At 41.1% G+C, this 119,388-nt stretch overlaps 1 protein-coding gene across 4 annotated transcripts; it reads left to right on the top strand.

Annotated features, from left to right (window-relative positions):
- Nucleotides 1–4,984: 4,984 nt before the first annotated feature.
- On the top strand, nt 4,985–86,917 carry GOSR1 (golgi SNAP receptor complex member 1). 4 transcript variants are annotated; one of them, XM_036766979.1, is made up of 9 exons: nt 4,985–5,052; nt 11,220–11,340; nt 17,926–18,013; nt 18,408–18,515; nt 29,352–29,443; nt 38,025–38,099; nt 70,121–70,150; nt 80,894–80,976; nt 82,301–86,917. In XM_036766979.1, exons 1-9 carry the CDS (start codon nt 5,022–5,024, stop codon nt 82,450–82,452), a joined length of 780 nt encoding a protein of 259 aa, XP_036622874.1. In that variant the 5' UTR covers nt 4,985–5,021; the 3' UTR covers nt 82,453–86,917. The 4 variants fall into 4 exon arrangements, with proteins under 4 accessions (XP_036622874.1, XP_036622876.1, XP_036622875.1 ...); XM_036766981.1 differs by having other exon boundaries at nt 82,314–84,266; XM_036766980.1 differs by having other exon boundaries at nt 4,989–5,052; nt 11,220–11,334.
- Nucleotides 86,918–119,388: the final 32,471 nt, after the last annotated feature.

Below are 119,388 nucleotides of genomic sequence, written 5' to 3'. Positions count from 1 at the left end.
CAATCATTTTCAAGCCCTGACAAGGCTCTTTTCTGAAATACATAAGACTAATTTTACTGAAGCAGCAAATTTGCCAGCTGTGCGTGCAGAAGCTGAGTTAGTGGGGCTTGCTTCTGGGGTAAGGGATAGATCATTCTCTCTCTCTTTCTCCCCCCTCTCTCTTCCCTCCCCTCTTTCTCTTCCTTCTCTCTCTCTCTCTTCCTCTCTTCCCCTCTCCCTCCCTCCCTCTCTCCCCACTCCCCTCCCTCTCCACCTCCTCTCTCTCCTCCCTCCTCCTCTCTTCCTCTGCCACACACAATGTTCATGTCCAATTTGTCTTAGTTTTTTTTTTCATGCTTTTCACAATCTTCTTGCTGGTCACATCCTTGAAAACTTGTCTTTACTGACAAGTTTTCTTGCTGCAAGAGACTTTAGAGATTATCTTCTCCAACTTTCCCATCTCACAGATGAGCAAACTGAGGCCCAGAAAAGTGAAAGTCATCACTTCAGACCTTACTGGAGGAGCAGAGCCAGAATCTGGCTGGCTCTGAAGTCAGAGGACCTGGGTTCAAATTCCACCTCTGACACTTCCTGTGACTTTGGCCAAGTCACTTCACCTGCCTTGACCTTGGTTTCCTCAGCTGAAAAATGAGGGGATAGGGCTAGGTGGACCCTAAGGTCCCTTCCAGCTCTGACACCCAAGTTCAGATCTTTGTTCTTTAAGTAGGTGATCTGTGTGTGTGTGTGTGCGTGTGTGTGTGTGTGTGTGTGTGCATATGACCTTTTCATCAGGTCCTGATAAATAAAGCATGCTATAGGTTTCTATCATTTATCCCCTTTTAGATCTAGAGGGTCAGGTTGTCAGGTCCTGTGCCAGCATTTCTTTGGAATTGGGGTGCTTTAAATATCACATGAGCTGTAATTACCTGCTGCTATGATCATGTCTGGGACAGCTATGTGGTACAGTGGATAGAGTATGAGGCTTAGAGTCAGGAAGACTCATTTTCCTGTGTTCAAATTCAGCCTCAGACACTTACTAGCTGTGTGACCTGGGCAGGTCACTTTACCCCATTTGCCTCAGTTTTCTCATCTGTAAAATGAGCTGGAAAATGAAATGGCAAACCACTCCAGTAACTTTGTCAAGAAAACCCCAAATAGGATCACAAAGAGTTGGACGTCACTAAAAAAATGACTAACAAATTATCACATTTAGCACCTATTTCCAATAGGCCATTAGTGGCTTATTTTAATGCAGGTGTTCCCAAATTCATCTGTGTGACCTTCCCACATGCCAATCTCAATCTCTCCACGCCATTTATAAGTTATGGCCAAGAGAGTTAGTCACCTGCTGGCCAGCCCAGCAAAGTCTACTGTGAGGGCCTTGAAGCTAGAAGCACAATGCTGGAGAACTCAAAAGCAATGAGTGCTTGAAGCCATAATAATGGTCAAGGCTGGAGGCAAACCAAAGGTGGTCCTTCTGAGATGGGAATTTCTGAAGTTTCCATAAACTATTGACAATGTGAGAGAGTGTAAGATATTTGTGAACAATGTAAGCTAAGGGTATTTGATGCCATGGAATGATCAAGCAAAGCCCCTAAAAGAGATCTGAGAATGTGTCTTCTGTCTTTAAAGATGTGGGGGACTATAGATGTAAACACTGTATATAGTGGAGGATTTATTTGGTCAATGTATTGACTAGTTTTGCTGAGCTGTTTTTTTTTCTTTTTATATTTTATTATAAGGGGTATCTCCCAGAGAGGGATGATGGAGAGATGTTTGGAAAAATGAAGGTGATATAATCAGAGAGTTAACTAGTATTTATTAAGCACCTACTGTGTGCCAGGCATTCCTAAGGGATATACTAGGGATATAAAGAAAAGCAAAAAGCAAAAACCAGACCCTGTTCTCAAGGAGCTGAGCCAAATGGGAGAAACAACATAAACCTTTTGATAGACTGTGTTTCTATCATCAGAAGATCAGCCTAGGTAGGCTACCCTGATTCTGAAGCCCTGGGAGAAATCATTTAAAACTTAGGTTTGACCCATGAGTGTCCCCCAAAAGGCATAGAAAGATACTCAATGCATAAAGAAAACCAAGTATGGGACAGCTATTTGTTTTTTCAACACAAAAGAAATGCTTAAAACACCACTCCTAAATCCATGTTGACAAAGATTTAAAACATGATGGAGTATCCTATAACTACCTATTACATTCTCCCAGGAGAAAGTTTTAATCATGGGACGTTTAGTTTGATTCGAATAGGTACTTGGTCTTCACCTTGGCTTTGCATTGTTTAAAAGACTTCTTCAGGGCTTATGTCTCCTGGCAGAAACAGCTTTGGGCTCCTATTGCTGGTTGTCTCTTTTAAGGTATGCTCTAGTAGGGGCACAAAACAAAAGAGAAAGCCAGGGACCCCAAGCTCAGGCTTGTCTAGGTAACCCAGGCTCTAGCCGCCATGTTTGCCTGCCAGTGTTGGTGCTATTGGCAGAAAGGTGCTTCTGTTCCCTGTTCCTCCCCTGCTCTCTTCCTCCACCCCCACTAGAAGTCAGAGAGAGAGAGAGGGAAGAAAGAGAAAAGAGGGTGGGAGGAGAGGGAGAGAAAGGAAGATGAAGGGATAGTGTTCCATACCACACATTCTAGTAACAGAAAGAACAAGGGTAAAACTCATCTTTCCCTTTAGAGTCTAAGTGGGTGGCTCTTCCTGGTTTAGTGACCTTTTGCCACAGTCATGTGGCTCAAGGGACCAATGAGTCATACCAAAGTGCCTAGTCATTCAAGCACTGATTCAGCACATGTGGCTGACCCAAGGGAAATGATGTAAAGGAGCTTTCTTCAGCTCTAAGCTTGCTCTATGGGATGCCCTCTCCTTCAAACACACACTTTGTAAGGTGGGAGCCAAGGTTTTGCTGATAGGTATGGGGAAGGAGATGATGTAGGAGGTTAGAGGGGAGAAGAAAAGGTTTGGAATAGTAGGGAGAGTAATAGTCAATCAGAGAGGAATAAAATGATGTTCATGCAGATAAGATACATTTGTAGTGACCTGGTCAGTGTGACCATCCCTTTCTCCAGGATGACTCAAAAATAGAGTAGAAATGGTGAAGACAGGTGAGGAAGTTCATGACAGGACAAGGGGACAAAGAATTCAACAGTTACTGATAGGGTGTGGTTGGACTGGTCAATCATTGCGTTAACACTGTGAAAGGAAAAAAGGACCAGGAGAGCAGGCATGAGAGACTGGGAGAACATGGAGGAGGTAAAAGGACAGGAGGTTGGCCATGAAGATAAAGAAATGGTTTATGAAAAACAAGACAGAAGGAGAGAGATTCATGTGTAAGTTGTGGTCAAGAGAATTTCAGATTCTGGACCACTCAACAATTTATTAAATGCCCAACGGTTAAGGGAGATAGTTACAGTAAGAGTATGACCATCTATCCTTGCATGTGGTCGAGATAGGAGGAAGATGAAAGCCTTGGGAATGTAGGTGGTTGATGAAGTTGGAGGCCAGGATCATCAACATGTGTTTATGGGGGGTGGGGATGGATTCTGTAATTATACCCATTATTCATATGTGTTGATGAAGAGGGTTTGGGATGAGGGGTGTTCAACACCCCAAAGTACCAACACTGCGGGTCCTGCTGAAAGAATTCGACTCAAGCTTTCTCAGCCAAGGGAAAAGACAAAGTTTATTAAGAGTTAGCCAAATAGGCCTGCCCCAAGAGATCCCACCCCTTGTGACGCCTGTAAGGAAAGCGGGCCAGATCAATCTGAGCTAGATTGGATCTGACCACCTTCATGGAGGCAAGATGGAGATTATATACACGAAGATTGTGGGAGGGATTGAGGGGTGGTCTGGGGTGACTAGAGGAGGGGTCTAGGGAAGGACTTGAGGAGGAGTCTAAGGAGGAGCTTGAAGGGACTGGGATGAGGTCAGACTCCAGGGTGGGAAATAGCTGAAGGCTACATGGAAATGACAGACAGTAAAGGGCTAGGGTAACAGAGCTAGGGTATAAATATTTTGATCAGGATTAAGGATGGGAAACAGGATTAAGGGTGGGAAACAGCTGGACAATAGAGGACTGGGCAAGGTAGGCATTTGGGCCTAATGGTTATGGCCTCAGGCCAAGGCCAGATCAAGTGGGAAGATTCAAGGAGAGTTCAAGGGTTCAAGGGGTTCCCAGAGACTGTGCCCTCATCATTGAGGTATCAAAGAGGAATGAGTTGGGGTTCACTCACAACCCTGTCTTGGACACTTAGGATGTAGGATGGTGGACTAAGAGCAGGAAGGGACCTTAGGGTTCATTAAGTCCAACCCTCTCATTTATTTACTAGCTATACATCTTTGGGTAACCCCTTAATGTCTACGTACTTCACACAACTCCCTAGGACTTGACAGGTTTTGCCAAGGAAGTCACAGATCTTTCATTCAGAGTCTCACCCAGCAGCCTGAGAAATAAAGTGAGGACAGGGGATAGGGGACGGACCTGTGATGTCTTCGCTGTGGGAGGCTCCTGGGGAGGAAGGGCCTCTACTAACGCAAGGAGCATCTTTTCTGTAAGTTGTGGTCCTAGTCACATGAGTTGGTGACCTGCCTAGGGTCACACAGCTAGGAAGTATTAGGCTGGGTACGGCTCCTTGGCTCTGAAAGAAACTGAAGGAGACTGAGGTGACTTGCCCAGGGTAACACAGCTATTAAGGAAGGAGTCAAAATCAGGGCTTCCTGACTCCAGTTCCATCCCTCCTTCTGTAGATCTGCGGCAAGGGACTGGAGGCTTTGCGGAAGGAAAAAGGTGGGGAACAGCAGGGGGTGTGGCCCGAGGCTTCGCTGAATCCAAAGTGCCAAGCCCAGTCCAAAGGGCTGTGTTCACAGGATGCAATTCCCCCACCCCACCGCGAGATGGCGATGCCTTCGGAGGCTCGCCTATCCCATCGGCCCCGGCTCAGGAGAGCCGGGCTGAGCCGACGAGGGCGGTGGGGCGGAAGCGGCGCTCTGGCCCTCTTCCTCTCCAGTGCTCCCCGGCTCCGGCTGACGTTGGACAACAGAGATGGCGGCAGGAACCAGCAACTACTGGGAAGGTGAGAGAGTGAGGACCGGGGCCGGAGGGCCAGGGGACCCTCAGAGGGAGAGAGGAGCGCAGGGCGGCCGCGGCCGGGCGGCCTCGAGGAGAACAGGCGGCCCGGAGGGGCTGGGCTCCGGGGAGTATGGGAGCGGGGGGGTGGCGGGGATGCGGCCCACTGGGAGGGTGGGGGGAGAGGCCTGGGTTTCGAGCTGGGGGGCCGGGCGGGGGGGCCACCGGGAAGGGAGGGGTGAGGGGGGTTGGGGGCGGGGCGGACAGAGCCTGGACTGCTGCCGAGCCCGCTGCGCTTCCTTCCTTCTTCCCTCCCTTCCTTCCTTCTTTCCTTCCCTCCTTCTCTTTCCTCTCTCCTTCCTTCCCTCTTTCTTTCTTTCCTTCATTCCTTCCTTCCCTCTCTCTTCTCTTTCTTTTTTCCACTTCCTTCCTCCCTTCCCTCTCCTCTTTCCTCCCTCCCTTCTTCCCTCTCTCTCTCTCTGTCTCTTCCCCCCCCTCCCTCTCCCCCTTTCCCCCCCCAATTTCTCCCTTCCTTCTTTTCTCTCTCTTTCGCCCTTCCATCCAAAAATCAGTGGACGCTCTTTTATGCCTTTTCTACCCTCTCCCCGCCCCCATTATCTTTTCTTTAGAAAGTATGTTTTAAGTCTCACAGGCAGAATAAATCACAGCTCACTGTGGTATGGTATCGTAGTATCCCATATACATAGAGCTGGAAGGGCCCTCATTTTTTACAGATAAGGAAACTGAGGCCCAGAAGGGTCACCAGCCCTTTCATTTAGCAAGTGAGGAAACTGAGGTTCAGGAGGCTTGCCTAAGGTAAAACTCATCAGAGGTAAAACTGGAATTAAGGGCCTCTGACTCAAGTCATTGATTTTAAAGCCTTTCAAGATTGACAAAAAAAAAAATTGGGGATTTTGTACTTGTTTTCCTGCAGGGTGTTTGGAACGAATTTCTGCTAAGTGCTTCATAAACTTTTTCTTTCACTCATTTTTCTACCTAACTCTTTGATGAAAAGTTTGTGCTCTGGGTTTCCTTTACCTCTTTGTTTTTCCTGTTGCTCTTCCCTGAATCTATGGGACATGGGTACGTATAAGCATATTTTCAGACCAGTCTTGGCCTCTTTATCTGAAAAATTAATATTCATGGATTTAAAACTGTAAGGGACTCAGTTTTTCAACTGTAAAGTGAGGAGGTTGGACGAGGAGGCTTCTTAGGTCCCTTATGACTCATGATCAGGGTCTCCTAACCTAGGTTCAGGAAACTTGTTTCTTTAGAAATATTTTGATAATTGTATTTCAGCATAATTGGCTTCCTTTGTAACCCTGTGTATTTTATGCATTTTTTTCAAAATTATGATTCTGAGAAGGATGGAATCCATGATCTGGAAGAGGTGAAGAACCCCTGCTCTAGATCTGTGATTTTTGAAACTGAGACCCATAGTGTGGCTTCCCAAGGCTACATAGGAATAAAGGGCAGAGCCAGGACTGGAACTGGGGGCCTCTGACACCCAATCCAGTGCTCTTCCCCTGCACCACACTGCTGCCTGAGAGGCAGAGGGACATGGTCTTGGAGTCACAAAGATCTGGGTTCTAGTCCCTCTCAGTGAGTGATTGTAGTCCATATCTTCCCCTGAGTTCACCTCCAACATGTGAGGGTCCTTCCATTCTTTCCCTGACATCTGGATAACACATGCTCACCACGGTAGTGCTCACACTGTCGACCTGTTGTCCCTTGCCCACTGTACATGACCAGCCCATCTTTTTCCACCAGAACGTTTTTCCTGCTGATGTCCTTCACTCCTGCTCATCTTCCAGGTTTCTTAGTTGTTTTATGTTGCTTTCAGCTTCCCACCCTAGCTCTCTGTGCAGTACTCGTTTGAGGGCTTGGATATCCCCCCCATGTCTCAAAACCTTGGTAGAATATTGGTGTTAAAAAGATGCATCTTTATTTTTGGCAGTTTGGGTGATGTTTCTAATTTTATTGAGCCCTCGAACAGGTAAAAAAGTATATTACCAGTAACACCTCATACCCACCTGAAGGGGCATTTCTGAGGAAATAGTGAGATGATGAGTGTAAATAGATTTGCAAACTGTAAAGCACCATGGACGTGTTACGATTAGTAGTAGTTTTAGAAATCACACAGGTTTGTGATTTCGTCATTAGCTCCCAATGTAGAAATCCTTCCCACTAATACAGATTAGCCACCACTTGTAACTGTGTCCCAGAAGGGTTACAGAGGTGAGGAACTTGTGGCCTTGAGGCCACATTTGGCCTTCTAGGTCCTCAAGTGTAGCCCTTTGACTGAATCCAAACTTCACAGAACAAATCCCCTTAATAAAAGGATTTGTTCTGTAAAACTTGAACTCAGTCAAAAGGCTGCACCCAAGGACCTACAAGGCCACATATGGCTTTGAGGCTGTGGGTTCCCCACTCCTGGGTTAGGATTTGTCGACCCATAGTCAACCAGCTACTGTGTGACTTGGAGAGGGCTTGAGCCCAGATCTTCCTGACTCCAAGCCTGGTATGGGACCCTGTTGCCTCTCATTTTTATCATCATTATTATGGGTAATAGAGTACTTCTTTTGGCCATCTGCATGAAATCTGATCCAAGAAGGATTTGCAGAGCCTTGTACTCAGTGGTTTCTATTAAGAAGAAGCAACTTCTTAAGCTTTAATGAAGTGTTTTTAAACACTCGCGGGGAACGCCACTTTAGGACATGCCCACTTCTTCGAAGACCCCTAGTCAAGAAGCACTTTGAACTGAGGTGATCTTTTTAAAAAGTTTTGGTGCATTGTACTATTGCTTTGGCCATTGGGGATGATTCATATGTTACTAACGTGCGTTAGAATTTACTGAAATATATGTCTTTAGGCATTGTTTCTCTATAATTTTGACTCTTCTTTGTGTTCACTTAAAAAAGTAATGAGAAGTAGAAAGCCTATGTACAGAGTTTCCAGAAGCTTGCTTTACTCATTTATTCAGAGAAAACCAATAGATTTCTCTTATTTTGCTGTTTGTTTTCTTCTTTCTTTGTGTATATATGTTGCTCAACAGAGCTCACATTTTTTAATGTAATGCGTTGTGTGGTATATTTATACCCAATTTCATCAGAGTATTTAGGGGAAAAAAGTTTCAGCCTCCTCCAAAAATTGCTTCCACTAAATACACTCTTAAGGTACGATTTCTATCTCTGCAAATTAAGTGTCATTTTTTAAAAAGCAAAAACAGCTCTGTCAACAAGTCACTGATTAAGTAAAGACTATGCCCTTGTATTGGTTTGAGGCTTGAGAAAGGATCATGACACATACCTTCTCAAACCAAAGACTTTATTTCTTAATCTTTTGCTGAGAACACTGTCATGCTTGTCAGACTGAGGCATTCCTTATTGGTGTGTTTTCAGGTGCAAAGCATTGGCTGTTGTTGGATTCTGAGGGGAAACTGAGCCATTATCATAAATCTTGTTTTCTTCTGCACACCTTTTTCTTTCAGCTCTTGTACTCTAGACAGCCGTCTTTGATTTCTTCAGACACCTAATGTTCTGCAGGTTGTAAGGACCAGCGCAGCCCAGTCTAGCAGGGCATATGATACCCAACAAAAGTAGGACTTAAGTGAGATCTTATGAAAGAATATGAGAAGCAGTGTGTCATACAGAAGCTGGGAGGCAGGAAGACCTAGGTTGGCGCTAAGTCACAGCCTCTCAGCACTTGAGGTAAATCTCGTCAGTTGCAGCAACAGTGCTGACCTGCATTGGAAGAGGGTGTTACCTCCATCAGTAAAACTCTCCTTCTCTCTGAAGGAACCTAATATTTAAGTGGGGTTGGCTTTAGGTTGATGATTAAACCTAGCTGGATTTCATGTTAAGATCTGTCTCAGGTCTAAGTCTGGTGCTGAAGTATCTGCTGTATACATTGCTTCTGTCAAAAGGAATTAGAGCAATGGCTTTATTCTAAAAGAGTTTTGCTGTTTTATTTATTATAGTATATCAGAGCTGCTTTGAGATAGCACTGAGATTGTAAGTTTTTGAACTACTCAAATCCTAACAACTTAAAACTTGAGGCAGTTTGTCCCCTTTTCTCTCCTGGTTCTCCTACCTAGCTGACCTCTCCTGTTGCTGGATCCAACTCCTATCTGCTAACCATGGGTGGCCTGGAGGGCTCTGTCCTGGTCCTTCTCCCTCTATACGATTTTGCTTGCTGATCTCATCAGCTCCCATGGATTCAATTATGTCTGTCCACCCCATATCTTTCTGCTGACTTTTCAGTCTTAAATCTCTAACTTAAACATCTTGAATTAGATGTCCTTTAGCCATCTTAAACTCAAAATGTCCAAAACTGAGCTCATTGTCTTTCCCCCCAAACCCTTTCCACCTCATCACTTTCCCTGCTGCTGTTGAGGGGACCAGTGATCCCTCCAGTCATCCAAGCTCATAACCTAGATGTCATCTTGTACTCATTTTCTTCCCCGCAACCCTCCCCCACCCCAGTCTAGTCTGTTTAAATTAGTAGGCCTTTTGATTTAATCTTTGTAACGTCTCTCTCTCTATGCCCCCTTCTCTCTGCTGACTGTCATCACCCTGGTGCAGGCTCTCATCCCTTCACTCCTGGCCTCTTGCAGTAGCTTGCTGGTTGTTTTGTCCACTACTCACTTGTCAAAGTGATCTTCCTGAAGTGCAGGTCTGTGTCATTTCTCTACTCAGTAAAGTCCAGTGGCTCTCTGTCACTTCCAGGATCAAATATAAAATCCTTATTTGGTATTCAAAGCCCTTTATAACCTGACCAAAACTTTTCTAGTTTTCTTACACCTTACAACCCACTGTGACCGTGCAAACCAGTGACACTGGCCTCTCTTGCTGTTCCTCGAACATGATACTGATACTCCTTTTTCTACATTTCACCCTTCAATGCTATTGCCTTCTCTCTGAAATGATCTCCAAGTTATCCTGTGTATATTTATCTCATGTACATAGTTGTTAGCATGTTGTCTCTCTCATTAGACTGTGAGCTCCTTGAGAGAAGGGATTGTCTTTTGTCTATCTTTGTACACCCAGCACAGTTCCTGACACATAGTAGGTGTTTAATAAATATCTATTGACTGGCTGACTTTTCAAAATAGAAACCTTGTGCTTTGATGTTTTTGGATTTATTTGCAAAACCACTTAAATTTTTAATGGACAGAACAAATGAATTTTTATAAATGAGTTGTGGGGTATTTGCCAAATGTGTAAATATATTTTACTTTGTTTTTTGCACATATAATTGTAAATATTTTTTACAGTACCTGGCACATAACAGATGTTTTAAAATATTTAATTGGTTGTAAACTTTATTCAGTACAATTATGGATGTTTAGGATATTTCTTAATAAGAATTTACTGGATACATTGATCTGCAAGGATATATTACATGCCTGTTATGTGCTAGAAGCTATTTGGGGTGCATGTTTCCTCCTCTCAATGGACCTACAGTCTCTTTGGGGAGAAAAGTCTAAAGCTTATTGAAAATAATAATATAAGGGCAATATTTGCTAAATTGTGTGCCCTAGACTCTTAAGTCCTTTTGAGATTAATTTCTCAATTATATGCTAATTATAAGTGACAGGGTCTGCTTAAGCTAGAGAATGCAGGATAAAGTTACCATAGAAGAGGACTCATTTAGCACTTGCCTAAAATGTAGACCAATTAGGCCATTGTTTCCTTAATCACATTTTAAACGAAAAAAAAATAGATTGACTTTATTATCTTAGTTCCCTTCTTTGAATTTTTTTTTTTTTACTGGGAGAAAGGAAGGACACAAGCTTTTTTAAACATGTACTATATGTCAGGAATTGTGCCTAACACTTTACATAATAACTTTGGGAAAGTAGGGGTTCTTACAATTCCCATTTTACAGTTGAGGAAAGCGAGGCAGACAAAAGTTATGTGATTTGGCTAGGGTCACATAACTAGGACACGTCAAGCTCAGATTTGAATTCAAGACTTTCTGACTCCAGCCCAAGTCTCGCTCTGCTGCATCATCTACCTGGGGCAAAGAATGACAATTCCAGTCACATGTTTTCATACTTGGAACATGTGCTGAGGGTTTCAGTTCTCCAAAAACCCAAATATTTTATATCATTTTGTATTTTTACTAATAACCCTCCATTTTTAATTATTTGCTTTTCAAATTCTGTTAAAGATCTCCGGAAACAGGCCCGACAGCTTGAAAATGAACTTGATCTGAAACTGGTTTCCTTCAGTAAACTGTGCACAAGTTATAGTCACAGTAGTGCCCGAGATGGAAGACGCGACAGGTATAGGTACTACCAAAATCTCTCTTTTGCCTTACATTGTATAATATATTTTAAGCTTTTACTTTAAACAAAACAAAATATTTACTCGATTTTATTAGTTCACATTCAGTCTGTCCTTGAATTTATTTTCTTTTTACTAATTCATTAAAATTATTTCTTTCAATCCTAAAAGGTTTTGCATTGTGGAAGATCTGTGTGCGAAGCTTGTGACAGATGGAGAAATGCCAGTGCTTAAGAGTGTGCAATTAGATTGAAAATAGAGTTCCTACTTTGGGCAAAATAAGGCTATGTATCAGTCTGTTCTGTTGATTTCCTTTCTTTTTAACATCATTGGCATTTCCCATGGATAACCCTCCTATCCTCTATCCTGATAGAGCCCTCAGTTGTAATAAATAAGCGTAATTAAGGAAACCAAATCAATACATTGGCCATGTTTGAAAATATATGCCTTATTCCATACCCTTAGTCCACTGCTCCTTGCCAAGGGGTGGGGGATGGGCATCAGCATTAGTCTTCTGAATTTTCCATTTGTTAGTAAGGATCTATCCTTATTCAAAGTAAACATATTGTGCTTTCTGTTGACTTAGAATGACATAGTTTTCAGGCGAGTAGTAAGGGACCTCTGTAACCATCTGGTCTACCCCATAGAAGAAAGGGATTTCCATTAAAACTTACCTGACAAGGGATTGTCCTGCCTCTGCGTGGAGCCCTCCTTTGAAGGAACCCGCTCCCTGCTAACACAGCCCATCCATCCACTTGGCGACAGGTCCACTTTTTAAGGCATTCTTCCCACCATTGAGTCTAAATTTTCCTCTTCATGACTTCCACGCATTGCGTCTGGTTCTGCCTTCTGGGGTCAGACTTTACAGGTCTCTTTCCTCCTACATGACAGCCCTTCAAATACTGAAGACAGCTACTCTGTACACCCTGGGTCTTTTGTTCTCCAGGCTAAACATGCCAGTTCCTTCAGCCGGCTTTCCTATGACAATACACTCACAAAGCTTTTCACCAAGCCCTTGTTGTGCTCCTCTGGGCACTGCCTAGCTTATCAATATACTTCTTAAACTGTGGCATCCAGAACTGAAGACAGTACTCCAGGACAAGCCTAATGAAGTCTGTCTAGTAGGACTCTCCCTTTTCCTGGAAGCCACCCTCTTTTTCATGCAGCCAAAGTCTCACTAGTTTTAGGGGCTGCCCCATCACACTGCTGACTCTTAGCAAACTTCCAGTCTACTAAAGCCCCCATATTTTTTTCAGAATAACTTCTTTTTCCAATAACTTCCATCTTATACTTGGGTAGTTGATTTTTTTTTTTTTTTGTGCTCAAGTGCAAGAATTTTCCATTTATCCTTGTTGAATTCCATCTTCTTATGTTCAGTCCAATGTCTCTCAAGTTGGTTTTGGACCTCACCCCTGCCATCCATTAGGTTAGCTCTCCCTCCCAGTTCTGCATCATCTCCAGATTTGATGAGCCTCTGTCCATTTAGCGCCATGGCTAAGGACATTTTCTGCCTCTGTCCAAGTCATGAATACAAATGATTAATAGCACAAGGTAAGCACAAACCGCTGGAGCTGAACTTGGACTTTTCTTTGAGTCCTGTCATCTAACCAGTTGTGAATCCTTCTAAACTTATTATCATCTGGTTCACATATATTCTCAACAAGAGATAGCAGGAGATGCTTTATTAAAAGCTTTACTAGAAATCTAGGTGAACAATAACCATAGCATTCCCGCACTACAGTTTAGCAGTCCTCTCAGAAAAGGAAATGAAGTTAATCTGTCATGACCTGCACTTGATGGAACCACGTTGACTCTTTTTTGGCTCTTTGTCATCACAGTGGCTTTCTTTTGTAGCTATTCACCAACATCCCTTTAATGATGTTGGGGCCATCTCCAGTCATCCTGAGCTATATCTTGCCACTGGGCCCAGATGGCTCCAGGGGAGACAGTGACTCTGGTGACTTTGCACCCTCCCTCGCTTAAATCCAATTCACTTTTCAAGTCATGGCATCACCTCCCTGACGCCATGGTCCTCTTCGAGAATGAAAGACAAACAACAGCTTTAACGATATGATCTGGAATTTTATCAGGAATTGGGGTTCAGGCTTATTGGCCTAGAGTTTTCAGGCTTTGTACTCATCCTTTCTTTTGAAAATTGGGACATTTGCCCTTCTCAAATTTTGTGGGATCTCTCCTGCTTTCCATGATCTTTCAGACGTCACTGACTAACTCAGCATGCACGCAGATGTGGGTTCGGAAAAGACCGGCCCAGTCACGATGATTTGAGGGAGACCGAGTATTTTTTCATGATCTTCTTACTTGTATTCAACATCAGCTCTAGCTTAGTCATTTCTAGAGTAAAGGTCATTCTTCATTGCAGAGAAAACAAAAGGAATTGGACAACTCTGTTGTCTCTGTCGCCAGCCATCCTCCTCCCACCCACCCTGAGCAGAGGCCCTCTCCCTTCTTGGAACCATCTCCTCCTTCTCCTTGGGCAGCCAGAGAAAAGGTGCCTTTGTGCTGTCTTAGAGTTGGCCGGACATGCTGTTGTCCTCCTTGTTGGGATACTGGAACTTTGCTGTGGCTGAGCCATCCCCTCTCTGGCTTTGGGCACCAGTTTGGTTTGAGTGTTAAACACTTGAAGTGTTTTTCGGAGATTTTAGCCAGTGCTCCATTTGCCAGCCGAAGTATTCATTTTTGGTAGGTGCGTGTAGGTTATATTAGCATGCTATAAACAGCATTCTTTTGCATTGTTGTTAAAACATAACCAAATTCAGAAATTTGTTTCTTGCACAGTTACTAGAAATACGACAGTCTGGTGTACTTTTGGAAAGTGAATTCCAAGTAATGCTCTGATTTGTTGTCCTTTAACTAGTTTCTTTATTGGGATGATTATGCCCCAGCAAGTGCATTTTTAAGGTTCAGTAATATGAAGAAACCCCTACTGTAACATCATTTGATCACTTGTTCCATGGAATTAACAGACCCTCTGAAACACTGTTTCAGTTAAGACTGTCTTTTTCATGGAACCAGTCAATAGTGCTGTTTGGAATATTCTGATGTAGGTAGCAGTTCTGAAGTAATAACTTAGCGTACTATAGACCTCACTTAGACTCATTGCTCTGTGTCCTCATGGGCACTTAACCAGAATAGACATAGTGAAAAGATTGTAACATGATCCTTTCTAATAGAGAGCTCTATTTATGCCAGGAAAAAGGTATGCCTGAATCAGTTCTTATATTTGACTCTGTAGGACTGCTTGCAAAATTTCTTTTACACAGTGCTTTATTTAAGTTTTTCTGAGCTTTAAAATGATTAATTCTCTTAAGACATTTGAGACATACAGTAAATTTTCAGTGTAGCTACTCAGGAGTAATTGCCTTGAAAGCATCCTCATATAAAGATTTAAAACAGAATGCAAATTACTTTGTAGAGTTAGCAGAAAATGATTTTTTTTAAAAGCCAAGGCTTTGGTCCAGATTAGAAGTCCAGTCTGAAACATTTGTTGGCTCCCCATATTGAAGGCTGTCCCTGAATACTGCTACCGTGACAAAATTGGGAATGCCATTTTTTTCCCTCCATGTTGGCTGGCACCTCACGTTGTGGGGCTCTTGGCACATCTATGGCATATAAGTTGGTTTTTGTTTCCCTTTATTGAGGCCTGTGTGCCTTGCTGAGTATGGTTGGGGAGTTAATGGTACCTGTCAGTGGCTATTGACAGTTCTCTCATCCTCACAGTATGTTGCTCTTTTCTCCCTCTTAGGGCTCCAGGGCACTGTGCTGAGCTCTAGGGATACAAGGAAAGGTAAACACAGTCCCTGCCCTCAAGATGCTCCTATGGTATTAGGAGGCACCAAGGAGTGAGGGAAGAGCCATGCACAGAGCAGGGGGGGAAGGTGCTAAGAGCTACCTTCCTGCCTGGGGCCTGGGGGCCAATGGAGAGTCCAGGAGATGGGGTGGGGTGAGGGGGGCAGGTGTCCTGTTTGAGGAGCAGACAGGAAGCCAGAGTCATGGAGGGGAGCCATGTGTGAGAAGACTGGAAAGGAAGGAAAGGGCCATGTCATGAAGGACTTTAAATAGCAAACAGAGAGTTTTAGATTTGAACCCAAGGAGTCTCTGGACTTTATTGACTGGTGTGGGTGGAGGTGGAGTGTGGCATGTTTGGCAACTGAGGGGAGGATTGCTATGATGAGAACCTCTAGGCAGAAGACCAGTTATTTGTCTAGACCTGTGGATTCTTTGGGTAGAAAAGTGCTAGTATAGCAACTCATTCTGCTAATGCGAGAGTTGCTTTGTAGCATTACGAGTTTAAGTGACTTGCCTAGGTTTACATAGCTAATACATACTGAAGCCAGGGCTCGAATCTTTGTTTTCCTGCCTCCCATGGCCTCTTGCCCATTTTATATTTAAAAACAGTTCTCTGTTCCTCCTTGTGAATCTTCTAAACCTCTTGCCCCCCCCTCATCTCTCTTGGCATCAACTTTGTTTATTTCACATCTTATTGGTAACTTGTCAGATGTCATGAGGGCCATGGAAAGGAAGTAGACTTGAGAATTGACTGTTAAAAAATTTACTAAAACTTTAGGTTTTACATCTCCTACTTTTGATCTTTTTCATTGTCTTTTATTCTGAACTTAATCATCTCAGTGTACAAAGAACAGGAAAGCAAATTGTTTAAGAAACCATACATTTAGATTAAGTTCGGTTTTTCTTAAGCTACGTGTGATATTTAACTCTTAGTGACAAAATTGCTCTATTTGTTTCCCCTTCTGCACTTTATTGTCTTTTTCTGTGCATTTTCACCACCTGCTGCCCACCCTGTACATTACCCATGTTTTCCAATATGTTCTTTCCCTCTTCCTTTCCCAGAGAGTCTTAAAACAGTTTTTAAAAAATAAACAAAGAACCAGGTTGAGTGAAACTAACACAGTGGTTGAGTCTAACATTATATGTAGTGTTCTATTCTGATAGTGCCCCACATCTGCAGAAAGATCGAGGATGTTGCATTCTCATATAACAGAATTCACTCTTTAGAGAGCCATCTTTCCTTACAATAAAGAATAAAAAAAAGTTCTGTCTAACAAGCATATTGAAAATGTCTGACTTTATATGCAGTGTTCCATACTGGTGGGGCCTCCCTCCCATCCAGTCTGCAAAAAAATGGGGGAGGTTTCTTCTCATAGATTCTTTGGAGCCAAGTTTAGTCATTATAATGTTACAGCATTCAGTCTGGATGGTTTTGTTGGATCCATTTATTTTGTTGTAAGCAAATTTACAGAATTTATGTTGTTTTTCTAGTTCTGCTTACTTGGCTTTGTATCAGTTCATATAAAACTTCTCATGCTTCTTAGTATTCATTATATTCATGGTTTCTTATGAGAAAGTAACATTCCATTATCTTTATATACCACAAGATTACATTCATGTACCATTCCTCAGTCAGTGGACACATCCTTTGTTGCCATTTCCTTGCCACTACAGAAAGTGCTTCTATAAATATTCTGGTGTATTTGGGACCTTTATTTGACCATTGACCTCCTTGGAGGTATATTCCCTGTAAAAGGTATGGACATAAAATAGTGATTTAATTATGGCTTCTGGGAGAAAGTCTGAAGAAGGAGGAACAGTTAAAATAAATTTAAAGAAGTCCTGCCTTTAACCCGGGTAACTCAGGGCAAAGGTGTTAGAGCTCGTTAGTGCCACCACTGTAAATCCCCTACACTGATGAAATTACAAGTTTGAACCTTCCCTCTTCTCTCCTGTCCTTCCCTCCTTCCTAAAAATTAAAATTGGAAGAGATCTTAGGGACCTTTTAAAGGAGGGAACTTGAGAGCCAGAGGTGGAGACTGATTTGCCCAAGGTCATACAACTAGCCAGTGATGGAACTCAGTATGAAACTTGGATCACCACATATCTGGTTTTTTGTTCTTTCTGTCACTCTGTATTTATTCTTAAATTATGGATATTTGTCTTCTGCAAATTATTTTAGGAATAAGGAAGTGATTTCTTTTTGTGTTCAGATTTACTGTAACTTTAACTCATTTATCGAGATGGAACATGTGTCAGAATAAATGCATTAAAGGGATCATTATTGCTATTTGTTTTGGGGTAATAACAATTTATTCCTTTAGAAACCCGTAAGACATGGCCTTTCTAAGTACTTCAGTTAACATGATTTACTTCTTATTTTCATAGTTTAATTATGTAGAATATTTTGCTTCTTTGAAGCCAGAGTTGAATTAGACATTGCCATGGCTTCAATTACTTCCTGGCTTTGGAAATGGTAAACATTTTAAGTTTTTCTATGAGTGGTTTTATAATACATATCTACTATTGACAAATGGGTGAGAATCTCTTTAGAGTATGGCTAAAATTTGCTTAGATTTGTGTTGATTTATTCAGGGTTCAGAAGTTAAAGTATTTATGGTGTAAGTTAGATATGAGTCTTATGGAAAAAGCCAATTTAGAAAATTTAACTCAAAAAAGAAAGCATATTACAGGAATTATGCTTGAGTTCTTTGTAAACTGTTATTATATAACTCGCCTGAAACCTGAAGTAATGGGTTCCCTTTACTTTAATATTGCTTTAGTTCTGATACAACGCCCCTTTTAAATGGATCAAGTCAAGACAGAATGTTTGAAACAATGGCTGTGGAGATTGAACAACTCTTGGCAAGGGTGAGTGCTTTTTAAAATCATATATATATACATATGTATATTTTCTGATAGCAAGTTGGCCATTTAGAATAAAGCTTTGTTATATTACTTCAGACATGCTGATTGAATTCTCCCAGTCACCCAGAGAGATGAGTCGTCATATTCCCCCCACACTCCCCAGGACAGGTGACATTTACTGCAGTTGTTGCCAGATTTCTTATTGACACATTAGCTTGTTTTGTTGACGTCTTAGCATTGGTGACAGCAGCTGAGCCCCATTTGCCTTACTCTCCCTGTGTGTTACCCCTGCTTCCAATGCTGTGGCATGTAGTGGAAAGGGCGGTTTGACTTTGGTGGCATAGATCTGATCACGTATTCTAAAATGCCTTGTTTAATGCCCTGTCCTTTTGTGTAGCTTACAGGAGTAAATGACAAAATGGCGGAGTACACCAATAGTGCTGGCGTTCCCTCCCTCAATGCAGCGCTCATGCACACATTGCAGCGACACCGAGACATCTTGCAGGTAACTTGGTGCTTCACACTTTCCCATTGGATGTTTTTTGCAAGAGTTTAAAACAATTCAGAGCAGGAGGGCTTCCCAGTGATTCACTTTTTTTTTTTTTGTAAAGAAGAAAACTTTCCAAGTACATTCTGAAAATGGCTCTTAACTATTGCAATTGTCTTATGAAACGGAGGATCAGTTAATAAGAGGTATAACCTAGGTCTAGGGCGAGGGAAGTAATTAACTACCTAGTGTTTTCATTGGCTTACCAGCTGTGATCAAGAAGTAATGACCAGTGGGAGAAGGATGCTCAGGAGACAGAAGAGACCTTTTATGGTATGTTGGGCCAGCTTATCTTGAATTCTAGATTTCTAGGGAAAGATAAATTAGGAAAGAGTTACTATTGAAAACAATTCGTTCCTTGCCATGCCGTTTTTTTATTCTTACAGTAGTAGTAGGCAAGTGGCATGGTCATAAACTATTCGCTCTCTATACTCTTTTCTGACCTCATCAGCTCACATGAGATTAATTATGATCTCTAAGCTGATGATCCATTTCTAGTCTCTCCTTGAGCTTCAGGCCTGTGAGGCCACTTACCTGTTGGATGCCTCAAGCTGAATGTCCCATAGAAATGTCAAACTCAGCATGTCCCAAACAGAATTTCCCTGTTCCTTTTGAGAGTGTCAGTCAGTCAGTCGACAAGCAGGCACAGGGTTAGATACTGGGGGTATAAAGACAAAAGTGAAACTGTTACTGCTTTTTAGTTAGCTTCCAATCTAGCCAGGAGAGGGGGTTGTGTGGACTCAGAGAGAAAAGGGATTTAGAAAACAGACACAGTGATTTGGTGGGGTAAAGCATGAACATCTGGGTGAGAACCAGGAAGAAGCCCTCGCAGAAGGTGGCATCTGAGATGGGACTTGAAGGAAACGAGGAATTTTAAGAGGTGATGTGAGGGACAGCCAAGGCAGAGGCCCAGGGGAGAGAGATGGGGAAACAAGAAGAGGCCAGCTTGGCTGAACTCTAGTGACCATGAAGGGTCATAAGACTGGAAAGGGAAGTCTGGGCCAGTCTGAAGAGCTTTAAATGGCAAATAAAAGATTTTATTCTTAGAGTAATAGTAGACAATTGGCACGGTCATATATTTGATTAAGGAAGATCAGTTTGGCAGCCAAGTGATTGCTCTACTGGAGTGGAGAGAGACTTGAGGCAGAAATACTAATTAAGAAACTGTTGTAGTAGTCCAGAGTGGAGACGGTACAGGCCTAAATGAGGTTAGTGGATGTGTTAGGGTAGAGAAGCGAATGGATGTGAAAATTACAGTGATAGGAATGACAAGATTTGGTAGCTGTTTGAGTACGTGGTATGAGTGAAAGTGAGGAGTGAGAAGGTGACACCGGGATTGAGAACCTGGGTGACTGGTGAGATGGTAGCACCCTAGGCAGACAGAGGGAAATTGAAAAGAGGAGTGGTGTGGGGGAGAAGATGACCGATGAGTTCTGCTTTAGAAATGTTGAATTTGAGGTGTCTGTGGGACTTCCAGTTTGAAATGGGCAGTAGGCAGTTGGTGATGTGGATTTAGAGATCTGGGGGTCATCAGCGTAGAGGTGCTTGCTAAACTCGGGGAGCCAGTGAAATCGATGAAAGAGAGATTGTGTGAGAGAAGAAGGTTAAAAGGGTGATCTGGAAGCTGAACCAGCAAAGGAGACTGAGGAAGAGAGCTAGACATATAGGAGACCCAAGAGTGTCTTTGAAAAGGGAGAGAAAAAAGTATCCTGAAGGGAGAGGTGGTTACTAGTGTCAGATGTTCCCGAGAGGGTGAGAAGAAGAAGGCCTAAGAAAAGGCCTTCAGAATTGACACTTAAAAGATTGTTGTGAACTTAATCAGGGGAGGTAGGGCATGGATTTTAAAATTTACTCTGTAAGACTGAGAAGAAGAAAAACAAATACCTTCTGACATCACACCAAAAGTACAAAGAAACACTCAATTTATATTTTGACTTCAACATGATCTTTTAAAAAACTTCATTTTTTGTTATTCTGAACTTAAAAACACCACCAAGTATTTCTATATACAAAGAGTAGAAATTAAGAGATTCATGAAGCCATGAAACTCTACTGCTTACAGCCTGTGCCTTGATGTGTATAAGAAATTCAGCAGGTTAGTTTCAAAGCTGTTCTGCCTGTGTGTCTTCTGAACTTTCTTCTGTTCTATGTCTTTTTTAAAAATGCTTCACTGATACTCCTTTTTTTAGCCTCACTTTCACCAAACCCTTCCCTGCCCTCAAAAACATCCTGTTGGTAGCAGATAAGCATAACCAATCACAACACACCCAGCCATTGTCCATGTGTGAAAATGGATGTCTCATTTTATACCCCTGGACTGTGAGCTTTCGCTCAGGAGATGAGGTCATGTGCCTCCTCTTTGCTTCTTTGAAGTTGTAGTTGATTATTGCATTGGTCACAATTCTTAAGTCTTTCAAAGTTGTTTTTTCTTTACAGTGTTGACATTGTATAGAATCTCCTGGTCTGCTCACTCGATTCTGCATTCGTTCGTTGAGGTCTTCCCGTGTTTTCTCCGTCTGTTCTTTGTGTTTTTCTTACTATGCAGCAATATTCCTTTACATTCATGTGAGAGGCAGCCTAATGTGGTGGCTAGAGGAGAGGCCAAGAGCATCTTGGTTCAGGTTCTCCCTCTGACATGCACCGGCTGTACCACCTGTCACTTAGCCTCTCCGTGTTCTAAGCGATCTCCTGAGACTGCAGGTTGTAGACAAGGTCATGACTTACTTTAGTCAAGGGAGTTTCCTTGCCAGGGAGTTCCCTCTACCAATGAAACTACCACATGCATGGACTATAATTTGTTCAGCTTTTCCCCAGTTGAGGGGTACTCCCTTCATGTCCAGTCCCTTCAGTCACTGACCTGAATATTTTGTACATTTTTTCCCTTTTTCGTTGATCTCTTTGGTGCATGAGATTGCTAGTGGTATTGTTGGGTCCAAAGGCATATATAGTTTAGTGACTTTTTGTGTATACTTCCAAATTGCTTCCCAGATAACTGGACCAAATCTCAAGTCTACCAAAAGTGCATTATTAGTGTGTCTGGCCTCGCTGTATTCCCTTCAACAACTGTCATTTTTCATTTTTGTCATCTTTGCTTTATGAGTATGAGGTAAAATCTCAGGGTTGTTTTAATTTGCATTTTTCTTATTATAAGTAACTTAGAGCATTTTTATATGATTGTGTTAACAGGATTTTACTGAGCTGGTCTCTAACCTGGAAATAGTTGGAACTTCACAAAGCAGGCCTAGAGACAAGAGTGCCGGTAATCTAGTAGTGCTTTAATTAATCAGTTTCAGAGTGAGGAATGCCCTCCAAGCTGGAGTAAAAGCACAACTTATATGCAGAAATCACAAGTGGGGAAGGTAGATTACAAATAATCATTTTCCAGGACCTAAATGGTTTCCCACGACAGGCTCACAAGTCCACAATACAGTAATTCTTTGCTTCAAATTTGGGGTGGGGGGGGTCATTACTTGGTGGGTCATAAAACTAGAGGTCTCTCACGGGAACAAGTTCTGCAGTCTTGATTCGCTTCTCTTAATGTACACTGGCACGAGAATGCAGTGATTGTGAGAGCATTGTCAAGAGTTCGATCATTTCAAGCTGCATTGTAACTCTCTGACTCCCAAGCCAGAGTCTCATGAGAAATCTAAATTATTAGTATATTCATTACACATATCAATTAATAAAAAATCATAATTCCCTTCACAACTGATAGTTTGAATTTCTTTGTGTGCTACCTGTTCATATCCTTTGGTCATTTATCTATTGGAGAATGGCTTTTGTTCTTAGATATTTAAATCAGATCCCTATACGTCTTGAATATAGGCCTTTATCTGAGAAACTTGCTATAAAGATTTTTTCCCAGTTAACTTTTTCATTTTTAATTTTAACTGCACTGATTTTGTTTGTGTAAAGTCTTTTCAGTTTTATGTAATAAAAATTCACCTTTGATCCATTCTTCTTTGTTTGGCCAAGAGATTTTCCTCTCACCATAATTGCTAAGGTATCTCTCTCCCTGCTCCCCTATTGTTCATCATTAACCTTTGAGAGGGCAGTTTCAGTTAAGTGATAATGAGGATGAATGAGGAGTGAGTAATAGCAGAGGAATTGGAGGCAATGATTATCGACTGCTTTTTCCAGGAGTTTGGCTGGGCAAGGGAAGAGTGATCTAGTATGATAGCTTATGAAGAATGATAGGGTCTACTAAAGGTTTGTAGGATGGTGAAGAGATTTCGGTATGTTTGTAGACAGTAGGGGAAAATGGTGATTGAGTGATCACTAGAGGGGACAGAGGGAAATGGGAGTAAGGCTACATGTAGAGAGGTTGGCCTTGGCAAGGAGAGCCATCTCATTATCAGATATTGGAATAAAGGAGGCAAGGATAGGGAATAATGTCATGAGGTTGTGAAATGTAGGGAAAAGGAGGAGAGCAAGCTTGTAATGAATTTTTTCAGTAAAGTATTAGGTTTTGTTTCCTAGGTATACGGGTCTGGGGAAAGGGAAGGAGAGGAGTCTAGAGAGAAGAGTTTGGAACAGTCTCTTTGGGGAGGAGGATGAAGAATCACCAAAGGCCTTGAAAGGTGGTTTTGCTGAAGGGTTGAGATTAGGTAGCGTAGACAGATATAGCCGCTCTTTTATGGGACTTTGTGAGCACAGGAGTAGGAGCAGAGGGTATGGATGGTAGGAGTAATACTGGGATGGGGTTTGGCAATATGCATTGCTGATAGGACCCAGGGAAGCAAGGGAGCTGGCAATAGAGGACACTGGTGTTTTAAACTGAGTAACTAAAGGGTAGAGTTTTGAAGAGGAAAATGTAGAGGGTGCAGGGGTGATGAGCTAGGTGAGTAGTGAGTTATTTAGTAGTTGTAGATTGTGGTAAGGATGAATCTGGTCGTCTAGGTTCACAACCTCTAGTATCTTCCTCAACTTCTTACTCTCGCACCATATATCCATTTCTTCCTCTACAACGTTTTTGAGATCCCTCCGCCTTTTTCACCAAACATAACTGCTGCCCTTGTGAAGGCCCTCATTGCTGCTTTCCTGGATTTTTTCAGTAGCCTCCTTATTGGGCCTCCAGCCTCAGGGCCTTTCCCCACTCCAATCTATCTTCCACATAGCAGCTACATTGATTTTTCCTTAAGTTCATGTTTGACTGTATCACCCTTTTATTCCATAAACTCCAGAGGCTCCCTCTTACTTCAAGGATCAAATGTAAACACCTCTGTTTGACATTTACAGCTCTTCACTACATGGCCCCCATCTCCCTTTTCAGCCTTATTGTAGACTACTTATTATGATTCAGCTGTATTATATAGTACTTCCCTGTACTGTCCTTCCCATCTCCTGGATTTAGAGCCTTAGCATTATTTTCTGTTCTCTGCTTTCCCTCTCCCCCACCCCCAGATCCAATCAGTTCGCAAACCTTGCTACCATTTCTGTTTATACTTGTCTTGAGATTGACTCCTCTCCACTCACATAGCTGCCGCCATCATTCAGGCCCTCGGCAGCCTCCTTATGGTTCTCCTTGTCTCAAATCTCTTCCCACTTCAGTCCATCCTCCCCGCTGCCACTAGAGTGGTTTTTTTAAGCACAGGTGTGACCCTGGCACTTGGCTCCATTCCACTGCAGCAGATCCCTATGAAAGTCCTTAGCAGTCTTGGCCCAGCCTGTGTGCCAACCTCATTGTTTCATTCCAGCCCCCATCACTTCCCCGTCTGGTCCTCTGAGACCAGCCAAACTCAGTTACTAACACAATACTCCATTTTCTCCCTCCAGGCCTTAGTTTACTGTCCGTCCCTCTTGCCTGGAGTATATGTATGCCTTGGTTAGACCTACCTTGAGTACCACCTTTGACATGAAGCCTTTCCAGATTCCATCTGCCTGGCTGCTTTGTATTTATTTGTCTTTAACTTCTTTAGATTTCTTCTGCATATAATTCTGTGTGCACTTGTCTTCCCGTTAGAACGTCAGTTCCTTGTGATTAAAGATTGTTTTGTTCATCATATTTGTATGCCTAGCATCTAGCATCTTTAGGCCTGCACCATAGTACATACTTAATAAATGTTTGTTGTTTTCTTGATTGAAGTCATTTAAATTCTGGGCCTCAGTAGCCCTATCTAAGGTGAGTTGGTTGGATTTAGATGATCCCCAAGGTTCCTTCAAGATTTAATATAAAATATTATTGATCTTAGGCTTCCTTTACATTGCTATTGATAGTGGATCTTTAAATGATTTGCGTTTCAAAAAAAATCAATTTACACACAGCTTTTCAGGTATCCCATCCATTAAACAAAATGAGGCACCCGTTGAGGGAGGTAATTCTAATTAGGCAGTTTAACTGCTGCAGCCATTTAACCCAGGGCTGTCCAAAATGCATGGGGCCAGCAGTGTGATTTATTTGGGCCACCTACAAGCATAGAAATTTACATAAAGACTTTAGTAAACTAAGATGAGCTACAGCCAAGCTCTCACTAAAATAGCAGATCGGGGGGTGGAGCCAAGGTGGCAGCTGGAAAGCAGGGACTTGCCTAAAGTTTTCCCCCAGGACCCTCCAAACACCTATAAAAATGGCTCTGAACAAATTCTAGCACTGCAGAACCCATGAAATAGCAGAGGGAAGCAGGGCTTCAGCCCAGGACAGCCTGGATGGTCCCTGAGTAAGGTCAATCACACCGTGCTGGGAGCGGAGTGGAGCAGAGCCCAGCGTGGGCTGCTCCCGGACCAACCAGACCTGGAGCCGGGCGGAATAGGCCGCAGTGTGCTGAATCAGTGAGCTATGGCAGTTACCAGACTTCTCAAACCACAAACACCAAAGGCAACAGAGAAGGTTAGTGGGAAAAACTGCGGGACAGAGTAAAAGGAGTTGGTGGTCATCCATGGCCCCGGGGGCGGCGGAGATGGTGCAGCTCTGAGGCTGCTTACAGAGCTACAGCTGCAGTTGCTTCCAGCCCCAGGCCCACCTGGTAGAAGGAATTAAGTGGTGGATCAGAGTGAGAGTGCAGAGCCTGCTTAGATCTGAATTGTGGTCCAGGTTGGCGGTTGTTGGGAGAGGAGGAGCACTGGTGTGGCAGAACTTGCTTTGTAGAAATAGCTCTGAAAACAACAGTACAGCCCCTCAAGCTTGGGACATAGTACTCTGTACTCTACAAGCAGTCATATCCTGACAAAAAGCTCAAGGGTCAAGTAGTTGGCTGGTAACATAAACAGGCAGCCAAAACGAACTCAGATTCAGACTCACACTTTGGAATCTTTCTTTGGTGACAAAGAAGACCAAAACATACAGCCAGAAGAAGTCAACAAAGTCAAAGAGCCTACATCAAAAACCTCCAAGAAAAACATGAACTGGTCTCAAGCCATGGACGAGCTCAAAAAGGATTTGGAAAAGCAAGTTAGAGAAGTAGATGAAAAATAGGGATGAGAAATGAGAGTGATAGGAGAAAACCATGAAAAACAAGTCAATGACTTGCTAAAGGAGATCCAAAAAAATACTGAAGAAAATAACACCTTAAAAAATAGACTAAATCAAATGGCAAAAGAGCTCCAAAAAGCCAATGAGGAGAAGAATGCCTTGAGAGGCAGAATTACCCAAATGGAAAAGGAAGTCCAAAAGTCCACTGAAGAAAATACCACCTTAAAAATTAGATTGGAGCAAGTGGAAGTTAGTGACTTTATGAGAAACCAAGATATTATAAAACAGAACTAAAGGAATGAAAAAGTGGAAGACCAATGTAAAATATCTCGTTGGAAAAACCACTGACCTGGAAAATAGATCTAGGGGAGGTAATTTAAAAATTATTGGACTACTTGAAAGCCATGATCAAAAAAAGAGCCTAGATAATCATCTTTCAAGAAATTGTAAAGGAGAACTGCCCTGATATTCTAGAACCAGAGGGTAAAATAGAAATTGAAAGAATCCACCGATCGCCTCTTGTAAAAGATCCCAAAAAGAAAACTCCTAGGAATATTGTCGCCAAATTCCAGAGCTCCCAGATCAAGAAGAAAATACTACAAGCAGCCAGAAAGAAACAATTTGAGTATTGTGGAAACACAATCCGGATAACACAAGATATAGCAGCTTTTACATTAAGGGATTGAAGGGCTTGGAATATGATATTCCAGAGGTCAGTGGAGCTAGGACTAAAACCAAGAATCACCTACCCAGCAAAAGCGAGTATCATGCTCCAAGGCAAAATGTGGATTTTCAATAAAATAGAGAACTTTCAAGCTTTCTCAGTGAAAAGACCAGAGCTGAATAGAAAATCTGACTTTCAAATACAAGAATCAAGAGAAGCATGAAAAGGTAAACAAGAAAGAGAACTCATAAGGGACCTACTAAAGTTGAACTGTTTTGTTTACATTCCTACATGGAAAGATGATGTGTATGATTCATGAGACCTCAGTATTAGGGTAGCTGAAGGGAATATACAGAGAGAGACAGAGACAGAGGACACAGGGTGAGTTGAATACGAAGGGATGATATCTAAAAAAAAAAATCAAATTAAGGGATGAGAGAGGAATATATTGAGAGAGGGAGAAAGGGAGAGATAGAATGGGGTAAATTATCTTGCATAAAAGTAGCAAGAAAAAGCAACTCTGTTGGAAGGGAAGAGGGGGCAGGTAAGGGGGAATGAGTGAATCTTGCTCTCATTGGAATTAACCTGAGGAGGGAATAATATACATGCTCCATTGGGTATCTTACCCCACAGGAAAGAGGGAGGAAGGAGATAAAAAAGGGGGGGAAATAGAAGAGAGGGCAGATGGGGGAGGAGGTAATCAAAAGCAAATGCTTTCGAAAAAGGACAGGGTCAAGGGAGAAAATTGAATAAAGGGGGACAGGATAGGAGGGAGCAAAATATAGTTAGTCTTTCACAACATAAGTATTGTGGAAGGGTTTTGCATAGTGATACATATGTGGCCTATGTTGAATGCTTGCCTTCTTAGGGAAGGTGGGTGGGGAGGGAAGAGGGGAGAAAATTTGGAACTCAAAGTTTTAAAAGCAGATGTTCAAAAAAAAAAAAAGTTTTTGCATGCAACTAGGGAATAAAATCAGGCAATGGGGCATAGAAATCTATCTTGCCCTACAGGAAAGTAAGGGAAAAGGGGATGGGGGGAGTGGGGTGACAGAAGGGAGGGCTGACTGGGGAACAGGGTAACCAGAATATATGCCATCTTGGAGTGGGGGGGAGGGTAGAAAGGGGGAGAAAATTTGTAATTTGAAATCTTGTGAAAGTTAATGCTGAAAACGAAAAATATTAAATAAGTAATCATTTAAAAAAAATAAAATGGCAAATCAAAATATATTGTCTATAGTTTCAATAAAAACCTGAGGTTGGACAGCCCTGATTTAACCCATTGTAAACTTTGTATGAATAGAGATTGAGATAGTTTTCTTTGTATAGTGCCAGGCACCAAAGGACCACCATCCCTGTCCCTTCTTTTAAAAGATGATGAGAACAATACGGGAAAGTGATTTATTTGTTGTTGTCAGATTTTTTGGGAAAATTACTAAAGATTCATCAAAAGTACAAAAAAAATCACATTTTTTCCGTTAGGATATCCAAGAATTTTAATTCTTTGGGGTAGATGACTTTGTTCCTTAAAGTTTTGTGGTATGTTGTATTCTCCTGGATTGCATAAGCATTTCATGTGAACTAAATTTCTGTGGGTGGTTTCCCTTATGAAATGAAATTCATTCATGAAGGTACTGAATTTGAAAGTAACCCCATCAGCTAAACTAATGAGCACATAGGTGAATGTGGTACAATCCCCAAGAGTTGTTCTAGAACTTATAAAAAAAAAGTTCTTTTATCTTGGGAAAAAATTGTTTGGATAATTCCATATATGTCAGTTAATTCTCCCCCAAATGACTTTTGTCTTTACCATCACATAAAATTAGCAGTTTTAGTCGCCTTTGCATAACCTCTCCCTTCCAACTTTATTGCTTGTTATTCAGCACTTTAACCAGTGATAATTGTTTCCTGTTGTTTTCCTTCATAACTGCGAAAGTGAAAACTTAATGCATAATGTGGGTGACAAAGGACTAGCAAGTCTAGTAATACCTGTCCCTTGCTCCTTTCTTGCCCCTAGAATCTTATTTTCTAAAATTATGCTTGCTTAAAATTAATATCACTTCACCTATGTAATTTATTTTTTTCAAATCTTGTTTTTATTATTAATGTAAGCAAATATGCATTTTTAGGGTTTTTCTTCTGATCACCTGTTGCTTAAGGGTGTCAGTTGTGTTCTCTCAAAATAACTAATATCTTAAAAATCATAATACCAATAGCTCCTAACAGAGCTTCCCCACAGTGGAATGGGTTGCTTTGGCAGTTAGTGATTCTAACCCCCACCCCCACCCCCCCGCCACCCCCACCCGCTTTGCATTTCTTTAGGCAGAAGCTGGGTGACTGCTTGTTGAGTGTGTTGGAAAGAGCACTCCTTTCCATGTAACTGGGCTGGATGGCTACAGAGGTCCTGTCCAGCTCTGCAATTGTGCAGTTCTGTGATTCTTGAAATTTGATGATGATTACAAACATTTTTTATAGGACGCAGCTCTTCCATATCTGTGCCTTCTTTTGGGGGCTGCCATAGCAGTGCAATCCTCTGGTTTGTAGAGCTCTGAAAGTACCTTTTACATTCAGTGAAATCATTTTGCAAGTGTTACTTAACTGGATGATTCTTGCTCTTAGGCATATTTTGTGATCTTGTTATTTAAATAGTTTCTTTGACAGAAACTCAGTTCGATTGAGGCACAGAAACTGTTTTATGTGGGAATATTATGTTGCTCTATTACAGGATTACACACATGAATTTCATAAAACCAAAGCAAATTTTTTGGCAATACGGGAAAGAGAGAACCTCATGGGATCAGTACGAAAGGATATTGAGTAAGTCATTATGCATATTTATATGGATATTTGTCAAGTTTATCAAGTTATATAATGAAAACTCAAGCAACCTTTAATCATATTTAGAAATTAAAAGAGAACCTTCAGGTGAATTTTATATTGGACATGTTAGTAAAGTAACCTTATGGTAATATAGCAGTATGTCTATAGGCATGTAAATTGGGAAGACTTAATTCCATTAGTGGCCATACTTTTTGGCAAGGAGCTTAAGGGAATATAGGTAGAGGGCCAGATAGGAGACTGGAACCTTTGTTAGCCTTATTCTTTTGTCACGCAACTTCAAACAGTAGATCTTTTAAGAGAAATTGTTACCTGTTTTTATCTTGTCCATTCTTAGTATTAGTCAGCATAGCTGTTCTCAGCAGCTGTCCTTATTGAGAACAGAGAAGACCTCGGATAATCTTTTCTCTAACTAGCATTGATAGCTGCGTGCTAATCATTTCGCAGAAGTTGCGCATCAGATCACTTTAGTTAAAACAGTGTCTCAGGAAATTCTCATATGATCTATGTGTTGTAGGTATATGGTAGAATAGAATAGGATCTTTTGGGGAAGGCATCGCCATATTGTTCCATAGATTAGGATCTGCTTCTGCATAACCCATGCCCAAAGTCCTATCCTCGGCTTGTGACTTATTCATTTGATAGCAGTTAATTAGCCAGAATACCAGCTCAGTCCCAAAGAGTGGTGTTTTTCTTCTGTTCTTTTCTAATAATGGACCAAAACTAGGAAAAACAGACACATGAGAAATGACTTATGGGCAAAATTACACCCAAGTAGAATGTTTATTTAGTATTTTTCATGGGGCTGTCTAAAGAAAGGAAATGCAGAATGAAAGAAAGGCTAATTATTGGTGCATATTATTACCCTGGAAAGCCATTTCCTCTGCCCTCTCTCCGGTATTTCTAGGAGTTGCTCTAATTCAGCAGCTTTCAGGCTATTATAGTATATTATAATCAGGCCCAATTATTATTATTAGCTACAAATATTTAAATGCTTCTATTGTACTAGTTGCTGACCCTTTAGGGGCTTAAAGTCTAATTTGGAAAGCCACTGTAGAAGGAAGGGGTGTGTGTGTGTGTGTGTGTGTGTGTACTTATATATAGGTATACATAAATAAGTGTATAAATAGGTGTAAGCGTTTGAAACAGTAAGTAGCAGAGGTGTTCAGAGGAAGGAACCTGTTTTGTCACCAAGGAGTGGCCAAGGCTTTAGACGAAAGAAGGAGTTGTAGATGTGAGGCAGCTGGAGGAATTTAGGAATCTGGGGAATGTAGAATAGACCACTTAGGCTAAAATAGAGAGCTTACCTAAGGGAACAGTATGAATAACAGCATGAGAGCTGGATGGGGATAATGCTAAGAATAATTTGTTTTCACTGAGTGAATTTCCCAGGTAACTAAAGTTTTTTTTTTTTAAATCAAAGATTTAGGTGAGCATCTTTGTAAAAATAGTACTTTTATAATTGTTTTTTCTGTATTTAGGTTATTTCCACATCTTATTTCCAGTTTCTGAAGTAGCTTTCCCCTCTTTGTAATGGGCTCTTCCCACTTGGATGACCTACTAGCCCATCAGATGCAATAGATTGAAGCCAAGCTTTGCCATGGTACTTGTTTCTCCTCCAACATCCCAATTTCTGTTATAATACCACCATTGGTTTCCTACTCATCCTAGCTCAGTCTGATTGTTGCCCTTGACTTACTCTGCTTCCTTACCCCCTAAGTTCATTGACTTGTGAAATCTAATTGATTGCCTCTCTAAAATCTTTCTTGCACGTCTCCTTTCATTCTCACTACCACTCCCAGCCCCTGCCCCCTCCTAGTTCAGGTGAGGCCTTTGTTCCTTTTGCTCTTCCACTGGCCTCCCTTTTAGTCATTTCTCTCTTTAAACTATCCTGTAATAAAAGTTTCAGTTTCAACAAATGCTTATTAAGAATGCTCGGGGTACAGAGAAATGGGCTGAGCCCTGGAGGAAATAGTACCCCAGTGCATCTGTGATGTCATTGATATGAGTGGCTCCCCTTCTGATGATGATCCCTGCTCACTTATACTTGCTTGTTCTGTGCAACTCTTGTTCGTATCCACCCATAAGTTGGTCACCCAGTGTGCTGAGGAGCTGCCTTTATGACCTTGAGAGGATGCCGGTGGAGAACTCAGTTGGGAGTATGTTGATACATATGAGGTGCCAATGGGGCATCTAGGTAGAGGATATGTGAATATGGAGTGCAAGAGAAAGGTCAGGGCAAGAGATACAGCTTTGGGAGCTGTCTGTATCGTAATGGTGGTTGCTTTTGTGGGTTGGAATTAGATCACTGAAGTGGAGAGTATAAAATGAAAAGAGAGAGGGTGTAACCTTAGGGTGCAGTATTAAAGGGTGGAAATAACCAACAAGTCAACAGGGAAGGAAGATTTAGGTTGTTTATAGGAATTTTTTTTTCAATTTCATATAATGCTGCCCTGAAAATCTTTGAATAGATAACTTTTTTTAAAAAGATTTTTATTGATATCTTTTGTTTTATGTCATCTAGATTTTCCTGTATTCCCCCTCTCCTCTCCCAAAGAGCTGTCCCTTCTAACAAAGAATTTTTTGAAGAAAAAGAGGAATAAAAAAATTATGAAAAACTGTTCTATATATTTTTTTTAAATCTGATTTTATATGCACTGTTACACATCTGTGAGAGATGCCCTTCCCATAGGAATAGAGGAAGATCTCCTCTTATTTTTTCTTTAAGGTCAACATTATAATTTCTCATCATTCACTTTTGATGATTTTGTGGATTCTGTTCTAGTCATTACACCTGTTTTCTTAGTTCTAATTACTTCACCCTGCATCAGTTCATGTGGACTGTGCTCCTTTGGATTCATCACGTGCCTTGTTTCTTATGTCACAGTCATTCCATTACATGCAGTTTGTTTAGCCATTCCCTTGGTGATGGGCATCAGTTTTGTTTCCAGTTCTTTGTTACCACAGAAAGTGCTACTATCCATATTTTGGCATATGTGGGGACTTTCTTTTTATTAATGACCTCTTCAAAGTTTATTATGCCTCACAGTAGGGTCTCAGTCAAAATGTATGTACATGTCAGCCTCTTTATTAGCATCATTCCAAATTGCTTCCCATAATAAATATACTCATTCACAGCCTTAGAGACATTAGTATGCTTGTCTTCCTAAAACTCCTCCAACCTGAACTATTCTGGTCTTTTGTTGTTTTTGCTGATTTGCAAGGTGTGAGATGAAACCGGTTGTTAATAATGTGGAGAATTTTTTCACATAGTCATTAATAGTTTGCAGGTTTTGTAATAGTATAGTTTCCCCCAATTACACCTAAATATAATTGTTAACATTCATTTTTCCTTCTCTCCTTTCTCTTTCCCCTCCCTGAGATGGGAAGCAATTAGATATAGATTTTACAGTGCAATCATGCAAAACATATTTCTGTATTAGTCATGTTGAAAAATGAAACAGATTCAAAAATCCAAAAAGCCAACCCACAAAAAACATAAAGAAAGTTAAAAGTAGTAACTTGGGTCTACATTCAGAGTCCATCAGTTCTTTCTCTGGAGGCAGATAGCATTTTTCATCACAAGTCCTCTGGAATTGTCTTGGATCATTGTATTGCTGAGAAAAGCTAAGGCATTCACAGTTGATCATCGGATGGTAGTTTGCAGTTCTTTAGGAGTTGTTTGTCCTTATCCTTTGACCACTTGTCTCTTAAAGGATGGCCTTTGGTTTAACAAATACACATTTTTCTTCATTGGTTATATAACTTGGATACTAAAAACCCTTATCAGAGAGATTCAGTACAAATCTTTTTTCCTTATTTGACCACTTTATGTGCATTAAGATAAGAACATACAGGGTTTTGGGGGAGGTTAGTGGGTAGTGGTGGTAGTGTTGGTGGAAGGGGATTGTTTTTGCTGTAACTTTTAGAATATTTTCTCAACAATGGAATTATTGGGTCAAAGGGTGTCATTCTTTTTCACTATAACTTTCCCCGTGTATGGCCAGACTCATCTCTAAAAGAGGCTCTGAATTGGGGTGTCCATCAGCCTGCTCCTGCTTTTCTGGACTAGAGTTTTTTTAGCACATGATGATCTACATTGATAGAGAACATTTCTTACTGAGCGCTCCCTATGCTGTTTAAATCACAGGTCTGATAAAGAAAGAAAAAGGTCCATCTTATGTCTCTGAAATGCAGTGCCCAGAGCTGAATACAACCCCGGCTCTTTCACAGAGTTTTGAAGGACTTTCCTGTGGTTTTTTCCTCTGCTGATTTCTTCCTTCTTTGAATTCCCGTTGCAGTTGTTGTCCCTGTTTGGCCTGTAAAGGCCTTCCCACTATGGCTCACACTCATCTCTCCAGCCTGCTTTCCCAGCCCACCCTTCATCTAGTCTGTGTTTAGCCACACTGGCCTGCTTACTGTTCTATATACGGGACGTTGTTCCCTCTGTGCCCACGCTTGGATGTTCTTCCCCTTTCTCATCTCCATCTTTGGAAATCTCTGGCTTCTTCCAAGGCTTAGCTCCAATGCCACTTGAGGCTTTTCCTCTTCCAATTGTTGGTGCTTCTCCCCACCCCTGTCTGAAATTGTATTGACTCATGCACATGCAGTGCTTCCCCCCCAAGAGAAGGGAAGCCAGAGGTCAAGGGCTGCTTTCATCCTCATCTTTGTATCCAGCACCTTCTCACGGTGCCTGACAGGCCTGTTGCTGGGGACTGAGGAGCTTCTCAGGATTAGATGGGCCAGTCAGTGCTAAAGGCAGTCAGCCCCTTTTTTGTGCCTTAAAGGCCATGCGACTTGACATTCGACTCCTTAAGGGAGCGGGGCAGGGATAGTTGGGCAACGTATTGATGCTCCCCACCCTTCCTTCTTACACTGGGCTGATACCTCTAACAAGGGTAGCCCCCTCACACTGAGGCCAGGACTACATGAACCCAGAGCAAGACTGGCAAGGGGCAAGGAGGGAGTACAACCAAGGGTGGTGCTTGTGCACCTTGGGCATTTTGGTCTTCAGGTCCTGGTGGCCCTGGGTCTGGGTTTCAGGGTAGCCCCCTCAGTGTAGGGGTTATTACAGATCTCCTATTGGAACAGCTCAGGTTTTTTATAAGGAAGGTTGGTCTTTTTATTCAGGACTGATTGGTTTCCCACCCATGAGGTCACAAGCAGAGAGACACCAACCATCTGGGAAACTGGAAGTTTATAGTCTAGAAGAGAAGGTCACATATTTGGGGTAAGCAAAAGTTGTTCAAGGAAGGAGCCACCAGGGAGGAAGACACCCAGGGAAGCAGCTGCTGTCTAGAAGAGCCTGCCCTCCCAACCAGGGTCACTTCCAGGGTGGGCTTGCCAGCTTAGTTGAAGCAGCCAGGGCACCAGGGGAGAGGCAGGAGTGTGGGCCAGGCAGGTCAGACCACTACCACTACCACAGTGGACACCATTTCCCCCAATCCTGATAGAGACAGCCCAGGACCCTAAACCCAAGAGCCTTAAGAATAGCCATGCTTGGGGCAGCTAGGTGGTGCAACGAGTAGAGCACTGGCCCTGGAGTCAGGAGGACCTGAGTTCAAATGTGACCTCAGACACTTGACACACTAGCTGTGTGACCTTGGGCAAGTCACTTAACCCCAATTGCCCTGCCTTCCCCCTCTAAAAAAAAAAAAGATAAAGAATAGCCATGCTTCCAGCCAGTGTTCTCAGGCTTCCTCCTGGGAACCAACCCCTGTGGTCATGTAGTCTGACACCTGCCTCAGCAGATGCTGCAGCCACAGCTGCAGAAAACCTAGAAGAGAAAGTGCTGGTTACCACAGGCCCTGTCGTTTAGCTCAACATCAGAAACTGATAGGCCTTCAATCAGTGGAAATGACATTGTAAAAGAGGCCCCTTTAGAACGTGAGCTTCCAGAGAGCAGAGGCCATCCTACCTTTCAAGCATTACACATAGTAAGTGCTTAATAAATGCTTTGAGGATAGAGAGAGAGAAACCAGAGGGTGTTCCAGCATGGCACTGGCCATGGTCCAGTGATTGCCTCTCCCGTTCCTCTCTTCCATCATCTAGGGCACAGCCTAGCTAGTACAACAATTAAATATGATTTACCTTTATTTGGTGAGGCAAGGTTGTTAGGAAGTTTGGTTCTGAGATAAATTGATGCCCATAGGGGCTTCTGAAGTCAGGCTGCTCGATGATCCCATGTGCTTTACTAGTTGGTCTCCCGCCACGTCCCCTGTCAGTTTTTGCTCCCATCGAGTGAGTGGTGAGAGAGAGCTTGCCAACCAAGATTGCAAAATTAAACAAAACAAAACAACACAACAAACTGACTACATTAATAAATTGTTAAGCTGAGCCCTGAGGGCCTGAGGATAGTACTATTCCTAGTTAAATTCCTTACGTTTAGAGGCCCTTCTCCCCACCCTAGATTTGTGGCTCTTTTCCTGATAGCTTGGCTGTCATTGCCAGAAGTCCTATAGCTAGATATAGCATAGTACTTTCATTATTATATTCTGCTGACTAAATTTCAGAGAGACTTAGTACAATTTTTTTGCCACTAACTTTGACTGTTTTTCTTTCTCTCCTTTCTCTGCTGTATGCTTAATATAAATTATTACCTCCATTTAGGGGAGATAAAGGTACAGAGCCTATTAACAACATTTACAAACAGGTTAAAGAGGGCCTAGGCCTTGCCCTCCAAGAACTTGCAGTCTAGGAGTGGAATATGACATAACCAGAACGTGAAGGACAGCAGGACAGATGAATGAGTGGTGCAAGCCAAGGCCTGGGAGTCAGGGTTAAGGAAAGCTTCCTGGAGGAAGTGGTTTTTCAGTTGAGCTTTAGAGTATGGGCAGAAATTAAATAGGGATATGGCATAGAGAACACCACAGGAAAAGGCAGGGAGGTGGTCAGTTGTGGCGCATGTGCAGGTAAAGAGTGGCAAATAGTCCTTTTGGGCTGCAGCTTCGAGTATATGCTACGAAGTAACATAAAACCAACCTGGAAAAGTTGGGTGAGGTTAACTTAGAAGGTTTTTGAATGCCAGACAGAGGCATTTGGATTTTACTTAGTAGTCCACACTGAGCCATGGAGGGCTTTTGAGCAGAGAAGAGGGCTTTTTGAGTAGATCTGTAAGAAAGAAGAACTTGGCCACTGTGCATGTAGGTGGACTGCAGAGCTAGGAGAGACAGGAGCTGGAAGAGGTGGTCTTATTAGACAGCTTTCACAGTAGTCCAGGTAGGTGCTAATTTAGACTTGTGGTAGTACTAGTGACAGTGAGGAGAGAGAAGAGGGAACAAAAGTAAGGAATGTGGCCGAGGTAGAGCGCCTCAAGTTAGACACTAATTGGATATGCACAGTAAGAGAGGGAGAAAAGTGCAGATGACAGGTTTTAATGTGGGATTTGGGCAAATGATGGTTCTGTTGACAGGCATAATGAAATCAGAGAGGAACAGATTGGGGGGACATAGCCTAGATTCTGGACATTTACAGTCTGAGTGGAGTGCTGTGGGGCATATGGGACTGGCACTGGAGACAAGGGTGTAGCAGTGGGGAGCTGTGGGAATGAATAAGGGAGAGCGTGTGAAGAAGGAAAGGAGAGCATTGAAGACAGACCGCACCTTAAGGGGCAGACCATCAAGGATCAGGAGGAGAAGTGAAGAGAGAAGTAGGAGACGGAGGAGAGTGGTAACCTAGAAGCTGAGCAGGACGAGAGTTTCCAGGAGAAGGAGGTGGTCAGCAGTGTGGCACACTGCCAAGAAGCCAGGAAAGTGAAGTAATGAAAAGAAGTGATTGGTTTGGATGACTTGGAGGTTATTGAATATTTTTGAGAGCAGTTTTGGTAGAATGATGGGATCAGAAGTCAGATTGCAAGGAACTGGGTAGATACAATAGAAAGGGATTGGGTGTAGGCAGCTTTTTCAAGGAGTTTGGCTAGTAGCAAGAAGCAAAAATTCATGTTTTGGGGACAGGAAAACAAAGCATAGAAAGGGATTGGGTGTAGGCAGCTTTTTCAAGGAGGTTGGCTAGTAGCAAGAAGCAAAAATTCATGTTTTGGGGACAGGAAAACAAAGCATAGGAAGAGATTTTTCACTACCCTCAAAGTGTTAGAGGCAAAAATTCATATATATGTAAAAATTCAGTGCTATTTTGAAGAAGGATTTATAAATTTTAAAATACTAATTGTTGGTTTAACTATATGTTCATTTACCTGACTAGAGAACACCAGTGTGAATTACCATAATGATGTGATAGGCCGCTCCGAAGTGTAGGCCATGCCACAGAAATTATCACACACACACACACACACACACACACACACACACACACACACACACACACACACACACACCCACACACCCCTTCCTTCATTCACAAAAACAAAGTGTTCCAAGTGTCCCAAAGTGTCTTTACTGCATGTTAAGGCTTTCATAGCTCTTGATTTATAGGCTTCACTCAGATTTCATGCAAGTTGTATTTAGGGGAAAAAATAGTCTACATTCTGACCAGTAATAACACTCGATAGCTTTTCAGTATGCCTGCCAAAATGTGTTTACATATTTTTTTCTTTCTCTCCCAGGTCATATAAAAGTGGTTCTGGAGTGAACAATAGAAGAACTGAATTATTTCTGAAAGAACATGACCACCTACGAAAGTAAGTGTTACTAAATGAGCCAACATAGTGTAGTTCTTAGAGTGCTGAACTTGAGAAGACCCAAGTTCAAATCCTGCCTCTGTCACCAATTGCCAGTATGACCCTGGACCAATCACTTAGCCTCTCTGGTTTCAGTTGCCTCCTCCATAAAATGGCAGATTTGGGCTAGATGGCCTATAAAGTTCCACTAACTCTAGATCAAGGTTCCTATAACTGTAGGTGGACATTCTACATAGTTTTCTTTGAATTTATAAAAATCCTACTTGTTCAGAACTTGAGAAAAAAGATGCTGTATAGTAGAGTATCTAAAATCTTCACTTACCCCACCTGTTTCTTTTACTGTTTTAGAACTTTTTCTTTATATGGAACTTTTCTTTATATGGAAGGAGAGGAGGAAGTGGTGTTAATGTAGGTTCCTTGGTGATCTAAGTCACCAGTACCTTATTTGTAAGGAGTGGATACTGAGTTTCACATGTAGGAAAAAAGGGTTGGTTTTTTTTAATTATACCATCATTTTCCTAACCATTAGCTTTAGCAAAATGGGATGAATTATCTTATGTTAGATTGTGAGCCTCCTGTAACTGGAGGTGTATAAACAGCTCCTTTGCCTGGGGTGCTGTCCAGGGGATCTTTCCCTCAGGTAGGAGTTAGAGTCCCAAGATTTGATCCCCACAAGGTACATAGAAGTTATTCATTCTTTGTTTACTGAATTGAAACTATCGCAGGCAAATATGGATCTAGTTGTATTGTAAATCCTTAAAGTGAAATTTTACTGTGTTTCTAAAAATCCTAAACTAAAGGTTAGCATCATATGTGCATTAGATATAAGGAACCTTGCACGTACTAGATGTTTAAAAGTAGTTGAATTTGAAAACTCACTGTTAAGGTTATATAGAATGTTCAAAAGAAAACTTATGGCGAATATGTACAATTCAGAAATCTGTCCATTAGTCCCAGGGAGTTGTTGAATTTTGGATATTGTTACTGAAAATATTTGTAAAAAGAAATACTAAATTTACTAAATTGATAATGTTACTAAAATAATGATTCAAATAGTAATTACTAAAATGGGAATAATTGTGGGAAGGAAAAAGGAAGAAGGAGGTTGGCTTCCACCTCAAAATTTGAATTTTATTATGTAGTGTAGATGAGTCATTCTCATAAACATACTCACATGTACACATATACGCATCTTAAATTTCTCTAGAGGAAGATGAAAATATCATTTAAAATTTGCCTCTCATATAGGACTGTGGGCCAGACTCTCAAGAGAGACTCCCTTAGAGTGTCTTCTTCCAGGAAGAAGAAAATAGTATAAAGTGACTCTCCTGATCTGATCCCTGGGTTTCTCTCCTCTGGGGACATTAGACAGGTGGGTTCTTAGAATCGTAAGTTTAAATCAGGAACGGACCTTGTAGGTCATCTGGTCCACCCTCCTTATTTTTAAGGTGAGGAAACTGAGCTCCAGAGAAATTTAAGGGTCTTGGCTGGAGGCCACACAGGTATTAAATGATGGCAGCTGAACTGGGTTTGGAACTGATACTCTGACTCCAGATAAAGAGAGGCTTTTTGCTTTCCATGAAGTATCTTGAACTTGGGGGAAGAAAAGAGAATCTTTCTTGCCATTCTAGGAAACCATTCTGGAAAGTGAAAGTGTTAAGCAGTGATGCAAATTTTGACACAGTTTCTGAGGGTGGATAGTCCCTTATCAGTGACTTTTCATCACAGAAGTTGATAATGATTCCTTTTCAGTAATGAGATTTTTATTATTGAAGGGTTTCATTTTGTAGAAAAGAGAACCAGAAGAATTGTGTGTGTACAGTGAAAATCTTTTGGCAGAGTTGGAGGTAAATTCTCAATCTTCATCCCTTTGGAAATAACTTCAGACTATGCTAATGATATCTTTATCCAGCCTTATGCTTAAACCAACCTGTCGTACCTAAATATAATCCTTAAAACAAGTCCCGTAATGAGCATTGGATGAAGAAATTAAAATAGAAGGCTTTGAAGCCAATGGCAGTTTTGTTTTAATAAATTATTTCCCCTTGCCTTGTATTTGAATCTTAGAGTTGGATCATGTTGGAGAATGATAGTAGTTACTTTATTTGAGGTTAAAGTTCCCCCAGGAAGCCACTGCAGCTAGAAATCCACATTTAAGTATTCCTGCACCAGATCTTAAAATCATAGGCAGTGTCCAAGTGCTAAAAAAAGGTTTTTATTGGTAGTGCCTGAATTAAAAATAGTAGTGTCTGAATTTTTAGTATATTGCTTCAAAGTACATAACAAGGCAACTTTTATACGTGTGTGTGTGTGTGTGTGTGTGTGTGTGTGTGTGTTCGTTCATTCGTTCATGTGTTTTCTCCATCTTTGCTACAAATAGCAAAATCCAGTTTCTGCTTTGTTGTGCTGTTTAGAAGTCTCCTTTTCTAGAATATGCTGAAACCAGTGAAATTTGTTTTCTTAAACCCATAAAAATGAAATACTGAGGAAGGAGTTCTCAACAAGTTAACTTGTCTCTCTTCTTTTATTGATCTCTGTGAGTGTTTTTTGCAAAGCAGGTCTGCACTTGAAATCAAGAGACTTGATTTTGAATAGTGCCTCAAGCGGTAACTGTGACCGTGAGCCTGTAAAATGCTGTCATAATATATGTACTTTGTGGAAAAGATTGGGGCTTAATAGAATTTTTTATGTCTCTGTATGAACTTAGTGTCTGGACACCTTATGATATAGTATGAGTAATAGTCAATCTTAAAACTGTGCTGATATCTGTCTTTGTCTTATTGTCGTATCTGTGTGTCTTTGTGAGTGTAGTGTGGCCACTTTATTATTTTTAAGAGCTGTCAAAAATCAGAACAGAAACAATACTTTTGAGAGATTTGAGTGTTTTGGGTGTAGGGAGAGAGTTCCCAGCTTTCTTTCCCACTTCACAGTTCTAAAGGAGCCTTGATTTCATCAGTGTGAACACAACCCCCTCTACCACAGTAGGAGGTTTCACAAGTTGTTGTGGCCAGGCCTGTGATAAGCCTTTCCGAATTCAGATAGGCTGATTCTTAGACAGAACACACACACTCTACTACCATTCTTGAAACCTTCCCAACTTAATGAGGTTTGCCATAGTTTGCTCTTTGGGAACACATTTCCTGGCACTTTCATCAAGGGCTTCCTCATTGAGATGTTGATTTTTATTTATTGACACAAGGGGGCAGTGTTTCCCAGAGTATGTGCAGTCTCCAGATGTGGTTCTAATTTTGGTGATATTCCACACTAAAGAGCATTTTGTGTTGTGACCAGGGCTTCACAATCCAGTGTTTACAGGAAATGAAATAGTGATTTAAGGGAGGTAGTATTAGCCCACAGTTCCTCGCATATAGCAGCAATCAATAAGTATTTGTTGAATGAACAAAAGATGACAGAGATTCTACTTTACGTTAGTATTTCCCAGATCAAATCATTGAGCTCTAGTTAAATTGCATATGCTACTAAAACCTTAAAATGCTCTACATGTCCTGTGAGCACTGGCCACTGAGCGAAAACAGCGTGGTACAAGACCCCACCTCTGACACTCCTGGCTCTTTGATGGTGGGTGAGTCTTGGAACTTCTCAGGGGCTTGGTTTGCTCTTTAAGTTGGCCGTCTACATTGGGAAAAGGAAATTCTTCCCTGGGAGCTCTGTTTTGTTCAAGACTGGTTAGTGAATGAGTAGCTGAGCTGGGCTTAGGGTGCAGATAGCTTTTTCCATTGCCTATGAAGATCAAATGAGATAATGTATGTAGTATGCTATACATGTACCAGAGACTATGCTGCTGTTATTGCCAGTAGTAATTAAACTGTTAAAGAAGAAATGCAGTGATTTAAAAACACTCAAGGAAAAATAGAACATCTGATGGTGGACATAGTGTGTGGGTGAAAGAATTCCTTCTTTGAGAGACTGTATACTTAATAGCTTTCATTTGATGACTTCAGGACACATTATTTATTAACAAACGTGCATTTAAAAAAACTGCTTTGCAATCATTTCTGTTGCTCCTAAAAACAAAATCTTAAAGTTGCTTAATACTGTTCATCCATAAGGTTTAAATCATTTGCTCAGTATCTTACAGAAAAATAGTGACAGGATGAGGATGAGGACTTCTGAGCTCAAGTTTTAGTGTCCCGTGTGGTTTATTGAATTACACCGCCTCAGAAATAACCCCCAACATGTCTTTGGTACTTGGCTCACAATGGCCCAGTGAGAAAATGAGAGAAAATGGAGTCATCTAAGGCAGAAGAATTTCTGGGGAACCAATAGAAGCCAAGGGCTTAGTTACTTCTCAGTGTTGGAACTTAGCTCCTCAGAATATCAGATTGATTTGGGGTATAATTAATGGGGAAATTTGTTTGCTAATGACAAAAATATATTAAATAATAGTAATATCAAATAGTGGAAACATTTTTTCCTTGTTCTTTAAATGTGTTGCCTTTGTATTTCCTGTAAAATGCTAAGTGCTTGGCACTAGATTTTTAGATTAGTATAAAATCGAAAAGCGAGGGCAGCAGCCAGAATGTGGATATTTCAGCAAGACCATTTGTAATTAATTGGATAAATTTCCTGCCAAGGTACTTGTTACTTTCATCTTTCATGAGGAAAGGCTTTACTATGACAAGTTTTCATTCAGAGAGGGATTTTTTAGTTTCTTAGTTTCATTTTTTTCTTAAGATTTTGTTGTTATGTGGAGACAATTTCCAAAGATATTTTAAAGCCATATTTTTGCACTGAAAAACAGCAGTGGTGTGTTTTTACTAACTGATGCTGATTTCAAAAAAACTAAACCCTAACTTTTAGTGGTCATTTAGCCTATGTCCTTAATAACTTCTTGTTATTTTTATGATCTTGTAACTATTCTTATGGATATAATTATTTTTCCCAGTTTGACTGGTGATGAAATCTAGGTTACTTGCTTGCTTGACTTGATACCATAATCCGTTAGTCAAAGGAGGTTGGTGACATGAATGAACATCAGATGGTTGGTGGTGATTTTCCCATGGACAGGAGCTACACATTCTTGGAGTTCTTTATTTGTTTTGGAAAGTTAAAATGTTAATTTTCTTCCTTTCCAATTAAAGTCTTTTACCAAAAATCCTAATACACATTTTGGAGGAAGTGGCTAGAGAGTTTAGTAATATTTTCACATTATTATGGCCTTTTATGAAAAGCTTGCCTTTGTACACTCTCATTTTGACTTCTGCTCTGTGACCTGGGAAGGCAGGTGAGGGTATATGTTGCCATTTTATAGATGGGCAAATTGGGGAAAAAAAAAGAGGTTTACTGAAAAGACTTACATAAACTAACACATGGTGAAGTGAACATAACCAGAAGAATGTTGTACACAGTAACAGCAATACTGTTCAGTGAAGAATTGTTAATGACTTAGCCATTCTCAGGAATACAGTGATCCAGGATGATCCCAAAGGACTAATGATGAAGCATATTATCCACTTCCAGAGAAAGAACTGATATTGAATACAGACTGCAGCTTGCTATTTTTCACTTTCTTTCTTTTTTTCAGTCTTCTTGACCAAAATGACTAACATTGGAAATGTTTTACATAATTGCACATGTATAACCTATATCTGATTGCTTACCATCTCATGGAGGGGAGAAGGGAGGGAAGAAAGGAGCGATAGAATTTGGAACTCAAAACTTTAAATAAAAATGTCAAAAATTTAAAAGAGAGAGAGATTTATACTTAACAAGATAATGCAGTTAGTGGTGGGCTTGGTATTAGGTTCCTTGCCTTGTATTTTTTTATCAAAGCACTCTTACTCCTTATTTTGAATGTATCATTTTTGTATAAAAGTATCTCACATTTTGTCAGAATGTCATTAACTTTCTAATTTTTCAAAGTCTCAAAAATAGGAAAAACTTGGATTGGGAAACAGCTGTGCGAAGGGAAGAATATTAGTGGAAAATTAATAGAAGAAAGCATTAAGAGAAGCTAAAGAAAAACTGACATGCCATCACAGGATGGATCCTACTGAAGAAAAAAGTGAAGGGTCTCAACATGTTTGTCTTAGACAAAGCAGGTAGTGAGATTGTATTGCTAAGGTAGAGGGAAACTGTGAGGGGCAGAGAAAGCCCCATTTGGCATTGGCTGAGAGCTGATTCTCTTGCCAAGTCACCATGAGCCCAGTGCTTGTTTGTCAGGGTCCCCCAGCTCCACTCTGGAATGCTCTCCTAATGGGACTGACCAGCGGGAATGCAGCTGCTTTAGAAAGCCAGCTGGGGACAAGCATGTCAGGATTGCTATGACATGTTAAATGTTAAACTTTAGGTAGTAGTCTAAAAAAGGGAATATTATGGTAATTTGTCATTTTTCAAAAGTCATTTTCATCTTTCTGAGTATCAGCACGCTTGAGCAGTCCGCCCAAGATGTGAATGTTTTTTATTCAATGAACTGACAATCCTAAGATGATCTAACTTCCCAAAGGCCTTCTTTAATAAAAACCTTATCACTCTCCTGAACATTCTCTTCTCATTTGGCTTTCATAAGCTGGTGGCTTTTCTTGTTTTTCCTTTGTCACTCAAGATATTGTCCTATCTTGGCCCCCTCCCACCCCTAAAAGACTGCTCCTCAACCTTTTATTTTCTCATTGCTTTTACTGCCATAGAGAGCTCATCCATTTGCATTCTTTCAGCCCTATGCTACCAAAAATCAAATAAAAATCTTAGGCCTGCACTTCTCATCTTTACTGCAGAAGTGGACAGGCAGGCATAAAGGTGTGTTTAGATTATAAATAACGGCCTGTCTAAGGAAAAGTTAGTCCAGAGTAGAGGGAGAATATGTTGGAAGTTGTACTGCTCAAGGAGTGAGAGGGATTTGACCAAATTGTTTGCCAGAAGAACTGAGCTGGGATCTAGGAAACATGAGGGAAGTTAATGTTAATCCTAGGACTGGTGGAACCATAGGATAACTGCAAGTCTACTTGACTTACAGCTTAGATGGTCAGGAAAGGCTGTGTGACTCTTATTTTGCAGCTTTGAAGATTTCTCACAGACATTCATACCTGAGATCCCCACCTACTAGAGTGTACCCGGTATGTGGTGGATCAGCAACAAACACTTATGGGCATAATGTGCAAAGTGTTGTGCCTGGGTTGGGTGCTAGAGATACAAGGCAAAAATGGAGTTGTCCCTGCCCTGAGGGATCTTATATTCTTCGTATAAGCATGTGTTAGGCACCTATAAGAGTAGTCTATCCAAGAAATAGGATCTTCAGGGTCATTTGAGGAGGAAGAAAACACCAGCAGTCTTGGAGGATGAGGGAAGACTTAACAGCAAAGATGATACCTAAGCTGAACTTAAAAGAAGATAGATTCCAAGACACAGAGATGAATAGGGCATCCGTTACAGGACTCATGATGTCAGCTTGAATAGGGTGCATATTTAGGGGGTATCATAATAGGGTGTCAACGCTGCAAGAAACACAAACATAGTACTACATGAATGCTGCCTCCAAGTGAAACCCTGTAAAACTAGTGGGCCTTTCCTGCCTTTTTTCTCCTGGTTACCTGCCACTAGTTGGCCAGGAGTGGATTCTCATCAATCCTTTAATATACTTAGTTGCTGCACCATCCTCTTCTCTCCCCATGGCCCCAAACTGTCTTCTTCCAATGAGCCTTATTCATTCCCAGCTCATTGTTTTTACTTGAATTGTCTTCTGTATCTACAGTCTTCTCTGCTGAGCTAAATAGGTTCCTGCTCCTCCATGAGTCCCTCTGTCCATTCAGGTCACTTGAACGCCTCCCAGCGCCAAGAGGTTGGATCGGGTGATTCCTGCTCTGAGGCTGTCTGTGATCCTGTGATACAGCCTTCTAGCATCACTTTCCTCTGACTCTCCAGGGAACTAGAGACTCAGGCATAAGTCCTGGAGCAAAGTGATCACAGGGAATGAAGCAACGCTGAGAATGGAATTCACTACAGTGATTTAGTTTAATTCGGATCACATAAATATGGAAATATGACACTTTCTTTTTAGGGTTTGAAGTATTAGTATTTATTCTGGAAACGTCTCTTGTTCTTTATTAGAATTTGTTTTAGAAGCTGAACCTTTTACTCAATATTTGTGCATATTAACTCTAGCTTGCTATATTAAGCATTTGAATAAGACATTTTTGGCCTAGACACTACTCTGGGATTATGGTAAATTGAAATCAGTATTGACTTATTTTGCTTAGTGCATGGAAATAAATTAGAAATAAGAAAGTTCAGACATGTTTCCCCATCACAGACCTACTCCCAACTCTTCTTTTTTATTTCTCTTCACATTTGCATAGCTTTCCATTGTGTGGGGTGAGACCACCTACCAGCAATTAATTAAAAAAATCAGAGATCTCTCAAATTTAGGAACAGAAAAACTTCTTTATTACGATCCCTCTGGGAAAGGTCTCCGAACTGATAGACAATCAGTAGGGAGAGGCGGGGCCCAGAGGGCAAAACCCAGCCTTATACTCCGACATAAACTCCACCACTGGTCTTTTACTCTCATTGGTGGAGTCCAGGCTCACAATTTCGCAGAAATTACTACCCCAGGTACAATTTAGCCAATGCCAAACTCTTAAAGACACTTTTTCCCATATTTGGCGAGGACACAGTTCCGGTGATTTTTAGTAACTCGAAACTTAGGCCTAGCTGTCAGTCAGAAGCCCTGAGCCATGCCGAGAGGTCCCCACCCCCATTCATTCCACTTAACTCACAGAAAGGCCGAGATGCAGATTCCACGAGAGGGCTTCACTATCGCACTCACCTTGATGTAAATACGACTCATTCTTGATTTTAGAGGTCTGAGCCTTAACATCTTACTTGTCTTTTAGGGCAGTTTGGACAAAGGTTTGTTGATACAGAAACTTTGTTGATACAGAAACATTGGATTTGCCTTGTGTCTGCTAAGGCTAAGGCAGTTTTCCTTTGGACAAAGGCTGAAGACAGTAAGCATTAGTAAGCGCCTGCTGTGTGCTAAAGTGCTTTGCAGAAAGTATTTCACTTGATCCTCACAGAAACCCTGGGATATAAGAGCTATTGTGTTCTTTGTTTTATAGTTGAAGAAACTGAGGCAAACTACCCAAGTGACTTGCCCAAGGCTACACAGCAAGGAAGTATTTGAGGCAGATTTTAATTCAGGTCTTCCTGACTCCAGGCCCTTTGCTCCACCTAACTGCCTTTTTGGAAGTCTGGTTAGGCACTGTATCATCTGCAAAACTTAAAATACGAAATAATGTTTATATTGACCCTTCCTGAAAGTATAGCAAATGATGCCTTGAGCACTGCCCACTTCCTTTATTTGGGAATTGCTTTAGCTGCGGTTGAAATGGAGAGTTTTGTGGGTAGTGGCTTTTGTTCATTTTTATTTAGTGATTTTTGACTAGGATTTGAAAAATCTAGTAAATTTAAGGTGTTATGGTGAACACAATGAACATGCATGGTCTGACCAAGGAAGAACACAAAAGGACAATTAAAAAGTGAGTGAATTAGTTGTGGTTTTTATGTCGTGACAGGTATTGGTTTGGGGAACTTTACCAGGATATTTTTTTATTTGCGTCTTGCCACAGAGCATCAATTAAGTGAAAGAGAATTTCCTAGGTTTTAGAGGCAAGCTTTTTTTACAGCTTGAAGCAGCTTTTGTTCCGGTGTTTGTATTAGCTCGTTGGTTCTCTTAATAAAGAATATATCCTTCATTTATTTTAATTCTTTCTATCCAAAAAAAAGCAGGCTGATCAGTGAAGATGAGAGTGCTTTGTAATATTGAATGTTATGAAAATTGCTGCTCTAAGAGGAAAAGTTGTGTCAACTCAGCATTTACTTTTGGAAAACATAGAACAGAATCTGTATTCTAAACAAGTTCCAGTTAAAAACTGAAAAGTACTCTGTGTCACAATTCCATGGGACAGGAGAAGTGCCATTACATGGAGCCACAGAGAGTTGAGGGTTTTCACAGCAGAATGCCACATGGCCCTGAGCCAGCCTGTCTGCTTGATTTTCCACTGTTCAAGTTGAACAGGGCGTCAGGTGGGTTCAACTTCTTCTGACCATGTAGGCCTTGTGCAGGTAGGAGCAGCCATGTGTTGATGCTTTCTGAAGAAATGATCAAAGAAGCTCTCATAGTAAATAAGGGTTAGGACACAGTTCTGTTGTAGCTGAGAAAGCCCTTACATTTATTTATGGCACAGTGGGAAGAACACTGCAATCTACACCATCCCAACATTTTTAAAGGAACAACTTTGAAAGACTGAACTTCTGGGATCAACATGAGGACCAGACATGGTTCCAGAGCACTAGTTGTGAAGAACCTGCCCACGCCTACCCACAGTGGGGCAGTGGGCTCAGAAGGAGGATAGGCCTCTAGGAATTTTGGCTTGCCTGTGCATTTTTGTAACAAGGGGTTTAGTTGGGTCTTTTTCTCAGTAATGGTGGGAGATGGGAAAGAGAAATAATAAAAGCTTAATTATTGAAAAACTGTACCTGATTTTTCAAAAGATAAACAAAACACCTGCATTTTCTCACTTTGCCACTTACCTTAAGTCTGTGCTGCCCTTCCTTGGGCAAACAGTTGAGTTATACTGCCTGATCATTCTGTGATCTGGAGACATATGTTGATATTGCAAAATTAATTGCAAAATTAATTATGAAGCAACACTGTTGAAAACTAAAAAGTGTATTTTTGTGGACAGTGTATCCATTTTAACACATGGTACTTAAGCAGCTGAATGATTCATACTAAATGTTCACCTGGCTTTTCTTAAATTATGATTATGAACCAAGAAAACCTCTTCCCATATCTCTAATGAAATTAGAATGATAAGAAATACTGACTCAGTTTGCAAGACTTTAGCTAAAGAAAACTTGTCAAAATGATCGAAAACACCTTTGGAATTGAGCACCTGGAATTGAGCACCTTGAACTAATGCCACCCTTGACTTTTTTTTTTTTTAAGTGTACTTCTGTGGTCATCCACGTTTTATGAAAGTGTTTCCCCTGAAAGTTGAGGTTCAGAGTCATGTTAAACATGACTAATGTGGAAATATGTTTAATATGATTGCATGTGCATAGCCTGTATCAGATTGCATGCCATCTTAGGGAGGAGAGGGAGAGGAAGAATCGGGAACTCAAAATCTTATAAAAGTGAATGTCAAAAAATTTAAAAAAAAACAGTGTCATGTTGAAGATTCTTTCAGAATTGCTTCATGAGTAATTGTATTGCACATAGCAGGTACTTAATAAATATTCAAATCATTGAATGAATTCTCTGCTTCAGGGGAAACACGTCAGGTTGCCTTAATCTATCTAGCCAACTAATCTGAGCAAGCTATCATATTCTCTTGGCACATAGAAAAGACCAGTAGGCTAACTATTCCTTTCACTTATGGCCTTTGTTCTTTCTTTGCTATATTTACCCCATTCTCTTCTTCATTCCTTCTGGTTTCCTTATCATCTGTGGGCATTAGTAGTGTGGGCATAGGGAGCAAGAGTGAATTTTAGTGGTCAGTGTAGTGATGGAAGTAATGGGGTCAGGTAATGTTTATTAAGAACCCGTGGTACAGAGCACTGCGCTGGAGTTATATTTAAAATAGCCTTTTATGAGCTTAATATTTAAAGGAGAGACAGAATAGATATAGGCATAGAGAATTACAGTTGCATATGGCAGTGACTTATATGCAGTTCGTTGAATTCTAGTTTGACAAGAGCTCTAAATTTCGTTCCAGTAAAATTCTGTGATTTGTGGAATAATCCCTGCAAATTATAGCTGTATTCAAGCATATTATGAGGTTGTTGGATTGAATGTGAGTGGTTAGAGTCAAGAGAAGAATTAGTTCAGAGGAAATTAATTTTGAAGGAGAGGCGAAGCTTGTCACCAGCAAGGTAGCGTGTGGGACAGCAACCCTTCCCCAAATTAAATTCAGAGGCTTCTCAAGGTAGAAGGTAGAAAGGAATTTTATTGCTTTCTCATGAGAAAGGACGCCACCCAAGCGGGGGCATTTTAATTATGTTTTGCATTTATTCAGTCTAAATAAATGGGCGCATACCCTGAACAGAGTACAAGAGAGTACAAAGGACTTAGATGGACACCAGTCCTTATATTGACTTTCCCTTCAAATCTCCTGCCAAGCTCTTCATTGGCCAAATACAACCCCCTGACTGCCTACATCATGCGGTCCTCAGATGGCTCCTTTAATCATGCATACAAACTTCTGACCTTTCACCCGACCGACCTGAGGCCTGGTTTCTGCTAGATCAGAGATCTGATTGGAAGTAGTTCCAGTCAGTCACCTGACTTATATTTTGCTAAAGCTGGGGTGGGGGAGGGGTAGAAGGACACCTTCAGCTCTGTGGAAACAAAACCATTCCCCCCATCTCTTACAGTAGGAAAGAAAGGAAAGGATTTCCTGGGCATATGCAAAGCCTCCAAGGCCAGAATGAGTGAACATATGTGTAAGAGAGAAAAACAAGTACAATGAAAGATAAAGGCTGGTCAAAGAATTGGAGGGGCATTTGGTAAAAGGTTTTACTAAGCTGTGGAGCATTGAATGAGAATGTGTATCTGGACTTTGATAAGGTTTTACAGAGACATAGAAAAAAATGCTCTTTGTGACATTGTTAAAATTGGACAGCATCAAACCACCCATTTAAAACACAATGGTGTGATCATTTGACTCCATACTTCGTTCTTGCAGGAAGTAAAGTATTTTTTACAATATAAAATGTAGTTTATAGTTGTGAGTAGATTTACTTGAGCCAAGTAAATGTTTTGCACAAACAAGAATATTTTCCTGGGTGGATTTATGGATTTACTTCTCTGTTCCATGGAATCCAAGAGAACTTTAAAAGAAAATAAGGTTAGCCTGTGGATTTTAAATTCTATTGCTTTGGAATAAAGTTTGGATAATTTTGTATAATTTGTCAACAATCATGAGTGCAGCATCCAAGAAAGAACCTTGGTTTCTGTAGTTGAGGATCTGGGTTGAAATCTTCCTTTGCATCTTCCTTCTTGTGTGACCTTAGACAAGTCGCTTCATTTGCCTAGGCCTCAATTTTCACATCTGTAAAGTGACAGTATTAGACTAAATTAAATTGCTTCCAAGGTCCTTTCCAGCTTTAGAACTATGACTAGCATTTTATTTTGAAAGTCCATTCCTTATTCATAGGGAACAGAATAGATTTAAAAGGGATAGGCTGGTGCAATAGTATGTATGAAGGTTTTTCTCAGTTTGTTTTTAATTATGAACTCGACAAATATGAACAATTCTGTGTTTAAAAAAAGAGTACATGTGAAACTGTGAATCTCTGTTATACACAGATTTTTTTTCCTCTAATACAGTAGTATAACTGCCCTTCTTATCTGCATCCTTTTCTGAACTTCTGCCCTCGTCTGTCTAGATTTTAAATGTTTCATTGGTGTTCCCTTTCTTCCTTCCCTCCCTCCCTCCTTTCTTTCTTCAAATCCATCATTCTTCCCACTGATTCCTCCTGGAAAAAAAAAGCCCTCCCTTTTACCACATAGGTATAGTCAAGTAACCCCCCCCCCAAAAAAAAAAATTCACACATTAATTGTGTCTGAAATGTCTTGTTCTGTACCTCTAGTCCGTTATTCCCTCTGCCAGGAGGTGAGAAGCAATCTTCATCATTAGTCCTCTGGAATCATGATGATTGGTCATCAAGTTGATCAGAATTCTTAAATCTTTCAATGTTGTTGTCCTTTACAGTGTTGTCATCATTAATTAAGTGTTCTCCTCGTTTTGTTCTCTTTACATTAGTTCATACAAGTTTTCCCAGGTTTCTCTGAAAGCATTACTTTCATCATTTCTTAGAGATGCAATTCCATTCCATTATATTCATGTGTCATAATTTGTTCTGCCGTTGCCTAATTGATGGATATCTCCTTTGTTTTCCAGTTCTTTCCAATATCAAATTGTATTGCTAAAAATATTTTTGTCCATATGGGTCTTTTATCTTTGATCTCTTTGGATTTCAGGTCTAGCAGTGCTGTTGCTGGGTATGCATAGTATAGAGACTTTCAGGGCATAGTTCCAAATTGATTTTCAGAAAGGTAGCATTGATTCACAGCTTCACCAAGAAGGCATCTGTGTATCTGACCTCCCACAGCCTTTCCAACAATTGTCATTTAGAGCTTTGGAGTTGTTTTAATTTTCATTTCTCTTAGTAGTAATTTAGAACATTTTTTCGCGTGGTAGTTTGCTGTTGGAGAACTACCTGTTCATGTTTGTTTGTTTGTTTGTTTTTTTGCCATTTATCTAAATGTTTATGTTCTTTGTATATTTACATCAATTCCCTCTATATCTTCAATATCAGTCTTTTATTAGAGAAACTTTCTGCAAAGATTTTGTCCCAGTTCATTGTTTCCATTCCTTTTTTTATTATGAGTTGGACAGTAAAGAACTTGTTCATTTCCGTATGCAAAGAACAGAAAAAGAACTTTATGTATAGCCTTTCAAAAGCACATAATACATTTAACATGATAAATTCCAGTGCTGTCCTGCTTTTCTCGACCTCTTTCTAAACTTCCTTTTCTGTGTTGTTTCTTTGATACTCTTTTCCCTTTTTGGCATCACCATTACTTCTCTTACTCTAATCTGTTTATGATATGACCTTCTATAGAACAGCATTGTATATTTAAAAAGATTTATTTGTATACCAAAATCTAGAAACCTGAGGTGAGAAACACAGTAAGGATTGGTGAAGGTAGAACTATAAGTCATATTGTTGTAGAAATCTACCATGTATGACCTGAAAAGAAGGAATAGATGAGGGTTTTGGGAGACTGATCACAAACCTAGCATGGATGCATCCAGGATAGTGGTAGTGAAAGAATCCAACCGCTTGGACATCTGCTGATACTCCTGCTCTCTCTCTGCCTTCGGTGCAGTACATTTGTGACTTGCTTTAGAGAGGGAAGCAGTATCCACTAAATGTTAGCATGACTTTATCAAGATAAGACTAACATTCATTTGGACAAGATAACTAGAGTAGCAGGTAATAAGTACAAAGCTGTAGACATGATATACTTAGGTTTCATACTTAGGCTGGCTAAGTCCACATAGGTTGGAGTGACTAGACCCATGGATTGTTGTCAGTTGGAAGCAAGTCTCCACTGGAGTGCCACTAGGATATATAGTTCAACATCGTTATGAAGAACTTAAATAGAGGTAGAGATAGCAAGCTTGACAGATGTGCAAATGACCTGAAGCTAATTGTTGTCCTGGATTTACTTCAGCTTGTCATTATCCTGGGTAAAATGTGTTGCCTAATAGAGCTGAACAAGCATAATGTTCTCCATATGATCTGATCAGGGTAGAATACAATATGAATGCTTCACTTCCTTCTTTCTAGATAGACTTTTATTAATATAGCCTAAGATCACATTAGCTTTGTAATGACCTTGTCATAGTGTTGACTCATTGAATGTGCATAAAAATCCGAGGTATTTTTCACTTGAACTCTTGTCTTCCTGTAGCTCCCTCATCTGGTTTTTGTGTAACTGCATTTTTTTTTTTTCAAAAAGTGTTAAGACTTAATGTTTTTCCATTAAATTTCATCGTATTAGATTTAGCCCATTATTCCAGTCTGTCGTGGTCTTTTTGGAACTGCTTCAGGGCTGTCATCCACCATATTAAGTACTCTTCTCCCCCAGTTTCATGTAAGTTGCAGATTTGATGAGCATGTCATCTTGGTCTTGTATCCAAGATCCTGGTAGGACTGTGAACAGAACAGGACCAAGGACAGAGCTCTTTGGTCTGGCACTAAAGATTGCCTTTCAAATTGATATGAATGCACATATTCACTGTTCACCAATATACTTAACCATACTGGCTGGCTGACCATGTTTTTCCATCTTGTTCACAGAATCATCAGACATGTTTTTTCTCTGATTAACCATTTATTGTGGCCATAGAGATTGTGCGATAACAGATTTAGTCTGATCTTTACAAAAGTTTAGCAGTGAAGGGAAGGAGAGAGAAGATGGTAATTCAAGAGGGTAACTAGGTCTAGAGAAGTATTTTTTAGGATAAAGGAGACCTAAATATCCTTGTAGATAGAGGGGAAGGAGCCCAGGTGTCTGATTCCTCCCTTCTGAAAAAAAAGAGTACATTTAGCTTACTCTTAAAAGAAAACCATGCAGATGGGCTTGTTGTGCGGCATGTGCAGCCACCAGTCCCCCTTCCCAGGGACTGTCCCATGCTTTCATAATGGAATGTTCCTCTTGGCCCCACTCCTGACTGTTCATTTAATGCTTTCAGTAATGCATTGATATTCCTGACATTTCCATTCTGGCCAGTCCTTTGGCTGGGGGAGTTTCCATCAGTTAATCAGTAAACCTACTGTGTGCCAGGCACTGTACTAAGCAGTGACAATACAAAAAGAGGCAAAAGATAGTCCCTCTCCAACAGGATCTCATGATGTAAGAGTTTCTGCAGTTAACTGAGTTTTGACTTTGGCTTGATACTTTGGTCTTGCTATCATCTTTTCTCCTGGCTCTGGTATGCCGGCTAGCTTTGCCCATGAGACAGTGGCTACCAACTTCTAACCGTGCCCGAGATTGGGCTAGGACTATTGTGACACCAGCATTGAAAGGAAGAAATTGAGGGGGGTGAGAGAGAGAAGCTACAAGGACTTAAAGGAGGGGGGAGGGGATGAGATCTAGCACAGAAGCTGTGGATTGGGAGCCTAGGCCTGTGGGAAGGGGCCTCAGAGCCCTGCTCATACAGCTTTCTCCCCTTATGGAGGAGGAAACTAAGGCCCAGAGAGGTTGGACTTCATGAATTTCACACAGGTAGTAAGTATCAGAAGTGGAATTTGAACTCAAGTCTTGTGACTCCCAGGTCAGTACTTTTTCCAATATATGACAGGGGTGAATTAGCCTGGGAAATGAAGAAATGTTGCTTTTCCTCTGACATAGTGCAATAGGAGGGTGAGGGTAGGTGAAGAAGACAGAAGGTTGAAGGAGCTTCTTCATTTCATGAATGCTTAATGCTCATTATAATTATTAATATTCCTTTCATTATTGTAAGTCTTTCAGAAGTGCTTCCAGCATGATAAATAATCCACTTGGGAATTCTGAGATTTCTCATTGACTCAATCACCAGAGAATGGTTATTATCAGATGTAGCAATCATCTTCTATTTAATTTTTCTGGACATGTAAACTCAAGTTAATTGCCTGAAGTTTCTAGCCACAAACAGTAGAGATAAGCTGTCATGCTAAACAGAACCACTTACAAGAACTAGTGATCTCATCATCCATATAGTTGTATTGTAGATGTTTGATTGCAGGTTTGTTATTTGGAACTTGAAATGTGTATTGTCAGTAGAACTAGTGCTTTGTAAATAGTGATTCACCAGAGCAACAATGATTGCTCTTTGGCATTGGTATTTATTTTACTGAAAAACCATTGGAGTTTTAAAATTGTTTTTATTATGGAGAGCTTGCTTTTCAAGTATATAATAAATTCATCACATAACTTTTAGCTTTGCCATCTGTGATTGTCTGTGATTCCTTCTGTTTTCTTCTCATGGGAGGGGAGGGGGGAGGCTATCCCTAACTCCTCAAGTATATTGGAATATAATATCCTTTGAAACTGTACATAGTACTTTATGTGTGAATATTGTATGTGATAGTCCCATAATCATCAAAGGCATGTTTATATTTTTTTTAACTAGTATGCTTGTTAACCCAAATTAATCTTTAACTGTTAACAAATTAAAGTAAAAACTCTCCGGGAGTATGAGGAGATATATTTGAGACAGATGAATCAGTCAGCCGTACCTTGGAATCTGCCCCAGGAATGAGGGCAAAACTAAGCCATTGCTGCTCTACCATTTCCTTCCTTTCTTCATTCAGTACAGCAAGTGCTTTTTGAGATTCTACTATGTGCCAGGCCTTGTGCTAAAGGCTGGGGATCCCGAGACAAAAAAAATCCTGTCTCTGCCCTTAATAAGGGAGCTTCTGTTAAAGGGGAACCTGAATACTGATAAGTCCATACAGAATACAGACCATGTAATTGGGAAGTGGGGCAGGGGTAGGAATCAGAAAAGGCATTTTGTGAGGAATAGAATTTGGTCTGAACCACGAAGGGAGCCTTGAGATTCTCATAGGGAGAGAACATTCAGGGCTGCAGCAGATGGAATGTTGAGTGCTAAGGAATCCACAGATTTCTTTAAAAAGCTTTAGAAACTTCTCCCCCCATGAAGCAAAGACAGGGGCAACAATAATTCTTTATATATAAGGGAGTGCCTCAAAAGCCTTACCTTTAAGGGGAAAAGGGAAGGAAAATAAGCATTTATATAGCTAAGCACTTTACAAATATTATTTCATTTGGTCCTTAACAATAAATCTGGAGGTAGGTGCTGTTATTTGCCAATCATTTTACAATTGAGGAAACTGAGGCAAACAGGTTAAATGATCTGTACTGGGTCATACAACTTTGAGGCCAGATTTGAATTCAGGTCTTGACTCCATCCAGGTCCTTCTCTCTATATCAAAGCTTAAAACTGCACTAAGACTTTTTGAATATCTTGTGTTGGGATCTTATGCAAATTGGTTGTTTTTACAGCTACATATCTTTCTTTGAAAATAAATTTATTATGTATTTTTAAAATTTCTTTTTTTTTTTTTAATAAATTTCTTTATTTATTTTTAGTTTACCACGCACGGTTCTACATAGTTTTGAGTTCCAGTTTTTCTCCCCTCCCTCCCCAAGACAGCATGAAGTCTCATATAACTGTCATGTATAACTTCACATTGAATTAATTTATGCACTAGTCAAGTCGTGGAGAAGAATTTTGACCAATGGAATGAATCATGAGAAAGAAGAAACAGAACCAAAAAAAAAAAAAACAAAAAAAAACCCCCCAAAACAAAAGAGAAGCAGAAAAGGCGAGCATGTAGTGTGCCTCAGTCTGTATTCAAACTTCGCAGTTCTTTGTCTTGATGAAGATAGCTTTCTCCATCGTGAGTCCCCTGGAGTTGTCCTTGCCCCTTAGGTTGCTGAGAAAAGCACAGTTTGTCAGGGTTGGTCCTCACGGAATCCATATATCTGTGGCTGTGCACAACGTTCTCCTGGCTCTGCTCCGCTCACTCAGCATTATGTCGTGTAGGTTTTTCCAGGTTGTTATGAAGTCTGCATCATCCCCATTTCTTATGGCACAATAGTATTCCATCACCTTCATGTACCACAGTTTGTTCAGCCATTCCCCAATTGATGGGCATCCCTTTGATTTCCAATTCTTGGCTACCACAAAGAGAGCCGCTATAAATATTCTTGTACATATGTTTCCTTTTCCCGCTTGCGTGATTTCTTTGGGATACAACCCTAGAAGTGGAATTGCTGGGTCAAAGGGTATGAACATTTCTATAGCCCTTTGGGCGTAGTTCCAAACCGCCCTCCAAAATGGCTGGATCAGCTCACAACTCCACCAGCAATGCAACAATGTTCCAATTTCCCCACATCCTTTCCAGCACTTATCATTCTCCTGATTTGTTATTTTAGCCAATCTGACAGGAGAGATGTGGTATCTAAGAGTTGTTTTGATTTGCATTTCTCTAATCAGCAGCGATCCAGAGCATTTTTCCATATGCCTGTAGATAGCTTTAATTTCTTCCTCTGAAAACTGCCTGTTCATATCCTTTGACCATTTCTCAATTGGGGAATGGCTTGTATTCCTATATATTTGGCTCAGCTCCCTGTATATTTTAGAGATGAGGCCTTTATCAGAGATACTAGTTGCAAAGATTTTCTCCCAATTTTCTGCTTCCCTCCTAATTCTTGTTGCATTGGCTTTTTTTGTACAAAAACATTTCAATTTGACATAATCAAAATTATCCATTTTGCATTTTGTAATGCTCTCTATCTCTTGTTGGGTCATGAATTCTTTACTTTTCCACAAATCTGATAAGTAAACTATTCCTTGCTTTCCCAAATTACTTAGAGTATCAACTTTTACTCCTAAATCATGAACCCATTTTGACTTTATTTTGGTATATGGTGTAAGATATTGGTCTATGCCCAGTTTTTGCCCTACCATTTTCCAATTTTCCCAACAGTTTTTGTGAAATAGTGAGTTATTAGCCCAGAAACTGGCCTCTTTGGGTTTATCAAAGAGTAGATTGCTAAACTTGTTGATTTCACCTATTTGTGTACCTATCCTATTCCACTGATCCACACCCCTGTTTCTTAACCAGTACCAGGCAGTTTTGATGACTGCTGCTGTGTAGTACAGTTTAATATCTGGTGTGGCTAAGCCACCATCTCTAGCATGTCTTTTCATTGATATCCTAGATACTGTAGACCTCTTGTTTTTCCAAATGAATTTTGTTATTATTTTGTCCAGCTCAGTAAAAAAATTTTTTGGTAGTTCGATTGATATGGCACTGAATAGATAGATTAATTTAGGTAGAATTGTCATTTTTATTATATTAGCTCGGCCTAACCATGAGCAACTGATATTTCTCCATTTATTTAGATCTGATTTTATTCGCGTGAAAAGTGTTTCATAGTTATGTTCATATAGGCCCTGGGTTTGTCTTGGCAAATAGACTCCCAAATATTTTATAGTGCCTTCAGTAACTTTGAATGGAATTTCTCTTTCTATCTCTTGCTGTTGTTGTTTTTAAAAAAAAATTTTTTTTAGTTCTGAATTCTCTTCCTCCAGTCCTTCCTCCAGTCCTTCCCCCACCCATAGAGAGAAGGCGGGCATTATTATATCAATTATACATGTGAAATTATGCAAAACAAATCCATAAGTTTTCGTTTTACTTTTAGAGCGTCTTTTCAGTTACAGATTGCTATGAAGATGAAAACAATCAGCTCAAGACAATAAAGAACTTATAAGAACTTGGGTTTGATAAAATCATTTTGGGGCTTTTTTTTTTTTGAGTACTTTGTGTTAGGAGTTTTATTTTTGATAATCAGTCCTTCCATCCATGTCACATAGGCCAGACATAGAGGTACTGTGAAATTGCTTCATTTCTTAACACATTTTTTAAATAAAGTTTTTAATTTTTAGTGGTATATTTTGTTTTTACATCACCTTTATGTCTTAATCATTTTTGGCCTTTATCCATTAATGGATTCTGCCTGACCCTTTGGGTTAGCGGTAGTCCAAATGCAGAATATCTAAAACAATCTAAATAACTGTTACTCTTTAACCCTCAAATTATAGGTATTACTTTTGAAACAGAATGACCAGGCAGATGGTTTCTTTATTAATGTTCTGACAGATCCTAACAGGAAGCCCCACACCATGATTCCGTGATTCATGACATAAAACAGATTGTGAATACAAGGAAAGTAGGACACAATCAGATTTTCTATTAAGTTTTATGAATTAGTAGATTATATTTTCCCCCAAAAAATGTTTATATTTTGAAATAATGTTTAAGCCTCTTAGGTGTTGATGTTCATTTTGTTTCAAATCTGTTGTATCTTACTATCCCAAGATGGGGACTTAATTATTCAGAAGTTGTTAGTTTTCATCATTGTGCTCCTATAAGTCTATGGGACCTTCTTCTCTATAAATTCATACAGTTGCATTTCTCTTCAAGTGGGTATGGTAGGAAGAGAGCAATGCAGATAATTACTGGCTGGTAAAATAGGATCTAGAGCATAAGCAATGCTTAAGGCTAAGGGTTAACTTCATGATTAGCACAGGTATAGAAAGATACTGTCTTGCAAAGAAGTTGATTTAAATTGTGTCATGATAACTAGAGAAATGGTTTTGATTTAGAGGCTTTTTGGATTGTGAATGTTTGTTGTTGTTTTAAAGCAGAACTGGAAAGCTTACAAGGCTAGGGAAAAACAAGGTAAGACAGCCATTTGTTCTGAGTGTTTCAAGTATAATTCTTCCTGGAGGGAGAAGAATGGATTGGAAACTCTTTGTGAGCAGTTCTAGCAGGGTTTTGTGCAAGAAAGTGCTAGGTATCTTAGAAACTTTTAGTTGAAAATAACTTTTTGATGATGATAACATTTTCCAACCCTTTGATTCTGTAGCTCCAATTCATCTTCAGTGTAGTGTTAAAGTGTAAACATAGTATTTTACATAATACTTGGCAGAAGTTTGAGATGTCCTTCTGTGACTAGATTATGTAATGAGGTTGAACATTTGGATAGATGGGGATTTTTGGATTGAGGTCATCCTGGTTGCAGAGATTTAAAAAACAACAATATAGAATTTCTGTAATTTTTATTTGTCAACTCCTAGCGATGAGTGGGAAAGGGAAGCATGAGGAACGAGCTACTGAAGTATAGGAAATGCCCCTTGGATAGTGGTAAGCCTAGAGAAGTTTTAAGCAGCCAGTGACTAGGAGCTGACAGATACCTGGTGCCTAGTGCCAATGTCTTAGAGGTAAGGAAGAACTGGGATTGGGTACTCCATTGCAGCCACTAGCTTCCCAAACCAAGAGTCTTTCAGTTAAAAACAAACAAAAACTTCACCCCTTGTACCATCTCTGAAGTGTGTTCAGTTCTAGGTGTTCCATTTTGTTGTCGTGTCCAAGTCTGTGACCCCATTTGGGGTTTTCTTGGTGGAGATACTGGAGTGGTTTACTGTTTCCTTTTCCATCTCATTTTACAGATGAGGAAACTGAGGCAGACAGGGTTAAGGGACTTGGCCAGAGTCACACAGCTGAAGTATCTTAGGCCAGGTTTGATCTCAGGTCTTACTAACTCCAGGCCAGACGCTCTATCCACTGCACCACCCAGCTGCCCTTCTTCAGTATTATACCATTGTTAGTAATGAATAATGATAGAAGTCTTCTAAGAGGTGAGGGCAGCATAGTATGTTTTTTGCTTCTCTTCCCCCCCACCCCATATTATGTGTAGGATATTTATGGTATTTGAGAGAGTGCATCTTTTGTTACAGAGACCATATAACCATCCGTATTTTTAGCTTAATGCTAGATATCACTGGATTTGTGCCCTTTTAAAAATAGCATTTGTTGGTTTCAGCATGTTTTTGACATTTTTTTCCTAGATGGGATATTTTTAGATTATTTTGTCAAATAATCTGTCTCTCCATCTGCCTCACCTGATGAAAATGGATGCCACACTGAGACAGAAGGCAAAACAGATGAGGGCTGCTTCAAACAATACTTTGCTTACTTATTCACATGTTCTTGTCCAACTAGTCAGAAAAGTCAGGAGGTTTAATGCAGCACTCATTCTTTGTTTGAAACTTAAATAGTGAACTTGCCTGCCCGTTTCTTTTATTCTATTAGAATGACTTTATTAAACCATGAATCCTTCGCCACATGAGACATGACCCCTCCCCAGCACTCAGGGCAGAAAGCAGATCTCTGCAAAAAGAACAGTCCGAAAAAGCACTTCAGAGAGCTCCCCGTGGGGAGTGTTGATGAACCTGGGTGGAAGCTGTATGGACTTAGTATTCTGGCAGGGGGATTAAGAAGAACCTGGGAGTCATAGGAAAGAAAAATCAATCCTGCTTGGACTCAAATGAATGTCTGCTGTGAACATTTGACTGATTAAAACTTCTGCTTTTGTTGCTCATTACCACTTGTCAGTAATTGGATGACCCTTAGACGTCTTAAATGCAATATGTTCAAAGCTGAGCTGGTCTTTCCCCCCAAACTCTGCCTTCTTCCTAACCCACTATTACTGTTGAGGCCACCACCATCCTTCCAGTCACCCAGGCTTGCAGCCTCCATGTCATCCTCAACTCCTCACTCACTCTCTCCTATATCCAATATGTTGTCAAGTCTGAGTGATTCTTCCTTTGTGGTGTGTCCCCTTTGGTCCTCTGCCACTGTCCTGGTGCAGACTCTCATCACCTCATTCCTGGACTATTACAACAGCCTGCTGATGGTTGTTCCTGCCTCAAGTCTCTCTTTACTCCAGTCTATCTTCCACTCAGCTATGACAGCAGTCTTCCTATGTCACAGATCAGATCGTGTCACTCCCCTAGTCAATAAACTCAGTAAGTTCCCTGGAGCAAACCCTCTTGGGTCAAATAAAACCCCATAACCCTTCACAAAGCAGTCCCATCCAGCCTTTTCAGTCTCCTTACACTTTATTTCCCTCTGTATGTATACTCCATGATCCAGGGACACTGGCCTCTTTGCTGTTCCTCAAGCAAGACAGTCCATTTTCCTGGGCTCTCCCATGCCTGGAATGCTCCCCCTCCATCCCCCTCCCTGCTTCCCTTGCTTCTTTCAAGACTCGGTTTAAAATCCTGCCTTTTGCAAAAACCCTTTCTGAGTTAATGCCTTCCCTGTGAAGTTAGTTCCAATTATCCTGTTTGGCCATAGTTGTTTTGCTTGCTTTTTCTTCCCCTTATAAGATGAGCTCCTTGAGAACAGGGACTGTTTTTTTTTTCACTTTTTGTGTCCCCAGTGCTTGGGACAATGCCTGGCACACGGTGGGCACTTAATAATAAAAACTTTCGTGAGTATATTTGTCCATGCTTTATCTTTTCCAACAGGGACACTTTATATATTAAATCTCACTGACCATCCTTAATGAAAAAAAAATACTGTTTTATTGAAACAGTTTGGAAGTATGAATTCACTCGTTTTTATTCCTCATTGCAGCTACTAACTTCCATTAGAATGTAACTGCAGTGTTTGGTGGCCTGTGTGCTGCAGCATGTGACTTTTCCCAAAACTTCCCCTCTCTGAACCTCAGATTTTTCATTTCTAAAAAGCAGGGGATTGACTAGAATTCAGGGCTTCTTCAGCTTTTTCCACTCAGGATCCCTTCTCAGGTTTTGACAGCAGGCTTTGTGTTCAGAACCAAGGCTGCAGTGAAGTTGCACCATGCAACACAGGCGCTTCCAGAAACACCTCGGATTCATTACTTGTTTGATTTTGAATTAATTTTTGGTCATTGCACGTTCAGAAACCTTTTACTGTTGCCAAATTTTTCTCAGCCCCGTATGTGGTCTCAATCCACAGGTTAGGGAGCACTGAACTAGATGATCCTAAGCTTACTTTTAGCTCTGAATGGCAGCTGATGGAGGCATAGGATAACCTTATGAGGGGAGCAAATGGAAAACCCTGTTCATAGGACCTTGGAATTTAAAGGTGCAAGAAGCCTTAATGATTATCTAGTCCTGGGTTCTGTGTTTACAGAGGAGGAAACTAGAGCCCAGAGAAGGAAGGGGACCTGTCTAAAGTCATGCCACAAGTAGCAGAGTAAGGATTCAAACTCAGGCCTTCTGACTTTTTAAGTGTTGTGCTCTTTCCCACACCACACTGCCATTCCTTTAATTGTAATAACTATCCATGGTAGTTTGATAAATACTAATTAGGCTAAAATGTTCTGTTTCAGCAAAGAATATGTTAGGTGTTCATACTTAAAAATATTTTAAAGTGGGGAGGAAGAAGTTAGCCAAATGTTTCTGCAAATTGTCTTTGTTTACTACATTGGTAATCTTCATGACCGAGACATCGATTTTCTTTCTAGAACATACACTGTATGTTAGAACAGTGACTTGTTTTCATATTTTTAGTTTCCTCTTGGAACTGTAGCAGAAAACTGAATTACAATTTTCCATATTTTATTTCACAACGCTAACTGATGAAAATTTTTTTGCAAGCACATAGAACTGAAATTAAGGGGTGAATTGCCTCCTTTTCAAAATATTAATTACAGATAACTGGGTTATTTTTTCTCTACACTGTAGGACAGCATCTGTCTCTCAAAATATTTCCAAGGATTTGTTATTGCATTGATGTAGGCACTCTCTCCAGCAGTTCAGACTGCAACTCATCCACATTTTCTCATCCTCTGCTACTCTTGTGTATGTTCTCTTATAAATCATCCATAGGGTGTGCACTCAACATGCTAGGAAACTTCCTTTTGATTTCTTGATGTGGTGTGGATACCGTTGGGACACACAGTGCCTATTAAGGTTTTCTGGCCACCTTTTTTGGCTATGTGTTTCTTTCTTTAAAAAAATAAAATTTTATTGCTGTCTTTTTTTTAAATTAACTTCATTTCCCAATCGATTCCTTCCTCTTTCCCTATACAGAGTTATCCCTTATAATGGAGGGGGAGACAATTCAGCAAAGCTAAGCAACACACAGAAAAAAATCGGACATATGCAGTGTTCTGCATCCACATTCCCTACCTTCTGCAAAGGCCTTCTCACGCTTCTCTATATTAATATTGTTGTGGTTATCGTTATTACTATTTAACTCTCTGGGGTATGTACCTAGCAGTGGAATATCTTGGTTAAAGGGTATGAGCATTTTAATAACTTGCTTTGCATTATTCCCATTTGCTTTCCTGAATGGTTAGATCATTTCACAGCTCCACCAGTGTGTGTCTGTCATTCCGTAATCCCTCCAGCACTGACTCTTCCCATATTGAAGCATTATTCAGCAAGTTAGTAATATGCTATAACCTGCTTCTGCTTACCAACCATGGTGTTCAGAGAGGACTAGCATCTCTGGTGTGAGGGCGTGTGGAGCCCTTTGTGGAGACACCTCTGGTGTCTACTTTCATCTAACTGTCACCTGTGGCTCCAAGAAGCTCCAGCCTGTGCAGTGGCCGCTCCCTGGTAAACCATCTTGGCCGAAGGTAAACGGCAGGCTTCATATCCATTGGTGAGTTGGGGGAGGGAGGAATCTACCCCAAGCATGTGAAGAGTCTCTACTCCCCTGTGGAATGGGCAGATAAGAACAGTTTTTCCAAAAGCCATGAAGGCAGCTGAAGCAGGCTGGAGACTTAGAGTTTAACCAGGCATCAGAGATACCAAGGTCATCCACTGCATCCCAGGCCATACCAGTCATCTTGACTTTTGTCCTGCCCCTGGACTTCAGTGACTTAGGAAGAGAGAATGAGGCTGATGACTTTGTGCAGCTCTGCCTCACTTAAATTTAGTTCACACCCCAGTCAGAATGTCACTGGCAGTGTCATCAGTCCCCTTCAAAAACCAAAGGATAAACATCAACACCTTTTGGATGCATCTTGACCTCCTTTCTTTAACTTTGTTGATATTTTTTGCTTTTATATCACCTTCATTTCTAAATATATATTTTCCTCTGTCTTTCAAAAATCCATCCCTTTTAATGAAAAACTAAAAAGGAAGAAAAAAACATTGGGCGAAGTTTACGTATTCCACCACCGAGTCTGATATGTGCAGTTTTCCATACCCACTGCTTCAAAAAAAGGAGGGGGACATACACTTTCATGTGTCTTTGGGACAAGGCTTGGTCATTATAATTTCTCACCATTTGTTTTGGTGATTGGAGTTGGTCCTTTCTCTGTGCATTATTGTAGTTATTGTGTGTATTGCTTTCCTGGTTCTGCCATGACCTGTTTCATAGACTGTGGTCCTCCTTGCTTTGGAGTCATATAGCATCACCAGGAGAATATGGTCAAAAAGACAAGCCTTTGGTTTAGGGAGAAATAAGAGATTGTGCAAAGCATTGCGCTTTCTTCCAGGTGCAATGGGGTCTCCTCTGTTTCTCCTTTTCAGTTCTGGGCCCGGTTCATTGCCTCCTTTACTCCCCACACCCTCTTCACTGGTGCCTCTTGGAATCCTTAGTTTCCTTCATGGTTTAGCTCGTGTGGCTCTTCTATGAAAAGCTTTTCCTGATCTTTTATTTCAGGAGTTCTTAACCTTGAGACAATAGTTTTTTTTTTTAACTGTATTTTAGTGTAATTGATTTCCTTTGTTCCTATGTCTTTTTTCTTTTTTTTTTCTTTTTTTTTTTTTTGCATTTAAAACAGTATTCTGGGAAGGGGTCACAGGCTTCACCAGACTTCCAAAGTTGTTTGTGACTCTAAAAAAAGTTGAGTCCCTTCATTAGTTGTTAGTACTCTCTCTTCAAATTGCCTTGTATTTTCTTGTCTGTGTAAACATTGAATTCCCTTGGAAGAGTATAAATTCTTTGAGGGCAGGAACTATTCTTTGTTTTCTCTTTTATTCCCAGGGCCTAGCCCTATAACTTATACATAATAAAGACGTAATGCTAGTTGGATAAAATTTAATTCTCTCCCTCTCTCTCTCTCTCTTCCTCTCTTCCTTTCTTCCTTTCTCTATCTCTCCTTTCCTTCTATGTGCTATCCAGCCTACTACATATAATATCTAACCCCAAGGGGTGTGTGATCAGAGGGTGGGAATTTGTGTTGTATCCCACCCTTCTTAAAGATAGCCAGTTGGGGACCTTGCCCACCTTTATTACCCAACACTACTACTGTCTCCCTTCCCATCCTTGGGGAAACTCCCAACTCCTCCCCCCCCCCATCTGGGACTGGCCTTCTTAGGTCAGCTACTGTCATAGTGCACACAGAATTTCAGGAACCCTCTTCTTCCCCCAGCCCTTTTTCCCAGCCAAGTCATTGGGTGGCTGCAGGCAGGTGCCTAGGGCTTCCTAAACTCCATTCTCCTCCCCCAGGTGAACAGCTGTTTGATCTGAATCACAGACCTCATTGCATTATCTTTTCCCCTCAAACTTACCCATGTAAGTAATCTGTTGGCAAATCTAATCATTTCTACCTCTAAAACATGTCTCTCATCTGTCCCTTTCCCTGCCAATTCAGTGTTCTTGATTCTCCCCTCTGCAGCCAGACAGAACAAGCCTAGCCCTGCTACCACATGAGCTCCCTTCAGATATTTGGAGACAGCCACATTGTTTCTTCCCCCCCCCCCCCCTTACCACCTCGGAGTCTGGCCTGATTCTGGCCAGCTCAGAGCTCGTCTCAGTGCACCATCGTGTAGCGTCCATCTCTCCATCTTCTTTACAGGAATAATATGAAGAACTTGATTAAAATCGTGGTAAATAATATCTGCAGCATATCCCTGTGTTACTGAAAGTCATTTTGTCAGAAAGGGAAATGAGGTTAATTGGGCATGACCTGTTCTTGATGAAGCTGTGCGTAATCACCAAAGAATAAGTACAGTGGAGTCCTTGCTTCCTTTCAGTAACTAGAGTAAGGACTCTGGGCATCAATTGTTCCTATTTTGCCGAGGAGGAAACAGAATCCAAGAGAAGTGCACTTCTCCATGGTCACAAAGCTAAGTAAGGGGGAGGCAGGATTTGAATCCAGATTTCTTGGCTCAGATCTAGTGCTCTGGGTGCTATTTTGTGCTGCCTCTCAGGAATAGCCATCATTTTTTTTCAAGCATATGGAAAGTAGGCTTTCTTTCAGCTCTTTTGAAAATATCCCATAACAATTTCAGAATCGTGTGGGCTCATTCCACACCATGTGTAATAAATTAGTCCCCAGAAATCCTTAGCAGAGATACTGAAAGCAAACTTGAAAATGGAACTAGACCCAAGTGGTCAATTATCAGACTTACTAGAGTGATTTCATAAATCCTAATTGAATTGGGGACCTAGTCATATGACAATGACAATGCCAAAACAATTCACTCGTTAATATCACTAGGAGATGTACCTCACCCAGGGTACATTGTCGTTGCATATTTGGCTAGTAGAAGCTAGGCTGTTAACATGTGAGTAGTTTGACACTTGAAACATGGTTTCCCATGGAAGCAATGTTGTACTTCCCCCGTTAGCCAACCCAAAAACTTTGACCCACAGTGCCTCTGAAATCCTTTACTTGGTTATGAAAAGTGCACGGATCATCATGCCCTCTTGTGTCCTGCAGGCGACTCTGGATCCTTAATAGGTAGGCCAGTAGAGAACATGCTTGGGTAGGTCCTTCCCATGAAGCTGGAGAGACTTTAAGGGGCCCTGTAGTGTACAGATAAGCACCTTTAAATTTTCTCATCTGGCAAATGGGAATCATCCTCTCTGCAGTACTCATCTCCCAGGTTGTTGGGGACATCAAATGGAGTGATGTAGGTGAAGTGCTTAGCAAACTTGGAAGGACCAGTTCTAGGGACCAGCTGTTGTTGAGGACTAGGGCGCAACTGCAGGTTATTCGCCCAAGGAAGCTCATTCCCAGAAGGAGGACCTCAAGAAAGCTCCCAAAGCAAAGACATGGATGCAAACGGGTAAATTATGATCGAATAGAAGGTAGTGACTATCTTTAACAAGACCTTAAACCTTGAAAACATGCTTTTCTTCTGAAATGCAAAATATAGCAGAAAACTGTAGACAACATCTGTAGTAGCAGTGGAAGTTCATGGAGTTGCCACACTTAGAACAATTATTGAGTAAAAGTAGAGTAGAATAATTAATAATTATTTAATTTCCATGGTAAACCAAAATGAATGTGTAGAAATAGAGGTTTACTGAAGTACGCTATCCACCTCTACTATTTGAATGACTTTATAATTTCTTTTAGGTTTATGAAAACACTAATGAATAAAGTAACATTTTTCACTTTTGAAACTTCTTGACCTAGTATTTTGTCATAATATGGAAGAGAGATTTTTTTAAAAAATGTAGTTTAAACATAGAAATAGTCATCCCTAAGTAAAGTATCTGACAAAGGAACATAGCTCCTTATTTCAGTGGTGTTTAATTGATCTTGAGAGAATAATAAACTTGTTGCTTAGTCATAGTTTCTATATAGTTTTATGAAGTGCCTATTGAGTATCCAAATTTCCAGTTGTCCTAATGAGAAATATTTGTCCAAGTCTTTCTAAGGAGAACAACTGAAATTACCAAGACCACCCCTGACCTCATTTTGCTATCCCTAAGGATTAAGCATAAATGCGTAGATTTCCTTTTCTGGGCCAAAGAAATACATTAGTTTCTAATACCATAATCTTAAATAAGTTGAACTTGAATGATACTAAGTTGGCCTTCATGGTCATGTTATGTAATTTTTTAAGATAGGTTAACAAAACCACCTGACAGTGACCACATGTCAGAGCACATGTGATGCTTCATACTTGTAATCCCCCACAAGTATGAGAAGAGAGAGGGATCTTCTGTTGTCCATTCTCCAGGTTATGTTTATTCAGAGTTCACTTTTGATTTCTTTTTTATTATAATGCTGATTTTTCCTTAGTAACTTTATTGCCGTAGTAGAAAGAGATGAGATTGAGGAGAAATGTATGAGAGGTTTTAATTCAGGAAGAACTGAGAGAGGCCTGAAACTTGTAGATTACCCAGAAGCTCATGCTTTTATATCCTCAATACCATTAACGTTTCCAGAAAAGAAATGATTGGTGCTGACTATGGTGAGCACTAAATAGCATCAAAAAAATTTTTAAATAGAGTATAATTTAATAGATAGGAAAAGGCTTGTGGGAGTTATCTCTCAGAATTGGAGTTCACTGTTTGTATACAGTCAGAGACCATCAGCTTTTCAGACCTAAGATAAGGGAGGAAACAAGCATTTCTTAAGCCTTTACTATATGCCCCTATGCTAAATTCTGGGAATACAAATAATGGAAAAGAAAAGATAGGCTCTGCCCTCAAGGAGTTCATGTCCTAATGGGGGAAGACAATACACAAGTAAGGTCAGGAGTGGGAATGAAGGTAATAGACTATGAGTGTGGTATTGGGGGCAGCTAGGTGGCATAGTGGATAGAGTGCCAGACCTAGAATCAGGAAGACATCTCCTTGAGTACAAATCCAGCCTCAGACACTTACTAGCTGTGTGACCCTGGGAAAATCACTTAACTGAGTTTGCCTCAGTTTCCTCATCTGTAAAATGAGCTAGAGAAGGAAATGACAAACCACTGCAGCGCACGCTCGCGCGCGCGCACGCGCACACACACACACACTCACAGAGCCAGCCAGCCAGCCAAGGCCTCTCTACAAAGTGGAGGCCCTAGAAGGAACTCACCAGTGGGAGAAGGGGTCCTCTTGGGGGAGAGAGATTCCAAGGTGAGAAGATCTTAGGGATGATTGGATGTTCCAGGACCAGAAGGCCACAGGTGATGAAGGAAGCAGCCCATATGTAGAAGTAAACTGGTTCCAGGTTCCAGAATCTTTTCTAAATGCTTTCCTGAAGGTCTTACTCAGTGAAAAGAAATTACCATTTTTCAAATATAATAAAAATGTGCAATTCATTTGTACAGAACAGTAGGATTTGTGTTTTTAAATATTTTTATAAATAAAACTAAATCCAGCTTTCCTTTTATTTGCAGCTCAGATCGACTGATTGAAGAAACAATAAGGTAGGAAGATTTTTTACAGTGTTAATATGCAAATCAGAATGAAAATATATATATAAACTCTGTAATTTGATTTCCCAGAACTTGAAATAATTTGATTTAAACTTCTCAGAGAGGGGAGAATATGACTGGCCAAACCCTTAGGTGCTTATGACTTACTAGTCTTATTACTTCCTATGAAAGGGAGAGAGCTTTTCAAATTTCAGGTTTTGGAGAGTACATATCTATTAAAACCTCATTTCTCTTGTGTCATCAGATGAGGTGTTTTGCATAACTGAACTTTGTTCATTTCTGTACTATATTTATATATTTTTAAATATATTGCATATTTTCCTGCCTTATTAAACGAAATATAGTGAACATTATGTAAACTTTTTTGATGATTACGGGACAGCATTATAAGCATTTTAGGTGTTGTGTAGTAATTCTCGTATCTAAATGGGGGCCATTGAAGGGATAATCCTTTCAACCAATTTCCCCAGGCTACTCTCCTTTTCTAGTAATTAGTGAGTCTTCTCTTTTAATTTTTCACTGGCCTTTGGGTGTTGGGTTTTAGTTCTTTCTAAGAAGGGTTGAGGAAGTTTGCTGCATCGTCTGCCTTCTATGAACTGATAGCAAGTGAAGTGAGCAGAACCACGAAAACATACAGACAGCAGTGTAAACAGAAACGACAGTGTGCCGAACCTGAACTGATCTATAATTATAATAATTAATAACCAGATTTGATCCCAGAGGACAGTTTGTGCAGGATGGGAGACTGGCTGTGGTATATAAATAAAGCTGCTGTGAACTTCCTTTTCCTCTCCTTTTTTAATCTTTAGAACAAGGGATGATCACTGCGTAAGGGAGGAGGATATATATTCAGAAATGAAGCAATGCTGTCAATAAAAAAGATTAAAAATTAAAATACAGTACCAATAAACCTAATTTTTAAACGTCTCAGTCTTTCCCATTCATGTTGCAGTGTAAGTACAGCCTTGCTAGAGGAGATCTGTCAGACGCTTCACCATTTCTGCTGCTTACACAGACTTGCAGACCCTGGCACAATAACATCACAGACAGTCCAGGCTGGAGCATGCTTAGAGATTTTTCTTAGGTCTTTAGGTTTTAACTTCATGTTAAATGTGTTTTGTTATCACATTCTAAGAGCCCACCTGTGTCTTGTGCTGTGCTAGGCGCCATCAAGATTAAGTTAAAGGCCAGAGTTTTGGCCCCTGAGACAGTGAGCATCACATTTTCCCTAATGAGAAAATGCTCAGCACTGGGAGGCCTAGAGGTCCTTGGCATTCCTCTTCAGGCAAAGTGGGCTAGCCTCAGGACATTGTATCTGTTGATAATCCAAGAAGTACTCACTGTTAGAGACTGCAGTCATGCTGCCTTGCACTGAGCAGTCTGACCCAAATACTCCAATTCGAGGAAGGCAGGCCAGCAATGCTGCTTCACTTCCCACCCTGCCTGCCCCCTCATCCAGTGATGTAGTGACAAGCATTTGGGGGTGGCATTAATTAGTTAGGGGCAGTGCTCCATCATAAGGAATTTTACCTGGTAGAACCTAATCCAGTCATTAATTAGGATTTCATACATTTTACCTAATTAGAATACATGAAAACCTGGATAAATTTTGCATAGAAGTTAATTATTCTTTGACTGTTGTTTATAATTAAATCATTTGGCTATCCGTTCTCCAGAATTAAAATCAGTCCATCAGTCAATAAACATTTATTAAGTGCTGTTTCGTGCCAGGCATTGTGCTAAACACACAGAAAGAGACAAAACACAGTCCCTGCCCTCCTAGAGCTCACATTGTAATGAGAGCAACGGCAAACAAACATACACATGCAAGCTCTATACAGGATAAATTTGTTTGTCCTTCGTTTTCAAAGGGGACCATGACATCAGGGAAATGATGATGTGACTTGCAGTTGACTTTGATTTGAGTGAGGGAGGGCTGTGCAAGGTCACCAAGCCTCACTTTCTCCTCCAGAGCCGTCTGGGTCATTAAGTGGAGCTTGGGCAGGAACCTATTGTGGCCCACTCTATGACCTTCAGAGTGAACTGGGTTTAAGGTAAGGCACTTGAATTAAGAAGGACTGAAGAAGGCTTCCTGTAGAAGATGGGATTTTAGGCTTAAAGGAAGCCCAGGAGTTCCCTAGGTGAAGTAGAAGAGAAAAAGCATTCCAGGCTTGGGGGAGGTGGGGGGGCAGCCAGAAAACTGCCTGGAGCCAAGAGATGCAGGGTTTTGTTTGTGGGACCACAAGGAAGCCAGCATCACTGAAATCAGTGAGCTGCGAAAGGGAACAAGGCGTGAGACTGGAAAGGTAGGAGGGGGCTAGGTTGTAAAGGGCTTTAATATCCAGCAGGATTTTGTATTGGATCTTGGTGGCAGTAGGGAGCCACTAGAGGTTATTGAGTAGGGGAGTGACATGATCAAACCTGTGAAATCACTTTGGTGGCTGAATAGAGGACGGACTGGAATGGGGAGAGAGTGAGTCAGGCAGACCCAGCAGCAGCTGTTGTGAATAGTGTATGTGAGTAGAACTCATGTTGTGAAGAGGACCTGCTCCAGGGTAGGGGCAGTGTTGGAGGAGGGAAGGGAATGTAGATGAGAGATACTATTAACAGTGACATCGATGGGCTTTGGCAACAGCTTGGACATGGTGTATGAAGAGACAGTGAAGAATGGAGGATGTGAGGTTGTGAGTCTGGAGGATTGGGGGGGATGGTGAGACCCTCTGCAATGATAGGGAAGGTAGGAAGGGGAAAGATGATGAGTCCTACTGTGGATATGATGAGATTATGATGTTTACTACACCACCAGTTCAAGATGTCCAAAAGGCATTTGAAGATGCAAGATTGGAAGTCAACCAAGAGGTTGGGCAGGAAAGGTAGATTTGGAAATCATCAGCATAGAGACTGTAATTCAATCCATGGGAGCTGATGAGATCACCAAGTGAACTAGGATAGAGGGAGAAGAGAAGAGGATCCAGGATGGAACCCAGAGGGACACCTGTGGTTAGAGGGCATGATCTAGAAGAGGCTCCAGCAAAGGAGACTGAGGAGTGGTCTGCTTGGGAGAGGGAAAACCAGGAGAGAAGCGAGGATCGAGGTGACCAAGTGTCCAAGGCTGCAGAGAGGTCAGGGAGAATGAAGACATCTGTCTACCCAAAATTTGGGTATAACTGAGAAAGCCACATAATTGTCGACAATAAGCAGAATTGTTAGCAGGCAGCCAGTATAGACATTGCCAAAGGTCTTATGGTTAAGGAAAGAGTTTAGTGTTACTCCAGAAGTTCCTTATGTGTGTTTTCTTCACAAAGCCCTCCAATACAGTTTGTATGAAATCTTATCTGCCTCTTCAGTAAACTTTAGCCCAGATTCTCATTCTCTCTTGTGCTCGTGAGCTTTCTTTTTCTCTCCCCCCCTCCCTTTTTCTCTTTCCCTCTCTCCCTTTCTTCCTCTCTCCCTTTCTCTCTCTTTGTCTATCTCTCTTTCTTTCTCTTCCCTCTTTCTCCCCCTCCCTCCCTCCTCTCTCTTCTTATAAATAGTGATGAAACACTTTAGTAGAGTAGTCTGGAAAGTTTAGTCAGAGGAGATGCTAGCATCTCTCATCTAGTAGCCATAATTTATTAGAAAGACATGAATTCAAATTCTGACTGCCACTTCTGCTCTCTACCTCAGTTTCTTCATCTGTAAAATGGTGATTACATCAATACTCTTCCCCCCCTCCCCAAGTTGCAATGTAACACGTTTCACCTATGCAGAATTCCCTTTTCAGAGCATTGAGGGGTTGAGCGCCTAAGCTTCACTCTGTGTCCCCGTTTCCTTTTCTCCCTGCCCGATTTTTGAAGTTAAGCTGCCTCAAGCATCTTACTACCAACTCTTCTGGATGGAGGTGGGCAGTGTGAGACATAAAAGGTTGAAGGGAGGGAGAACCTTGGGACTTGACTTTCTTCCCTTCTAGTTCAGCTCTGCGCCACCATCAACTCTCCAAATCTGCCTTTGTCTTTTGCTCGTCTTGGGCCTTGGGTTCCTCACACCATCCACCTTCTCTGTTTTTCCTCATGCTGCTGAATGGAGCTGAAAGAAGTCGCATGAACATGCTTATGTATAACATGCATTTATGTTATGCAACTTAAACAAGGCCTTCCCTCCTTGCAGGAGAGCAGCCCTTTTATTCCTCACAAACTGGGTTCCTATCAGAATCCTATAACATTGTCTTCCACTTTCTCTTCCTTTACCCTGGTCTCTAATGAAATGACCCTTCCCAGTGCCAACAACCCTTCCATGTGTGCCCTTCTGTCCTTTCCCAGCTTCTCCAGCAGATTGCCCCTCACTTATCCCCTCTTCATTGTTTCATTTCTTCCTACGTACTGGTCCCTTCACTACTTCTCCAAAACTTGTTGAAGTCCTCCCCCAGAATTAGAAAACCTTAAGTGGATCCCACTGTATCTACTGCCTGTTATCCTTTATATCCTCTCTTTTCAGCTAAACTCAAAAAAAGCTGTCTACAACCTGTTGCCTCTACTTCTTCACTCATTCCTTAGCCCTTTGCAGGTGGCTTCCAGCTTCACTCATTTGCCCCAGGCAATGGTCTTTCCTGGGTCCGCATCTTTTCTGACCTCTATTGATCGATTTGACACCATTAGCCTCTTTGGGTTTGGTAACAACACTCTCCCCGTTTGTGCCACCCATTTTAATAAATGCTTGTTGACTGGTGGATTGAGCTCTAAGTGATAAGAACACTGGATTGGGAGTCAGAGGGCCTGAGCTCACTCATGCCACCTCTAGGATGGTAGGCAAATGACTTCATCTTTCTGGACCTCAGGTTCTTTATCTGTAAAAGGATTGGGACAGCTTAGGTGTCTAAGGAAGGCTCTGCGGCCTTCCAACTCTTACGATCCTATGAAAATGTGGGAACCCTTGATGTTATGCTTTTCTAATTTTTTTCTAATTAAAAACATTTATTTAGCACAGTTTTAAAAATATTTCTCCTATCAACACGGTAATTGCAATGTGAACCTAGATAAGAGTACATGTATGTATATAATATGTAGAATTTAGCCGACTATCACATGATAATGATTCCTAACAAATAGAGTAAAATCTGAGTTTTTCTTTTGTGTGTTTCTTTATCCTGTTTACTTTAAAAGCGTATGTTGAACTAAAGCTGAATTCCAACATCAGTCAGTTAGAAAGAGTTGCTGTCACTTAACATTGGCCTTGATTATCAGCTCTAACTACAGAATCCTCCCAGGATAAAGCCATAAATGAGAGTTCGCATTATTTAGCTGAAGTTGAAAAGTAAAAACGAATGACAGGGTAGCAAGTAAGAAAGTAGGAATTCTCGTAAGCACATCAATGATTTATTGTTTTTAAAAGCATTGTGCACTATTTGGAGTTTATATTTTGTGTGTGCTTCTCTGACCCTTGAAATAACAATCGCAGTGTGGATTTGACTCAGCTTGACTCCAGATGATGGAATGAGAAGGAAAAAGGCATTGGAATATACTTTATGAACTATTGGAGATCATGCATATTCAACAGGATGACATAATGTAGGATAAAAGTATCTATTCTCTGAGGAATGCAAAGTGCCTTCTGGGAATTTTTTTAAAAAATCTTTACCATATCTACTTGGGAGAGAATGAAGGTGTGCAGATGATAATATCCCCATTTTACAGATAAAGACTTTTAAAAGGAAATTTGATTCCAGGTTTGACATTTAAATTTGTCAGCCAGGTATTGTTTTACAATAGATCATAGCACCTATTTGAAAGGCATCATAAAAAAGTATTCAATTTAAAAGCACGTTTTTAATTGTATCTAATGGTTACATGGAAATACCTAATTGGACAAAAATGTGTCTATATCCTATTGGATTTGAACTCACAAAGGAAGCTATATATTTATAACTCTTTGTCATATCTTTTTTCCTTTGTTTCTGTCTCTCCTAGTAAAGAAAATCTAAACCAGTGTATTTATAGAGTTTTTTGTTGTTTGCTTAGTCGTTTTTCAGTCGTGTCCAACTCTTCACCACGCCATTTGGGGTTTTCTTGGCAAAGATGCTGGAGTAGTCTGCCATTTCCTTCTCCAGCTCATTTGACAGATGAGCAAATTGAAGTAAACAGGATTAAGTGACTTGCCCAGGGTCACACAGCTAGGAAGTATTTGAGGCCAGATTTGAACTCAGGAAGAGGAATCTTCTTTGATTCTCTTCTTGGTACTGTATCCGCTGCACCACCCAGCTGCCCTGTTTATAGAGAATGCTACATTGTATTTGAAATCTGGGGAAGCAGGTCCTTCAGATTTACAGATTCTATCATCTGGTGCCATGGAGATTAATTGTGTCATATGCAGTGATCATAGGTTGTCGCTGCCCACCGTTAATATTACTTAAAAGTACCTGCCTAAGCATGGCATGGTAGGAGGCAGGATAGGCGTGATCTCTGCTCCAGGTTATTATCTGTAGTTCAAGGACCAAATTCAGCCAGCCTGCAAGCCAACAATAATTTTTTACATTCTTAAATACAATAAAACCTGATTTAAAAATGTAAAAAAACTCTTCTTAGCTAGCAGGCTGAATTTGCATACCCATATCTAGAGAAAAGAGAATAGGAGAATGAACTGTTTTGAAGATGGCCACAAAGCAATGTAAACTCCATTACTCAGAGGGTAGACTTTAAAAGAGGTATTGAAGCAATTCTATAGAAGTACTGTTCTCTTAAAGAGAAATCATTCCCTCTTTCTCCCCTCCAGTCGTACTGGCTTAGTCAGGGCTCCTTTGGGAATCAGATAAGAACGCGGAGTTGCCATGACTCATATTTTTGTCAGGAAGTCAGGAGGAGATCTGGACTTTGAAACTAGCCCTGTGCCGTATACACAGAAGCTTGCTACGTAGCCTTTGTGGTTTCAGCTCTGTGGGCAGTCCCTTTACTGGTGCCGATTTGTGCCTTGATAGAAACAGAAAAATGTTTGTGTGGCCCCAGAAATGCATTGCTTGGTTGGCCAGCTCTCTAGTGATAAGCCTCCCTGAACTTAGCTACTCACTGGTCTAGGCTTGAAGCCTTTCCAGCTTGCTGTAGGATAGAGAAGAGCCTGGATTGTCTTGGCCTGGCCTTTCTGAACCCTGGGTGACTTTTCCAATTCATGGGATGGGGAGGGGGAGCTTCAGAATAGGAGGGAGAACAGTGCTTCTTCTAAACTAGGAGATGTTCAGTGGCTTTGCTCGTAGTAAGTGCTCAGTACAAACAGGCAAGTCCCCAACTTCTGAACTGATTGTATCCTTGTAAGTCATACATAAGCCTGTGTATTTGGTAATCTATCTAAAATATAGTCCTGTACTAATGATACTCAACTTTACTACCAGGTGTAACAGTGTTTCTAAGAGAGAATAGTTTTGGAGTTCTATTTTGGGATGCCAGGAACACGTATTTCTCCACCTCTGTGGGTGGAGTAGACGGGATAGCCCCCTCGTCTCCAGCATAATGGGCTTCTGAGAGTCAGGGATTAGGAATTATAGAGCCTGGGACTTGTGCCTCTCAAGCCTTGGTAAAACATTAGGCCGGACTGAGAGGGAAAAACACATCTACGTCAACTCCCCAGGCGCCCCCCTTCTTTCCTTCCTTAGTCCTCCATGGCTTGTTGGCATGCTTACTTGCCTTTCCACTCCTCAGGATCTCAAGGACCACTCCTAAAAAGAGCTGGATCTGAGGCTAAATCTGGTGCCTCAGGCTCGCTGGCTCAGTGATACTGGGAAAGCACTTCACCTTCTTGCACCTCAGTTTCCTCAAAATAAGGTGATTAGTCCAGATGGCTTCTGAGCTGCCTTCCAGTTCTAGGTCTCCTGTGCCCTGTGATTCTAAAACTTCTGCTGGACCTGGACCATTGGCAGTGAGCGGTTCATACGTTCAGTGCAAAGTTATTATTCAGTAGGGTGCACTGCCAAGGGCACTTCCGTCTCTTCATTTGTCCTTCCTCCTTTCCCATCAGCAATGCTACCTCAGACCTGGTCCTGGCTAGGCCCCAAGGCAGTAGGGGCAGAACTGTAATCCTTAGTGGTGGGGGGCTGAAAAGGAAGGCAGTCCTAAACACAGCACCCATTGGCAGTGGAAGCCCCTGAGCCCACTGGGTAGGGCCATATGTGGAAATTCTGTACTTGTAGAACTCTGCAGTTAGGCCTGGTCCCTTATCATCACCTGGGGCAGGGGAGGGAAGAGTTTTCCAAGCATTCCTAAGGGAGGCTGTACCCATGGCTGCTCCAGCACAGTTAACCCTGCTACCAGCCTATGTATCTCCTACTTATCTGCAAGTGTGGAGGACTCGAGAACTCCCTGTATTAAATGTTTCAGCATCCTGGCCCTTTAGCGGCTTATGAACAATACTCCGTACACTTGCTTTTTCATCTGTTGTTTCTAACATTAGTTGTAGGATCATTGTATTCATGTTATATGTTTCCATAGGGGAAATATTATGACTGTTTTCAGTGACTTGGCCTAGTAACTGCTAAAGTGTAGACTTGAACTCAGATTTTCTGACTCCAATCACAGAGCTCTTGGACCATGTTAACATTCATTTTATATTAAGAGTGAGGGCTTAGGTGTTTTTATTCTGAATTTAACAACCCCCCCCCCAAACATTTTTATATCCAAAGAGGAGAGGACATATCCTTATTAAAGAGTTTGCTTTTTCAAAGTATGTAATAAGGTCAGCATGTTACTGCCATGGTTGTCCTGCTTGTCTGTTTCCTTCTCAGCTTTCCTTTTGTTCTCTGCTGGGCATTTACAAGATGCCTCAATGACCCCCCTTTCTTTGGCAGTGATATGACTAGCTTCCCTTCCTCCTCATTAAAAAAAAGAAGAAACTGATTTTAAAAAAAAAAAGGAAATTTTGATAAGTTTGATAGAAGGTAAAATGACTTCAGCGTGTTTACTTTATAATATATAACAATTTCAGTTAATTTGATAGTTTCTCCTTGTTTTATACTGGGAGGTATTATTTTAGTAATACGTATGTATGTTGTGCTTTAAAGTTAGAAAAGCATTTTACATATCTCATTGGAGCCTCACAACAGCCTTATAAGGCACATTACAGGGGTTATTATCACCATTTTGTAGCTGAGGAAACTGAGGCAGAAAGAGTTTAGGTGGCTTGCCCAGGGGCTTATACTACAGGAAGTGTCAGAGGTGAGATTTGAACCCAACTCACTGTGCCACACTGATTCATACTTACAAGCATTTGATTTAACCGACAGTGCTACTTGCCTTAAGCAAATTTATGCACAAACCACCTTCCAAAGGACTCGAAAGGCTGCACGTTGTTTTTCTTGAGCGGTTAGTTCGCCTTGCGTCATATTATTGGCCAGTTGTATTGTGTTGTCATTTCATACCTTCCTTGGAATTCTTCTTTGGACCACTCCCTCCTCAGACAGCAATCTCTTCTCTAATCCATGTCAGTCTCATTTAGTGGCATATTTCATGGCTGCACAGGCACACTGGCAGAAATGTGCATCTCTGCATTTCATATGCTTCCATTGTTCCAACCAAGATCTTTTCACAAATAATCATTAACAAGTTATAACACACTCCCACAGTAAATTTGTGAAATGTTATCCCCATTACAACCTTTACAACATTGTTCCTGTGGAACTAACTACCCCTATATCCATCATGTCTTCATGGAATCATTTCAGAATCTGAAGTAGGGCACACCCATATCCAGAAAGCCCTGACCACCTTGTTTACACAGGTGACATTACAAACTGTCCACCTTCTGTTTGCCCTCCCAGGTGTTAGGTCTCTGCTGAAATGGGTCTGTAGATGTTTCTATTTCACATTCAAGCCCATTAACATTTAAAATCATTGAATTTGTTAGGCCTGTACTATATGAAAGGCACCGCACTATGTGCTGAGAAAATACTAAGGTAAATGGAACCTGTATTGATACCAGAGAAAGCTGTGCCCTGGTAGAATGTCAGGGTTCAGGGTTTGCCTTATTTTCACTTAGGTATAACATTTCTCCCAACACATTGATGCTCAGGTGGCGTTCCTCATATTATTAAAGGGGAATAAAATGTATTGGGCTGCTCAGTAAGAAAAAGAACCTCACCTGCATTTTGAAAAAGCAGAACCAAATGCTCCTCTTTTTGGACTAGACCTGTGATTTTTATTGGCCTAGATAGTTCTCTCTGAGGGAACACCTTCCACCAATGCAGCTGGACACTGCTTTGCAGCCTTAGAGAGTTGCCAGGGGCACAGAGAGGATCATCAGTCTGGAGCCTTGTGGGAAATTTGTAGGCCATGAAATCTAACCCTCTCATTTTAGAGATGAGCAAACTGAGGCATAGGGCCCAGGGTCCCATAGCTATTAAGTGTCTGAATCTGGATTAGAACCCAGATCTTCCCTACTCTCCTACTCTTTACACCATGCCTTGCGGCCTCTCCCGAAATATTTTGAGGCTTTGCAGTCAGTGTCTGACTTAACTGTTATCATGACTGCATTTTCATGTTCGATATTCTTTTTACATAGCAAGATGTGAAAGATCAGTCAGAACAGAATGATCGTTAAGGATCAGCAGAGAAAAGAACAGCAGGAAGGTAGTTTGGGAAGTCAGTTTTTGCCTTCCTCTCAGCCATCTCTTTCCAAGGCAGTACACACTGTGATAATCAGTTTGTGTTCCTTTTACAGCTAATGGAATTGAATGTCCTTAATAGTGATTTAATTTTCTTCTCTCTCCCACGCCCTTTTCAGCATCGCAATGGCAACGAAAGAAAATATGACGTCTCAGAGAGGGATGCTGAAGTCTATACAGAGCAGGATGAACACACTGGCCAGTATCCTTTGGGAAAGTTTGACGTCTGTGTTTTATATGTACTTTCTGGCATGGTCACATCCATCAGTAGCATTGAAGATACTCGGCAGTCACAGTCACACTGTATAAATATAAACTGCACTCCTGCTTTGTGAGAGATTGTGCTCATCTGTCTCATCTCCAAAATATGGATGGCACGAGTGATTGAGCATTGTGCTGTAGGATAAATGGGCTTAGGGGAAAGAAAGTAGGATAGATTGGAAATGATTCACTAGCTTGCATTGATTTTGCATTTTGAAAGCTTCAGAATAGTAAAGATGCTCAGATCTGCCACACTTACCCAAATTGCGTGCTGCTCGCTTCTTTGTCCCTTACAAAACAAATCACTGGCAGGGAATTAAGAGAAAGGCAGCTGTGCATGTGGGTTTGTTCGTGGTTAGCGAGGAAACCTCTTCTGCCTTTGTTAGAAGTCCACCTTGGTGGTCTTCGATTCCACTGCTGATTGGTTGTGACTCTTAACTTTTTTATTCCTTGTTTTTCTAGTCTTAGAATGAAGTACATCCAGAGATTGGAAAATAAGGCATTAAATGAGTGCAGATTAATAAGCCTTTTTCTCCCCAGTATCAGAGTTACCCTCCTGAGTAACGTAGAAAGTTAGGCTGTCTGAGAAGATCATTAACTCTTGCTGACCACTAAGGCACTCATTACACTACTTTGAGAAAAAAGCACACTGTTTTCTAGACTTGTGGATCCCATTATCTCGCCTAATTCATACTACTTTAAACTTAACATCATGTTTAATTTGTTATTTAAAAGTCAGAGTTAAAAGCAAAACAATATTCTGAAGTCTGTCTATTCAGAAATATTGTATTTATTAAATTGCATTTATTGAATGCCTTCTCTATGTCTGGCAATGTAGAAAGCACTCTTAGCATTTGGGTAGACACAAGGATAAATAAGACCTTCTCCTTCTGCCCTCATATAGTTTTTTTAGTCTAGGAAGACAAAACAGAAAGGGGGTGGAGGGTGATCAGAGAGAGGGACATGCCCGGCTGCCTCCTGCTCTCTGCCCCGCTAGGCTGGGCTGCCTTGTGGTCAGCAGCACAAAAGACACCCTGGAGTATCTTTCTCCCGGCTCCATCAGTCAGAGGGAGGAGTGGAAGCGCTGCCCAGGGCATGTAGAACATGTATCTACAGTGCTTGTTCGTCAGGGTTGGGGTGATCTCTGCCCTTCGAGCTTTTCTTTGCTTTACCTGTGTTTGTGACCATCTGCTGATCTTCTGTACAAGTCAGTGTGACTTCTGGCTTTTCCCAAAGAGGCCTCCATTGTCATGTGACCTTAACAGTGCCTTCCCACAGATCGTTTTCCTGCGGTAAACAGCTTAATCCAGAGGATCAACCTGCGCAAACGTCGAGACTCCCTCATCCTGGGTGGTGTTGTTGGCGTCTGCACCATCCTATTGCTACTGTATGCTTTCCACTAATGGACATTCTCTAGAGACTCTTGACAACCACCACTTCCTTGAGTTGATTCCAATTACAGAGCAATGGGAAGGAGACATGGACAGACCTGGGGAGTTATTGGCCATCATCATGTCACTTGGGGCCTGTGAGAGGCTATGGTGCTGGTCCAGGTTGGGGCTGAAGCTGCAATGTTTGTGTCCTCTTTTCACCAAAATTTATCTCCCCCTTTTTGTTTCAAAACCAAACCAAACTAAGAAAAGTTTTCAATCCTTTGTGTCGCTATGAGGTAAGTAAACATATTAAGGGGAAAAAGTGGCTCTATGATGGAAACTGGCGATTGTTCACTAAAAGAAAAGTATGTCTGAAGCTTGAGTGTCTTCAGTGGGCCAATGTCCCTTGAAGTCCCATTCCAGGCTCTTTTTGGCCTGTGACCAGTGTATTGCAGCTTTAAGCCATCAGGGTTGGTTTATGAATGAATGCAGCTTTTTTTTTTCTTTCTTCCTTTTTTTAATTTGTGGTAAACCGTCACAGGTCATTCTGTGTCATCTGTGCTGTAGATTTCTACTCTGTCTTCAGTTTTGGGGGGTTTTATATTCAGAGGTAACTCAGTTTGCACAGAAACTAACCCACCTATTTTTGTTGAGCATATATCTAGTTTGGGGGACTTTTGGGAAACAGCCTCACTTTGGCATAAGGAAGACTGAGACTGTTGCCCTAATTGAAATGCAGTAGAATATTTGTTCTAACCATGGGCAAACTGCATCGATAGAAGGATTCTTGGTCTGTATGCTTTGGTGGGCTGGTGGTCATCTAAAAATCTTTGAAAAAAAGACACAATGGCTTTTTAAAAGGTTGTTCATTGTTTTGACTTTGGTTTCTTCTTTTTAAGATTGAATTAATGTTTTCTGCTTTGAAAGTAGAATGCAATGTAAACTCTACTATGAAATGAGAAACTTAGGTTACCTCAGCCAGCTTTCAAAACTCCCCCAAACTGTTACATGGCCCAAGCCCTCCTGAGTCAGAACTGACATATGTTTGTCATTGAGGAAGGGTATGGTCCAGTTTGCAGTCAGGCATGCTCCACCTTGGGTAACTGTGTCATGGGTAAACAAAAACAAAGAGCCCCCATACCATCCTGTGCTGCATTATCTATCCCGTCTTCTTGCTCCCGCTGTGGGAGGAAACCAGGTCACCCTGTGTCTTTCTGAATGTAGAAGATCTCATCTGGTCAAGGTTTCTGAACCTTCAGAATGTTATTTGGCTGTTCAGCATACATAGTGCAGAATCTTCTTTTCAACTGCTCCTGTCTTCTGTCAGTCACTGAGAAATTATAAACTCTCCACTGGAGTTCTCTTAAAGTTCAGTCGCTCGATCAGTCCTCCTGGCAGTTAATTCCCCATCTTGGTAATGATTGTGATCATAGGCAATGTGGAGACTTGCCCAATATCTCTGTTCCTTTCCTGGAAAAAAAGGCTGCTTTAGACCTCTGGAGGTGCTGATTCATGCTCTGGGCTCCACCAGAAGGACTAAAAGAGCTTTGGACGTAGTGACAAAGCCACGTTATGTTCCTGTGACCTGGATTGACACACTGGCATGATAGGATCCAGAGACCACAGAGATTGTTCTTTTTGGTGTCAAAGTTCTGTTGCCTTCTGGATTGGAAAGACGTGTGATAAGAATATTTTTAAATTACTGGGTTTATTTTTCTATGTATGGGTTGATCACTTCCTTGATTGGGGATGCTCTTGATTTGAAAGAAAATTAGTTTTCCCTGCATGAAGCTTGAAGGATCAGGGAAGTAAATTCGTTAATTAAATTCTCTCTGTTGGGAGATCAGAGCTCCCCTGACTCTTATTGTCTTTGATTTTTTTCAAAGGGCCTCACTTGGTGGGTGTGTCCCAGCTAGAGTTTATAGAACTTTTGGTTACTCTACAGTTGGCATTTATAAAATCTGCAGTATCATAAAATAAAGTTATTTATTTAATTATATAACCAGTCTTTTTACTGGTCTGATTATTTGGTGCATTCATTAAATCTAATTGTATGAGAATCAAACTATTATAGAAGAATAATCTTGCTTACTACAACAAAATAAATAATCAGTTCTGTTGACTGGTTAAGTCAGGGTCATGCATATGTGAAGGAGTAGAATTTCTGGCAGGTATCCTTTGTTTCTTTAGTGGCTATTGCTAATGAATTTACTTTATAACCTTCCCCCCCACCTTGCCACCCCAGAGCCCATATGATCCATTTTTAATGTTGTCTCTCTCACTTAACACTGTGTACCAGTGGCCAAGACATACTCATTATATTTCTGCAGTGGCTTTGTTTAATATATTCCTACATTCTCCAAAAAGACCCCCTGCAAAAAACCACCAACAACCCCTATAGTGTCATAGAATATGAGGTTTGAAAGGGACCCTGGTGCTCATCTAAGCCAGAGAAGCTCACTTATTTGCTTGAGATCACCCAACTTGTCAATGGCAGGACTGGCTCCAGAGCCCAGGGCCCTCGACTCCTCCTTGTCTGATGTGCTTTCTCCCATTTCCTATCAGAGCAAGAAAGGGAGGAGTGCTGTTGAGCTCTGACTTTACACTAATCCCTGCAGCCTGTACCCTTGTCTTCAAATTCATGTCTTTTGCCTGGTGGTGTATTCTTGTTGAGAAGAGAGGGGCCAATTCTGAAATCCTACTTCTTTGCTCAAAAGATCTCATCACTAAAAAAAATAGGACTGCTTGATGCTTTGGGGAAGAAACATTCAGTGCCATGAATTATGAACTTTTCTCTTTTCTGTCTTATTAACAACCAGACACTCAGAACATTCTAATTCACTGTCAAGATTAGAAAGCATGGCAGCAAAAATGGTGGCAGGGCCAGGAAATTCCAAAAGATACATTTTTTTCCTTTGGGTTTATTGATATCTTAGTAAAATGTTTAATTAAAAACTACTTGGTTCTTTCCTAATTCAAGCCATCAGCTCCAGGTGCTTTTGGTCTTTTGTCCTGGTAATTTTCCACTCATATATGAATGAGGTGAGGTGCTCCCTATAAAATACATTATATTACTTACATAGGATAAGAGTTTGGAAATTTAGAGTAGAAAGAGATCCCAGAGCTAATTTAGTCTGACTCTTTTATAGAGAAAGAAGATGCTGGGGGTCAGGGAGACGCAGTGATTGCGCAGGGTCGCACAGGCAGAAAGGGGTAGGGCTTGAATCCAAACCCACCTCCCATGCCAGTCCTCTCCACTCCCCTACTTGACCATCATGTGTTTGCATTGTCAGAAAAGGGCTTTTCTGCCCCCTGTTCTTCCCTCCTTTCTGCCTGTTCACTTGTAGGCTTGGTTGTAAGAAAAACCTTCCCAGTAAGGAAAGTTGATCCATGATCCATGGCACTTAGAGCTGTGGTTATGGAGGAGAAACCCTGAAATTGGAGACAGAGCATGGCAAGAAATTCCCAGCAAGGTCACTTGCTTCTCTGTGTAGGATAAGATACATTCACCACTTTCTCTTTAGTATTGGATACTACTAAATGCATCTTACTGAAAGATTGTGCTTATGGCAGTATGAATCAAATACCTGTTTCTGATATGACAAGGAAGAGGCTTAATCTTGTTATATTTTCAAACTCTGCAACATATGGAAATTGAAGGACCTCAAACTTATACATGCTGATCATTAACGTCTCTACTTCTCTTTAGCTAGATTTGTTTTTATGACAACTGGCAATGGAAAGGAATAGAATGTCCATCCTAGACTGGGCTTATTTATTTGTTATACTTCAAGTTAGATTATTAACAAGTAATTAGAGTCCACCAAATAATTGATGACCACCAAGAATTCCCACTTAACCTTGCCCCAAGAACATTGACACTTGGGTTAGTCTGGCTAGACCTGAAGTAACATCGACTTCTGTGACAAGTGTAACTGATGGATGGGTAACTCCTCAGAGAACTCCAGGAATTGTGTTCCATCCTTTGGGGCAGGAGTCATTTTGCCTTTTTGAACTCATTGGAAAGATGCACAACTTTGTTCGTAGGCCAATCCTGTTGAGTGTACCACCAAACTTAAATCTTTCTGGAAGGTGAAACTAAAGGAAGGGCCAGACAATGTACCAAGACTGTTCGTGGAATAAGAAATTAAGACAAAGCTGAGCCATATTTGGGGGTCTTTGGTGACTTTCTCTGTACCCTAGATCTATCTCACCCAGGTACTAGGGCCTTTGCATTTGCTTTCATTCTTTCAGCTTTTAAAAGGGGAGAGAAAGAATCAGTTACCATCATACATCACCAGGATGAAAGATGTTTCCTCATGAAAAATGCCAATACAAAACTCTTGTCTATTCTTTTCCAGTTGCACTTTCTATTTTTTTTCTTTTAAAATAGCTTATTGGAACCTATTTTATTGTATTTGTAATTAATTCTCATCTAATGTGCATTTTCTGTCTGTATAGAAAAAGCTTTGTTATGTAATTTAATAATAAACTAGAATTCTAAATGGTTGTACTGTGAGTTTTTAATTTTAGGGTCCTGGAACATCAACCCACGAAGAAATTTGGCAAAGGCCATTACATAATTGATGATGAGCATTTCTCAAAAGGTCCCAAACCTTGAATGAAAGATTACCAACAGGATTATGACTGCCAGTAGTAATGACTGATATTCACATAACACTTGAAGGTTTACAAACATTACTTCACTTGAACCTCACAATGACCCTCTCAGGGAAGTCCCACAATGATTTTATAAACCCCTTCTACAGATGAGGAAAGGAAGGCCCAGGCAGATTAAGCAACTTCCAAGGGTTATACATCTTTTAGGTGGCTGAATCAGAATTCAAACTGGGATCCCCACTCTGGCCTGGGATTCCTTGATTCTCAAGAGCAACCTCCTATCCACTACTTCTCTCTGCCTCCAAAAAGATAGCCACACATAGTCAGACTCTTCATTAACCTTCCATTCATGTTTTGATGCTGGAAGTAAAGGAAAACTTCCTGTCACCTTGTAAACTCATGAGTGTTGGGGCCTGTTGCGGGCCAAGTTAGAGCTGAGCCCTGTCCTCCTAGGACCTCCAGGCCCAGGGGCCTGCTGAGATAGACTCAGGGCTTTGGGATGTGGGTGGAGCCAGGAGGAGGGGTCTCCCCTTTGTTGCCTCCCTGGCAATTCCAGGTCTTTGCCCAGACCTGCTTGACCACATGGAACTTCCGGCTCTCTGGGCTTGCCAGAGCACATGGAGTTTCCGGTTCTTTGCCTGGACTGCCTGCCTGCAGCAGGAAGAGAAGGGGAGGAGAGTAGGCGGAGTTGGGGTGATCCTAGTATCCAGGTGTATTGATTTTTACCTGTCCTTCACCCACATAACCAAAGAATGTGCCTGCCTCACTAAAGATATACAGGTGCTGCTTGCTGAAATAAAATTCAGAGTCATTCACCATCTTTCGGCTCCCGCCCCATTCATTGTCCACGAGATCAGGTCCTTTGCTAGGCAAGGGCCTGGGGCTTGGGGGGAACCCCGAGTATAGTTGCGAGGCTTCGGGAGCCTGTAACAGGGGCCCTTAAATGTTAGGATTTGGCAAGGATATGGTCATCTGCCTCTCACGAAGACTGCTAGAAGTCCTCAAGATCTCACTGAGATCCCACTTCCTTTTCAAAGTCCACCTGTGTTCAAAAGTGCCTGATTTCCTGTGTTTTCAACTGACTTTCCCTGCCCATTCTCTCTACTTGGAGCTTTTATCTGTTCATCTTGCTATAAAATGCTCTCTCTCCCCCAGCTAGCCAACTTCACCTGTGCTTCAATCACCTCCTCAAGGAACATGTCTGGATGGGTTATAGAAAAGTAGTGGTTCCTTCGGGCCTTCAGCTTCCAAGGTGCCCTCTTCCATCCCGTCTTGCTAAGCAGACTTGAATTTGGACTTTAATGTCTTAGTTGTTTTAAACATCTATTTCTAGCTGTTTCATGACCTCTCAATCTGAAGCTTCTAGAGGGCAGGAAATGTCTTTGTATGTCATAGATCAGTGTTTAATCAAACTAATGATGATGATACTAAAGGTTTCCTTAAAATAGCTGTGTAACAGAGGTACTAATATAAAGTTAACCCTTTTGAACTGAATTATCATAGTCCAGTAGACATTACAAGTAATCATAAAGTTCTGTCAATGAAAGGAATCTTGGGAGGAAATGTAGACCATCCCCCTGCAGGTAGGTACTTAAATCATTCTTGGACAGTATGTTTTTATGTACTTCGTTTAAAATGTTAGTTTGAAAAGGTGCCCAGTACCAAGGTCAGTGGTCTAGGAATCAGGAGCCCTGGATTCTAGGTCTTTCTCTGCTGCTGACTCATTCTTTGATTGTCACTTCCTCTTTCTGCCCTTCAGTTGGATTGGATCATCCTTAAAAGGAAGGGCTGTTCTACCCTTCTGTGATTTTATGACAATTCTGTTCTCCCTCGGAAACTTCCTCGTGTTTCTGAATCTTCGAGAACTTGGGATTTGAGCTGGGCCTTCAAAGATGGGGTAGGATTTGGCTAAATGAACCCCACAAAATTGGAAGTTTGATTTCCCGAATGATTTTACAGTGTGGTACCCTATTTCTCCCAAAAGGCTTCCTGTTAATATTGTCATGTGCAAACCTCTCCTAATTCCCCTGCACATCTGCTACTCCCTTTTACTACCCCAAATTACCATGTATTTATTTTGTAGATGTGTACACACACACATACACACACACACGTCTATAAACATACACACATCTAGCACACAATAGTTATTTAATAAACGATTATTGTTTGATAAGTCCGAGAAAATAACAGGTGGAGCAGTACCTGCCAGAATGAGGTGGACCTCTGAGGTTGGCTTCTCACTATATATAATTCATCCAATTTTACAGTGTTTCAAGTGAAACTAAAACAGATTATTTTGTTTCTTGAAGGCCAGAATGAATTGCTACCAAAGGCCTGTGATACCTCAGGCTTCGATGTGAGGGTTTTAGTGTTGCTGGGAGGGTCTGCCTTCCACATCCAGCCACCTTAGTTCTCTCCCAGTCAGAAGGAAACCTGATTTATTTAGTCTTGTGGGCATATTTTAGCAAAATTGTAGAGCAGGTTGTGATGTGGTCAGCATGAGGCTGCCAAGACACCACTGGCCAACTCAGTTAAGCTTTTGACCTAAATCAGAAGCTGTTTCACCTCTCAGAAGGGAGAAGACACAGACAAGAGCACATCATGTGACAAGAGAATTCCCCTGCTCCTGCTGCCATTGGTCACACACAGATCTTAAGGTCTAGGGAATGCCTCACCAGCAGCATATAATTAACCCCACCAATTTAGTGCTAGAGCATGTTGGGGCTCAGGTGGGACTCCAATCATCCACGTCATTTTTGAAAACTTGTTAAGGTTCATGTTTACATATATGTAATATTGGCCTGGAAACTACTTCGGTGGATGACTCCCCTCCCACTTCATTCACCTTATTTGGCATTTAGTATTCTTGGGAGCTGTCTCATCTGCTTTTCCCAAGCTTCCATCCTGCCATCAGATGACAGCTGCCCTCCCAATCAAGCAAGACCATCTTCATGGTCTTCTGCTCCTCTGCAGCCCTAAACAGAGACAAGCCTGTGATTGTGTAAGCCAGTTTGTAATGAAGAAGAAAGATAACAGTGTCTTTGGGCCATCAGAATGGCGATGAAGTGGGCCCACCTTAGCAGAGGCCATCTGGCTCTTTTAGACACGTAGCCATGGAGTTAGCTCCTGTGTTCTCTGCGAGAGGAAAGTTTGAGCTCCCATTCCCATTAAGAGAGAAATCACATTTGGAAATTTTGAATCTGAGTGAATGAAAAAATAATCTTTTAACCACTTACCACTTATCACAGATTGAGCATTAGAAGGGTGTCAGACATGGGGCTTCACATAGCCTACAACACAACCAAGTGTAGCCAAACCAGATTAAAATGTAATTGGGGAATACTTAACAAAATAAAAATACAATAAAAGAAAGATAACATTGATAGGTGATTTTTTAAGTCAGTGTGTGGCCTGTAGTGATCCTAACGTGTGGTTTAATGGCTCCTACTTTGATTTGAGTTTGACACCATTGATCTGGTCCAGACCCCTCATTTGAAAGCTGAAGAAACAGGCTAAGAGGTTATGGGTCACATGGCTAATAAGTTCCAGAGTTAAATTTTGAACCCTGCTCGTGCATCCAAATCCTAAGCTCTTCCCATGGTAACACTCCTTCCTAGATTGATTATTGGCCTGAGTATCTACACGTCAGAGTCAAGGGGAACCTTAGAGACAATTTAGTAGAACTTCAGTCCTCCCTCACCCTACCTCCCATTCTAAAGAGGATGAAACAGAGGCCCACACAAGGGAAATGACTTGGAATCTCACAATTTTTTGATAATAGGCAGTGAGGAAGCTTCATGCTGGTAAAACATTGAGAGTGAATTATTGATAAAACTGAATTCACTTTCCATCTCACTCTCTGTTCAATCATTTATGGTAGTATATGACTAATGATGTTATCTGTAGGCTCAGCTTTAGGACTATTTTCCTGTAAGATGCCATCAGGCGTAGTTATCACTCTTTTTTATGAAGGTGGTTCTTGCTCTTTTAGTCTTTGTTGCAAGAGACAGCTCACTGATAAGAGAGTATCTGAAATTTGGGGGAATGGGGAGTAGAGGAGGACTCATTCTAATCATCAGAGACATTTGGTAAAACTTGGAAGGTGTTCAGGTGAACAAGCCAGGATAGGAAGGGATATATTCAGAAATTAAAGTGGTGTAAAAACAAATTTAAAAGAATGAACTCAGTATGCTATTCCTTAGTGCAGGTATACATCCAGAAGAACAAAACCCCAGGAATGTGACTCAATCACTGTTTAAATTCTAGCATTTCTGGATAATTAAAATTAGAGGTCACCCAAAGGGCAATCTAGACACATGTTGGGTGTTAGTAAGCTTCAGTATAATTACTGTAAAGGATTGTGTGGGAGAAGCTTCATAAAAGAGGTTATTATTGAAATGTGTATCCAAAAAAGGAGGTTGCCTACACATGTGGTGAGAACAAGGGATAATGGAGGGATAGCTCATGTGCTCCCTGACACCCACATGATGTTGAGATGTCTAGGGCAAGGATTCTGAACCTTTTTTTGGTCATCGACCCCTTTGGCAATCTAGAGAAACCTATGGACCCCTTCTCAGAATAATGTTTTTAAATGCATAAAGTACAAACAGTTACAAAGGAAACCAATTATATTGAAATAAAGATGAAATTTTCCCCCACCTAAATTCGTGGGCTAGCTAAAATCCATATCCATGGACCTAAGAAACTTTGCTCAGGAGGAAGGCACCTAGCATGTTGAGTAGACCCTTTCTTGAGGATTTACAGGAGAGTGTAGACAAGAGCCTAGATGACCGTTAGGGATGTTTCAGGGGCTATTCTGAGTTAGGTAGAGGTTAGACTATGTGACTGCAGAGGTCTTTTCCTCTGAATTGTATAGGATGGGAAGGTATGAATGGGTTGCATTCTATACTCTGGGAGGGAATCCCCACATTGAAGAAGTCACAAATCTGTTGAGATATTGAAGAGAAATCCAACCTGTAGGGCATGTTCTTTTCAAAAAGTGATGGAGAATTGAAAAAGAAGACCTCATCTCTGAGAACTGATGATGACTTGATTCTGGCTTTGGTCCCATTGTTAAGTCTTCATGAAAGTTTCACATGAGCTGAAATTAATCTATTTCTTGGCTCTGCCCAAATCATATTGAGCAGATATCAGGGAAGCTAGAACATCTCTCATGGTTGAAGAACTTTGCACCAAGATAGGATCTCTTCATTAAGATTTGACTCTCCTTGTGGTCATAATGAGAGCATCTGTTGTGTTCACTTCAGTTTTGAAATCTTCTGTCATTTCTTCTGACTTGTTTAAAATGCCAACTTTTCATCAATTTCTGTCTTGACACTTGATTTAAAAGAGAGAGTCCCGAGCAAGCAAGGGTACTTATGCTTTTCCTGTCTTCTCACCTGTAACACGTTTCCATTTTCCATCAAGCACTCCTACAGGAAGCCATTTCTGATTGGCCACCCCCAACTCACAGTGCCTCCCACTCCTCCCCCGCAATAACCTTGTTTATTTCATATATACTTTTATGTGCTTGCGTTTTCTCCCCTAAAAGGATATAAGCTCCCCACAGGCAAAGACTCATTTTTTTGTCTTTGTAACCCCAGGCTTTATCACAGTGATTTTTTTGAGTACATATTAGGTGCTTAATAAAAACTTACCGAATTATGATTGATTTTTATGATTACTTTTATTTGATTCAGATAACCAACATTTTTTAAGTGCTTGCTATGTGTAAGGTTCTCTGTGTGCTAGATACTGGGCATAGAAAGACAAAAAGTACATAGTTCCTGTCCTCAAGTTGCTTACAGGCTGTTGTGGGGAGGGGACCGGAATAGAATAACATCCACCAGTCAGTTCATATAAGGTAACTTGAGGAGGGACAGGGTCCTGACATTGGACGGGTCAGAGGGATCAGGGAGGCATATTTACTCAGGGGGGAGGTATCTGAGCTCAGGCTTGAAGGAAGATAAGGAACTAATGAAGTTGGGAAGGAAGTGCCTTCCAGGAAAAGGGGCACAGCCTGTGCAAAGGCTTTGGGATGGAAGATAGAATAGCAGATGAAATGGGAGGAAGCCAGGTTGGCTGGAATGCAATGTTTGAGGAAAAGGAATGTGAAATAAGACTGAAGGTCAACTGGAGCCACATAGTTCCAAGCTAAGGAGTTTGTATTTTATCCTAGAGGTAATAGGTAGCAACCAAGAGATTTTTGAACAGGGGAGTGCTACAGGAAGATTATGTTGGAAGCTGCGTTAGCACAGTGCCTGGCACAGAGTGGGCAATGAATAAATGTTGATTGATAGATTAATTGTATGGGGAGTGGGTAGAAGAAAGAGGTTAGAAGCAGGAGAGAGAAGGAAGTGGTGAGGATCTGGATTAGGACGATGCCATGTGAGCAGAGAGAGGGCAAGAGATGTGAGCCATACCGCGGGGGTCATTTGACTCAAACTTTCCATGGTAAGTTCTCAAGGTTGTTCTTATCAAGTGTATTGTAGACTATGATGTGTCTTCATGTGACTTCATTTTTGTGGGTTATCATCTGAAAGCTTTTCATGTAATTTCCCATATGTCTTGTCACTTGCTTTGCTGAACTAGAAAGAGCACTCCCTGGCTTTGGAGCTAGTCTGGGCTCTGATACTTCTTAGAAGTTACCTCAATTCTCTGGGGCTCCATTTTCTTAACTGTACGATGAGGGCATTGGCCTGTATGACCCCTGAGGTCCCTTCCTCCCCACTGTCCTTGAGATTATTAACCACAACATGTCACATATTTTTTTTTTTGGATTGCCCTACCTGAACGTTGGGGCCACAGGAAAGATCCTGAAATTCTTTGTCCCTTCGCTGCCCTTGTTAAGGAATCTTGACTAGCAACTCATCACATGGCAAGGTGTTGGCTTCTTGTGGATGCCCTAGGAAGCATTTCATATGACAATTGAGAGTATGTTTTATGACTGTCTTCAGGTATTTTTCTTGGTGAATTGTGAGATTAATAATCCTTCATATTTCCATATCTCATATGCCTCAAGAAAGTGGGCAATAGAGAAGGAGCAGTATAGGATAATCATAATGAGGGAAATAGACATTTCCTGAGCACATAAAAGTTTTTAGAGAACTTTCTTCTTATCAGCCCAGTGAGGGAGAAAAGGAAGTATTTTAAATCTTCATTTTGTAGATGAAGAAACAAAGGGCCACAGCAGGTAAACGACTTTTCCACCTTCACCAGCTAGTCAGGATAGGAGCCAGCGGAACACCTAAGCCTCCAAATCCAAATTTTCTTTCTAGCACACCAAACTATTCATTTTGCTTTTCCATTATTTTTCTCTATTTACAGAGATTTTTCTTTCAAGGAAAAATGTGCTTAAGCTTCCCAGCAATGGCACCATACTTCTCACTCCAGCCATCACATATTCTCCTACTCCTTTCCCTCTATCCAGAATTCCTACACACAAACTGCAGATTCCCTTGGAAGGGCTGATTGAAGCAATATTTCTAAGGCAAGGAAACTCCATTTTAAACAACTGTCTCTAAATTTTTTTCAATGAAAAATATACTCGGTAAAGGTCATGAAGATCCCTGAGGAACTCAAACAGCTGGTATGATTTTCTGCTCAGAAAACAATTCACATTAGTATAAGCAAGCATGGAATCCCGGAGTTGGAGTGGATTTTAGAGACCATCCAGACCAGGTGTTCTTACCTGTCTCTGCATCATAGATCCCTTTGGCATTCTGGTGAAGCTTACGGACCACTTCTCACAATCATATTTGTTGTCTACATTCAGGGATATATTGATAAATGTTTAACAACCTGCATTGATAATTAAGATTGGCTTTTTAACAGTTATTCAATCAAATACCCTTGAAGAGTTTGGCCTTTGTTTCCTTGATTAAATTAGGAGTCCTTGATGACCTCCTTGCCTCAAGGGAAAGCCTAGTTTACATGGGTTTGAGTGACATGTTTGTGACATCAGAGGCTTTTAGACCACGTGGGTTTAAGTCACATTTTTGTGATGCTTTTAGGTGACGTGGGTGAGTCGCGTGTATGACTCACCTTTGACCCTGAACAAGATATGTAAACCCAGAAGTTGGTGTTCTCCCTTGGGGCTCTGAGCCATAGGAGGAGTGGTGCATGACTCTGGGCCAGCTGTTGTTATGAGTTCCCTGGCTCCTGAATGCAGATGCTGGTTTCTTGGTAACTACGAATTGTATTTGGTATGTTTGTAATTTGTTTGTATTTGCTCTGAAGTTCAGGGTGCTGGCTTTTACCCCTGAACTAAGTGAATGATAATTGTATGTTGGATTGAAATAAGATTGTTAACCCCTTAACGTTGCATTCCTTAGTAAAGCAGATCAAAAGAACTTGTGCTGGCAGCAGTCTTGTTGTTAGGCTTGTGTTGGTCTTTCACCCCCACAGCAGCTGCTAGTTGAATTGTTGCAACACAACTGGCTCTCAGAAAAAAAAGAAATGTACCCACAGCACATTTTAAAGTTTAATCTGCACTGTTAATATTTTCTCTGTCACTTTCTTAAGGTTGGACAAGCAGTAAAATAATCCAGGCCTGATTTGTAGCATTTGCCAATTTCCAAGATGTAAATACTTACACTGAAAATTTAATAATCAATGTTGGTTTAAGCTAGCTAGCAAACACCTTACCTATCTTCATAATTGAGGGAAATGCTAAATTTCATTTAGATGTTAGTGAAAATAAGATGTCATTTTTTTCCCATTTCAGTTAATTGGACCTCTGAAATCTATCTATGGACTGCTTGTGGATCCATGGACCCCAAATTAAGAACCTATGACTTAATCTAACTTCCCACCCAGTGCAGGCATCAGCACCCCTAACAGATAGTAATCTAGCCTGTACTGAGATATCTCCTCAAAGAGTTCACCACCACATGAGGCAGTCCATTCCATTATTGGACAGCTCACGATGTTGAAACTTCTTTCTTAAGTTGAGTAGAAATATGCCTCCCTATAATTTCTGCCTATTGGTTCTAATTCTTTCCTCTGGAGCTACATGGAATTAGTTTAATTTTACCACACAATGAGCGCTTCACTTACTTGAAGGTAGTGTTGGATCTTCTTTTAGTTTTGTCTTTCCCAGGCTAAAGTATTCCCAGTTCCTTTAATCATTCCTAACATGCCATTCTGGTCGTTCATCTGTGGGCATTTCTCTGTAGGTTCTCTATGGTGGCTGTTAGGGATGGAGAGATGATCAGCCTCTCAATTCCATTCCCCATGGTTCAAGTTACTATGTGGTAAGCCTGCTGCCATCCTAGGGAAGCAAAGGCATAAGCCAGTGCAAAACTCATATTCAGGTGGGGTTTATTTGAGGGTAGAAGTTCAACTAGCTGGTTCCTGAGTCCTCTCAGGAGCTTCCAGGTGAAAGATGAGTCCTGGTCTAGGCCTATGGAATGTGTTCCATGCCAATAGTCAACATGGCCCATCCCATAAGCAGCAGTCCATAATCAGCTGATGGGGCAATGTTGCAAACTTTGGGGCTCTGATGCATCTGCTTTATAAATTAAGAAGCCCATTCCTGATGCCTGATCAATTTGTCTGCCTTAAGAGCTGTAGTTTGGGAATTGTGAGGCAGTAATTGTTTAATATTGCCCTGGCCAGACTCAGGCTTGAAATACCTGACTTTTATTGCAAGTCCTTGAACCAAGATCTGTGAGCCCCTCTTGTCTCTGTATGTTCAAACCTAAGGAATCCCCATTTGCATGCTCAAGACATCTTTGACCTGTTGGGAGTTAAGAAAAGAAAGTTTTGCTTTCAGTAACAGTTCTTGGTTTCCCATCCAGTGTGTTGTTGGGTAAATAGGTGGGCTCTTGGACTTTATTTGCAGTGGTCCCCACTCTCTCTACTCCTGCCCATGTAAGAAACCCATCTAACAAACAATACAGTTCTTCCTCCTCCTCCCCCCTGTCCAATATAGCATTTATTCCTGGCGAGCTACTCCCCTACCATGTTGCTCAGCATCAGAATGGCAGGTAACAACTGGCCTAGGGAGCTGGACCCACAGTTAGAACGCAGCAGAGAACTCATTTTTCAGACATTTCTCTACGTTGATTTGAAAAGTTATTCCTGCCATCTCTGTCCCCAAAAAACCTATCCCAAGGATTTGGAGGATCCAGAGACAAGTGGCATATTTACCTGAGTATTTTAGGCCAGTATAGAGAGATAAGGGGAAAGCAAATATTCAAGGTGCACAGTTTTCTTTTTTCCCTTCTTATCACACTGAGCCACCCAGGAAAACTCGAGAGTGGGTATATAGGTAAGCCAAAAATCTACTTTATTTGAATTCAGGGCTTCTGACTCCATGGCCAGTGGATGCTGTATCTTGATGCTGTATCATGTAATTTAGGATAGTTTGGGTATAGTGCTTCTTGAAACAGAAGAGCAGATGAGAAGACCACTTGGGGTTTCTATTAGAGGCTTAGAAATTTTATTCTCTTGAAGGAGAGGGGTTCTCTTGTCAGAACAAGCTCCTTCATTACTTGTACTGAGATGGCAGACATAGTACAGATTGAAAATAAAATATAATCCTGAGAAGGACAAGAAGAGGCAGCCTTTAGCCAAGAAGATACATTTGTGATTTCTTTGTCTCAGCCCTAAACAAATAGGCTTGATGTACAGCAATTATGCTTGATGGAAGGAAAAATTGTAGACTAAATAGTGCGTCCAAAAATGGAATGAGCGGCCTTGGGATAGACTAGGTTCCCCCTTATAAACAAAACCCAGGAATAGGCTATGCTGCATGAACTCTGATGTCCCCACTTTGTTCCTGCAGCTTCTTTGAGTGCTGGGTTTCTATCCATGGTGCTGAATACTCTCACTTAGCAATCTAATTTTTCACCTGGCTCCCTGGACAGTGCCCAAACTCCTGCTTTACCCTGTGCCTGCACAATGTTTTAAAAATGCTGATGAATGGATGAAAGCAACAGAGGCGGGGGACGGTATCCCAGCTCTCTCCAAGTGATTCTGCTGAAAGAGCAGCATTTCACCTCAGCTGGATCTACAGTCCCCAGACAGCCAATTAACCATTGTAATAGCATATGCAGCCTAATGAAGCCCATTCAGGGCTGTGACTTTAACGAAGATAAGCAGATTGTGAAATAGCATAGGCTTGGGGGGAAGGGGTACATTCTAGAAAGGAAAAATAGTATGAGCAGAGGTACAGAGGGCAAAATGAGCACAATGATTCATTGTCCTGTGGAGAGGCTGGCCTGACCAGAGTAAAAGGTCTGTGTTGAGGGAGTAACGTCCATAATTCAGGCTTCTTACTTTTCACTATTAGTGACTCAATTGTTTGTTGAGTATAGAGGGTGGAGTGAGCCAGAGCAGGCATTCAGGTCCATTTACATTTGATGCATTAGGAAACAGGGAGACATTGTGGGTCTTTGAATGGGGGAGTGACAGAGTAGAAGCCTTGTTAAAAGAAGAGTGTTTGTTTGGCAGCAGTTTGCAGGGTAGGTTAAAGGCATAATTTTCAAAATATGGCTTTTCCCAAAAATGTAATTTTTAAAGTGGTTTATGGAATGCAATTACAGTATCGAGGCTTTTTCCTCCCTGCAAAGGAAGCACAAGATATAGAGACTGAAAAGACATTGGTTTTTTTTTTTTAATTTTAAAAGCCAAATAGCTGTAAATTGTCCAAATGAGAAATTTCATAGATGAGTAGTTTTCTTAAGGGAAAGAAATGCTTCAAAATGTCTTAATTCTCTGCATAAGAGATAATGTCATAGAGTGGATAGAGAGCTGGCCTCTGAGTCAGGAAGACTTGGGTTCAAGTCCTACTTCTGACATGCACAGGCTGTATGATACTGGACAAATCACTTAACCTTTCTCTGCCTCAGTTTCTTTATTTGTAAAATGGGAATAATAATAGCAGCTACTTCACAGAATGATTGTGAGGATCAAATGAGATAATGTATGTAAAATACTATAAGTTTTAATCATTACTATTATCCCCACAATCAAAATCACCTTTGATTTAGTGTGTACACACACACACACACACACTCTCACACTCCCCAGTTGGCTCCCTCGATAGAATGTGAGATCTTTGAAGGCAGAGACTGGTTCTTTGTGTTTGTGTCTCCAGTGCCTCACGCGTAGTAGGTGCTTAGTAAATGCAGTATTTGTGCTGAGAGTCACTCATGGGGTATTTTCCATTTCTCACTACACTAGTTCACCTGATCTTCTGCCTGGAGAGAAGAGTGTCTTATATTCTCCTTTCTCTTCCATCCATCCAGGTGGCTTTTAAATGTTTTAAACAAAGGCAGCTCTCCTGCTCTTAGGTCCTAGCCTCTAATAGGTTTCTTTGGTAAGAAACTTTAACTCTTTTCCTAATCTGGAGGCTTTGTACTAGTGTTTGCTTAGAGTTGCCCTGCTTACTTTATCTTGCCCTTCATTTAATAATGATGAAGTCTTGGATATGGATAGCAATTTGTCTTTAAGAAGCCAAAGCACTTTTCCTTGGGTAGCCTCACTTATCCTGGCAACGTTCCTGCATATCTGGGACTAAGGACTTATCTATATAAGCTCTTTGGGAGTGGGAGGCTTCATGACTCCGAGAAAACAAAGATTCTGATTCCGTCTTCTGTTCTTACTTAGCTCTATGAGCATGGACAACACTTCAATTCTCTGAACCCAAATTTCCCTATGCATAATCTCTACAAGGAAGGGTTGTTGGGAAGAAAGTGCTCTGTCAAGTCAACAAGCATGTGCCAGGCAATGTGCTAAGCTTATTAAACACCTGTTGTTGTTCAGTCGTCTCTAACCCTTCATGACCCCATGGACTGAAGCACACCAATTACTGTCCCTGGAGTTTTCTTGGCAAAGATACTGGAACGTTTGCCATTTCCTTCTCCAGTGGATTAAAGCAAAGAGGTTAAGTGCATTGCCTAGGGTCCTACCACTGGTAAGTGTCTGAGGGGGGCTTTGAACTCAAGTCTTCCTGCTTCCAGGCTCAGCACTCCATCCACTAAGCCACCTAGCTGCCTCTTAACTACCTACTGTGCCTCAGTTGGGGCAGCTGGGTGCGTGCTGAGCATGGAGTCAGGAAGACCCCTCTTTTGGTCATTTTTCAATCATGTTGGACCCTTTGAGATCCTATCTGAGGTTTTCTTGGCAAAGCTACCAGACTGGTTTGCCATTTTCTTCTCCAGCCCATAGGACTGATGAGGAAACTGAGGCAAACAGGGTGAAATGACTCGCCCAGGGTCACACGGCCAGTAGGTGTCTGAGGCCAGATTAGAATTCAGGGTCTTCCTGTCCCCAGACCCAATGCCCTATCCGCTGTGCCACCTAGCTGCCCGCAAGCACCTACTGTGTGCTAGACACTGTGCTAAGCACTAGGGGGGAAGAGGCTCCCTGGGAGTTCAGTCTGATGGGTTGCAAACATGCACGAGTGTGCACAGACCAGATGAAGGCCGGATAAACGGGATAATCCCGCAGGAAGGTGAGAGTTTCACTGGCAGGTAAAAGAAACTGGGGAAGGCACGAGGTGAGAGAGAGCACGGCAGGCACGGGAACAGTCAGTGCAAAGGCATGAGGGTGAGAGAGGACTCCAGGAACCCTCCCAAGCTTGATCTCAGAGAGAGGGAGGACAGCTTCCTGAAGCCACGCCCACGGGGCGTGCCCTCTTCCAGGAAGTGAAAGTCTCCCGTTTCCGGTTCCCTCCAAGATGGCGTTAGCGACTGCGATGCAGCTGTCAGAGACTGGTTGAAGGATGACCCCGGCAAGCCAGCCTGGAAAAGGCGAGGGGGTGGAGGGGTGGGGGCGGCTGGCCTGGGGAAGGCATCGTGCCTCCTGTGGCCGGTGGACCTCTGTGCGGCCGGGAGCTGAGGAGGGCTGACCCTGAAGTTGGGCCCAGCCCCGCCCCCCGCCCCCCTAGTCCATGTGAGAGAGGCCAAGTCGGCTAGAGGCACCTGGGCGCGCCAGGACAGTGCTGGGATGGGAGGAGGCTTGCATAGGAACACCCTGAAGAGCTGCCTGGGCTGAGCCAGCCCTCTCTTGTTTGTGGGACTGAGCTGAAGGCTGGCCTGTGGCGCGGGCCCCGGAAGGTGGTGGAAGAGAAGAGCAGCCAGGTTCCCATCAGAGAGGAGGAGACCCCAGCATGGGCCAGGAAATGGGGATCCTGGAAGCGGGAGGCTCGAGAAAGCGGCCCCGATTTCTCGTCCAACCCACCGGAGTGAGGCACCCTCCGAGCCCTTCATTCTCACCCAGGACTCTGCCCAAGCCAGAGCATCCCAGTCAGGAAGGGACAGGAGACAAAGGGGAAGAGGACCATTCAGAAAGCCAGGATTGGGATGATTGGAAACACATCCAAGAGGGTCAGGCAGCTGCCGTAATGAAGGTTAATCTTGCTATGAAGAAATAGGACGGGGAGTCCTATCTTCCCTTCCACGGGAAAGTTTTACTGTTTACCTCTCCCAGACACTCTTCTTTCTTCTGTGTACAGTGACAGAGACAGTTTATCTGGCTGTACAGTTTAATAAAGTATCAAAAGATTGAGAGTGTACTCTTACCCTGGTCAATGTGCTGCTTCATACATCACTTGAGCAAAGAAATTCCCAGTTTCCTAGACATTCCTAAGCAAGTGGAAAGGAAAAGGCAACAAGAAATAGCTCTATGTTACGCAGGGTTGTATTTATTTTCTTCTTTAAAAATTGTTGTTTTAAAGTAACTTAAAAACAAACTGACCTTGGAGGGGTCTTTGGTTCCAGGTTTGCTGCTAATGTAACAGTTCCTCATACCTGTGAAAGACAGGTTGACAGAGTGCAGGGGTTGGGAACTTTTGGCCTTAAGGTCACATGTGGCCTTCTAGGTCCTTAAGTGTGGCCCTTTGACCGAATCCAAATTTTACAAAATAAATCCTTTTATTTTTATTAATATATTTTTGTTTATCTTTGATATTTTTATTTTTAAAATGAATGCATTTAAAGTACCAAAGAATAAAATAATCAATGAAACAATCCCGGATTGACAAGCACAATTAAAACAGTAAGCCATGAGAGCTAAAATGACGACTGCTATGCTCATTATTTTGTTCTAACTTCCCTTGCCAGACTGGCGCCACTATCACTACAAAGTTGGTTGGTTAGAGTTTGGGGGGGAGGGGGTCAAGTACACCAATCTGTTATCACCTTTTGACAACAATGCACTGTGTTTCTGTTTGAAGTGGAATTTGTGAATAGTTGTACAGCTCGACAGTATTTTTTAATTCTGTCTGCTTTACAGCCCATCATGTCAAAGGAGACCAAGAGAACGCTGAAGGAAGAAAACAGATTTTTAGTGAGGATTGGGAATTGCAATATTACCTTGTTTCTGCTAAAGATAAGATTTGCTTGCTTTGTGATACTGCAATATCAACATTAAAGAAATTCAATGCTCATCAGCATCATAACAGTCGTAAGGACCACAAATATTTTAAATTAGAGGGAGAGGAGAGGTATGAAAAGTTGTATTGCAGAAATTAAAAGATGAAAAGCAAAAGCGAAGACAATTCTTTCAAGCAGCAATAAGATCAGGAAATAATGCCACTGAAAAACTTATAAAGTAGCTTATATAATCGGGGGAAAAAAAGGGAAGACATTCAATGATGTAGAAATTGTGAAAGAATGCATTGTTGAAGTTGTGGGATCCTTAGGACCTCCTGCCCCCCCCTCCCCCATAACATTTCAAAGTGCAAACAACTGCCTCTTTCAAGAAGAACTATAATTGATTGGCAGCATGAGTTAGCCTTCACATTAACAGAACAACTTCATGTAATACTTCAGAAGGAAAATATATATTATTCAATCGCTTTGAATGACTCATGTCATTTGAACTGACTCAGTGCTGGTTTTATACTTCATTTGGGTCATAACACAAGATTTTCCTTGCTACAAAGAGATATTTGGTCTGGGCACTTTTGCAAACAGAACATGGAGAATAGATATGTTCAACAACTTTCAAAATAAATGTTGTGAAGTTGGACTGAATTTGGTAAATTTAGTGAGCGTATGTAACAGACTGAACCTTCCATGACAGGAAAACATGAAGAGTTTATTGCACAGATGAAAAACAAGTATTAACAAATCCAGGTGCTCTCATTTCTTTTCATTGTATCTTGCATCAGCAAAATCTGCTAAAGCTACTATTTTAAGTGACATTTTGCCACAAGTTATAAGTATTGTTAACTATATTCGTGCAAATGCAACATGGCATCATCAGTTTCATAACATGCTAAAGTTGGAAGATGAGGTATTCAGCATGGATTTGCCATATCATTCTAAAGTGTGTTGGCTATCACAGGTGTTAGCCAAAATTTTATCTCTGTGAAAAGATAGTTAAATTTTATGAAGGACAGAATCAGCAATATGAATTATTGAAAGAAGATTTCTATAGGAATGCTGCATTTCTGTGTGATATATCAAATCAAAGCAACTTGAATATTTCTTTGCAAGGTAAAACAGTCTATAATATCTATATCTCCATATAGATATATGGTAAAAAAAAATCCAAGCATTTCAAAAAAAGCTATCTTTTTTTCAAAACACTTCTTCAAAAGGAAATTTGAGATGAACATTCTCCACAGTTAGCAAAGGTCATTGATAAGGAGGATGATATATGCAAATCATTTGAAGAATTGCAGCTGTTACAGACCCATTATTTGGAGAATACAACGAAAAATTTCACTGACTAATAGAATCGTGACATCACACTCAAATTAGCATTTCAGCCTCACCTAGTTGATATTACCAAAGCACCTAAAGAACTACAGATGGAATTGATAGAGCTTTCAATAGATGACACTTTAAAGTCATTGGTTGATGCTAAGAAAAGTCCAATTGAAATATGGAAAAATGCAATAGAATACCCACACCCTTGGCAACATGCCCCAAAAATGCATTCTTGTTTTTCAACCATTTATTGCTGCAACTGTACATTCTCCTACCTAAATCAAATCAAGATTCCCGTAAGGTCACAAATGACTGATACCCACCTAGAGGATCAACTGAAACCATGGACCTCCCTGCTGCAACCAAATATTCAAATGCTTTCCAACAAAAAGCAGACACAACAAAGTCTTTAAAAGGTTAGTTAACTTTAAAATTAACAAATAGTTTTCATCTTTAGAAATTATTAAGTACATGGTAATTAGATTTTTACAAAATAATGTACATTTTAAATAATTGAAGTTTCTTGAATGCTGCCTTATTTGATTACAGCTAAATATTAATTCGGCTTTCCAACATGAAAAAGTTCCCCACCCCTGCTGAAGGCCTTCCCACATTCAGTGCATTCAAAAAGTTTCTCTCCAGTATGAATTCTCTGATGTTCAGTAAGATGTGGCTTCCTCTTGAAGGCTTTTCCACATTCACTACATTCATAATGTTTCTCCTGCATGAATTCTTTGATATTTAATAAGATCTGAGTTGTGATGAAATGTTTTTCCACACTCGTTACAGTCATAAAAAACCTTTCCATTATGAATTCTCTGAAGCACAGTAAGTTGTGTCTTCATCCTGAAGGTCTTCCCATAATCACAACATTCATAAGATTTCTTTCCACTAAATTCTTTGCTCTCTGAAAGAATAAAGAGCTGATTAACCATGCCTTTTCTTCCATTTCCCAAAGTTCCTAGTTGCTCAAAGGTTTTAGAGCTATTCTCTCCCCATCCCACTTGAGAAAGCTAGTCTCACTGGTCTTTTACCAAGGATCACAGCTTATCTTCTGTAAGAATATGTTGACTCAGAGTTAACATATGTAAATGAATTGACCAGATGGAATTAACCTGGAAGATGAATAAGTCCTTACTCTACTCTAAATGGTTGACACTTGAATGGAATAAGGAAAGACCCTCCATAAAAAGTAGATGACTGTGAGAGCTTGCAAATGTACCCATGTCATCTGAGATGAAAATACAAAGGAAAAGACTGAACAAAAAGAGAAAGAAGAATTAATGAATTTAAAGGGAGGAGGAGAGAGATCTAGGAGGAGAAAGAAACATAGAATAAAGAAACGTGAGGAAAGGGGTAATATCAGATAATTGTTGCCATAAATTTGAGCTGAAAATCCAACATATCTACTTTGTAAGGAATTAATTGGATTTGTAAGAGTAAGATACAATTCCAAAAAGGTAGATGATTGAGAAATACAGGCATTTTTCACAAGAGAAATAATTAACAATTACCACAAACATTACTCAAACTCTGGAAATCAAAGATGTAAAAATGAAAACAGTTTGGGGGTATTACCTAAAAGCTATCAGATTAGCAAAGATACTTTAAAATTATAACTTTTGGCTGTTATGTTGTAATAAGTGCTTATTAAGCTGCTGCCACCCATTTTTTTTTTTCTGGAAAGCAATATAGCAATTTAAGCTAGATCTCTAAAACTGTTCATACTCTTTGACCCAGTGGTCCCACTTCTAGGCCTATATCCTCAAAATGTTAATGAAAGCTTAAATAATATGCATAGCAGCCTTTTCTGAAATAGCAAAATATGGAAAACTATGGGTCCAATGATAGGGTTATGGTTAAATAAGTCCTGTCATATAAACATATTATTGTGCCTTTACAAATATAATTTCAAAGCATTAAAAAAAAACAACAGGATGACATAAAATGGTTGACTGAAGAAATGGGAATTAGGTTTTGATTAAATATTTTAAAAAGAAACAGCCGCAAAGCAACATAATCATAAAAACAACACAGAAGTGATATGTTTATGTTAAAAGGGAGAACTGAATTGATGGAAGTGAGGTAGGAGAATGCCTGCTTAAGATAAGATAATCTTTAGTGAAAAGAAGAGAAACCCCTATCCCAAACTAAGATAATAACTTTCTTTGAGAGTGGAAGTACATGAGAATAAAGAGATGCATAAAAAAAGTAGCTTCCTGAGTTAAAAAAATGTAGTTTCAAAGTCTCAGTTCCTCTGGCTAGGCCTGAGAATCTTTAATAAGACCACCTCATTCAATCTTTTATGTCAGTGTAGCTCTTATCAGTAAGGCAAGATTCATGACCTCAAGGATGACCATGAACATGCCTGTATGGTTTGGAATCGAAAGTATGAAAAACTGTCTAGGTAGAAGGCAGAGGAAGTGTAACATTTATTTAGGCACCAGAGGATCAAATCACATAACCAGTAATTCTAATTGGATAAAGCAGTAATTGTATTCCAAAACCAGTAAGCCCACCTCAATGTAGCAACAAGGAGATTAAAACACAGTATTGCAGCAAAGAGCCAAGTCACCCTGTAACCTTCCCCCTACCACCCAGGGCCTTCCTGTAAACAATCACTCATGAATCCTGTCCCCCCTCAGTTATCTGGTCTCCTAAGCTCCCTGGTTTCCACTCTGTGCTCAGCACTTTCTTCTGCAGCTCTGTGGACTCAGAGTTCTCACTCCTTTTCCTTGGGCTGAATTCTGGCTTCTGTTCTGACCTCTGAATTCTCAGTTCTCAGTGGCTACCTTCTGGATATATATATATATACTCTTTTTAGGGCCCAAGGGTCTCATGATCAATTGCCAAAAGGGGTAGGAAAGATCTTTAATCACTGATTGGAATCACAAAGATAGCCGCCCCCCCCCCCCCCTTAACTGGCCCCACCTGAGGCCTATTGAATGGGCAGGAAATATCTTCAATCACACTATCACCACAGAGCTTTGACCAAAAATGGCCAACAAAGCTATATTTAGCAATGACCCATTGCTTTAGTTTTTATATAGTCACATGCTTCTTGGAATATCTGCCTCTGGCATCCAAGATGTTTCCTTTCTCTCCAATTGGTAGATCACATCTGGTTTAGAAACTGCAAATCCTATTAGTTGAAAATGAAAGAGTGGTAGGGACAGTCATCTCAGAATTCCGTCACAGAGCAGATAAATGAAATACTCCTCTCAACTCTTAGTAAAGAGGTTGGGGAATAAGGGTGCAGAATGTATATTATGTCATCAAGGGTGCTGGCTATGTTAGTTGATTTTGTCTGAGATTTTTTTTTTCAACCAAGGAGTATTCAATGGACTAGTTAGAGGGAAAGTAAGGGGTTTTGGGGGTGGGGGGAAGGGGAGTAGGGAAAGAGAACTGCCATTTTAAAAAACATTCATAAAACTTAATAAAAGATCGCAAAACTAGCTCCAGCTGTGTGAGACATAATTTTCAAATAATAGGAGAGACATCTTTAGGAGAAACAAAGTAAATTTATTTCACAAACCTTGCAAGAATTGGGCACACCTCCATAATAGAGGAGGCGAGGTAAAAGGGAACCTGCCTTAATTTATACTCTTAATGAAAAGATTCCCACCCACCTCTATCCCTTCTCACCATTGGATGGGAGGTGGACTTACAGTCTAGGCATGAAAACTAGGCAGAAGACCAAGGTTGATCTGGTCCATTCAAGTTTTCCCTATCAGAACTCTACTGCTGGGGTGGCATCTGAAAGTCTAGGAGAAGAAATGGGGTGGGGGGGAGGAGAGACCTTCCTGGAGCAGAAAACAAATAGCTCACAGGAAGTTAATGCATTATCTTCTAACATTTGAGAGAGAGAGAGAGAGAGAGAGAGAGAGAGAGAGAGAGAGAGAGAGAGAGAGAAGGGCATGCCCACAGCTCCAGGCCCTGACCTTCCAGAATCACAAGGCCAAATCCCAAACCTCTCCTACTCCCTTAGATATACCCTGTGAAGTCTTCACAATTATCCATCCCATTCAGAGCTGTCTTTGGAGCAAAAAGAAGGCATGCTAGGAAGCCCCCAAGGACGGTACAAAGGACCACTGAAGGATATACTATATTATGGGGGAATGGACTTAGGAAAAATAGTTTGACTCACTACCTGCTTAGACAATGGGAACACTGTATATGACGATACCTACACTGGGATAAAATAGAAAATCTTGGATATGAAACAAAAGAGAGGGGAAGATACATTCTCAAGGATAGCAACAAATCCAGGCATACAAAGACCTTTTTCCTGGAAACAGGAAACACAAGCACTCTGTCTCTTGGCTACAAAAGGATTAGGAATATCTACCTTTTGTATGTCAAATAATAAGTTAAAATCTTAAAAGTCTCCATGGTATATATCAAGACTCCAAAGGCATAGCTGTTCTTATCCACATAGACTAAGTTTCTGTAATTCTCCAGCATTGCATCCCTGTACAAGTTTTTCTGAGATGGGCTCAAGTATACCCACTCCTCCCAGGTAAATTCCACAGGCACATCCTTGAATGTCACTTGAAACACCAAAGATATTTGTGCTTACCCCAGTATAGCTCTAACTGCTATTAAGTTTGAATGTAAACTCCCTGACAGTAGGGACTGTTGCTTTTATTTATTTGTAACCCAGCACAGTGCTTGGTGCATAGCAGGCACTTAAGGATTCCTCTCCTATTAGACTTTCCAATTCATATACTTAGAGCTGGAAGAGATTTTAGAGTTCAACTTTCTCATTTTACAAATTAGGGAAGTGAGGCCCAGTGAGGAAAAGTAACTTGCATAAGGTCTAATGGGGAGTAAAATGGCAGATCTGCATTTTCAGCCGAAATCTAGAGCTATTTTCACTGTACCCTGTTGGATACCCTTTCTCTATAACCAGACCAAGGCCACAGCCTGAGTTTATATACATTCATAACAGCACTCTTTCTGGCAACAAATTGAATTCTCACCAATAAAAAAATGGCGTATGAATATTATTGTTACACAGTAAAAAATTAAAAACTGAGGAATTCTGAGAGGCATCGACTGTGTATTGATTGATGCAGTATGAAATAAGCAGCTTCAATAGAACATTATAATCAGATTACAAAAACAGACTTTTTTTAAAAACAAAAAAGATGCCTAACTCTGAGTAATTGAAAAAAGTGTTACTGCTTCTCATAGCAGGGAAGATGGAGACCACTAGAGGAGAATGTTTTATGAACTGACAGGTAGAAGCAATATAATAGGTATTTTTGTGTAACTCTATTTCTTTGGTATAAAGGAAAGTTAAATTTGGAGGGTGAGGGAAAGAAGACTTTCCGGAGATGACTTTGATGAAATAGCAAAAAGCATTATAAAAAAATACAAGTCTTTTCTAATTACTCACTAACTACTCATTTCACAATGTATTCTAGGAATGTGCCAGAATTTGAAGTCACAGACCTAAGCTTTGTAGAATTCACCCTATCTTTTTTGAAACTTGGTACATGTTCCCTTTTCCAGTCCTGTGGCACCTGTTTGTTCTCCAAGATCTTTCAGAGGCATATGATAATGGCTAAGTTGTCAAACACATACATTTCTTTCAGGAAAACTGACTCCTGTCCATCTCCTTTTCCTTTGTGAATCCACTTCTTGTTAACAATTTTGGGCTCTCATTCCCAGTTCAAAGATAAGTATTCTTCAAAGAGAAAACTAAAGCCAGGCAAGATTTTAGTTGTTTAGCCTTCTCATGGATATTCCTCTTTATCATCCAGCCCAAAGCATGGCCCTCACTATCCTCTGATCCCTTACTTCCCTCTAGACTAGGTATTAAAAATATTTGTGTAACATTCATCACCAGATCCAGTTCTTTTGGGATTTTGTTGTTGTAGTAGTAATTTAGATTTGAAGATCTTTCCTACCCATTGATAGGCCATGTGACCTGCTTACCTCACAGGGAGCCTAAGGCATATGTGGTAGGAGGAGCTTCCTGACAGGAAAAGGAAGTTATGTCACAGGAAATTCGAAGAGAGAGAGAGAAGGAGAGAGAACTAGAGCATGCCCCAGCTGTGGGAGCAGTTATGGCTACTAATGGCCACTAATGGCCGCCTTCGTGATTGTTAGAACTGAACAGGCTGACTTAGCTGTACTGTGAGTTTGTTTTGGAGAAGACCCCCCCAGCAGGGGGTAGGAGAGGTTTTGGGATGGAGAGGCTCCATGTTGTGATATTCTGTATTGAATGTTTCACTGCTCTGATAGATAAGTTAAAATGCCATGTGGGATATGATTCTCTGGTGTCTGAATAAATGTTATACTTCTTTTACCTTCTTTATGGAGAGTCTCTCGTACCTTGCGATACAGAACTACATAGGCATATTCACAACTATCATTGATGTGTTTATTGCCTTACTGTTACAGTTGTCTCTCAACTACTTTTTTTTTGCACAGCTCTATTTCTTTTATTCATTTTCAGTTAATAGTACTTTAAAACATTTTTACTATCATATTGAGTTATGCTTCAATTCAGTCAGCTACTAAAAATTACAGCTGAGTCTCAAATACAAGCCTTCTGACACACAGCTTGGTCTTCTTTTCTTTAAACTTTCCTGCCTCTCATTTTCTGGTTCACTTTACTTTAACTCACTATTTCCTGAAAAAGCAGATTTGAATCAAGCACTTGAATCTTAAACCCCTGTTATAGATTAGATAAAAAGGTATGACCTATTAAGGTATCAGGAGAGAGGACCACCCACACCAAAAAAAAAGCCTTCCTTCTCATCCTTCTTCCTCCCATCCCAGGAAGGAGGGCCACCCTTAATAAAAATCTGTTTTTTAGTACTCCCACTTCCCCCTCCCCAGCAGGAAAAAAAAGAAGATAAAATCTTTATATCAAATATCCATAGGTAAACAAAACAAATTCCCACATCGGCCATGTCCAAAGTATGTAGGCTACAATCTGCACCCTACAAGTCAATCACATCTATGGCAGAGGTTGGGTTACGTGTTTCATCATGAATCCTCTGTGTTGATAAAGAATCCTCTGTGTTGATAAAAGTTCGAAAACCTTTCAAAGTTGTTTGTTTGTTTTTACAGTGCTGGCACTAGATAAATTTTTCTTCTGGGCTACTCACTTTACTCTGCATTGATTTATACAGGTCTTCCCTGGGTTCTCTGAAAACGTGGTTTTGGGAATCACTGGACTTCCCCAAATTGTTAGAAAATGCGGCTTTGGGGATCAGTGGACTTCCTAGGCAGGGCCAAAGTCCTGAGGAAGAACCCTGTGATAGCTGTACAGACCACAGGACTCCCAGAGAAAGACCAAGTGGTAGCCCCACCTTAGTCTGTGGGGATCACAGGGTCTCCTAGGGGTCAGACCCTAAGGAGGACCCAAGTAATGTCCCCTTAAGAAGACTGTGCAGACCACAGGGTTTCCCAAGGGAATCAGGAGCAGTAGCCCTCTTAACACCACAGTGGGGATCACAGGGCAAGATCCCAAAGTAAGCCCAGGATAAGCTTTCACTGCCTTTTGTTTTTCTTCACTTAATCTTAGGAAGATCCATGTGATTTCCCCATTCTTACCCAAAGAACTCAACACCACAGTGGGCAGAGAAAGGCATTCTATTGCACTCCTCAGGAGAGTGAGTATAGTACTTAGTGGAACACTCACGCTGATACAGCTGCAGGAGCAGGGGTAACCATTCCCTCCACTCCTGCTAGAGTTACGGTTAGTTTACAATCTTTGTTTTTCACACAGTTTTCTTAGGTTATACAGTTTATATAGATAGGATAATAAGGATACAGAAGCAAAAGTGAAGTTAATTAGATTTTCCTTGCCTTGGTTTAGGATTAAACTATATTCTTTTACTTCCCCTACTTTCCCTCTTTAACATATGCAAATTATGCAAATCAGTAGGCCTGGATTCTTGACCAAGACCAGACCCTAGATAAGCTTGAACTGGTTCAAGTGGGTTTGGCCTCTAATTCCCCAGACTGCCTTCTCAAAAAGCATGCACATTTGTAGAAGCCTCTGACCTCTCACCTGACCAACCTTTAGGCCTGGTTTCTGCTAAAGCTGGGGTGGGGGAGGGGAGGGAAGTACACCTTTTGTTCTGTGGAAATAAAACTCCTCCTCCCATTTCTTACAATTTCCCCCTCTTCTTTTATTCAAATTTTTGTTTCCACATTTTTAATATTCCTGTGTGGGACGAGTGAAGACCTCTCATAAAAAGGGAACAAATTAAATAAATAGAAATAAGTAGGATAGTGAGTCCCATTTCTCTACTTAGATATTTTCCTTTCTGTAAAGCCATTTCTCTACTTAGATGTTTTCCCCTCCACAAGCTTAGCTAGTGACCGTAAGGCCGCCGAGGTTAAGAACAGGACACAGGATGCTCACATCCTGTGTATTTACCTAATGGCGAGAGGCCTGAAAGAAAGAAGGGTTGAGGTGAATAAGTCAGCAAGGATAGGACACAGGATGCTCACCCCCTGTGTACTGACCCCAGGATAAGGGACATTCAGCTCAGCAGAAAAATGAATGAAAAGCCGGAAAGCCAGGTGCAATGTTGACGTGCAAGACCAGTTAGATATGAATGATGGGAGACAAGGTGTAAGGGTACTGGGGATATCCGTCATAGCCACAGATGTGAAAATGAGGTAACTAACAACTAATTCCTGCCTGTTACCGATAACCGAACTGTTTGTTCAATCGTCATTGTCATTGTCATTAAGACAGATTTACTACCTTGAGGTTGATAGTAGAATGAAATAAGAATGGTGGGAAGTTCATGTTCGTCACCTGCTTGTCAAAAATAACCATACTGTTTGTTCCTTGCCATTGTCCCTGGGATAGATTTATCGCGTCCAGATTGTACCCTCAAAGCTTATGTCTGCAAGCTGAGAGGAAGGAGGTTGGGAGGGGGAATTGCGGTTAGGGACCTATATAAACACCCCAATTTTCTGTGTCCAGTGCGCTGTGACACTGAGAGGACCCCCAGTCCTTTTGATGTCCGGGTTGCCCTTTCCTGCGGGATCGTAATAAATTTTCCTTTCTACTTTCACCTTGAGATGCCTCTGTTTTTAATTCTTGGATTCGTAAAATCCATCCCACACATTCCCTTACTCTCTTTCTCATCTGAATTTTTCTCCTTAATCATCACGCCTTTAAATATGGGAAGGATTGATCGACGCATTGACAAATCAAAGGGGGCAGTCCCCTTTGTAAATACAGATACAGAGACCCAAAAGAAAATGATAATGCAATTGTCCCTTTAAGATTCAAAAGTCTCTTCCCATAAGGCTGTCTGGCAGGGAACAACATCAGTGAAGTCTTCTGGTCCTTGGTATTTGTTCCAGCCATCTCCAGCATCTTCTTCTTGCCTTCTTGTAGGAACCAGCTTTCTTTCCATTTTCCTACAAAAGTTACCTTGGCACAATTTTCTAATCCTTATACCCTGATCATTTTTACAAATTCAAAATTGGAACTTTGGCCAATTGCCATGTTTAAGAAATTTACATCAGAACCCAGTTCCTCATACTTTACATGAACTCTTTACATACTTTACTTAATATACTTTACATTAATATTTCCTCACCAGGAGAATAATATTTCTGTTTTTTGAGGAATTAACAGCAGACTCCAGCACATACATAAATACATTAGATAACCAATTCTTAACACAGTATATATAACATCATAAACTTTTAGTCATGCCATGTTTCTTTGATGGCATTTACAAAATAAACCACAAGCCATTCTTCTTTTAACATTACTAATTGTAACAAAGCTTTAGACAAGCATGATATTAACCAAATAACAAAATATTCTCATAAGCCCTTGACCTAATTGTCTCCATACCATTTCCAAGAAAAAAACCTAACTTAACACTAGTCCCAGTCCTATAGTAATCTAAGATGTTCCATAATCAATTATTTTAATAGATTTACAAAACCTTCTGATTATAGAAATTTGCCACCAAGAGAGTAGGGACTTAGAGTAAGGGGACCATATTTTCCCCAGCTTCCTGTCAACTCCAGGCAGAGGCTATGTCAAACTGCAAGCTGCATTGAGCCAGGCTTAGTCTGCCAGGTTTCAGTTAAGTCAAGAGGGACCCACCTCAGCATCTGCTGAACAGTTGCCCCCTCAACTTTGCCAAGAAATCATACCTGCAGTTCATGCCTGCCTTCCAACAGGGCTGCGGCCATCTTGGGTCAGCCTTCCTTGATACTCACACCTGGAGTTAGACTCAGAAAAACAGTCAGTTAACAGTCCCATTAAGTCTTTGAATGGCAAGTTCCAATGATCAGTGACTATTGCCTAAGGAACATCCTTAAAGCTAGCTCTAAATAGCTTGCATGCATTTCCTCCCTTGTTCATAAAATCTTCCCATTAAGATCATAAGTTACTGCTCTAACACATTTGCATCAGTTTCTCCTCTATTTTTCTATTCTTCTCTAATTATACCTGATCTGAAAGAATTGAACCATATAATTTTTATCTTTATATTTTAGATGATGGAATGAATCCAAATCCACATTTAACTTTTTCCATCTATACATAAATATTATTTACATTTGTAAACAATATTACCTCATAAAACTTCTTTTCCCTTTTTCCCAAATTATTCCCATTAATACTTTAGAAGCCATATTATCTTTCATTTGGCTATACAAGAGTACTTAATGCCTCTGATCAATACATGACCCATGAAAATTCCAAATGACTCATGATGAAAAATGAAGAACTGATGAACTCTGAGGGCAGATTAACACATTTTTCACTTTCTTTCATTTTTCTTCCCTTTTTTTGTTGTTAAATGCAAAATGGCAAATACAGAAACGTTTTACATGACTTGGCATTTGTAATGGGTACCCTATTTCTTGCCTTCTTCAATACATGAGAGAGGGGATGGAGGGAGAGAATTTGGAACCCCAAATATATGAATGTTGAAAAAAAAACCAAAGTAATTGTAAGGTAATTTTTTGTGGAGGGAGGATAAGTCGATGATCTCTACCATATCTTTTGGCTCTAAATATGTGATTCTCTGATGGCCACAATTTTCAGAGTTGTAGCACACGCCAAAGAAATGTATCCGTGGTCTTTGAACTGAGTTGGTATTTCAGGAAAGAGGCACTTCCCACTCACCCTTCCAGCCCTGGCCGTCGGGAATCCAGGAGCCAGAACTGGGGAGGGCACGAGAACCATCAGACCTGGGGGGGTCACCCCTGTGCTGCCTGTGCCCCCGACTCAGGGCAGAAATTCCTACCTGCCCGCCGAGGCAGAGAGGAGGCTGAGAGCATGGCGCTGGTGGGGAAGGGGAAGGACCAAAACAAAGCGGTCATGTCTCTCCTAGGGGGACGCTGTCTTTAGGACAATCCCTCTTTAGAGACAAAACTGGGGAACAAACAGATGGCGCTTTGAGGAGAGGGGAGCGTGTATCAGCGGCAGCATCAGGGAAGGCTTCCTGGATGGGGTGCTACCAGGGGGGACCCTGGAGGAAGAGGAGCGGCGGGACGGAAGACAGGACCAAGAGCAAGACGGGTAGCACAAGTTCATCCCTTCGAGCTCTGGCAACAGTGAGAAGGCCTGAGGACTGCAGGGGCAGGACTTGGGCATTTGAATGGGCACCGCCTCCACACTGCCCTCTGAGCCTGCGCGGACCTCGGACTACGACACACCTCCTCCAGCGGACGCTCCTCCCACTCAGCCGTGGCGCTCCCGCCCCGCCCCCCAGCACCTGACGGAGGAGGAAAAGCTGCCAGGAGAAGCGACGCAAAGGCGGCGCCAGAGCGGAAGTGACGTAAGACGGACCGCCCACCCTCTGGAAAATGCTCTTAGGGTGAACAAAGCCTTCTGGGAATCGTAGTCCGAAGCCTGCTGCGATTTCTGTGCATGCTTGTAGGACAGCCTCTGAATCGGTTTTATTTGTCCCAAAACCTTTACATTTAAGTAATCACAATTATCCATGTTGCATCTCGTAATGCTCTCCCTATTTTGTTTGGTCATAAATTCCTCCCTTCTCCATAGATCTGACGGATAAACTATTCCATGCTCTCCTAATTTACTGAGGGCCTCCCCCTGTAGGTCTAAGCCACGTACCCATCTTGGTCTTCTTGGTGTTGGGTGTAAGGTGCTGGTCTGTGGCTAGTTCTGGCCGTGCTGTTTCCCGAGTTTCCCAGCAGTCTGTCAACTAATGAGTTCCTATCCCCGAAGCTGGGGTCTTTGGGTCTATCAAACACTAGATTAGTCATTTTCTACAGTGTACCGTGCACCTCATCTATGCCACTGATCTTCCACTCCGTTTCTTAGCCAGTACCAGATAGTTTTGATGATTTCTGCTTTATAATACAGTTTCAGATCTGGTATGGCTAAAGGGTTTTCCTTTTTTTTTTTTTTAAATAAATCTTTTAACAGGTTAAAAAACAGTCTGCCGTCCCTAGGGGGGAAAAACTTTCCCTGACCTGGAGAAATAATAAGGAAATAAATACATGTCTATCACTTAAGAGGTAAAGAAACCTTTATATTCCATAATTTCTACTTGTTTGAAAGAATGTCAGAAATGTTCATAAAGACTGAGGACACCTTTTCAATCTTTCCCCCTGAATTCTTGTAAATAGAAATCTATGGTGACATTACCAGGCTGTGATATAGACACATTAAATAGAATACATTTTGTAAGTATGACTACCTTTTCCTTTGTCCAGGGCTCTTTTCTCCTCAAGGAGTATTATCATAGGTAATAAATCTTGCCTCCTCTCTGTTTTTCAAGGTAATATCTCAGAATAGCAATGGAAGAGAGATGTCCCTCCCTTCTTTCTGAATTCTTCCTCTTACCCGCTTTGCAGATGCGTTGGATTATTTTTGTGGAGCATGATTTACACAGTCGGGATCAGTCAATGTGTTAGATTTGTCGAACTACTTCTTCTCTGTATTCTTTGTTATAAGAGATGTTTCTTTGTAGAGGGGAGGGAGAAGAATATGTTTGGTAAAGAAGGTAATGTAAAAACAGACACATCAGTAACAAAAATACAACCCAGAATTCTGTCAGAAAATAAAATTGAGTTCACTGGACCTACAGTCTGCTGAGTCTGATCTTGTCCCTTTTAGGAAAAACTGGACATTTCTGTTTCTCCTGTTGTTTCTCTCCTGTTCTCCAAGGTCTTGTAAATATCATCTACGATGGCTCAGCAAGCATCTCTGCCAAGTCTTTCAATCCTAAGGGATAAGAGTGGCAGCTAGGTGGTACAGTAGGTAGAGATCTGGGTGTGGAGTTACCTAAGTTCAAATCCAACTTCAGGCATTTGGGAGCTGCATGACTGAGAAAGTCAGTTCACCGTACGTGCAAAATAGGGATACCAATAACACCTGTTTCCAGGGTTGTCCTGAGATCAAATGAGATAATCATTGTAAAGTTCTTAACAGTGCCTGGAACATAGTAAGCTCCAGGTAAATGTTTGCTCTAACTTTTATGTAGTCCATCCTAGGTCAAAGCACAGTTAAATGCTCTCAATATCTCCTGGTTTCCCTTGGATCAGTCTCCTTGACAGAGAAGACAGATGCAAAGTATGAACAGACTGTCTCTGCCTTTTACCCCTTGTCTGTTATTGTCCCACGAATCCCAAAAAGGTCCGGCCCTTCTTTGATCCTCAGCTTTTCCCCAACATCACTTTCCAAAAACAAAACTCAAGCCAAAGCAAACCCTTCCGTGGTCCCTTGTGTCCCAGCTGTTGGCTGGCACCCTCTTGACCTCTCCTGCCTGCCCCATGCCCACTTCTGCCCTGGTCCTAAGGCCTGGAAGCTCCAGGGGAATGAGCGAGTGCTCCAGGCATCCAGCCCACAGCTTCTGGTTTTCTTCCTCAGAGATGTCACTTCCCTTTGTGTCTACATCTTTTCCTTCAGAAGCATTTAATTTGAGCTTGCTGACTGTTTCTGACTGGCTGTGGGAGTAAACAGGCTGCTGGTGGGAGAGACTAACAGATGGAGCAGGTGTAGGGAATCTGCAGCCTTGAGGCCACATGTGGCCCTCTAGGTCCTCAAGTGCAGCCAGTTTGGAATCAGTCAAAGACTGCACTTGAGGATCTAGAGGGTCACATGTGGTCTTCAGGCTGCAGGTTCCCCAACCCTGGCTAGAGTCTAGTTCACTATGCCACAGTAACTAGAGAGCTGGACTTAACTGTGAGACCTGGGTTTATGTCCTGTCTCTCCCATGTACCAGTTGTGCGACTTTGGACACATTTCTTAACATCTCAGTGTCCTGGGCACCTCTCTTAAACTTAGCTACATCAGTGGAGGAAGTTTCAACACTGAGAGTTTCCCATACCGAATGAAATCATAAATCTAGGCTCTTCCCCTGTTCCTGCCAACACAAATGGGCGACACACAGTGCTAGGTGCTAGGGATACAGTAATTAAAAACAATAGTCCCTACCCCAGGAAGCTTGCAATATGCCAAGAGGAATATAATGGCCCTGATTTGGAAGAGGTAAAATATGATGGGGGCAAAAAGATTCAGACAAACTACATACACCAAGAAAAGTTAAGAAGGGAAGAACGACTAGCTGAGGGGATCAGGAAAGGCCTCATGGAGGATATGGTAGCCTTGATGAAAGAGAAGGATTCTGAAAAGCAGAGATAAGGAGGGAGCGCTTTCCAGATATGAGAGAGCTCCCAGTTAACACAGGAGGCTGGACAAATGCAGGAAACAGCTGGTAGATTGGTTTGGCTCTTTGTAATCTCGTACCCACCTTCCTGGTCTTACTTCACGTTGCTCCTCATATATTCTCCCTGTTTCAACTGGCCAGCTTGCTGTCCCATGTACACGATGTTGCTTTCCTTGCTAACACGACTGCACAGGTGATAACTTGTGCCCAGAACGCCCCCCCTTCTTCACCTGTTCCTCTTGAATTCCCCACCTCCCTTCCAGGCCCAGCTCAGGCATCTTAAAGGTCTCCCTTTTCTGTCAGTTGCTCTCCAACCAAACCTATGAAATTTCTTGGTATTTATAGATTTTGTGCAGGATTAGAGTCAGCCTGACATTGGATAGAGAACTGGACTCAAGTCAGAACAAACCTGGGCTCAAGTACATCAATTGACACAGACTGGCTCCGTGACCATAGTCAAGTCACTTGAACTCTAAGATTATATGTTATACCAAAGGTGCTGACCTGCACCTATGGGGGTAGAAGGACTTCCTGTATTCCCTTTATCAGTGAAGTCATGCATCCAGTATCTTTCTCTGTACTGGCTTCTAGAATTTTATATATGTTAAATATATATGTGGAATCCCTTCAATAAACAAGATAAGGGTCTGGTTCAGGGGTGGGCAACCTGCAGCCTCAAGGCCACATGTGGCTTTCTAGGTCCTTGGGTGGAGCCTTTTGACTGAGTCCAAGTTTTACAGAATAAATCTTTTTATTAAGGGGATTTGTTCTGTGGAGTTTGGATCCAGTCAAAGGGGCCACACTTGAGGACCTAGAGGGCCACAGGTTCCTCCAACACCCAGTCTGGTTTAATCTCCAGTATGATGCCTTATACACATAGTAAGTGTTTGATAAATGATGAATGAAGAGTGAGTGAAGGAGAGCAATGTGAAATAAGTCAACAAGCATTGATGATAAATCTGACCACTAGGAAAACCAGTCCCTTAACAAGAATGTACTGAGTCAGATGAGCAAGCGTTTAGTAAGCTTATATGCCAGG

The sequence above is a fragment of the Trichosurus vulpecula genome, chromosome 7 (assembly GCF_011100635.1).
Source record: "Trichosurus vulpecula isolate mTriVul1 chromosome 7, mTriVul1.pri, whole genome shotgun sequence".
NCBI classification, from domain to species: domain Eukaryota; kingdom Metazoa; phylum Chordata; class Mammalia; order Diprotodontia; family Phalangeridae; genus Trichosurus; species Trichosurus vulpecula.
Note: the sequence above shows the minus strand (reverse complement) of the source record. Positions and strands in the feature narration are given on the sequence as shown.

Bases quoted from the DNA above. Each gene is read 5' to 3' on its own strand.
- GOSR1 (XM_036766979.1), top strand. From the start codon at position 5,022: ATGGCGGCAGGAACCAGCAACTACTGGGAAG. The intron at 11,341-17,925 runs GTACTACCAAAA...ATATTGCTTTAG, and splicing joins GGAAGACGCGACAGGTATAG to TTCTGATACAACGCCCCTTT. The intron at 38,100-70,120 runs GTAAGTGTTACT...TTTTATTTGCAG, and splicing joins GAACATGACCACCTACGAAA to CTCAGATCGACTGATTGAAG.